Below are 144179 nucleotides of genomic sequence, written 5' to 3'. Positions count from 1 at the left end.
TGGACTAACAACCGAACTGAGTGGTATATTATCGTCTTTGTTAGTTGTAGTATATTTCGGTTTGATATTTAGACACTAGAGGGCTCTGTGCCGAATGAAACTATGAATGCGCACAAACTCTGAAATCAATTCAGTTATAATTTATGCTAATGATAATGGTCATACTTATTGTTATAATAATACTTGTGATAAAACTTAATGCGTCATTAATATGATAAAAAGGAAATTTAAAAAAAAACAAGCGAGTCGTGTACGGGAAATATCAGTTTTGGCGAGACAAAATTTTCAATTAAGTAAAACATTTTTACATCTGCTTTACTCTCAACAGAAAAATCGCTAACCATTTTAAGTTCCGCTATACCCTACATTATTATTCTATTTTTTTTGGTACATAACGAGTGTTTCAACTTGGAAACGTTTGAGAAACTGAATAAATAAAACAATAACCCCAAAAATTGCACGAATGACATTTCGAGAATGGCAAGAATTCCGCGAAGCTTGGGCAAGTCGGACGGCGTTTTTTTCGTCTTCACCATCAGAAGTTGAAAAGACGAGTTGAGCTCTATCGGTAAAATTATCCCAGTTCACAATCTCAAAGAGAAAACCATTGTATACACTGAAAATTACCAAAAAAAATGGACGGTTCTTTGCCGTGATATTTATCACCGGGGTATTTTTTAAAGGTCAACGGTAAGATGTCGCCACAATAGCTTTATCAACGGTTAAGTTCCCCCCGTTTTTTTTAAATCGCTAATTTTTTCTGGGGTGAGAGGAATGACCTTTAAATATAGTATATCTTTTCGGGGTTTAAAGACCCTTTTAACAATCGAGTATATATTAATAAGTGGACGGTTGTAAGTCAGTCAAACTTTCGAGTTCCAACGCGGCCGCCTCGAGGGCGGCCTTGCACTCGGCCCACGGTTGCTGATTGTCGACGTCACCCGCCGACGTCACCAGGGAGGGATCGGGAAACAGCAGCTGATTGGCGGTGACTCCGCTGAAGACGGTATCGGCCGCGGTCAGCGAGGTCAAAGAAGGGACGTTGGGCGGCGCGGGGGAGGAAGAGGCCGCGATGACCGACTCCTCCAAGGCCGCCGCCGGGCTGTAGCGAGTGACTGGACAAGGAGGGACAGTGGTCAATGGAGGCAAGTTGAGCAAAGATTGGGAAAGACATAGAAAGTCGTTAATACCAGGCTGGTTAAAGCAGGCCCACCAGTCCGCCTGGCTCGCGGACACGGCGCCGGGGTGGGGGTCAGCCGCCTCGTTGCCGGACACGACCAAGTCTCCCACCACGTCGATGGACACGTTACTGGCCAATCCAAAATCGCTGGTCAAGTCGGCGCAGTCGACCACCTCTTCCGTCGTCGGGAAGAAATCCACCATGGTGGCCAGGGAAACGACGCTCTCGTTCGAGTCCCTGGTCGTCGAACCAGGTGGCGCCACTTCCACCAGACCGCTTCCGAAGTTGTTGGAGTCGTCGACCGAACGGTACTTTTCGAAAGACTCCAAGTCCAAATCGGTGTCGGTCAGGATGGTGTTCCAACAGAGATCGCTACGGAAGGTCTCGCCGAGGTCGTCGTCGTGGGCCGTCTGACAGGACAAGGGCCCCAACGGATCCAGCTGCAAGATCCGCTCCACGATGACCCGGGGGACGCTCTCGTAGCAGGACACGAAGTCCTCTTGGCGCGCCGGTGGCTGCGACGGCTCCATGATGGACGCGATGGCCTCTTGCGTCTCCGCGTAGCTCGAAGCGGCCGAGCTGGGCGGCGTGTCCCGGACGACCTCCACCTTGACGCTGGTCGTGTCCAGGGTGTCGTTGCGACAGGCCTCGCTAATGGTCTTGGCGGAGTGGATGGCGGCGGCGATGGCTTTGGACCTGGCCGTGACGGCGGCTACGGCGGCGGCGAGTCCGGTTTGCATTTGACCTTTGCCCCGGTCCTTCTTGGACTTCTTGGAGGTGGGAGGGCCCGTGATGGTGCCGCCCTGGCCGGAGTGGTTGCAGGAGGAGCTGCCGCGTTGGGTGGTGCGCCGTTTCTTGAAGACGCCGTCGACCAGCGACTCGGCGTACTCCGGGTCCAGTCGCCAAAAGCCGCCTTTGCCCGGTTCGTCTTTGCTGCGAGGTACTTTGATGAAGCATTTATTCAAAGATAAGTTGTGGCGGATGGAATTCTGTCGAGACAGGTACGGGAAAAGATCGGATGGAAAAATAGAAGAATAGAAAAATAATCGATTGTTAGTACGAAAAATTATTCATTGCTATTTTTATCATATATGTAACATAATCATTGATAAGTATGCCTCTGTATAACATTCCTATGGAAAAATTTCAATGAGACCTTGTTTCACACGGATAATTTTATTGTGTTTTTCTTTCGTCGTGGGTCCCACAGTACCGAGCCGTTTTAAAGAAGGCTGTTATTGTAATTATACCGCGCTAATCTCCGGAAATTGGGCTTGAAATCTGCAGAATATTATTGGATGATTTTATATTGTATTTCTTACTTCGTGGGTCCCGCTGTATCGAGTCATTTTAAAGAAGGCTGTTATTGCTAAAGTGTAAATTTTCGATGTAATTATCACGCGCGAACCTACGGAAATAGGGCTTGAAATTTGCAGAATATTATTCAATGATTTTATTTTGTATTTCTTACTTCGTGGGTCCCGCTGTACCGAGTCATTTCATTCTTATTTATTATTATTATTATTATTATTATTTCATTCTTATATTTATTGCACTATTAAAAATGTTACCATGGAAACAAAATCTCGTGATCGCGAGGAAAAATCTAAACTCTAAGATTGTCAAAGCTAAAAACGCGCGAGGAATTCTGGGCATTCTCAAAATCCGCTTCACAACTTCCGTTTCCCATCTATAAAATTGATGGCGCGTTTTTCGTTGGAAGTGAAGTAATTTACGTCATATTTATGCGTTGTTATCATTGAGATGGGAATAAATAAACTAAATCTGGCTGGCGCGGGACCAATTTCGTTCAATAAGGAGACTTTATCAACTTTATCGTTCTACCATGGCGGCATCTGTCTCTAGTGGTGGAAACTATATTGCAATTGAATTTTTTCGCGAATCTGACGCGAAATTGAAATGTATGATTTATCGTAACAAACAAACCTTTGAAGTTGTTTAAAAATAATTTTATTCTGTCAACACGATCCTTTTTAACTCAAGTTACGGTGAGTTAGCTAATAATTATTTATTTTTAGCCGTATAACTTTACAAAATATAGATGGCGCTACCACCTAATTATAAAGATAAATTTCGTACAGTCTTCTCAGAACAGGTCCCGCGTAACCATGGCAACCGAAATCGTAATTGTAATTGTAGCAGTATTATTCCCAATTCAATGGTTGTTATGTAAATTTGAATTGCCAAGTACCCAAGCAGGCAATTTTCAAGGGGATATATTTTCCGGATAAAACTCGATTAAAATGACAATATTGTCACATTCAAGTCCCCAATTTTACAATTTTTACAGATTTTTGCCTGACTTTTTAAAGGTCAAAATTAGGAAGTTTTTAACTTTATATTTTACTTTTATCAGAACTGAATTAATTTATTTCAACTTATATTTGAATATGAAGTTGAGTATTTAGGTTATGTTATAGCTAGAAATCGTTTTATTGCAACGTTTGAAAACTACCAGAACGTTTAAGAAACAAAATAATAATCGAAGAATTTATCACATAATTTTTGTTAAATTAGATACACGTTTATAAATTTTAAAAAATCTTGGAATTTTCCGACTTTTTATAAATTCTTAAATTTGCTTGACTTTTCCCTGACTTTTTACAGATGCTTAAAATTCCTTGACTTTTCCCTGACTTTTATACATATTCTTAAAATTCCTGGACTTTTCCCTGTTTTTAACAAATTCTTAATAGTCCTTGACGTTTCCCTGTTTTTTAAAAATTCTAAAAATTCCTTGAATTTTCCGTTTTTTTTTTAATTCTTAAAATTCCTTGACTTTTCCCTGACTTTTTATATATTCTTAACATTCCTTGACTTTTCCCTGTTTTTACATATTCTTAAAATTCCTTGACTTTTCCCTGACTTTTTACATATTCTTAAAATTCCTTGACCATTTTAGGTCCATTTTTAATTTCCCTGACTTTCCCCCGATTTCTTTGAGCTGAGGCAACCCCGTATTTAGTTACAAATTCGACTCCATTGATCTACGCAATGAATTCGAAATACAGTTATCAATACAGAGAGTCCAGCTCGAAAGAATGGATCGAACGACGGCTGAATGATGACAGGAAGTCACAAAAAAACCTGCAATGACGTTTCTCAGGTGAAGAGGTTTAACTAGTTTTTGCTCCGCGTGTCTGATAAAAAACAAATACAGCCTGGATGGCCGTCACAACAGAAAAGAAAACCCATTTATTATTTCTAATCGTCAGATGGCGCCGTTGACGGCTTTTCCAATTTAAAAAATAAAAGAAAAAGGGTTTCGACAACATCATTTCAGGGGCGGGACAGAAATTCTTCTTTTTCCCTCCACTACGCTATAAAAAGAAAAAATAATCGAAAATTTGCATTTTAGCAATAACAACTTTCTTCAAAGTAGCTCGGTACAGCGGGACCCACGAAGAAAGAAAAACCAAATTATCCAATAATATTCAGATTTCAAACCCTATTTCAGGAGATTCGCGTTGGATAATTAGTTTACATCGAAAATTTGCATTTTAGAACCTTCTTTAAAATAGGTCAGTGAAGCAGCACTCACGAAGAAGAAAAAACAAAATTATCTATTAATATTCAGATTTCAAAACCTAGTTCAGGATATTCGCGTGGGATAATTAGTTAACATCGAAAACTTGAATTTTAGCAATAACAATCTTCTTTAAAATAGTTCGGTACAGCGGGACCCACGAAGAAAGAAAAACTAAATTATCCAATAATATTCAGATTTCAGGAGATTCGCGTGGGATAATTAGTCTTTTCAGTTTACATAGAGCCACGTAGTGGCAAATGCAAGAAGCTCATAAACTGCTGGATTTTCGTCTGCTAAGCAGACGCTTTATTGAAAAATCGTCTGCTTAGCAGACGAAAATCCAGCAGTTTATGAGCTTCTTGAATTTGCCACTACGTAGCTCTATGTAAACTGAAAAGGATAATTAGTTTACATCGAAAATTTGCATTTTAGAAATGAAAACCTTCTTTAAAATAGCACGGTACAGCGGGACCCACGAAGAAAGAAATAAAAAAAAAATAATTATACAATTATTTAAAAAAAAAAAAATAAGGCACTTATACGGGAAATACATTTTGAACAAACATGATGTCGCCACAGTCGATTTCTGACTACCTCGCTTATTGATAGTTGAACGGAATTCTTACGAAGAATTTAAGCGAAAATCGATTAACGAAAGAGAGAGCTTGTATTTTTTATTTTGTAAGACTCAGATGCCGCCATCTATTGAGCGAAATCCAAAGAATTAATAATGTCAACTTACATAAAATAAAATTTTTCTAAATTTCTAACTACTTCTAAATATACTTTTGGAAAGTATAACGATAATACTCAAACTAAAATGAGTACTTTTTATAACATTAATTATAAATGAGTAAAATATATGATTGAAATGTAATTAATATACGCTATAATACATTATACCAAAAGTGACATAATTACCAAAAGTGTGACAATCCCTGTACTTTCGTATGCTAAAGGTTTAATGAATGCTCGACTCGAAATCGACCACATAAAAGACTATTATTGTCGCCCTTTCTGGCTCTTTTTTTAGTCTCTGGTATTATATCGTAAGTAGATGGCGATAGCGTCTCCACAGAACGATGAAAAATCAAAAAATACAGTAGCTTTAATCAGTGCTACTTAATTCTGCCGTGCATCACTAGGAGGCGTTATTTGTGGATTTTAACTTCCTTCCCTCCCCAAGGCATACTTTCCTTTCTCCCCTCCCAACTTGTATTTCGCTCGTAACATTCACACACTTTTTGTAATAGTTCTTTTTATAAACTAACGTGGCCTTCTTGTTTAAATGTTGCTCTTACGTCACAGTCTCTTACTTTGACAAGCCTACGAGCGCGCGCTACAGTCGCGAGGGATATGGGTTTTTTAGCGCGCGTGCAAATCGCTCGTGCGCAAAATATACCAATAAAGCTGTGTCTTGTGACGTAAGAGCAACATTTTAATAAATTGGGCAAGACCACTTATTATTTTATAAAATCAACTATTATGTCACTTTTGGTTATACGCTATATACTAACATTATAAAATATACCGTATTTATAATAATTAATTAATAGAACAATACTTAATAACTATTATTATTTTTAAAATTAATATATAGTGTATTAATTATATTTCATTCATATTTTTTATCGTTTTATTATATATAAGTATAACAATACTTTTAAGTAATGTTTCTTTTTTGGTTCAATAGATGGCGCTCTAGATTTCGGCCACCAGGTTTAAAGCACCTGTCGGCTCTATCACTGCCACATATATTATGAAAAGGCCCTTGTTATTAGAGATGGCCATGAATCTATCGAATTCTTCGAAAAAAAGCGACTTTAGTGGAGAGCGTGGTGCCATCTATTAATATCAAAGGAAGCTAAAATTAAGAAAAGCGATGATTGGTCTTGACAATGGCATTAATACCGCCGAAACTAGTCGACCTCCATTAAATGTTTTTAAATATGTAATAAAGGAAAATATTTTAACTTACGCAATAATTCGTAAATGTTTTTATAACTCTTTTAACTATTAGCGTAAGGATAGAACGAATCAATATCAATTTTAACTAATACTTTAACCTAAATTATGTATCCCATATAATAATAGAAAAAAAAATCAGCTAGGCTAATACCCAAGGCACCACCTTAGGCCCAAGTCATCAACCAACTTTCAAATGCCATTTTTAAAAATGCCGGGTTTTAGATTCGAAAAAATTAGGCGAAAATGCCGATTTATTTAAATTTGCAAACAGTATATTAGACTAATCCTGGAATTCAAACTTTTCTTTATTTTCTTTATTCTTAAGTTTTTATGCGAAGGGGAAACCGCAGAACTCAGGGAAAAACCCCTTTAAAATATAATGCTGAAAATTACAAAAATTTAAGTTATTGTTAAAGTTATAAACGAACCAATCATAGTGATTAGTATTCTTTATGTCCCGCCTTTTGGGTCAAAATGTAGCTTAAGTATCTTGTTTTGATTTCGACGCTAGCGACATCTGTTGAAAAAAGAGTTACTTCACTTCGACGCGACACTTGCTTTAACAAAAGCTTGAGATAGATGACGCTAGTGAAGCTAAAAGCCATTCAGCAGATATTTAGATATACAATACACTCCTTTCGGGTCACGCCTACCGTATCAAAAGAGCGTTAGCAGCGAGTCCTTCTATAGTCTCGATTGGCTTGTCGCGTCAGAGGCGAGAAGGGGGGGGGGAGTTGGGAGAGTTCGTCCAGGAGACGCCGGATGGCAGCACCATCGCGTGCAGAGGGAAAGAGAGAGAAAGCTCCATAGTTTCGACAGGAGAGCCAGTCACGCAGGGGAGCGGGCCGCTAACAATACACATTCATTTCCATCTCAAAAAGCTTTGATAACGGTAAACAAGGCTACCGAAGTACTTTCCAGCTCGCTGTCAAGTTACCCGATAGAAAATGTGAGCTAAAAGCGGGAAAAGTGAGAGGTAATCTGACAGCGAAATGGAAAACGAAAGAGGGCTTTTCGGCGTTATCGCGAGTTCGGGAAAAGATAAACAAGAAATTGTTATTACCATGTCGTTCCGGTTCGAAAAAAAAATATGTATATATTCTAGAAGAAATCAATGGAAAATTCCCGAGCGAAAAAATAGCTGCTCCATCGTGACACCGTAAAAACTACCTTTTGGTTACGGACTTCTAAAAATAGACACCAAGGCTTCAAATATTATTTCAAATATTACTTTTTATTCTTTGTAACCTTCTATAGTTATGTATAAATGCTATTTACATCTCGTAGAGCTATATTTCTGATATTTATTAACGCCATAAGTAACGTAATAACAATTAAGTATGACCATACTCGTAGTCGATACTAGGCCGCAAAATAGTAATTTCTTTCTTCCACATTTTGGCGGGGAAACGAAAGTGAATTTCAAACCAAATAATCTGAATCTGACAACACTGCTATTTTTTTTACCGATAAAGTTTTTTTTTGCCTGGCAGCACTGTTTCACCACACCTAATATGGAGAACGTTTCTATATATATATATATATATATATATATATATATATATATATATATATATATATATGGTAAATCGTTGTTTAAAATCTCAAAATCTCGAAATCTAAAAATTAGTGCTAAAAATACCGAAAACCGGTCGTGAAATTGTTAACCCGTTTTAAATTCGTGCTCTAAAATCTCAAAATCCTGAAATCTCCAAATTAGTACTAAAGAAATCTTGTAATTAGTGTTAAATATATTTGAAACGGGTCGCACGATTTATTCCGATTAAAAATTTTGCGCTAAAATCTCAAAATATTCATATAAGTGCTAATAACTGGTCGTGAAATTGTTCATCCGTTTTAAATTCGTGCCATAAAATCTCAAAATCTCTAAATTTTAAAATAAGTGCTAAAATCATTTAGAAATTGGTGCTAAACATCTAAAAATCGATGCTAAAAACATCGCAAGCCAGTCGTAAAATTGTTAACCAGTCTTAAATTCGTGCTCTAAAAACTGAAAATCCCCAAATCAGTGCTAATAAAATCTCGAAATTAGTGCTACGAAATCTAGAACTTAATGCTAAAAATATCGAAAACCGATCGGGAAATTGTAAACCCGTTTTAAAATCTCGCTCTAAAATTTCAAAATCTCCATAACCGTGTTAAAAAATCTATAAATTAGTGCTAAAAATCTATCAATTAGTACTAAATCTATAAATTAGTGCTAAAAATCTATTAATTGTAACCCGTCCACATGAATTAATGGCTTAAAAGGTCGCTTGATGAATTAGGCTTAAGGTGGTGCATTGGGTATTAGCTGATTAGTATTATTATTATTATTAAAATCTATAAACTAGTAGTAAAATCTATAAATTAGTGGTAAAATCTATAAACTAGTGGTAAAATCTATAAATTAGCGGTAAAATCTATAAACTAGTGGTAAAATCTATAAATTGGAGGTAAAATCTATAAATTAGTGCTAAAAATATGGTAAACCAGTCGTAAAATTCTTAACCCGCTTTAAGACTCACGCTCTTAAACTCAAAATCAGTTTTAAAACCTCGAGTCTTTTTTAAAACCAAAAGTGTGTCGCTGATTATAAGAAAACCCTTTTTAAACCATCTACGTGTCGTATATAAACTCCTAATGATATATCAATATTTTCCATACCCTTACTAGACCATTTTAAAACCATTATTTTTCACATAGCGCTAGAGTAAAATCTTTTAGGGGATTAGAAATCTCGAAAGCCAAAAACACGCCGTTCGAAATGCGTAACGGAGCGATATGGCGTAGCTTGGAAACACTCTAGTGCACCCTTTAAAGACGGCGCGTACGTCATCAGCGTAATTAGACAGCACTCAAAGCATCGCGTTTTTAAAAGCCATTCAAAACGGACTGCGAGCCACGCGGGACCAAAAACGATCAACCCTCAGCGGGAAGGCTAGGGACGGGTACGGGTCAGGCGTCAGCGCCAATGCCAGGTAGCCCGTGTCTCCGGCAAGTAGCCACTTTCGGACTTAAACGATCTCCAGAGAGACGGGGGGGGGGGGGGTGATGGCGTGGGTTGATGTCCCCGATGTCCGAACGGGTAGCGAGATCCCGATCGCGAGGGGGGTTTCGCCGTCCGCATGTTAATGAGAAACGGCCAGTCAGACTTTTTCCAAGTTATAATATTAGTAAGGTCTATAGACTCTCCTCATTTATGGATAAAATATAATACAGCCGTACAATGACGGAGAAAGTATTATTGGCGGGCTTATGCCAATAGTATTACTGTACGGCAAAAACGATGCTATTTCGTACGTGGAAATGTTTAAGGGCTTCTTATCAAGTCCGACGTCTTTTGGGGGCCCGGAATAACTGTTTTAACAGGGCCCGGGACAGTAATTTTTATAGGCCCGGTATTACTGTTTTACCGGAGCCCAGGCACGACGCTATTTGGGCCGAAATTACTGTTTTGTCGGGGCCCAGGCTCGACGCTATTGGGGGGCCAAAATTACTCTTTTACCAGGGCCCAGGAATGTCACTTTTTATTGACCGAAATAGCTGTTTTAACGGGGTCCAGGACCTAGTTTCAGATATACGTCTGACTGAAATTCGATGGTCAAAAATGTCTTAGAGTATTAGGCGTCCTTTGGGGCCTGATCAACTACGAATGTTAAAATTTTGGTGCCCTATTCGTGAATAGGGAGCTAACAGATCTACGTCACACGACGTCATTCAAGCTTTTTCCTATTGAAAAAAATTCTACCCAACATGGCGGCTACAGCCAAGGCTACGGACTGTTAGTTCCCTATAGGTACCGGCTCTCAAAAACCAGGAAATCTTTATTCTACCAAGAACCCATAGAAGTAACTAAGAACGATGCTCAGTAACATTGTTCTCTACTACCATGATCTTATAATTTTAAGAACTAAAATGCCCTAAAAAATCTGCCTGTAGCGCCATCTGAGAAATGCAACAAAGGGATATTTTTATCTGATTGAAGATGCGAGTGGATTTTGCATAAGCTCCATGGGAAGAAAATTCTTGTAAACGTCACTTTCGTCAGTGGCAAAGCTAGCATAGGTGGCACCCGGTGCGGATATCATGGTGTGCTAATTACTAGTCCAAACTTGTAAAAAAGATATTTCGAATTTCTCTAGTTTGTGTAAGTTTTTATTTTTTTTCCCAAACGGAAGGCACCCGGTGCGGGCTGCCCCCCTAGCTACGCTACTGACTTTCGTAACCCCTGTAATGTTAATTTTTCCGACTGTAAATCCCCGTCTCAATTACGTAAAAGGCCGATACACCGAACGCGCCTTCTTGTTTTTCATACCTGGTAATCGTCTGACGGAGAGGAGGGGGGCGCGTAAGTGGAAAGGGGGAGGGGGAAAAACTGCCAGAAATAAAAATCCCATAAGAGGAAAGTGGGAGGCAGATCGAGCGAGGTATTTTTCCGGGAGCGCGCTCGACCCGCCGACTGGTGGCCAGAGCGGGAAAAGGGGGAGGCTGGGAATACGAAGAGAGAGAGGTAGTCGCGACGGCGGCGCTACCTGGCGGACGATATTCATCCGATGAAATATAAATGAACTCTTTTTATGGGAGCTAGCTTCCTCAGCTTCTAGTGTTCCAAATTAGCCTTGGAAAAGGCGCGTTATGGGCCAGAGGGGCCAAGGGGGCCAGGGGGGCCAGGGGGGGGGTCGAATAATTGCAGGCAAGTACTTAACGCCACGAGATCCCGCCACCAGGGTGCGTTTTCTCTTTATTCTACGTTTTAACGCGTTTCCTTTCCAGCTCACCAGGGGGAGGGGTGGGCTATGACGCGTTCGCATTACGCCGACTACATCACCTCATATTTAACATATAACAGGCGGTTTCGCAATCAAAGAATTTTATTTTTAATTCAGGTTTCAAACGCAATCTTTGTAACAGCTCGCGCGAGTTATTTTTAGGTTATACGACGTTAAATTATCGATGACTAATTTTCATATATTGAAATAAAGCTGAATAAAAACGCGACCGAGTTGGATCATTGCACTTTTTGGCGGTGAGAATTTGGCGAGGCCAAAAACCCCTGTAAATTAACTTATCCCTGAACACCGGTGTAGCGCGTGTGGAACACTTCTACAGGCGCGAGTTGACTACATTTAAATCATTAAGTTTTAATGTATTTTCTAGGGCGTATTTACGAATTTAAAAGCTGTTTTTATAATTATTCTACCAACTTTTTCCGTCCATTAAGATTGGAAGTTAATTTACAACGAATTTTAGGATTTTAAAGTTGATTTAAAGATTTTCAAATTCTTTTATCAAGAAAATAGGGTACTACTTGGGTTTTCACCTCTTAGTCTTAACTTTAAGACAAAGTAGATATAGTTGAAAACTAAATTATTTAGGTCATAGATAGATAACTACTTAAATAGTTAAATTAATGATAAATAAATAATATGGTATTATAATTATTGTATGTAAATATAAATAATATGTTAATATAATTATTGTATGTAAATATAAATAATATGTAAATACAAATAATATGTTAATATAATTATTGTATGTAAATATAAATAATATGTAAATATAAATAATATGTAAATATAAATAATATGTAAATATAAATAATATGTAAATACAAATAATATTAATAAAAATAATATGATAATATAAATAATATGTAAATGTAAATAATATGTAAATTTAAATAATATGTAAATGTAAATAATATGTAAATTTAAATAATATGTTAATTTAAATAATATGTTAATTTAAATAATATGTTAATACAAATAATATTTTAGTACAAATAATATGTTAATACAAATAATAGGTTAATATAAATAATATTTTAATATAAATAGTATGTTAATATAAATAGTATTTTAATATAAATAATATGTTAATATAAATAGTATGTTAATATAAATAGTATTTTAATATAAATAATATGTTAATATAAATATTTTAATATAAATAATATGTTTATATAAATATTTTAATTTAAATAATATGTAAATATAATTAATATGTTAAATAAATAATATGTAAATATAAATAATATTCCAGTATAAATAATATGTAATAATAAATAATATTTTAATACAAATAATATGCCAATATAAATAATATGTAAATATAAATTATATTCCAGTATAAATAATATGTAAATATAAATAATATTTTAATACAAATAATATGTAAATATAAATAAGTTTTATTAATCAATCTGCGAACATCATTACACGATTCCACTCATAGGATTTAGTACTAAAGTACTAAAACGTACCGCAGTTTCCATCTTGAACAAGAAACGTAGCAAAACCCACGCAGGTAAAAAAAAAAAAATCGATTTTGGAAACAAAAGTGGCGGGCAGTTGATGGTCAGTCGCGTCGGTGGACAAACTTGGAAGGTCCGGCTCCATCGAAATACATCGGACAACGGGGGGGGGGGGGGGAGAAAAGCTATATTTCGATCGGGTTCGCGACTACGTGGACCTACGTGGAGGATTCGACTGCGCTCCGGTCCCCGCCACCGGTGGCGCGCGCATCGCCGTAGACCACGCCCACCGTCGCGTGTGCTGGAGAATTTCGGGCCGTGATGGGCCCGCGCGAAAAAGCGCTGTTCTCTCTCTCGAAAGATGATTATAGCTTATATATCCTACATTTTAATACGTATAGTTCTCGATGATGAGAAAGCTATTGCCGCCTTCGTGGGCAGTATTTGACCCGTGGCCGCCATCTTGATCGAAACCCGGTAATATATATATATTACCCGTACACAAAGTCTGAATTTGTTATTAAGGCCATTACAGTTGGAACATTTCGAAATAGAGGTTCAAGGCTTATTCAGAAGGACTATTAAAGAGTACAATTTATCGATCGACGAAAGCGTGTCTCGTGCAGCTCGATTTAAATGATAATTCGCCGCTTCGACATCAGCGTCCTTACGTCATCATCCTACCGACTTCGAAGAATTTCTGTCCAATCACCCGTCGCCTTTATACCGAATGAAAGAGAGCTGAAATCTAATGATATCTAATCCTGGAGTGTCTGTAGAAATTACGTCATACTCATAGGGCTGTGACCGTTCAAATAGTTTCTTCATCTTAATAATCCGCTATAGGCTAATACCCAAGGCACCACCTTAGGCCCAAGTCATCAAGCGACTTATATTGCAATTAATTTAGGTGGTCGTATTACAATGCGTATTGGAGGGTGGTGGCAAATTTTTCGTGCCACGCCAGCCAACAGCTCCCTACACTAACTATTACCGTTAACCTCAAAAAGTTTTTATGGAAGGGGAAACCGAAGAGATCGGGGTAAAGCTTCTTAAACTAACAAACTCAACGCGAAAGATTAGTTTTAACCCAGTGCAAGGAAAAAGTGATAACCACTAAGTTACTCCACCATATACTATAGGCTGTTCAGCTATTTTTCCACATTATCCGTCATAATTCATAATCAGATCCATATCTACAAGCAACATGCCTACCAAAACTGGACCTAAAACCCATGGAGAATTGGCGAGGGAAACAATTTTAACGTGTAGAACCTTGACTGTCAAAAAAAAATTGGCACCTGATATGATTCCAATTATGTGAATAGTAACTTCAACCCCAGTTAGGAAAACTGTAATATATACGAGACCATTATCCTGCTGGTTTAACCCCGTAATGATGTGGCGTACAAATCTATTAACAGCACGACTCCTTACCTAAAATCAAGGCTATAATTGCTTTCCAGGCTAGCGACGTCCAGGAGTTACAACTGTTCACTCAATATATGGAAAATTAAGTGAACAGCTGCGTGTAAATATACGACTCTCGCCACAGTACAAGGAAGAGTACCATCCACTTAAACCGGTTAAAAGAGTTATTCGGTTTTCCAAAAAAACTGGTCGAGTTTAACAGTAATAGTAAGTGTAGGGAGCTGTTGGCTCGCGTGGCACGAAGGGCTTTGCCACCACCCTCCTACGCATTGTAACACGGTCACCTGAATTAATGGCATTAAACGTCGCTCGATCACTTAGGCCTAAGGTTGGGTATTAGCCTAGCTGATTATTAGCTTAGTTATTAGCTTTTATGACATCTTCGCGCATGCGCAGTCGTTGTTGCGCCTATTTCTGATAAAATAAAGAATTTAATAATCAGCTAGGCTAATACCCAAGGCACCACCTTAGGCCTAAGTCATCAAGCGACTTTTGAAGCCTTTAATTCAGGTGGCCGGGTTACAATGCGTAGGAGGGTGGTGGCAAGCCCTGCATGCAACACGATCGAGCCAACAGCCCCCTACACTCACTATTACCGTTCACTTCTACAAGTTTTTATGGAAGGGGAAACCGAAGAGATCGGGGTAAAGCCCCTTAAACCAGTGGGGAGAGAACTTCCAAACTCAACGCGGAAGGAGTTGTTCCGAGTTTTAACCCAGTGCCACCAGCTGGGATCGAACACGGCTCCTCTTGCTGCGAGGCGAAAGTGCTAACCACTCCGCCACCCCACCTTCAAGATTTGGATCGAACACGGCTCCTCTTGCTGCGAGGCGAAAGTGCTAACCACTCCGCCACCCCACCTTCAAGATTTGTCAAAAATGGTCGGTAAAAGTCGTTCTTAAGTATACTCGTCACTGGAGCTATCGCCGCTTAAACCCGACGAAAGTGAATATCGAGAGCATACAGACCTGCCAACTGGGATCGGCGTTGCGGTAGTAGACGAAGTTCTCTCGAATCCACTTGTAGATGGAGCTGAGCGTCATCTTGTTCTTGTTGGTGTACATGGCCATGCAGATCAGGGTGGCGTAGGAGTAGGGCGGCTTGGCGCTGCCGTCGTTCTTGTAGTCCGCCTCTTCCAGGGGCAAAATGCGACCTCCATTCATTGAGCCCTTCGGCAGACCACCCAAGGTCAACTGGTCACTCGCCATCTGCGGAGGAGACTGTCTGTGGTTCCACGAATCTGAGCCTATTTTTCCTGCATTTCAGAAATTAATACAATCACGGTCAAAACTCTATATTACGTAATCTCAATAATGTAACGATGGTGACCACAGAAAATTACAAAAGTCTTATAGGAAAAATTTGTAGTTGATTTATAGGGTTTTATAGGAAGGATTTTTTTTAGTAAAACTAAGGAAAACATACTATAAATACCAATAAATTTAGGGGAAATACAGGATTCAAGTGCTTAAGAAGTGAAAATCCATGGCTTTTAACTAGGAGCAACAAACACAACACTGCCCACACAAGGAGAACGCAACCCGTCAAGAGTCGTGCATTTTCTCGCGTACATTTTCCATTGGTTAGAGGCTTTAGCTCCTGCTGCCGTCAGAAGGGGAAAATTCGGAAATTGTCTTCCCCCTTTCCGTAAAACGTTCAGCGTAAAGGCTCGTGCAATGAAATTTGTACACAACACTGCGATAGCGTGTTTAAACGCTAGCTGCGTTCTCCTGTTTGTTGCTCCTAGGTTTTTGAAAGGAAATTCGTTTAATAATAAGCTTTTTAAAATTATTTTCTTATTTATTAAATTTTGATCAACCAGAAAAATTCCACAAATATAGAAAAAAATAGGAAAATAGTGTAATTATAAGAAGTTATAGGAACACATTGAAAAAATAGGAATAGCAATACCCAATATCACCCTGTCATACTTCGTAACGTAAGTTCCTCCACTTTCAACACAAAATACGTGGGGTTTCAAATCACTGCATTCCCAAGTTGAAATATCTCTTAGCAAACACAAATCCGAAATCACTGTGTTTGCCCACTTCCTGTCGGAACTCCGAAAAAAAACGCTCCATAGATACCATGGTAACGAAAATGTATGGCAGCTCCACGGTTTATATATATTTACACAGGTTAGACTACTTCGGCTCAGAGATGGACGCTTTTGAGCTACTCCCGCGTTTAGAGAATTTGAACAATTCTACTTAGCTCCTACAGCGCCGGCTTGTGTAAAGTGTCTGAACTATAATCAACTATTGTTAAAAAAAAATTATATTTAAAAATGGAGCGCCACCTATATTTTAAATTTAAATGTATCGTAGATAATTAATAAATTTTAAAATACATATTATCAAATTATAAATACGGTAGCTCATTAGTGTATTTATAATTTAAATTTATAATAAATTAATTAGTACTGTTTATATACATTAGAGGGCGTAAGAGTAGCATAGCAGAAAACAGGGTTACCTGTCAGAAGAACTTAAGAGGCTCAAAATGCTAGCACGTATGAAGGTACAAGTAGTCTAACCTCTGTAAATATATAAACCGTGGCAGCTCGGTTTTCCAGCAACTTATTAACAGGGTTGCGATACATTTTCGGTAAAAACGAATTAACGACCCCACCGTAATATAGCATATATACTACAGTACAACGGGAAATTAACCTTAGTTAATATAGTCCAATCAATATTTGTCCTTGATTACGTGCCATATTATTGTTTCTGCTACAGCTAAAACTTTCAACTTCAAATGGTGGAAGTTATACTAATATAGTGAAGCAAGGTACACGAAAGTTAATGATATAGTTTGGACAGTTGGACTTAACTAAATATGATATGTGAATAGGCTATTTTTACGGATTTTGTTTACTTAATTTGATATTTTACTAGGGGCACAATGATATTTTTGATGGGGCACTCATTAGGCGATACTATAAAGTAAATTTGGTCTTAACCAGCTTGTTAAAATGGGAAAACAAAATCACGTGACTACCATATCACAGCCAACTTCGATTCGGTAACTCGTGTAAATAGTTGGCCGTGCGACGGTTGTTTATTAATTATTTCTTCCAGATACTGCAGACAGCTAATTAACTTACACTTTTCTATTACAAAATGTTGTAAATAATAATAATAATAATAATAAATAGATAATTTAGACGAATCAATCAAAATTTAAACAACCATTAGCAAAATAAAATGAATAATAGTTCGTATTTCTTAGGATAGATGGCGCTGCAGTTCTCCACAAAGTCACGTGACTACCATCTTTTCAGCCACCCTGGGGTACGTCAAGTGGAGAAGATATTTTCCTTATTATAAGAAACGGTCTAGCAAGAAAAATTCTTATTATCAGATTTCGCGAGTTTTGCGTCAAGTTGAAAAGATCGCGAAGTTCCAAACAAAATGGCGGCTCAGTCAGAGCATGGATGGTGAAAGTAAATCATTAAGCCTTGTCATTAAATGCTATTTCATAAATAGTACGCCGAAATGTTGATTTCATATTATAAAAGCCTCGAAAAACATTTAAGATATATTTAAAATTCAAAATTCGCTGAAATTCTTCGGCAGGAACTTTAAATTTACAAATTATTCCCGTTCATCGTCTTTAAGGTCTGTTAAATAATTCACCGCCATTCGACGCCATCTTTAATTCTTATTTAAAACTACTTCGAAAGCGATCTTACTAATCTTGTAAGATCTCTGAGGTCAATCGCTCTTACTTCCGGTTTTAAAAACCGTCAAGTTCGCGAGATCACAAGCAGGACCGGACTTAGAGATCCTGGGCCTATAGGCAGATAAGGAGTCTGTGCCCCCTTTTCACGCGCTGCATTTACTCTTATCCCTGGAACTAGGCTGTGCCTGAATTTCCTTGATTCATCGTAGAAGTCTGAGCTCTAAGACTACGGTTATATTACTAAATAAAAGCTCTTAACAATCGTCGACTAAATATGCGATAATTTTGCAACATTGCGATTTAAGGCTGCGTCCGTAAACTGCCAGGCAGAATTTTTGGTAATTTTAAAACAAAATCTTCTACCTAGGAATTTCTCCAACATAAATTACGATTGATATTATAGATTTATGCCTTCGAATACAGTAATTATGGTCACTGGAGGGCCCATCCTTGGCGGAAATACGGCACTGATCACAAGAAATCTTAAATTTCTTGCAAGAAATCTTATCAACTTGACGTACTCCTGGACTTTATAGTTTAACCTATTCGAATCTAATGCACATATTTGACGCAATCGGAGGTCTTACCCGTGGAATCGGAGATGAACTTAGACGGCGAAGACTTGACCGCGACCGGAAGTGAGCCAGTGGATGAGCAAAGGGGGACTGGGCTGGCCGGCGGCGTGGGCGGGGTGGACGCGCCCATCCGCGTCATGATGTTCAAGTTCTGCAGCCAGTTGAGGCTGGTCAAGCCGTCGTCCACGTTGTGCGTGCCCGCCACCAGAGGGTCGCCGCCGTTGCCCCCCAGAATGCCGGAAGAATCCGCTCCTCTCGTCCTCTGCTGCCAATTCTGCTGCAGCTTCTGCGCCATTTGAGATTTGGATACCGTTTGCAGCGACATCTTCGGCAATTGTTTTTCTTTCAAAAACCAACGAAAGAATCGATTATTTTTCGGGGGGTCAAGAGGTCAGGGACCCCCCGAAATGTCGCATTGACGTGGGACGGATTTTTACGATCCAGCAGTGGTCAGTGATGTGGACGGAATCGAAATTGACCCCCTGAAACGAACAAACAAAAATAAAAATATTATTATTATTACAATAAATCTGATAAATAGCATATGTAACATGTAAGTATGCCAACTAAGGAAAACATACGATAAATTCCATTAAAATTAGGGGTAAATATAGTTTTCAAGTACTTAAGAAGTGAAAATACATGGTTTTTACCTAGGAGCAACAAACACAACACCCCACACAAGGAGAACGCAACCCGTCAAAAGTCGTGCATTTTCTCGCGTACAGTTTTCATTGGTTAGACGCATTAGCGCCTGCTGCCGTAGGAAGGGGAAAATTCGGAAATTGTCTTCCCGCCGCCCGCCCGTAAAACGTTAAGGCTCATCCAATGAAATTTGTACACAACACTGCGTTAGCGTGTTTAAAGGCTAGCTGCGTTCTCCTTGTGTTCGTTGCTTCTAGACGTCACAGTCAGTCTCTTACTTTTACAAGTCTACAGTCGCCAGAGGAATATCGCTTTTTCTCGTGCGAAGAATATACAAATAAATCTGTGTCTTGTGACGTAAGAACAACATTTTAACAAGATCTCATTGTCTTTTTTTCTATGGATATGTTACACAGAAGCTTTGTTACGAACGATTATGTTAAATGTGTAGATAGCCTACCAAAATCTAAAGCTTTCATTTACAATCAAAGATGGGCATTGAAAGCAGAGTTGGCTGATTTAAATCAAGTTACGTTTTTTGAATTATTGATTAAAATCACATAATGTATTTCAATGGAGTACATAAGGATATTTCTTTTAGTAGTCAGTTTATTGTCACTTGAGTTACATGACTTTGGCCGATCACAATTTTTTCACGACTTGCAGTCTTTGACTAGTTAAAAATATTTTCATTAATAATATCATCAAATGACGCGTTAATTCGAGATCGAGATTCTGAATCAGAACTTGTATAAGCTCTACATGATTGTTGCGAATTTTTTCAAAATAAAATGGGATTGATGAATGATTAATTTATGATACGCCATATTCGCCATTATTTATAAATATTTAGCCAAATTTTTAGTGTTGTTAATTTTCCGGAAAAATAAAATGCGGAAAATGTTCCAGAAAATTTTCCCCAAATCGGAAAAATAAAAAATTTAAATATAAATTACTTTTTAAAGCTTCTTAATTTTTTTTTAACTTTTTATCGATATAAAATATCTAATATCAGTAAATATACTACAAAACATTAATAGTATTACATTGTTAATCAGTTTAAACTAGTCTAGAGGTTTAGTTTTACTTTTAGATTCGAAAAAATGAGGCGAAAATTCCGCTTTATTTAAATTTGCAAACAATTTAACTAATCATGGAATGAAAGATTTTTTTATTTTCTTCGGAAAAATACGGAAAATTTTCCGGAAAAAAGACCTCGGTCATTTTCCGGAAAGGTTTCCGAGCGGAAAACTTACAACACTAAAATTATCCCTAGCAACATTGTCTCATTATCACAACCAAAATTTTGCAATGGACGCTTCAATAAAAGATACCCGGTTTTTACTCCCCTCTCCAAATTCATCTAGGAAGGAACTATTTCCGGTCGGTCGGTTAAACGGTTAGAATGGCTAGCCAAAAAAGTCATATTTAAGCCAATTGGAGACGCGTTTTTGCCGTCATGATAATTTTGCGTCAGATAAGAAACGCGTCGGCTCACGTGTATAAGGAACAAACTAATGTTAATCTTCGATCATATATTTTAAGGTAAAATATATAATGTTACTAAAACTAAGTATAAGAAGATAATATTATTATTATTATCATCCTCTTATGGTATAAATAATTAAAATTATATGTAATATTTTTATATTACCGGGCAATTTTAGGGCTTCTCATGGAGGCAGAGTTAATTAATTTCGTATAAAATTATCTTTTGGAAAAAGATGAATACTAATTCCTTTAGAACTAAACGTATTACTTTTGCAGTACGGTATGCAACAAGTGTTTCCTTTTAACCAGGTAACTTTTTTGGCATATTAAGGCTTCGCAAAAAACCGATGTTATGTTCGAGAAAAGTTTCCAGCTTTCTAATATTTCAACAAGCACTATATAAATAGTAACTTATGAGTCCTGGCTGTCGGAAATATTACTTCTTGGCAATTTCTGGGAAGATGTTTTAAGCGCCTATTATTTTATTATAATCTAGTACGTTAATAAATTAACGTAATTAACGTAATTAAATTCCCCGAGTCTTCCTCGTTATCCCTGGCAACCATGTGCCGATCACAACTTATTTAAATAAAATACGATTGATAAATGATGAATTTATGATTCGCCATTATTTATGAATATTTAGGTAAATTTTCAACTATAGTCAAATTGACTAGTGAGCCCCCAGATTTCGATGAATTTTAGTAGTCAGAGCATTTATTTTATAGTCACATGCCGTGACTAGTGCAAGCCTGGCTGGAACGATGGTCGTATAGCGAATATCTCGTTCATTTATTTCCGCTGATAGAGGAATTCCCGATTTATCTGATAGTGAACAATGAAGAGTCGATATTGACCGTTTCGCGAGACGAGTTTGCTCAAAGAAATAGCGAAGCACGTTGGACAAAAGAGAATACAGACGGCGCGCGGGGGCTCAGGGGGTTTCGTAAACCCGTACACCTTTTATATAATGCCCGTAACTCGATTCGCCGAGGATAGCACACGGAAGAAACGACATTCAATCCGCGGGAGTAACTCGAGTTTTTACGTCCAAATCGCGTGACACCGGATAAAGTCATTTTCTGTTCCGATTCAATACCGCGACACTATATAGCTTGGCAAATCTTCGTTCACGACCCAATCGAAATGGACTTACTGGATATATAGTCTGTTCCTATTTTAAGGAAAGTTTAAAATGTTGAAGTATTTCGAGGACCTTATCCGTTTTAAGATCAGATACGTTTTAAGATCATATCCGTTTTAAGATCAGATAGATCAGTTTTAAGATCAGATAGATCCGTTTTAAGATCAGATAGATCCGTTTTAAGATGAGATAGATCCGTTTTAAGATCAGATAGAACCGTTTTAAGATCAGATAGATCCGTTTTAAGATCAGATCCGTTTTAAGATCATATCCGTTTTAAGATCATATCCGTTTTAAGATCATATAGATCCGTTTTAAGATCATATCCGTTTTAAGATCATATAGATCCGTTTTAAGATCATATAGATCCGTTTTAAGATCATATCCGTTTTAAGATCAGATAGATCAGTTTTAAGATCAGATAGATCAGTTTTAAGATCAGATAGATCCTTTTTAAGATCAGATATGTTTTAAGATCAGATCCATCCCCTGGCGATAATAACAAAAATTAAAACCCAAAAACGGACGAGATTTATAATTTTTTTGAATTTGGAAATTTTCTCTAAATGAATTTAAATTGATAATTAACAGAAAAGTAGAAGAGATTTTAGTAAGTTTCAAGTTTATTTTGATACAATACCAATATTTCTGGATGATAAAATTAGCGAATAAGTAGATTAGTATGAAAAGGGATAAAAAAGCTAAACCCTAAACAAATTTGGAGAAATTTAAAAACTTACTAATAGCTCGTACCGATAGATCTTCGAGTGAAAAACTAAATTAATTTAGTTTTTCACTCGAAGATCTATTTGGTCCGAGTTTCGCGTCATTGTGTCCAAACATATAATTTTATCGTGGTTTTCATGTTTCCTCCTTCATCGAAATTTTTCGAATATATTTGGAAAATTATCGACAGAAATGTGCATTATTAAAATTTTAGGAGGGCAATTTTTGAGGGGTACACACGCGTATTGTTCGGAAATCTAGAGGGATACAATGCACGCCACCATGCTCGGAGCAAGTTATAAGGGCCCATCCACAACTAACGATGGCTTTAAATCATCTAAAAAGCTTTTGGAAGTCTAAAAACGGGCATATCCCCATACGTCAATCGAGCGGTGAACGCGCCGCCTCCAATCTAGCCACGCCTCCTCCTCTCTGAGAAGGCGTCACCCCGAGCCTGGGTGGATGGCGAAGACACAATACCCCCTGAGTCGCCAATTGTGTCGCGTTGGATCCCGTGCCAAGCGCTTTTTCACGCCGCGTCTCGATCGATCCTCGGACACAATGAGATTGGCCGCACGGGCCATTGCGACTGTGAAATCGTGTTCACCCAATTTCATCAAAAGCGGATATACAACTATAAGAATCCATCTCCGGGATCTCCCATTGAAACACATACCTTCAAAATACTTATTCAAACTATTAGATCAGGAAAAAAATTCTTTATAATATGACAGGTTAAGCAAAACCCTCGAAAACGTGAACTTGTAACAGAGTTACTCTGGACGTTTATCATATTTATGAAAATTTCGCGTGTTACACAGGGTGTTTCAAAAGGTGATGCAAAAATACATAGTTTACAAATTGTGTTCAATACGACTTGTATGATTTTTACTATATTTTAGAAATAACTTATTATACCGGGTGTTTCAAAAGGTGATGCAAAAATACATAGTTTACAAATTGTGTTCAATACGACTTGAATGATTTTTACTATGTTTTAGAAATAACGTATTATACCGGGTGTTTCAAAAGGTGATGCAAAAATTTGAAGGAGTTGTAGGGGGTGAGTTTAGAAGTATGCCTGTTTTCCCCCCCCCCATTTTCCTACGATGAGTTAAAAGAGCGCCAGAGAGCTTCAAAGTGTGGCCTACTAGCCCCTGGGCGTAGGCTGCAACGAGCGCAAAACCAAGCAGCAGGGACTTTATATACTATTTAAGTTTACTTTTTTACGCTGGTTACCTCGATTTGTTGACAAAGTCCTTTTTGACCTTTCACACGAATCCAAACCTTAATTGTCGCGTTTCCCCGCTGCTTGGTTTTGCGCTGGTTGCAGCCTACATCCAGGGTACGAAATAATTTTATTTTCGATGAGTCTAAAAAATAAATTTACTTCGATTCCTTATTGTTGCAACGATCAGTCATTTATTAAAAAAGGGAAAACGGCCATTGCAGTAGCTAAGGCATTCCAATTAAGTGATAGGCCTTTGAGCAAACCACTAGAATTGTTGATTAAAACTACAGAACTATTATAATTTTAACTCCTCCCCAAGCTAAACTGTTATCTTTACTGAACGTACCCCTTGTCCCGGGGTCACTAGGGGCAGTGGCGTAGCCAGGGGGGGGGCATAGGGGGCACTTGCCCCCCCGAAACGTATGGTCGTACGTACAAATATTTTTATTTTTTTACTTTTTTTTCAATGGCGTGCCCCACCCGAAACAAAATCCTGGCTACGCCACTGACTAGGGGCAAAATTATCCTTTGAGCCCTTATTTACCGTAAATGGGGTTGAAATGGGAATGATAAGCATGTAAGGTAGATAGATGACTTTTTCTCATAAGACATACATTATAAGCTTTTGATAACACACAACGTATTGGAAGTTACTTGTTTGTCGCGTGCTCGGTCCAAAATTCATCGAAAAAAGTGGAAAACTCGACTTAATGAAATATGCATATACAAGATAACCTAGTCTATATGTACTATTGTGAGTTACAATTAAATATGACCAAATCCGGCTTGTGTTTTGAGGGGAAGTAGAAAGCAGGGGTTGGAAAAGTCTATTAAAGTAAACACAGTCTAGGCGATTTAAAAACTATCGCGGATAAATAATAACGTTGTGTTTTTATCGATTTCTTTCTGATAAGTGCAACGGGAGTCGTGCCATGTCGAGACTATGATTGAGTTATTGTTTGTCCAAGAAACCAATCAATTATACAACGCTATATTCCCAGAAAAGTTGATCCTGTCGAATTCGCGATCGGAAATGTCGATTAAAAACAACTTTAATTTTTAATTGAGATCACCAATGGAAAGAAAAATCACAGTTATTGTGACAGCTTTTCTCAAGCGGGTTAAGTCAGCGCCCGAAAACGTCTAGAGTATACGTACCTTAGTGTGTACAGCCTGCACCTCCCACAAGTTTCCCCCTACACGTGGCTCCATCTACCCCAAATTTTCTCAAACATTTTAATAAACAGGTTAAACCAGCGCCCGAAAACGTCAAGAGGGAACTTGTAAAGTTGTACGGGTGTAGATGTACCTTAGTGTGTACAGCCTGCACCTCGTACAAGTCCCCCCTACACGTGGCTCCATCTACCCCAAATTTTATCAAACATTTTAATAAACAGGTTAAACCAGCGCCCGGAAACGTCTAGAGGGAACTTTTACGGGTGTATACGTACCTTAGTGTGTACAGCCTGCACCTCCCACAAGTTCCCCCTACACGTGGCTCCATCTACCCCAAATTTTCTCAAACATTTTAAAAAACACGTTAAACCAGCGCCCGAAAACGTCAAGAGGGAACTTGTAAAGTTGTACGGGTGTAGATGTACCTTAGTGTGTACAGCCTGCACCTCGTACAAGTCCCCCTTACAAGTTCTTAACCTGTTTACTATTTACGTTGTGTAGAAACGTTGAGAAAACCAAATTATATACTAAGCGTTTCTCTTTTCGGATTGTAGATGGCGCGTTAGTCATTGCTCTTGAATAGAAATGAACGTAATGTATAAAAAAACGATCCAGAGCTACTAATTGAAAAGCTATTTTTCCTAGGAATTTAACATTTTCAGATCGCATAGCACACGTTGAGGGTCATTAGATGAAACCAAACACAATGGCTTTGAACCATGTCCTGAAGGTCATTCAAAAACTATCTCGGGAACCGTTGGGCTTAGAGACTAAGTTCCAATTAGAAAGGTGCGCGCCATCGCATTTTATGCCCAAGTGACTCTGAACCGATGTAAAATGGCCTATAGGAAGCTAAGAAGATAAACACCAAAAACAAGAAGATCATAAATAAATTGATTAGGCTCATTGTTTCATAATCGACATCGGAGCTATTCTAATCAAAGTTCCTTTTAAAGTTCTTTGTCAAATTGTGAGTTATTTTTTCAAATTGTGAGTTATTTTTCAAATTGCGAGTTATTTTTCAAATTGCGAGTTATTTTTCAAATTGCGAGTTATTTTTCAAATTGCGAGTTATTTTTCAAATTGTAAATTATTTTTCAAATTGTAAATTATTTTTCAAATTGCGAGTTATTTTTCAAATTGCGAGTTATTTTTCAAATTGCGAGTTATTTTTCAAATTGCGAGTTATTTTTCAAATTGCGAGTTATTTTTCAAATTGCGAGTTATTTTTCAAATTGCGAGTTATTTTTCAAATTGCGAGTTATTTTTCAAATTGCGAGTTATTTTTCAAATTGTAAATTATTTTTCAAATTGTAAATTATTTTTCAAATTGCGAGTTATTTTTCAAATTGCGAGTTATTTTTCAAATTGCGAGTTATTTTTCAAATTGCGAGTTATTTTTCAAATTGCGAGTTATTTTTCAAATTGCGAGTTATTTTTCAAATTGCGAGTTATTTTTCAAATTGCGAGTTATTTTTCAAATTGCGAGTTATTTTTCAAATTGCGAGTTATTTTTCAAATATGAATATGTTCATCTTCGAACAAGCCTTTTCAAGATACATAGAGTCAACGTGAGAAGCTAGTAAAAAGCTAAGCAGTCGATAGATCACAAATAATCTGCTTAGCAGACGAAAATTCTGCAGTTGACCAGCTTCTCGGTTTGACCGCTACGTGGCTGTACGTAAACTGGAAAGGCTAATTGGAAGTTCTTCCTGGTCTTTCGCGTGTGGCATGTGTAGACTAAAAGTAATGAAAATTTATCTCTGGCGTCGATAAAAGGCGTGTATTGAACCATATTCTCTAGAGACGCATTACGAATTGGTTTTGATAAAGAATTTCTATCCAATCTCTGAATGTAAATAAGGGTTGAATATCTTCACGCGAACACCGCTTGTTTGTGTTGAAAGAGGTTTGATCACAAATGACAATAAAATACAGTATAAAGGTTATGTTTTAACTAAAAAAACTATATTGCCAGGTTTGAATTGTGTTTAAAAATTACCAGAACGTTGAAGGAACTAAATTACTCCCTTTAAAATTCCCCGACTTTTCTTTGAATTTTAGACCTATTTCCAAATTATCAAATTCCCCGACTTTTTGCAGAATTTTAGATACATTTTCAAATTTCCGGAATTTACAATGAATTTGAGACCCATTTTCAAATTCAATGACTTTTTCCAGATATTTAGACCCATTTTCAAATTCCCTGACTTTCCGTAAATTTTAGACCCATTTATCAATTCCCTGACTTTCCGTAAATATTAGATCAATTTTGCAACTCCCTGACTTTTTCCAGAATATTAGATACATTTTCAAACTTCCTGAATTTTCAATGAATTTGAAAAATTTAAACCCATTTTCAAATTCCCTGACTTTCCGTAAATTTTAGATCCATTTTCAAATTCCCTGACTTTCCGTAAATTTTAGACCCATTTTCAAATTCCCTGACTTTCCCTTAATTTTAGACTAATTTCCAAACTCCCCGACTTTTCCCTTATTTCCATTTTTTAGCTGAAGTAGGAGGGCCAGCACGATTCAAATTAAACCGACGATGAATATATCAAGTGGCCAAAATGCGATCAAATCGTTTCCACTAAAAACAAAAAAGGTAGCACCAATTTTTTTTTACTCCCGCAAAAACATCTGTTGAGATTCAACGCCACGGCGAGTTATCCGTACCTTCATAATGTCGTCTACGGTCGTAACAATGAAAATAAAATTCCCCGGATGATTATTATATCGACGCGGGGGTGGATGTAGAGTGGACACGGTCCAGCGCGGGCCAAACAGTCTGCCAGTGGCCCACTCTACGGTAGTTTAATGTATCGGTGAATAAAACACGCCACGCTAGTCCTCCCGCACCTTGGGAAGCTGGTGGGGCTGAAAATCATTTAAAGCCGCTTCCGATAGATGGCGTACCCGGCGCATTGTTCCGGCGAAATTGTCAGGGCGCGCGCGCCAGGTGTTGCCCTATTCCCCCCGAAATGAAGTACGACCAAGTATGGATACGGGCGAACAGAGAATACCATATTAGCCTCTTGATCTCAGGAAGAAAAACCACGCCCCTTCACGTTTCCTGGTGGAAATTTCCCCTTTTTCCTGGAAAGGGGGGGTACGATTTCCAGCTCTGTCCGTCGTAGGCGGAAAATATCGCACGGTTGTCATAAAAACGAAGGCTGCAGTCGACGTGGGTTATTCTCTGTCATCCGGTATACATTCTTGGCACAACACGGCCAAGTGCAAAATATGAAAACGCTCTACGTTTTTTGGGCTTGAACCGTGAGAATCGTTGATTAGCGTGCGAGTGGGCCGAGGCTTAAGGGAAAGGGAGTGAAACGAGATACGCGCGCCTTTATTAAGGGAGTTCGCGCGAGGGGGTACAAAACGCGGATGGGTTAAGCGGCTGGAAAATTGCACCGATGATTTCGCAATCACAATTTCACTCTCGACAAATAATATATTACGAGAAAATTGGAATTATTCGACATGCTTCAAATGCGAATTGACTCACGCGGAAGTTTCTCATATATCACTTACGGCAGTATCCATTTATGTCATTAAAGGGAGCAAGGCCAGATTAACAATATTGGGTGCCCCGTGCCAAGTAGAATTTGGGGCCCTTAAGAAAATTCAGTCCTTACTTTTTGGCTCTATTAAAGAAAATGTAGTTATTAAAATAAATTACCAATATAATTACTGTATTCAATGGAAAAAATAACATTTATTTCGAAGACGGGAGCCCCTAACTCTGAAAGGGAGTAGCAAACAATAATGTTTTTATTTATTTGATGAGATAATATACGGACATCATAATCAGGCCCGATAAGAGACGGGGGAAGCCGGTACAAATAACTGGGGCCCGTGGAGCTTTAGCGGCCCGGGTTTCAACAAAGGAGGTATACTTATTACGGGTTTCTCTTCGAAAAAATAAAGATATTTCCAGTAGTAACGGCTCTCTTGGGACCCATAATTTATATTTTACCGGGGCCCGGGCAGCTTTAGGGCCCCGGGTTTCAACAAAGGAGGTATACTTATTACGGGTTTCTCTACGAAAAAATAAAGATATTTCCAGTAGTAACGGCTCTCTTGGGGACCATAATTTATATTTTACCGGGGCCCGGGTTTCAACAAAGGAGGTATACTTATTACGGGTTTCTCTTCGAAAAAATAAAGATATTTCCAGTAGTAACGGCTCTCTTGGGGCCCATAATTTATATTTTACCGGGGCCCGGGCAGCTCTCAGCGGCACTGATCATGGTCGAATTTACACCTGGGCACGAGAAGGGGGGTGGGAACACGTCACTTCCAACGCGTCGGAAGACAATTAAATCTTTAACATTTCTATGGTGGATAGAAAAATTTAAAATTTATGTCACCAGGTTTGACAGAAGCTAGGATCAGTGACGGGCGCTAGTTACGTTAGCGAAAACATTTTCTATTTATTTTCTCCAAGAATGTAGTTATTAATATTTAGAGAGAATGATTATGGAAATTATGGGGTAGACTGGTACTAGGTAGGCTTGGCAACGTTAAACCATTGAACTTAATACAATATAGACATCTAGCGGAAATAGTATGCACTTAAGAAAATATTTTCGTCTACTAGTTGTTGGCACGCCACGTGTGTTTATAGTTTTTACAATGAAACAAGGAAAAGTGTTCAATTTAATTTTCCAAGAACTATACTGTTTTTTTCCAAAAGTATAAAAGAGACCAATAATGCTAAATATATATTGTTTAATTAGAAAAATTTACAATATTTTGCTACTATAAGTAAACATTCAGCTTCTTCCACTAATTAAAATAATAATAATAATTACTATAATTAGACAACTTATACTCTACTTAGTGCAGACTTTAACCTTTATTATATAACCCATATGAAATATATTGTTGAAAATTACTATAATTTAAGTTATTGTCAAATTTACAAACGAGCTAATCAACGCGAGGGGTACTTTTATGTCCCACTTTTTGGCTCAAAATGTCTTGTTTTGATTTCGACGCTAGAGACATCGGTTCAAAAAAGAGCTGCTTCACGTCGAGCCGACACTTGCTTAAAAGTTTTAAAATCAAATCATGTAAAATATTAAAAATTAACTGCGTGCGATATATACTTAATAATAAATTAAGTTGTCTCTATGAAAAGTACCACCCTAATGGTTATTTTTAAAGCCGATAGATGGCGGTGCCATCATTGAAATTCATTATACAATCGCGGAGGGAAAACTAAAAAAAATAAAAATACATAAATAGGTAGAAGCTCAAAGTTTCGGATATTTCAACGTTTCAAGCTCCTATGGACACCTATAGTTTTAAAACATTGAATTAGATCAACTTTACCAAATATTCGAAGTGTTTAAATACATCGCTTCGTCTTTTGAGTTCTAAATTGATATTTATTTTTCAACATTTTCTGAGTATTACCAGAATTACGGATTTGATAATAGCAAGAATGTATTGAAGTTACTAAGAATATTTCAGCATAGCATTAACCCCTGGTACCATCCTCACAGCTTTTGTGGAGAAAGTTCGTCTGCATTTAAGGGGCATTCAAAGTCATTATAGTCATACCATATAGCAAACTTGAATGGGAAAGCAGACGAATTTAAGCTACAAAGGCTGCGAGGATGGGAATCAGAATCCTGTAGTCCAATATTCTTGATAATAGTTATATTAGTTTGTCAGTGGCGAAGAAAGGTACTAGGAAGAGAACATTAGTATACAAAGCTACTCTGGTGCTCGATCCCCCACATGGAAAAACAGACGGGGGCAGAGCCCCCACCGAAATTAAATTGAGGATAACTAGCAATCAGTCTGAATTCCGTCTTTTTACAGAAGCTATTTTGATATTGAAGACGCAAGTAACATTAAGATTAAATAAGCATTAAATTGATTTCTATATAGATTCGTCCAAACAGAAAAGCGCCTCGTCGTGTACCCGGTCTTACAGCTTTATCTTAAGTTATGCTAGATAGTCTGAAATACCTTCGTAATGTCATGGGAATGTATGTGGCCAGGGCCGGATTAACCAATAGGCCGAATAGGCCTGGGCCTAGGGCACCAAGCCTACAAGGGGCACCAAGAGGGATAAAAAAAAATAAAAGTACAAAACTTTAATCATTTGCTTTTCGCAAAATATTTTCCGGAGTAATTTTAGTAAATGCATCCACCCCTATGAACCAAAAACGTTTGATTGTCACATTCTCTGACGGACTGCCGTCTAGCCCCTGACGACATACTAAATCTGGCAGCAAAATTAATTTTCCTTCCATTTCTCAATTATAAATTGAGGAAGCGCCTAGCTCGCTTCGCTCGCTATTGAAAGGGGCCACCAAAATTAACTTGGGCCTAGGGCCCCATAAAGTCTTAATCCGGCCCTGTATGTGGCCAAGAAAGGCTGAATGATCTAGCCATTTTGTTATCAGTGAATTAATTGAAAGAACACTTTAAAAAAAAGTTTAAAAAATTAAATCTTGTACTTTTTCTTGCTTAAGTTTTAGGACAGAACTTGCAAACTTAACGCGGAAGGAATTGTTACGAGCTTTCACCCAGTGCCACCTAGCAGCAACAAACGCAAGGAGAACGCAGCTAGCCTTTAAACACGCAAACGCAGGGTTGTGTACAAATTTCATTGGACGAGCCTTTACGCTGGACATTTTACGGGCGGGGGGAAGGCAATTTCCGAATTTTCCCCTTCCGACGGCAGCAGGCGCTAAAGCGTCTAACCAATGAAAACTGTACACAATAAAATGCACGACTTTTGATGGGTTGCGTTCTCCTTGTGTGGGGTGCTGTGTTTGTTGCTTCTCGGTGCCACAATCCTGTTGTAGCTAACCATTCCGACACCTCGCCTTGCAGTGTTGCCAATGTTCAAAAGTCGAAATTCCCATTGCTGGATAGTAAATTTCCCACACCCTTATTTAGCCCCGCCCCATCGAAAATTCAACGGAAAACATGCCGAAATTTGCAAAAAAAATTTAAATAACATTTTATTGAAATTGCAATTTTTAAACATTTTGGTTATTAGACCTATGCATCGATTGATTGTAGTATTAGGAGGCGTCTCCTTTATATTATTTATAAAATACCAATATTCACGAAAATACACAGCTCTAGATAATTTTGGGCTTCCTATTGAAAGTCAAATTAAAAAAAAACATAGGATAAATACCCGCAGACATGAAAATTACCACAAAATCAACGTTTTTGAAAAAAAATTACCTTTTTCCCACAGAGCCAAATTGGACCCCAAAAATTCCCACAATATAGGAAACTTCCCACAATCTGGCAACACTGCCGCCTTGATAATTCTCCTTTAGAGAGGTTATGAACGTCAAAAGATACTGGCAATATATTATTATATTGTATGGGGCGCCAAACCGGAAAAAACTAAATAACATTTCTAGAAATATTTTAACATTTCTAGGAATGTTTAAACAATTCTAGGAATGTTTAAACAATTCTAGGAATATTTTCAAACTACCTATAATTTTAAGAATCCTATATATTTTAATAGACTTTCTATAGATATTTAAAAGCGTTTCCTAGTTATTTTAAGAGAGACGTTTCCTATATATTTTACGGACATAGAATTTTTTTCGGCAAAACGCGGGAGAGAAAGCAGCGCTAGTAGGTTCCAATCGGAGAGTTGAGTGTGAACACTGTAAAGGCGAACTCTTATGGTACTTGTACCGTTGATGGAGTGGTACTTGTACCGTTAATGGGGTGGTAGTTGTACCAGTGATGGGCTGGTACTTGTACCGTTAATGGGTTGGTATTTGTACCGTTAATGGGTTGGTACTTGTACCGTTAATGGGTTGGTACTTGTACCGTTAATGGGTTGGTACTTGTACCGTTAATGGGGTGGTACTTGTACCGTTAATGGGGTGGTACTTGTACCGTTAATGGGATGGTACTTGTACCGTTGATGGGATGGTTCTTGTACCATTGATGGGATGGTACTTGTACCGTTGATGATAAGCCTTTTCTGAAAGATCTGGTGTCCGAGTCTGCAGTCTTTACTAAGCGATCTGATTTACGGGTATCCACTGGAAAACCTGGTCTCCTATTACCTAATTGAACTCGAACGCTTAAGCTCTACGTTTTCTCGCCTCAAGTACCACCCCATCAACGGTATAAGTACCATCAGAGTTCGCCTTTACAGTGTACACACTCAACTCTCCGATTGGAAACTACAAGCGCTGCTTTCTCTCCCGCGTTTGCCGAAAAATATTCTATGTCCGTAAAATATATAGGAAACGTCTCTCTCAAAATAACTAGGAAACGCTTTAAAATATCTATAGAAACTCTATTAAAATATATAGGATTATTAAAATTGATAGGTAATTTGAAAATATTCCTAGAGTTTGAAAATATTCCTAGAATTGTTAAAATATTCCTAGAAATGTTAAAATATTCCTAGAAATGTTAAAATATTCCTAGAAATGTTAAAATATTCCTAGAAATGTTAAAATATTCCTAGAAATGTTATTTAGTTTTTTCCGGATTGGCGCCCCATAATATTGTCAGTATCTCTGGTCAAAGTTTAAACAGGGCTTTGCCGAAGCATTTTGAAGTTTAAGTTCCAAATTCCAATCGCTCTATTTTATTTTTGACATCCCCCCAGCGCAGCATTATCAGTTCCGCGAAAACCGCTTTATCTAGAATATTATATTTGATAAGACGCCTTTCCAAAACTTTCTCTTTGTCACTGAATTTGGTAATCTGCGTAAGAAAGGTTTATACTCTAAATGAATGGTTTTATTTTGGGATACATATTTTGCTTGCAGGTTCAATTAAAGCTCATCTGAACAAGATATTTTAAGTCGAAAACTAATACAGGTAAGTATATATATTTTATAAAAAGGATATTATCTCTGAAAAAGCATAGGAGGCATACAAAGGCTTATACTACCTGACAGTTACAATATAGCAGAGGCTTAGCGTGTTTTATATGGTATTTCGATATATAATAATGAAACATGATATTTATTTTATCAGAAGTATGTAATATATATCTTACAAAAGAAATTTCCAACTGAAACATGTACCCTAGCCTAGCTGATTATGATTATTATTACCCTCCAAGGCTCGAAATACTTTTCAATAGGAACTTTTCCCGCCAACACGCGGAAGGACACACCTCATCGCGGATAAATGTATTACTACGCCTACCGACGTGAAATGCAAAAAATACACTCTGTTAGGTTGATTAAATATTTATAAACTTTATTTTAGCCGGTGTAATTGTCTTAGAAAGTAACCAAAATACTTAGATCAGTTGTGTAAATAGGACCACGGTTCGAAAGCTCCAAAATAACTAAGTTTGTAATTAAACTTAATTATTTTTAATCCATAAAGTAGCAGACCTTTTATTATTATTTTAAATTTCTACATAATTTAACTATGGAACAAAATTTCAATACGTATGAATTAGATCATGTTCTTGCGCAAATAATATTATTTAAAAAGCATAACATATCTAGATGTTCTTGCGCACAAGCATTAAAAGTTTATTAATAAAACTCGACCAAGGTTTGGGTAAATTTCATGGTGCCATTATCAAAAGTGGGTGTTATAAATAAACTTTTAATGCTTGTGCATAAGAACATCTCGATTTATGTGACTATAACAACGAATTTTTCGAAGATACATGTTTGAAACGTTTAACATGAGCAGCATAATTGAATGGATAATTCTGATTTGATTGAAAAACACGTTTAGAACCTTAGGTATTTCGTGTAACTGGAACCCCAACACTATCAGTATTGGCCGCTGCATTATATGGCTTCAGATATTTCTTGCGCTTGTTAGTGAATTCCTGTTCAAATTGTTAGGGCTCTTCCATAAAAAATGCGTTGAGGTTATAATCCCTTAAAAGCTCGCTAAATTTGGGACATTCCAAAAGACAGGGCTGGGTACAGTGGCGGATACAGAAAAAACTTAAGGGAGGGGGGGGGGCGATAAAAGACATCTTGAGCTATGGGTGTAATAACAAATCATCAAGTCACATGCAAAGCTTAAGCGTCAAGGGAGGGGGGCGCCCCCTTTATGTATCCGCCACTGGCTGGGTATGAGGCTACTATCACGAACCGCGCTGTCTCGCTGTTTCTGCTTTTTTATTTTAGAGACTGCAAATCGGATCAGACATCAATTGTTTAAGTAGCAATAATGGCCACCAAGATATCGCAGCTGTGCACGGCAGTGGTCAAAGGTCAATTCGATCGAGTTCATTCATTGATCAACCATGGAGTCGACGTAAACGGAACTGGAAACGTACCTTACATCCGGTCAAGCATACGAGCATCCACTCTATTGACGGGGAGAACACCCTTGTACGTGGCATCTTACATTGGCAACTTAGAAATCTCTAAACTCTTAATTAGAAAAGGCGCTGACGTTAATAAGTCCACGAAGGAAGGCACCACGCCGTTATTCGTCGCCTCTCGATACGGTCACGTGGAGGTGGTTAAGCTATTGCTTGAAAAAGGGGCAAAGGTCGACATGCCGGCTAATGACGGTAGTACTCCTTTGTGGATAGTGTCCCAGCAGGGACGTTTAGCCGTGGCAAAGACTTTAATTCAAAACGGGGCCCAAGTGAACGTCCACGCTGCTCTCAAGTCGAATAACTCGCCTCTTCACGTGGCATCCAGGTTTGGACGCAAGGACATTGCCGAGCTCTTATTAGACAACGGAGCCAATATTAACGCTGTAAACGACGACCATGAAACGCCTCTTCACGCGGCATCCAGGTTTGGACGCAGAGACATTGTCGAGCTCTTATTAGACAACGGAGCCAATATTAACGCTGTAAACGACGACGATGAAACGCCTCTACACGCGGCTGTAAATCAGCGAAGTGGACAATGGCGCTTGATCGAGTTACTACTTCGTCGTGGAGTTGATATTGACGCCAAAGACAAGTATGGTGTAACTTCCTGGGAAAAAGCCGGGGCCATAGGTCTTATCAACATGAAAGAACTCATTTTATCTTATAGCAAAAGAAATAGTTCCGAAGAACCTCCAAACGACGTTAATGCCCAAAGTCGAAACGCAATAACCTTGAAAAACGAATCAGCAGAAACTACAAATGATTTTAATTCTGACAATAAATACAACGACCTACTTCAGCATTTGATTGAAGCCCGTAGACAGAAAAGCATTAAACTTAGTAGAAAATTTGGAAAAACTTTCAACTATATTTCGGAAATAGAAAATAAAATTATTACATGCAAGGATGAGAAGATGCTGGGTGTGGAAGAGATGAAGATAAAATATGAAGAGAAACTTCGAGAAAAAAAAGAAGAGATACGAGAACTTCAAAGAACAATCGACGAGAACGGCGAAATGTCGAAATTCACTGATGGAAAGCCGAGCAAAGAGCTGGAGGCGTTGGCTTTGAAGGTGGCCCACCTGGAAGGAGTCGAATTGCAGCTGAATGCTCAAATTGAAGAGATGGAAAAGGAGCACCAGCGATAATTAGAAGAGATGTGTCGGAAGAGTCAACGCGATTTGGAAGCTCTGCGCTCTGAGCTGCTCCAGGAAGGTGAGCGTCGCATTGCGAAACTTCAAGAACGCGTCGATGAACTGGACACGGAGAATCGAGCTCTGGAGGATAAACATTTGATCCTTCAGACTGATTTAAAACAATTGTCCATCGAGTACGAAGAGGAACTGAAAACTACTCAATCGTCAGATGGCGCCGAAACTAAGGTGTCCGTCACTAAAAACATCAAAATGAAAGGTACCCCTGGACTATGGCTGGAAAAATTGCGGAATAAAATTTTTAGCGTAGCCGAATCTAGCAAGATTATAATTAACAATGTTGTTTCTTCGGGTACCGTGTCTGGTACTATAACGGGGGATGTTGGTGAGGTCACTGCAAACATAATTGAAAATCCACAACATTGAGACAAAGTTATTAGAACGATGTGGCTGGCTAATTTAGCATCTAAAAACCAAATTTGCTTCAAAAATTCCTAGCATAAAATCAATATTGTTATTTATCAAGAAAATCGCGAGATTTAAACCAAAATAGTGTTGAATAATTTATTATTACGATATATTTAATGACTGTAATTTTTAAGTAACAACGTGTTGATCGATTTAAATATTTAAATTAGCAAAATAAATATTTTAATTTAAATAAATATATTGTTAAAAATAAGTTTATTTTCCACCGATATTTATCAATATGTTTAATAACTGTAATTTTTAAGTAATAAAGTGAAAAGCGATGTTCAAAATTATTAATTAGTTTCTTAAAGGCCTAGGTTTTCTTCTGCCTGTTTTCCTTTAAGTTTACTTCCCGCCGCGCAAATATCCTGGTGGTAGGCCAACGTGTTCCGCGGTTGGCCTACCACCAGGATATTTGCGCGGCGGGAAGTAAACTTAAAGGAAAACCGGCAGAAGAAAACCTAGGCCTTTAATTAATGCATCGAGAATTTTACACTTGACTGCATTTGGTTGTTTAAGTATCTAACTATTAAGAATGTATAGCATATGAAAGTACCATCATGAATGCGTTAATTTCTAGCGTGAATATAGTGCTATATCATAAAACTTTCTTCCTTGCATAAATTGGTTCTTGGTAGAATAATGCACGAACAATTAATCTAAGCTTGGAACAACGACATAATTAAACAATGCAAAGACAAAGAAACAAGATTATTATTACGAAACGAATGATGTTCCAGTCTTTTTGGGGAAGAAGCTAACTTATCATGTTTTAATTTGGCCCCTGTAGACTCAGTTCTGGTACACGTTTTGCTTTGATATTAGTTGGCTAATTTCAAATTTCTCATTATTTTCTAACGCACGTATTTCTTTTTTCTTGTACAGTATGCGATAAGTATAACTATACATTTTAATTTTCGTTCTGTCGATGTTACAAAAGAGTGTATAGGGTTATTTTACTACGGCAATGAAATTATGAAAACCTTGAAGCATTTCAAAACGCTAAAAACATACGCATTTTTAAATAAACTTTACTTTTCTTCAAACTAAGTCTACATGCAAATTCATATCAAAGTATGAAAACTGAATTTCGCTTCTAAATGTGGTTCTGCGAGAATTTATTGTAAAGTTTGAATGTTAACAGGAAATGTTTAAAGTTGAACCGTTTAAACATTAATTTGAAATGTATCGTTTGTGTTAAGTTTAAAGGGGGTGCAAAATCGGACTGCGCCTATAAAGCGGTTTAAATTAAAATATCGCAAACCGCGCCATCTACCGAACCTCACATGAACCAGCCAATGCACTATGAGTGTTTACATTATGGAACCAAAAAACTAATGGATCGGATTCTTCAAATTGCATCGATCGTCAGCGCCCCTACCGAGGGAATCGCGAAACTTTTACACCCAAATACCAAACCATGGTATAAAAATGTAGGGTGGAAATATTGCCAATATCGGACAGCGTTGGCAATGGCGGCGCCACGGGTAGGTTTATCCTAATTCTCATTTCACTTGGAGGCCAACAAATTGGTTTTTAAGGGCCCAGAAATATCTCAAGTTAGTTTGTGGGCGCCCAAACCAGACTATACTTACCTTCTACAAAATTTGTAAAAGTATAAAATAAGGCCCACCTTTAAGAAAAAAAGTGTATGGTAAGTCAGAAAATTTTCCGGAAAATGACCGATGCCTTTTTACGGAAAATTTTCCGTATATTTCCGAAAAAAAATAAAAAAAAGTTTTCATTCCATGATTAGTTAAATTGTTTGCAAATTTAAATAAAGCGGCATTTTCGCCTCATTTTTTCGAATCTAAAAGTAAAACTAAACCTCTAGACTAGTTTAAACTGATTAACAATGTAACGCTATTATTGTTTAGTCGTATTTTTACTGGTATTAGACATTATATATCGATAAAAAGGTAAAATCATTAAAAACCTTTAAAAAGTAATTTCTGTTTCAATTTTTTATTTTTCAGATTTCCGGAAATGTTTCCGCATTTTATTTTCCCGGGAAATTAACAACACTAGAAAAAAATTTAGCCTATACGCCTTTTAAAATCATGACACCGCCACTGATTCGGCTCCAACAGTTAATTTGTCCAAGGTCTATTCGTGCTACCTACTACCTAGGAGCAACAAACACAAGGAGAACGCAGCTAGCCTTTAAACACGCTAACGCAGTGTTGTGTACAAATTTCATTGGGCGAACCTTTAAGCTGAACATTTTACGGGCGGGTAGAAGACAATTTCCGAATTTTCCCCTTCCGACGGCAGCAGGCGCTAAAGCGTCTAACTAATGAAAGTTGCACGCGAGAAAATACACGACTTTTGACGGGTTGCGTTCTCCTTGTGTGGGCAGTGCTGTTGCTCCTAGTTAAAAACCATGGATTGTACTTCTCAAGTACTTGAAACCTATATTTCCCCCTAATTTTAATGGATTTTATCGTATATTTTCCTTAGTTTTACTAAAAAAATCTTTCCTATAAGACTTTTGTAATTTTCTGTGGTCACCATCGTTACATTATTGAGATTACGTTATATAGAGTTTTGACCGTGAATGTGTTCACTTCTGAAATGCAGGAAAAATACGCTCATATGTTTGGCGGTGCTACTTATAGTTATTTACGAACTTTAGAGTTGGAAAGGGTCGAGTGTACATTAACTCAAAGCTATTTTTGAGCAACTTACGATAGAAACAACGATACATCGTTAGAAAACTAAGTTTTGATGGAATAGTTAAAAGAACATAAAACACTAAAGTAGCGACAAACCTCCAGGTTAACTTAACGCGCACATAGACCGCTCGACCAGCCAAACCTGACAGCTCTACCAAACAACGACCCCAACTTGAATCAACCCGGCGAAAGTGTCACCCTTAAGTGACACGAATTAATGGAGAAAAAACGACTGGGGGGGGGGGGGGGGTTCGTGTCCATCTAGCCGGGCAGTTGACCTCCTTCTTGGAATGCGACTATCGATTGGTCACTGCTACGCTTTTGTAGGGGGTTCTACGAAGTATCGGGGAGCGGTCGCCATCTTGGATTCCGGAAAGTGGACGTGATCGAAATACGCTAATGATGCCGTGGACATTATCTACCTTCGCATCGTGCAACGCTATTTGTCGTACGTGTTAATTGAAGGGGTGTTTATTCTACTTTTTTTAAACTTAATTAAAATTTAAATAATAGGTTCTAATTTCGAGCTAAACTCATCATTTGTTATACCTAAAACCATAAGTACCATAATAACAATAAGTATGTCAATTAAGTAAAATTATCACCGAACTTATTTTCAGAGCTATTGCGCCATCTAGGTTTAGTTCTCGAAACCGAGCCCCCCGGTGACTAAATATGCCTAAGGCGAAATACATGTTTATTCATAAAATTTTTTATATAAATTATATCTTGGTAAATCTCTCTTTCACGGATTTGAATAAATGTCAAACATGTACTCAATTTTATTTATTGAAGGAAAGGTTCTAGGGCTGTGCGAGTACTCGAACATCATCGAGTATTCTCTAATTACTTTTTTGAGGTCGAGTACTCGAACATCATCGAGTATTCCCTAATTACTTTTTTGAGGTCGAGTACTCGAACATCATCGAGTATTCCCTAATTACTTTTTTGAGGTCGAGTACTCGAACATCATCGAGTATTCCCTAATTACTTTTTTGAGGTCGAGTACTCGAACATCATCGAGTATTCCCTAATTACTTTTTTGAGGTCGAATACTCGAACATCATCGAGTATTCTCTAATTACTTTTTTGAGGTCGAGTACTCGAACATCATCGAGTATTCTCTAATTACGTTTTTGAGGTCGAGTACTCGAACATCATCGATTATTATCTAATTACTTTTTTGAGGTCGAGTACTCGAACATCATCGAGTATTCTCTAATTACGTTTTTGAGGTCGAGTACTCGAACATCATCGATTATTATCTAATTACTTTTTTGAGGTCGAGTACTCGAACATCATCGATTACTCGGCATTTTTTGAGGTCGAGTACTCGACCTCGACCCCGAATTGGAGAATACTCGTCAATTACCGAGTACCAAAAAATTGCATATTCGGGTACCCGATTACTCGAATAAGCTGCTCTCTATACTCGTCGAGTATTTGTTTTTTTTTAATCATCGTTGCTTCAAAGTTCAAAGAGGGGGTTTCTACAACTTTTTGGGGGGTAATAAACGGTACCTACAAAGTTGTAGAAACTGTGGTTCATTTAAATTAAAGGAATATTTTTCAGCATTGAAAGTTACTTTATACTTCTTTTAAATTTAATTTCATAATTACTTGAATAAAACCAGCTCCTAATCAAGTACTCGATAACTCGACTCTTTAAAAATATTACTCGAGGTTTTTTTTAGTTACTCGACTCGAATAAGAGAAAGTTTCCCCTTAATCAAGTACTCTATTACTCGACTCGACTTCAATACTCGATAACCGACTAGATTGCCTAAAACCACTACTCGCACAGCCCTTAAAAGGTTCGTTATCAGCGCCTCGATTGGTGAAATTTTTGGCATCATCTATGACTTAAATTCACCGATTTGAATCGAATTTAATACATAACTACATTACCCAGATACTGTGTGGTATCTTAAAGTTTATAACATTTAATATAAAAAGATATATTTATTATTCTAATCATTCGATTTACTATTTTAATACACAAAGTGTCTGCGTTGGCTGCTAAGTAACTTGGTGGTGCTTTGTCACCTGAATAAGCTAATTGCTGTAGACCTGGAAAAAGGCAGTTAGTTTCATATCTGACGTAACTTACGTATTTCCATAAGTAACATACCAATAATAATAAATAAGGTTGGGCACAGTGTTTCAAAGAACCCAAATTGTGGCAAAAATTAAAAAATGGTCCGTTACAAATAATATTTACATTTTTGTCATTAGGAAATTATGGATAGTTATAAGGAAATTATGGATAGTTATAAGGAAATTATGGATAGTTATAAGGAAATTATGGATAGTTATAAGGAAATTATGGATAGTTATAAGGAAATTATGGATAGTTATAAGGAAATTATGGATAGTTATAAGGAAATTATGGATAGTTATAAGGAAATTATGGATAGTTATAAGGAAATTATGGATAGTTATAAGGAAATTATGGATAGTTGTAAGGAAATTATGGATAGTTATAAGGAAATTATGGATAGTTATAAGGAAATTATGGATAGTTATAAGGAAATTATGGATAGATATAATGAAATTATGGATAGTTATAAGGAAATTATGGATAGTTATAAGGAAATTATGGATAGTTGTAAGGAAATTATGGATAGTTATAAGGAAATTATGGATAGTTATAAGGAAATTATGGATAGTTATAAGGAAATTATGGATAGTTGTAAGGAAATTATGGATAGTTGTAAGGAAATTATGGATAGTTATAAGGAAATTATGGATAGATATAATGAAATTATGGATAGTTATAAGGAAATTATGGATAGTTATAAGGAAATTATGGATAGTTATAAGGAAATTATAGATAGTTATAAGGAAATTATGGATAGTTATAAGGAAATTATGGATAGATATAATGAAATTATGGATAGTTATAAGGAAATTATGGATAGTTATAAGGAAATTATGGATAGTTATAAGGAAATTATGGATAGTTATAAGGAAATTATGGATAGTTATAAGGAAATTATGGATAGTTATAAGGAAATTATGGATAGTTGTAAGGAAATTATGGATAGTTATAAGGAAATTATGGATAGTTATAAGGAAATTATGGATAGTTATAAGGAAATTATGGATAGTTATAAGGAAATTATAGATAGTTATAAGGAAATTATGGATAGTTATAAGGAAATTATGGATAGATATAATGAAATTATGGATAGTTATAAGGAAATTATGGATAGTTATAAGGAAATTATGGATAGTTGTAAGGAAATTATGGATAGTTATAAGGAAATTATGGATAGATATAATGAAATTATGGATAGTTATAAGGAAATTATGGATAGTTGTAAGGAAATTATGGATAGTTATAAGGAAATTATGGATAGTTATAAGGAAATTATGGATAGTTATAAGGAAATTATGGATAGTTGTAAGGAAATTATAGATAGTTATAAGGAAATTATAGATAGTTATAAGGAAATTATGGATAGTTATAAGGAAATTATAGATAGTTATAAGGAAATTATGGATAGTTATAAGGAAATTATGGATAGTTATAAGGAAATTATAGATAGTTATAAGGAAATTATAGATAGTTATAAGGAAATTATGGATAGTGACACAGAACCAAAAGATTTTAGCTGCGACCATAGTCAGAAGTTATTTCAAACAATAGTTACAACTATTGGAAAAGGCCATTTTGGACAGGGTTGGAAAAAAACGTCTTTTTTAAAAATTAAAAAAATCCAGTATGGTTAAAACCGAGTGTAAGCGGTGGTTTAATGTGGTTAAAACAACTAATTAAAAAATGCTCAAATTGCTTATATCTACCCCTCATTACTTCGAAAATTCTGAAATTGCCTGATTTCAAAATGACGTTTATGCGCGTGACAGTACCTTTACATTGCGAGGTATAGCAGGCCTATTTACCCGCTTTTATACACTAACATGGCGGCGTATTTTCACGCGCTAAATGAAGTTTAAGATCCCCCAATTGCTTATATCTAGCTCTCATTACTTACGACAAAAAGTGACGGTTAAATTTTAGTTTCGTTTTGGAATAAAAAATGCAGAATATTATATTCTGCATTTTTTATTTGAAATAAATAGTATTTAAAATTTTCAAAAGTTCTAATTCATTTCTCAATATTTTATTTAACCAGTCTGACTGGTTCTTGCCAACCCTGATTTTGGAGCATGTTAACACGCGATTTATTCCGAGAGACGCATGTGGATAACTATAATTTTCCCAAAATTTTTTAGTAAACGTTATGTACAATTAGTTTATTTATTAATTTTCCTTCGCAACCTTTGGAAAAAGTTGTGTCAAATAGGCGAAACTATAAAGTCCAGGGGGGGGGGGGGGGCTGAAAAGATGGTAGTCACGTGACTTTGTGGATAACTGCAGCGCCATCTATCCTAAGAAATACGAACTATTATTCATTTTATTTTGCTAATAGCGGTTTAAATTTTGATCGATTCGTCTAAAGTTTCTGATTATTATTATTATTATTATTATTTAAAACATCTTGTAATAGAAAAGTGTAAGTTAATTAGCTGTCTGCAGTATCTGGAAGGAATAATTTTTTTCTTTACCGTCGCACGGCCAACTATAAACACGAGTGACCGAATCGAAGTTGGCTGTGATATGGTAGTCACGTGATTTTGTTTTTCCCATTTTAACAAGTGTGTTAAGACCAAATTTACTTTATAGTTTCGCCTATTAAATTGCTCTAAGTTTCTTACATGTCAGTTCCTTTGAAATTTAAATTCCATTATTACGAAATTTTGCTGTTCTTTTCAAATTGATTGTTTCCCTTAAATGTTTGATGCAGTTCTTTTGAAAACATTTCCACGCAATAGGCGCTTCAATAAATGCCGCTCTCTTTCTTAGGAATCCCTAACGCGCATGAGCGAGTCACTGAATAAAATAGTCACGTGTTTGCGTTAGTTTTATTTGAAAGGCTGAAGTTGACAGCACGCGCGAATTTTTTTATTTCAGGAGGCACGTGCGAAATTGAACGAGCCCTTCTGTATGTGGTTTCTTTTCGCCTGTTCTCGAACTAAAAGTGTACTTTTTTTTGCCCTAAAACGTTTTATTAGACTGTTCTCGGACTAAAAGTGTACTCTTTTTTGCCCTAAAACGTTCTATTAGACTGTTCTCGGACTAAAAGTGTACTCTTTTTACCCTAAAACGTTTTATTCGCCTGTTCCAGGGATGAGAATTACTCCGGCCCATAAACTATTCGCTTGTTCCGGAGTATTAGGGCTACTCTTTTTACTCCTTCTGGAAAGTAGGTGTAAAGGAGTAAATCGGATTTCGTCGTCTGCTAGCCAGAATTTAACTACTAAAAAAGCCACAGGCAGCCATTTTTTACTCCGACTCAAACTATTACTCTTCTTACTCTACTCCGAAATATTAAAATATTAAGCATCACGCACTTTAAAATATAACGCTTTTACAAGTATAATTTAAGTGTCTATTATCGTTTAATTTTATTGTTTTTGCTTTAATTTTATTGTTGCGCAAGACACAGGGCCCAATAAGCGTATATTTCATGTACTATAAACTCCTATTATGATAGGTTCCAAGGCTGACCATCAAGTGCACATCTGCGAACTGCACGCTCCACTAAGGACTGTTTACCCGGGAAATCCCTTAGTGTTAATCTTCTCTAATCTCTAGTGCTCGTACAAAAAGATAAAAGTGATCAACTCGGAGATTCGTTTACTTTCCAGATTGAATGTAATGCACTTGACTTCAATATTTAGTTCAACTGTGAGTTTTAGTAGAAAAGCCCTTTTTAGAAAAAAATAATATACATTTTCTTACAGATATTTTTGTAAAAAATTAAATTCGGAAATGGGGCCCCGGTTGGAAGACTTTGCCTAGGGCCCAGATTCCAAAGGTTGGTTTTCTTGCAGTTATTTGAGGAAAAAGTGAAATTCCGAGATGGGGCCCGGGATGACTGTCAGTGAACTGTTGCGCAAAAGCGCGTGGTATTTAACCTTTGACCGAAAGGGGGTCACCAATAACTGGTGCCCCTGTCCAACCCCACGTGGCCGATTGGCTTAAGTCAAAGGGACGCCAAGGCGTGATTGGGTCCCCTTGAGATCACCAGCGACCCGGATGAAGAACAATCATCTGACTCTTTGGTTAAAAACCAAGAGTTCGTCAAAATTAGTGAGATCCTAAATGCCCTCCTTGGGTTCGCAACTCACAAAACATTGCTCTGAATTAAAACTTTATCAAAGATGTAAATCAAAAGAGATCTGGATGATCCGCTCGTTCTCGCGCTTCTTGCAACAATTAGTTGGCGCATTTCAACTTCGTTTTCAACATCCATCCATTTGAACTACTTCCTCAAATTCTGTACACCGATTCCAGCGAGTACAGCCTTTGGTAGTGCTTAATCTGTAATCGATTACGTAATCACTTTAGTACAGTCAAAGCTACGGGCCTGGTGTCTGGTACATTATTTTCATCAGGAACTTACTGTTTTTGTTGTTTTCCTATTCAAAGTTATTTACACCTATAATGTGAAGGGGAACACTTTTCTAATTGAAACAAATTTTGTATCTCTAATGGTTCTCGAGATAAAATTTAAATGACCTTGAAGACACGGTTCAAGGTCATGGACATTTCAGTTGTCAAGTGACCCCCTGCACTTTCTATGTGTCCTTAAAATTTCAAATTCCTAGAACACATTTTGAGTTATTGGCCCTGTATTGTTCTTTAGTTAACACCCTGTATAGTGAGTGTAGGGAGCTGTTGGCTCTTGTGGCATGAAGGGCTTTCCACCACCCTCCTACGCATTGTAACCCGGCCACCTGATTTAAAAGGCATTAAAAGTCGATAGCTTACTTGGGCCTTAGGTGGTGCCAAGGGTATTACATTCCGAGAATAAGCTGAATAACCCAATGTTTTAAAAGAGCGTTCCTCTCCCCCGTGCTGCGGGGATCAAGTGGTCCTCATCCATTTTGGGCCATTTAAAGCAGAGCCTCATTTTAATCCCGTCCTTTAGCCGTGGTGGTTCGCAGTGGTGGGCGTTTACGGCTCTATGAGGCGCGAAATGATAAGGACCCGGCTCCCCACGCGCTTAGGTTTCCCTCTGGCGGCCGATTACGTCGAGAGGCGACTCGCGGGAGACCCCACTCGGCCAGACATCGTTCATCCACTCCCATCCGGCTTCGACCCCAAAATTCGACGCGTGCCTCAGTCAGGAGCGTGCGCACTCTAGGTAGCTCTCACGGGACCTTATCATCCGCTTATAATCAACGAAATTAAAGATAGGAATTGAAATACCATCTCGGGGTATGTTAGGGGCTACTCATTTCCTCTAATCGGTTTTCCGCGTTTCCGGTTTCGACGTCACGTTGCTCAATGGTTGCTCAACGAACTCATGGGCTGCAAGAGCAGGTTTTTTCGTTAACATTTAATTCTAGTGTTGTTAAATAAAATTTCCGCAAATCGGAAAAATCAAAAATTGTAACACAAATTACTTTAAAGGGTTTTTATTTTATTTTTTTATCTTTTTATCGATATAAAATGTCTAACAACAGTAAACATACTGCAAAACATTAATAGTGTTACATTGTTAATCGGTTTGAAGCTAGTCTAGAGGTTTAGTTTTACTTTTAGATTCGGAAAAATGAGGCGAAAATGCCGCTTAATTTAAAGTTGCAAACAATATATTAGACTAATCATGGAATGTAATATTTTTAATTTTTTTTCGGAAAATATTCCTCGGTCATTTTCCGACTTACAACACTATTAAATTCAGTCTTTAACAAGTTGGCAAGCTTGCCAAAATATACCTCTCCTCGGAAGAGTTTTTAACTTTCAATGTGCGTAACTGTATCCGTGGTTCTGCGGTAGAATGCTCACCTGACGTGCAGGAGGGCTCGGGTTCGAATCCCGCCCGGTACTAACGCAAATAAAAATATTTATACTACACTCAATGACAACAAAAAACGGCATCTTTTGGAAAAACCTTTTCCCTAATTCTAAGAAACTGCGTAAAATATAAAAAATGAAAAGTAATTACGAAAAAAAAAATGAAGATAATTTCTAATATCGGACCTCCCAAAACCTTTTTACGTCATGGAGTACTTGGAACAGGCTGAGGTTTCATTTCCACTTAGTTTTAACAATTTTTAATTTAATAAGATGCCGCCATCTATTGACAGAAATCGATAGTATATATAATGGCAACTCTCAGAAACCACAAATTTAAACAATTTCTAACTACTTTTAAGTTCTAAATATACTTTTGGAAAATACTGTAACGATAATTTTTAATCGAAAATGAGCACTTTTTATAATATTAATTACAAATTAGTAAAATTACATTAATACGCTATATTTTAACATTATAAAATATACCGTATTTTTAATAATTAATATAACAATACTTATTCAAGAGAAGGCGCTCTAGACTTAAAATCAAGATGGTGCCTGAAAAGGCGCGGAGCTATATCCTACAGGACTACAGGTTCTTCTTTACGTAATTTTCATTTTGACTGGTTCAGCTACTTAGGGACAGATGGCGCTGTGACGTTCGTTTCCAAAAACACCCGGGACTCTAGTATATTGTTAACACCTATAAGACTTACGGGTACAAAGTGACTATTTCTATCGTAAAAATGTCGTGCTTTGAGACCATTAATAAACGTTCTCTAACACTCCGATCGGCGAAACTGGATTGTGAACTTTTAAAATTGATAAACGGGCGGTTCTCTTATTTAATATAAAAAGAATCGCGAACATGTTCCCTTTAAATCATTCTGATTTTAACTTTTCTCACTTTCAAAAGTAATCAAAAGTTTCCACTCTGATTACTTTCGCTATAGTGAGAAAACATTGCAGATTTAATTTAGTTTCCGTAAAACTATGAAACTTAAATGTTTTCCCTCGCTCTAATTGAGGAAACGTTTAGAGGCTGCAGTGATTAACCAGTCGATTTCAACGCCGTATAACATATAGAATATTTCAGGTCAGGTTCTGTACATTAAGCGCACGTCAAAAGTGACACTGATTTGATAAAATGCGGTCATATTAGGTGGATATTTTCAGTGCCGCATTTACTGAAGGTGGGGCCCTAGGCACTAAGTTGGTGGGTGCCTACAGACGCATTCACATATTGCCTACAGGGGAATATTCAAAAAGGGGCGAAATCTACCCGAGGTACCTTCCTATTTAATAATGTTTGAGGTAGATGGCGACACTATAAAGTTTATGAAAAATAAACTTTTTTAAAAAGTTATTAATTTACTACTAAATTATAGTACTTTAAATTCTTATTAAAAATATATAATTTTTGTAATTTAAATTAACAATTAATTTTAAAAGTAGTTAACACTCTCCGCCATAGATGACACTATAATACGATTTTAAACAATCCAATCAGGGAAGATAATTTTGTATTTTAAATCTCGACAACACCGTTCTCCACTAAAAACTGAAAACTTTCAACCAATCGTTGAAAATCAAAATTATGACGTCATGCTGCTATCAGAGCGCCATCTAGTAACAAATAACGCCCTCACCACGTTACGTCGGATGAATATTACACCTTTATAGTCGTCTTAGCCCCTTAAAAATTGTAAATCGATCTATGTAAGGAAAGCGGAAAAACGCCAAACTAGCGTGTCCCGAAGCTGAGCTGATGTCACGAGAATAATGAATTTTCAAATAATAAAGCAGCAAGCCTGATATGTTTTTTTCTTAAACCGAATCACTGAAAAATCCATTTATTTCATCAGTGAGTGAAATTTTCACTGCAAAACCAGTGAAACAGTAAAAGTCCACTGATTTTTCAGTACACACATTTTTTTGCCGTTGGTGGGGGCCCATAGGCCTGTGCCTAGTATAGGCCTAGTCCTTAATCCGGCACTGGATAGTTGTCATCTAACACCTTTGTTAGTTGTGTTAGGTGACGGTAGTTGGTTGAGTAAAGTCAACAAAGAAGATTTTCAAAGATGTCGGGCTACCATCTAATTTGAAGCAGTGCCGTATTGACCCATATCCGGGGTCCTAGGCTTAAAGCTTCTTGGGGCCCCTCAGCATTTCCTTTCCCTCTTGTGATGCATGGGCCCCGGCTCTTGATGAACTAGTCAGCCTTATGGATAATGCGGCACTGGATACTTCTCGATTGTTCTGGGACTTGGGAGTAGGTTAAGAAGACTAACCACATGACGTCATTTTACTCCGATTCTGTGGTGGAAAATAGTTCGAGCCGGAGTAAAAATGTTTTCTCAAAATGGCTACCTGTGGCAGGAATCAATACCTCTACTTGGAATGCTTATCCTGGCGTATGGTAAGATCACTCTGACGGCTTTGGCCCCGCCTACTAGATAAAAAATCCCCTTTGCGCGCGCTCCCCTCTCACGTTGTTGTTTGTTAAGTTCACATAGTGACGTCAAAGAAACCGTCAGCCACATCGATAAGCATTCCAAGTAGAGGTATGGATTCCTGCCTGTGCCTATTTTGACAGATAAATAGACGTTTTTATAAAGTAATATTGGACTTATTGCTGCATTAAGGGTGACGTATCGATGACGTTTTTCTACGAAAAGTCCAGTAGTAACGCAAATTTGGGAAAAATCGATTTTCACAAGTTTGATATTTGCTTGATGGGCGCTTGTCGTCGTAGTGACGTAGGACGTTACTGAACGGTGTTATTTCTAGTCAGCGCTGTTTTTAAAGATGGCGGCGATAAATGTTACGGGGCCCGAAAATCCGAGAAAGCGAAAAATATTATTTTCAATAATTAATGAGTTGGTAAATGATAAGATTGTGGACGACAATATTCTTTATTGTTGCAACGATCAGTCTTATACTATAAAAGCGAAAACGGCCATTGCAGTAGCTGAGGCACTCCAATTAAATGATAGGCTTTTGACCAAAACACTAGAATTGTTGATTAAAACTACAGAACTTGTATAATTTTAACTCCTCCACCAGCTAAACTGTAAATACCGACGCGTTTGACGTCAAGACATCAAAAAACCTTCTCTCCGAGATGGGTTTTATTATTAGCATCAGAAACGTGAAAATTCGTACAGCAGGGTTGCTACATTTTTTTTACTATCAAATCCAATGTAATTTTCCAGGTTTTCCCTGACCATCTTCGGAGATTTTCCCTGACTTATTTTGTGCCAAGATTTTTTAATTTTTAACCTATATTTAATAAAAGATTCCTATTTGCAACCGAAATTAAATTCCCTGACATTTCCCTGATTTTTAGACTAATTTTTAAAATTCCCTGACTTTTCCCTGATTTTTAGACTAATTTTTAAAATTCCCTGACATTTCCCTGATTTTTAGACTAATTTTTAAAATTCCCTGACTTTTCCCTGATTTTTAGACTAATTTTTAAAATTCCCTGACATTTCCCTGATTTTTAGACTAATTTTTAAAATTCCCTGACATTTCCCTGATTTTTAGACTAATTTTTAAAATTCCCTGACTTTTCCCTGATTTTTAGACTAATTTTTAAAATTCCCTGACTTTTCCCTGATTTTTAGACTAATTTTTAAAATTCCCTGACATTTCCCTGATTTTTAGACTAATTTTTAAAATTCCCTGACTTTTCCCTGATTTTTAGACTAATTTTTAAAATTCCCTGACATTTCCCTGATTTTTAGACTAATTTTTAAAATTCCCTGACTTTTCCCTGATTTTTATATACCCATATTCAAATTCCCTGACTTTTCCAGGAATTCCAGGTTTTCCAGGTACCGTGGCAACCCTGTACAGTAACAAAATGTTGGCATCGATTACTCATCGATGTTTTTTGATGATCGTTACTGAACGTAGAGTAAATTCGACGAGGTACCCTGTTTTTAAGCATAAGCTGAACTGAATTTCTACGTATTTCGTGACGAATGAGCTACATAAAAATAAGACCAGCAAACGTAGCTTATTTTATGGAAAAGCATATTCTGGATAAGCAGATATATTTTATCAGTGTATGCCCTCTACACCTCCGTTTCAGGAGGTTTAAAAAGTGTAGGTCCAAGTTAGATCTGGGCGAGCGTTTTGGTCAGAAAATCAGCATTAATAATCAGCTAGGCTAATACCCAAGGCAGCACCTTAGGCTTAGTTTCTCTATTCGGTGTTATAGTCGCCAGCCAGATTTCCCGCACGGTAGTGACGAGTCCCAAATAGGACGAAACCGGTCTACCGTTGGATTTTCTGGCTATTTTATTTAATTTAATTTAATTTAATTATTCACTCGAAGATCTATTTGGTCCGAGTTTCGCGTTTTTGTTTGCTCGAAGGTGGTTCCTTTTAACTTAACCTTAGGCCTAAGTCATCCAGCGACCTACAAAGCCATTAATTCAGGTGACCGGGTTACAACGCGTAGGAGGGTGGTGGCAACTGCAAGCCCTTCACGCCAATCGAGCCAAAAGCTCCCTAAACTGACTATTACCGTTAACCTCAACAAGTTTTTAAGTAAAGGGGAAACCGAAGAGCTCGGGGGAACACCCCTTAAACCAGTGGGGAGAGAACTTGCAAACTCAACGCAGGAGGAGATGTTCCGAGTTTTCACCCATAAAACAATAGAACGTGCCATACTTAATGTTATTATGTTACTTTTGTTTTTGAACATAATGATCTTACATTGAAAAGTGTCTCGAACCCGCGAAGTGACTTGTTTCCTTTTAATGGCTTAGAGGTATACTTCTCACGTAAGAAATATTTTATGTACTTATGTTTCCACGAATTATAGGAAATGATCAAAACAACGTAATGAAATTAAAACTTTAAAAGAAATTCACTTTGATGAAAATGGCACGAAATGTTACCGCACAAACATCATGAAACATGTCGAGTTTGAGCGAAATATAAAAACTAAATGTGACCCGTAACAAACTGTAAATAAAGCAACGTAATAAACCCTAGAAAAAGGTAAACAAAAAGGGTAATTAAGGGCGCCGTGGATGGAATCAACAATGGACCCTACATTAGATACGTATATCCTTACCCAGAATACATTATTTTTCGGAGAAAAGGGGGTTAGCAGTAAGAAGGGGGAAAGCAGAGTGTGACGTCAGAATGTCGATGGAAAATGGTACAGGGATAATAACGGACACGTCACCCAAACGTGATTGCTAGAAGAGCTCGGCATTCTAGGCTTTCCGTTAAGCAATTACATAAATACCTAAAAATTGAGTTTTCCTATTTTTGATAGTCGAGACTGTTAATTTGACGATTGCTAATCCAGGGGTACGTCACTATGTTTTAGGTTGTCCTAATAATCATGATTAAATGATTAAAAATTTATAATGTTAAAACATTTTAATCACTACTAAGTCATTTCAATCACGAATTAATCGTTTTAATCACTATTTATCATTTTAATCACGATTTAATACATGTAATCACTATTTATCATTTTAATCACGATTTAATAAATGTAATCATTATTTCATAAATGTAATCATTATTTCATAAATGTAATCATTATTTAATAAATTTAATCACTATTTATCATTTTAATCACGATTTAATAAATGTAATCATTATTTCATAAATGTAATCATTATTTAATAAATTTAATCACGATTTAATAAATTTGATCGCGGTTCCAATATTTTAATTACGATTTAAAAATTTAATCACGATTTAATAAATTTAATCACGATTTAATAAATTTAATCACGATTTCGTCATTTTAATCACGATTTAATAAATTTAATCACGATTTCGTCATTTTAATCACGATTTTGTGCTTTTGATCACGATTTACTCATTTTAATCACGATTTAAATTTAATCACGATTTAAAAATTTAATCACGATTTAAAATTTAATCACGATTTAAGAAATTTAATCACGATTTCGTCATTTTAATCACTATTTTGTCCTTTTGATCACTATTTTGTCCTTTTGATCACTATTTTGTCCTTTTGATCACGATTTACTCATTTTAATCACGATTTAAAAATTTAATCACGATTTAAAAATTTAATCACGATTTAAAATTTAATCACGATTTAATAAATTTAATCACGATTTCGTCATTTTAATCACGATTTTGTCCTTCTGATCACGATTTTGTCCTTTTGATCACGATTTACTCATTTTAATCACGATTTAAATTTAATCACGATTTAAAAATTTAATCACGATTTAATAAATTTAATCACGATTTCGTCATTTTAATCACGATTTCGTCATTTTAATCACGATTTCGTCCTTTTAATCACGATTTAAAAATTTAATCGCGATTTAATAAATTTAATCACGATTTAATAAATTTAATCACGTTTTCGTCATTTTAATCACGATTTACTCCTTTTAATCACGTTTTCGTCATATTAATCACGATTTCGTCATATTAATCACGATTTCGTCATATTAATCACGATTTAATCCTTTTAATCACAATTTAATATTATCAATTACAATGGTCCAACTTGGGAAGTCAAAGTGTGCGGGCAGAGCTGGTGGAGCTTTTCGCGTTTATATCACGATTTTATCATTTCAATCACGATATCATCATTTCAATCATGATTTGATTTTTTAATCTGGATTTCATCGATTCATTAGAATAGATTCTAATAGTTTCCGGTACACGTTTTCTAGGATCGGTTTAATCCGTCTATTATTTAATATTTTAGATCCGATTGGCTTTGTATTGGAGTTGTTTAAAGAGAAATTTTATTCCATTTTTATTCCGCCGTTGAAATATATTATATGATTTAAATCAATCACTTTCGAAAACAAATCACTTAATCAAATTTATTTAAATCAGCCAATTATGTCAGACAGACTAAACCAACTCAAACCGATTGAACAAATGAAATTAAAATGAAATGAATATTTCATCTAACTACATCGAACCACGACATAAAACAATCAAGGAACCCAACAGATAATCGCGACAAGGTTTCCAGAGAAAGCAAAGAAAAACTGGGAAATTTAAAGAACTGGTAACAGGAAATTTATTTTTAACCGAACCAAAATTTTAAGTGATCAACTTACTAAATGATAATTCAGAAACAAATTAACCAATTTAGGCTGCAATATACGCGTAATTTATAGCTAATCGCGACAAGGTTGCCAGGAATAACGAGGACGAAAGGGGGAATTTAATTTTATCGGAATAAAAATTTGAATTGCCAGGAATAATAAGGAAGAATCGTATAATTTGAAAACCTGGTATCAGGAAATGTAATAAAAATTTCAGGCGCTCATGTTACTAAACTATAATTAAAAAATTAATAATTTTGGCTGAAATATATGCGTAACCCTATAGTTAATAGCGACAAGGTTGCTAGAGAAAACGATGAAAAATCGGGAAATTTAATGAAAAATGTAGACGCTTATTTTACTTAACGTTTTGTCTCTTATAAAAAAATTGCCCAATTTTGACTAAAATAGAGGCCAACGAAAATCTGTGGAAAAATCAGGAAATCTGAAGAAAAATTTGGCAACCCTGCAAGCGGACCACGGATAGTAGAGAGGTTAAGCCCACGCCAGAACACGTCTAGCGGGGATTGGAGAGCGTGTTAACAGTCTGCGCACAATAAAGCTATGTCTAGATTCCCACACGTCCCCCCTACGCGTTTTCACTTTTCTATCGTGGACTTAACCTGACCATTTTCAATTCGGTCATGAACTTGTAAATTCACTCTTGGCAAACATTTCAACGCTGTCAACAAAAATAAATAAACCCTCACTACTGAGTGAACAACAATAGACAGTAATTTTGACAAATAAACCACCTGCCCCTCGTAAGGTGAACAACCTATACCCTTCAAATTTAATACGCACAAATTTCTATAAAGGACTGAATAGAAAATTTTCCTTCTTAAAATGTCAAATGAATTTTTAGGCGATAGCGTAAATTGCAAGGTTTATTTAGTAAAATATCTTTCGGGGAAACATTTGAGCGCCATCAAACGTTAGAAACCTTTAAAAATAGTCACGTGGTTATAAAATTGCTTTAAAGTTTACCGTTAAACGGCGACTTCATTAAATAAATCTTTAAAATTTCTGCTTTAAAGAAAGTCATACTTAAAATTTTGGGGTAAGTTATGTTTTTAAATATTTTTACTTTTAAGGTTAATTTGTTAAACTTAATTTAAAGGCCGACTACATAAATCTTCAGACGAATTTCCGGGAACATTTTAACAAATTAGCTAAGACCAAAACAATGTATGCTATCGCCTAATAGAAAATATAAAGGAGGAATAGCAACTTTTTTTTGACAACGCTTAAAATGTATGTCGATGTTTTAATGGTGGTGATTATCGCGGAATACTTCCGGTGTATTTTTCCCCTATCTAGCGAAGAATCACTTCCCCTACGTCATAACGTCGTCTGTTCAGTCATCTTCCGTTAAAGGCCGACTACATAAATCTTTGGTTTACTCTGTCTTTCACTGGAAGTAGGCTGACTGCAATACACGTGTGCCATGCAGTCAGCCTACTTCCAGTGAAAGACAGAGTAATCCAAAGATTTATGTAGTCGGCCTTTAAAGGTAATATGAACTAAATCGAAAAATCGTCTGCTATGACTTGGTTTTCAACGTAATTAGCTTACATTAAACCTGGTGGCAGACGACGTAATGAAGTAGGAAAAGTGAGTCTTCTCTTCACAAGACAGGGAGAACGAAATTTTCACCCACTGACTTTCGTGATCAATCTACTAACAATATAACTGGAAGTGTTGCTATTCCTCTTCTATATTTTCTACAGTTAAACAGGGTTGCCACAATATTTTGATACAAATTCCCTGACCTTTCCCAGGCCAATTTTACATATAACCCAAAATTAGACATTTTTAACTTTAAACTTTTGTCGAAAGTTAGTAAATTTCTCACAATTTATATTTTTGTATAAATGTTATGTTTTAAGAACATTTAAACATTCAAAGAACTAAAATATAATCAGAGCATTTATCACAGAGATATAGTAACATAAAATTTTCATGATGAAATAAAATTCTTAAAATTCCCCAATTTTTCACAAATTCTTAAAATTCCCTAATTTTTATAAATTTTTTAAGTTCCCTGACTTTTTATAAATTCTTAAAATTCCCTAATTTTTTATAATTTGTTAGAATTCCCTGACTTTTTACAAATTGTTAAAATTTCCTGACTTTTTTTACCAATTGTTAAAATCCCCTAATTTTTTTAAATTCTTAAAATCCCCAAACTGTTTATAAATTCTAATTTTTTTTAAAAATTCTATGAGTTTTTAAAAATTATAAAAATTCCCTGGACTTTATATAGCTATTTTCCAATACCCTGACATGTGGTAACCCTGTTAAATAAATAAATAGCCTTAATATATAAATATATCAAAAATTAAGAGCCATTCGAGGAGGCATATGACACCAGCATGCGGATAACAAAAAAAGGCGGGAAAGACGTAACTTTTTGTAAGCGCAGCTGTCGGCTCTCGAAGGGCGAGTTCCAAACGTTTCACGCACCTTGAATTTTGGTTTCGCTCGCAAATTTTTACAGTTTCCGCTTCTGTACGCGTAGCAGCCCGCAGATTAAAATTATACCAGGACAGATGCGCGCAAACCCGCATACATTCGCCATCAAGAATCAGGTTTTTATTAATAAGCCCGATTGTTAATCCTAATTGTGGTAACGTTTATAACGAATAAAATATGAGAATGCTTTAAAAGTCGTACGGCGAAAAACGCGGCTACGGAGCACTGAAGATACGGGAACTGACCGGAGACTGACCGGCGATTGACCGGCGACTGACCACCGATCGACCGGCCAGAGCTATGCGGGGAAGCCGAACGTACGCTACGCAGAATTCAAAACTCAAATAGAAACGAATTTGCAACACTTCGTTTATTCTACTACCAATACTCGAAGTTTTTACACGTTCTATTGACGTCATAAGCGGAAACAACGATCAAACTGAATTATTCCACGTCTTACGATTATCAATAAGTATAGATTTAGCAAATAATGAAGTTTGCAGAAAGTCTAATTCAAAGGGTTTATGTTATGAGTAAAGTCGGTTAAATAATCTAATACCAATTAAAAGATCTATCTACTGACGTCATAAGCGGAAACAACGAACAAACTGAATGATTCCAAGTCTTACGATTATCAATGAATAAGTATAGATTTAGCAAATAATGAAGTTTGCAGAAAGTCTAATTAAATGGGTTTTTGTTTAATTGGTATTAGACTAGTTAATTTAATACCAAATAAAAAATCTATCTACTGACGTCATATGCGGAAACAAGAAGCAAACTTAATTATATAACGCGTCTAACGCTTATCTTATCTGAAATAAGTATAATTTCTGCAGATAAAATTAAATTTTCAGGAAGTCAAACGATTTATGACATGAGTAAAATCCTTTAACTAATCAAAGATCAATTAATAAAATCAATCTAAGTACGTCATAAGTGGAATAAAAATGAGTTATTACGCGTCTAACGGTTATCTCTGCATTAGGCAATATTTTTGCAAATATTTAAACTATCAAAAAGTCTAATTAAAGTCAGTTAACTAATCAATTAAAAATGAATATAATTAATATCAAAACGAAGGAACGTTACTAATATCCTTCTTGGCCTTAGCGCGCATTTCATATCGCAAAAATAAGTCAGTATAAGTTAACAACAGTTAACTTTTTATACTGAAATATAAGCTTTAATTTACTCAACCCGGTGTTAAGCGATACATTGGAATGTTTTACGAAAAAAAAATCATAAAATAAAATTCATCTTTTATAAAATTTTACTATAACAGCAAAAATATCACACTGGATAAATTCGAATCAAATAAAAACTTACGTTTCGCAAAATCCGGCGATGCAAATATCCAAAATAAATACTTCGATATATTAAAAAAAATACTACCTATCAAATATTTATAAAAAAAATGTAAACTTTCAACCGCTCCACAATATAGAAATAGCAAAATATCAGGACAAATTAAAATGAATACAGCTAGGCCTCGCCAAAATCCCAAATATTAAAAGATCTTTCGACGAAATTTTTCCAGAGAAATATTTTAGCGACGATTTTTCGTCACCCCGCTCTCGCAACTGATAGAATTTAAAACGATTCCCCATTGTATTAGCTGGTAGCAGGTTACGGGCAGGAATAAACCACGCCTACGCCAGGGTGGCACGCGCACCCCGGGCGGAGGGCAGGTGCGCCGGAGAGGGGGGTCCTTTCCTCCCAGACCCCGCTAAAAGTACAGCCACTAGATTGCCCCCGTGAGGAAAATTTAAATAAAACGGCGACTCGAGAGGGTGAAGATTGCGGCTCTCCCGATTGGTCCGTTCTCGAAGATATGGGAGGGGCTTAGTCGGGGCACGGGCTCCTGACGTCACGACCGCGTGGCTTTCCGATTGGCGTATCGACCCATATGGCACCGATTTTCGTCGGAATATAGACGGCATTGAACATAAAGGATTCTAATTCTAGGAACACAATCTCGGTTGATGGGGACGCGATTGTTTCCTCGAAAATTGTCGCGATTATTTAGGCGGGTTTTTAAATTCAGGCGTATTGATAAGCGCCCATTTTCGGAATAAAAGTATAACGTTACTTAGAAATATATTTTTGAGAAGATCAATTATATTCTAAAAATTATAGGTTCGTGAAAATAATGGGATCTTGTTTCGCCAACTGAACTTCTTTTAGTGAACCAGCCTTCCTTTGGTCAACCAGACTTCCTTTGGTCAACCAGACTTCTTTCGGTCAACCAGACTTCTTTCAGTCAACCAGACTTCCTTTGGTCAACCAGACTTCTTTCGGTCAACCAGACTTCTTTTGGTCAACCAGACTTCTTTTGGTCAACCAGACTTCTTTTGGTCAACCAGACTTCCTTTGGTCAACCAGACTTCCTTTGGTCAACCAGACTTCCTTTGGTCAACCAGACTTCCTTTGGTCAACCAGACTTCCTTTGGTCAACCAGACTTCCTTCGGTCAACCAGACTTCCTTCGGTCAACCAGACTTCCTTCGGTCAACCAGACTTCCTTTGCTCAACCAGACTTCCTTTGCTCAACCAGACTAACTTTAGTCAACCAGACTAACTTTAGTCAACCAGACTTCCTTCGGTCAACCAGACTTCCTTCGGTCAACCAGACTTCCTTCGGTCAACCAGACTTCCTTCGGTCAACCAGACTTCCTTCGGTCAACCAGACTTCCTTCGGTCAACCAGACTTCCTTCGGTCAACCAGACTTCCTTCGGTCAACCAGACTTCCTTCGGTCAACCAGACTTCCTTCGGTCAACCAGACGGTTCGGCGCCAGAGAAAATATCGGCGGCGGCGGCGGCGGCGGCGGGATTAAAATGTATCGGCAGCGGCGTCGCGTCGGTTCGGCGCCAGACAAAATATCGGCGGCGGCGGCGGCGGGATTAAAATGTATCGGCAGCGGCGTCGCGTCGGTTCGGCGCCAGACAAAATATCGGCGGCGGCGGCGGCGGCGGCGGGATTAAAATGTATCGGCAGCAGCGTCGCGTCGGTTCGGCGCCAGACAAAATATCGGCGGCGGCGGCGGCGGGATTAAAATGAATCGGCAGCGGCGTCGCGTCGGTTCGGCGCCAGACAAAATATCGGCGGCGGCGGCGGCGGCGGCGGGATTAAAATGTATCGGCAGCGGCGTCGCGTCGGTTCGGCGCCAGACAAAATATCGGCGGCGGCGGCGGGATTAAAATGTATCGGCAGCGGCGTCACGTCGGTTCGGCGCCAGACAAAATATCGGCGGCGGCGGCGGCGGCGGCGGGATTAAAATGTATCGGCAGCGGCGTCGCGTCGGTTCGGCGCCAGACAAAATATCGGCGGCGGCGGCGGCGGCGGGATTAAAATGTATCGGCAGCGGCGTCACGTCGGTTCGGCGCCAGACAAAATATCGGCGCCAGACAAAATATCGGCGGCGGCGGCGGGATTAAAATGTATCGGCAGCGGCGTCGCGTCGGTTCGGCGCCAGACAAAATATCGGCGGCGGCGGCGGGATTAAAATGTATCGGCAGCGGCGTCACGTCGGTTCGGCGCCAGACAAAATATCGGCGGCGGCGGCGGCGGCGGCGGGATTAAAATGTATCGGCAGCGGCACAACTTTCTAGGTACCTTTTATTACCCCCCAAAAAGTTGTACTCAAAAAAGGCCGAATACTCGCACCAGCCCTAGAAGCTACCCTACCTGAAACAGCAGGAAAATAATGGATTTGAACTAACCTATGAAGCGCCGCCTACGTTAATTTAACACATGCGCAGTTAGATGAAAAAGCAGACGATGATGGTACTTCGACGTCATACCTCAGCGTGACCTCGGTGACCTATGACGTCAGTTCACGCTTCTCTTTTTTATGAAAGAGTACCATTCTAATAGTTATTTTTTAAGCCAATAGATGGCGGTAAGGTTATTGAAACTCGCTATTAATTTTGAAACGTTGACCAGTCTAAAAGATCGATAAAAGCCCTTTACGCCTGTAAGAACTTTACCCTTAATACGATCTACCTCATTTCAGGCGATCAGCTCCATATAATAAACTGTAACTTTTAATTGATTCTCGACCGAAACGACTCTATTTGGCACTGTGCAAATGTTAACTTTTTTTAAGTTATTTTTTTATCTATCATAACCGGCTCTATTACGCGTAATTGCGTACCATACAAAGTCCTTACGCTACTGGCTGTCAAACACTAATAGCGTCTGCTAACGAATACGCTACTAATCTAGACAAGGAGGATTGGAAGAGAGGCGAAGTAAGAGGGATGAACGCGCCAGCATCCTTGTAAGAAGCTTAGCGCGCGCTCGGCGGGAAAATTTCGGAAAAATGGCAGCAAGAATGCGGCCGCTACGCTATTTGTTGCCGCCATTTTTCCGAAATTTTCCCGCCGAGTTCGCGCTAAACTTCTTACAAGGATGCTGGCGCGTTCATCCCTCCTAGATCTAGAAAACGAGATCTGAGGAGAAATAGCAGACGACTTACAGATTTTCATGTTTCAAGCTACAACTTTTTGCCAGCTAGGAACAACAAACACAAGGAGAACGCAGCTATAGCCTTTAAACACGCTAACGCAGTGTTGTGTACAAATTTCATTGGACGAGCCTTTACGCCGAACGTTTTACGGGCGGGGGGAAGACAATTTCCGAATTTTCCCCTTCCGACGGCAGCAGGAGCTACAGCGTCTAGCCAATGAAAAACGTACACAAGAAAAGGGTTGCGTTCTCCTTGTGTGGGCAGTGTTGTGTTTGTTACTCCTAGCTACCACTGCGCCTGTACACGATAATTTTGATTGAGCAGACAACGTCCTTATATACCATTTAAAACTCGACCAGTAGGCGGCGACACTTATGGCTCTGTAGCTTTAGCTGTAATGCTGGGATTAGTACGCAAAAATCCTAGGAATATAATACTGCGTACCTGGAACAGAAATTTGTATTCCCCCATCATGTACTCACTGTTTTAGCTTCGCCATCGTAAAAATAGGCGGAATTTTTTGTCTCTATGAATTTTGTCTACTTTTCATTCTATTCACAAGGATTTTTTGTACAAGTTGAAACACGAATATTCTACCTGGATTCTACGAAACTATTTTCGGAGATGTTTATTTAATTTGAAGACAAAATAAATACATCTTTAACACGATTTTAAAACCGGCACGCATTTCTAACCAAGTCCCAACGAACACGCGGACGAAATTTTGACTACGGTGTCCGCTAGGTGTCTCTAGTATCTTATGCCCGTATTCCCCACATTGCCAGGCCTATGAATCCCATATTTCCCCTCCAGTATTTCCATCCTCCTAGCAAAAATCTACTCTTTTGCGTTTTTTTTAAATCGAAATAGTAAAATTGACCCATTTCAAAATTACGTTATGGCACGACACTACTTCTACATTATGAGGTAATTAAATCAGGCTTATTTTAACGCTTTTATAGTATAAAATTTATACCCAAACATGGCGGCGTATTTCCACGCGCAAAATGAATTTTGAGATCCATCGATATCGTGAAAAGCTGTAAGATGGCGTAGCTTACGTTAATTTTAGACACGGCGATACCTCCATGCCTTCACTCAGACTTGGAATTAGCGGGAGTCTTGGGGCCAATGGCTCTTAATAAAAATCAGTGGGCTCTTAAAATAAATCATTCGAACGGGGATTGCTCTCAATTTAATTAAAAAATATTTATTACACATATTACGGAAATTTCTGGAACATGATGTATACGCCGTTACAAATGATTATGTGTGATATTATGATATACTTGCTTGTTTTAAAGTTAATAAATGTTATGTAAGTAACGTAACCATTTGAAATTTTTCCCCCAATCCCCCCCCCGTTTGGGCCAGTGGCTCTCAATAAAAATAAACTTAAGGGGGGTCCAAGTCTGCCTTCACTGACGCTGTTATGCCTAATTTTCTTGATAGGACCATAGAAACTATAAGAGGAATAGAAAGAGTCGATGAAAAGTGTTACGGGCAAAAGGTTCTCCGTTCATTTCCGCTTGAATCTAATTGGCCGTCATTTCCAAAGCTTTTTTTTTATTGGACCAGAGATAACCGGAAATGAAGGGTGAACCTTTTGCCCTTGTCATCTTAGTAAAGCACGTACAAAGGCAGGGCCTTCTATTCCTGTGGTAGTTTCTATGATAGGACTGGTCTTGCAGGACTAGAGGATATTTTCACAACACTCCCCCTCCCCTCCGCGCTGCAATAGTATAGAGTAATTTCGGCATGACGTATGTCGACGTCACCTATGCTTTTTCCTATAGGTAAATAAACTGCCCTCAAAATGGCGACCATAGTCCAAATCTAGACAGCGGTACTACTCTATAATCTTCGAGTTTCGAAAAAAAATCGCGCTACCTGATTTAATACTGGTCGATATTAAATTTGTGAGGAAATAACACTGCAGACGACTTTTGGATTTAAATGTTTTTTGGGCTGTATCGAGATAATTTCCATTTAAAACTTTGTGGCTAATCGACGATACATCTGACCGAAATTTAAGACTACGCACGAAACTCATAATTTTCATCAATAAAACTGGGTTAAACATTTACAGAATGCTTAATCAAAGTTGGCCACCACTCAACAATACAAAAAAGGGGGCTTATTTTTGGCTAAGAATCATTATTATCGTAAGAAAAGAGAAGGGATTTAGAACCGCACCTTGCGCCATCTATACGACAAAAGAGCGGTAAAAAGATAATGTTTATTTTTAGTACGGCACGCACACGCACTATTTCAATTACTTTTTCTTAAAGAAATAGGGAGTTAGCCTAAGACGTTGGCTTTACCGCTCGACTAAAAACCCCTGAACTACCAAGCACTTATTTACACTCTAAATTATACATTAATTAATCATAAAATAAGTCTAATTCACCAACTAATCAACCAAGGTAAGCGTCCATTAATTAAAAATGTAATAAAAAAATTGTTGTCTTACTTTAGAGCGACGACTCAGTGCGTTTTTGCGGGAAAGTATTATATTTTTAGGCTTATCTGCCGTACCTTTGACTGAAATCGTTTTCAGGATGCACTATCGCCATCTATCGCTATCTACCGGAACTGTTGAAACGATTTTTACGACCATCGTCCACGTAAGGACCTTTGTTTTTCTCGTATTAAAAACCTCAAACTGGGCGTTATGTCGGCTTTAAAAGAACTGAAATATCTCAAAGAGGAAGAAAAGGCTTTAGTTCAGTTTATAGAAAAGTGCCAAGATCAACTAAATCGCTTAAAAGTGGAAGAGTTAACTCTTAAAGCGTCGCTTAGGAACGAAGACGCTGGCGGAATCGTTAGGCCTAATTTGCCTATAAAGAAATCAGACGACTGACATCAGAATGACAATTATATTTCGATTCAATTAATATCAAAATATACAGATAAGTTAATTTATTCCTAAAAATAAGGTGAAAAGTCTTAAGCCGATTCATTTTATGGCCTGAAAGAGCGTTAACTCTTTTTCACAAACAATCACTCACGGAGGCTCTGGCGCCATCTATAATCTTTACGCTAAACTAAAACGACATTTTGGTTAAATTCCAACATTTTTATGTAATTTTCTTTCTTAAATAAACCGAAATCTTATCGACTCGAACCTGTTGAAGAACATTTTAGTAAATAAATCGCTCTTGATCAAACGCTTTTTTAGTACAAGAGGCCTAATCTTTATAAGGCTTATCAAAATATACAAGACACTTAAAAGTGGGTAAGCACTTAGAAAAGTCTTTAAACACCTAATCGAAACCGGAATCTAGGGCTTCTACGCGATGTTACTTACAGTAACGCAACTGAAAGTGCATGAGAACGGAGATTAGAGCCGCGAAACAGGGTTGGTTTCCTTGCAAAGTGAAACATGTTTTTGAAAATTCTAATCCAAGTTACCAAATTCAAGAGCTTATTTTTGTAATAAATTGCGAATAAAAACGTAAATTTATCTCTAAAAACACTTAAAATTGTTTTTACAGAAAACTGTAATTAAATTTAAAATTTGATGTATGAGAACTTCTTCGATAGATGGCGAAATACGAGTAACCAATTTCACCGAATTGCCTGGCAATAGGTGGAAAGCGCGCGAGATTTAAATATTCAAACACTATTTTTTTTGCGAAATAAAATGATTTGAGTTATCACATCATTTATCTCTATGATAATAATGTTTATTTCACGATATCAAACTTTGCAGACAACCCCTAAGGGTGAATGCCTGAACCAAATAACTTACGGTCCCCGAATAAGCGAGTTTCAATAAACGCAACGCCATCTATCAGCTTTAAAAATAACTTTTAGGATGGTACTTTTAAGGAACAAAGGTAAGCCAAAACTGACGTAATTAGGTCACCGAGGTCACGGTGTTGTATGACGTCAAAGTACCATCCTCGTCTGCTTTTAGGTCTACCTGCACATGTGTCAGATATATTGCGTTGCCATGGTAACAAAAATTGTAATTTTTACATTAAGCCATTTACAATTAAAACTATACGGCATTTTTTAATGAAAGCCTTTACCATAACAAAGGAACTCATCTGCTATGATAAGGTTATCGTTACCATGGAAACAAGATCCACCATCTTTACCGTGCGCAAGTTGCTCGTAAGCCTGATTTATTTTCGTTACCATGGTAACGACTTTATGTCGGCCATGACATAAAGACGCCCATGGTAGTCACGTTATAATTTGCTTAATATGATCGTGCGGTGTTTTTGCCTCGTGACCGGTGACGTAAAATAATGTCATGGCGGCTGTTTTAACTGGGGGCTTACGCAGACATGGGCAAAATTTCTAGTGATTTTTAGAGATTCACTCTCACTCAAGAGTGAGAGTCAAACTAAATTAAAATCTTCTCTCTTTCCCACTCGCCGAGTGAACTCTTGCCCAAAGAGTGAGATTAGTCAAGGTCGTTAATTGCACTCTTATTCTTGGCGTGAAAATTGCATTATGTCCAAAAAGTATATTTTAGCCTCCTTTGTCGTTAATAGATGGCACCACGCACTCCAGTAAAGTCATTAAATTGAATTTAAATTCGAATTTCCCACCTTCTTTTAATAGTCTTGAAAATCGATAAGAGTGAAAGAGCTGACCTTGACTACCATCACTCTTTTCCCGCGAGCTCACTCGGCGAGTGATGAAAAAGTGACAACTCCACCCGTAAGAGTTGAGTTTTTTATTAGGGAGTTGAGTGAGCAAAGTGTGAGGGGAAAATAACTCACACAAATTCACTCGGAGCTTTGCCCAACTCTGGGCTTATGACGCTACGAGCCAGCAACGAATTTACAATTTGATCATAGACAATTTAATAGCTCTTAAAAGAAAAATCAGGTGTAAACAAAGTAAATTAAAATAAATTTCCCAATAACTCATCTGACGCAACATCGCTCACCAATGCCAAAAATTAGCCCACAAAATTCCCCATCCCAATTAAAACTATACAGTAAATATTCCCCCAAAAAAACTGGTTGTATAATTAAGGGTAATTCCAGATACGGCTGATATTCTTTCAACGAAACCGCTTTTTTGCGTCTTATTTTCTTCAGTGTATAACAAGCGCGTTGACGCTTCCCTCTCCGCGTTCAATAACGCCTTCCGATTGGTCGGAGAATCACGTGGCACCCGCACACTCGCATTACGTCGTTCCTTGGAATAATGACGTCAGAATAATCCCGGCAAGAACGTTTTTGTTTAGAGATAACCAACCCTATTCCCTAAGCTACGTGCTTCAAACCGAATAACGCGGTAAAAAAAGATGATTACAGAAAGTTGCATCACAGACTACCCCCTCTCTCGTTTCCTAGCCACAGTTCCCCCTCTTGGCGTTCTTGGGGGATGACTTTTGCAAATCTAAACCATTCGATATTTAGCGACGCGTAACTCAACAACGAGGACATTTACATTCCTGTAAGACTGAGAAAAGTATTTCGAATAGCTGACTAAGGCTTAGCGAGCGCCAACTTTTCGATTTGCCGCTGGTTTACCTATAAAATATTTACGTCTCGAACATTATGCTATTTCATCGCATCGGCTGAAGGAGAAGTTTCATAAACAAAGCCATGTTTCTCAAAAGAAAACTACTAGGTGCTGTGGAAGGCAAGTTATTTTTATTTGATTCTTTTCTTACATAAAATTATAACGAAATGAATTTTTAAAAGGTTTTAAAAAAGTTAAATGTTATTATAACTGTAAGGTTTTAAAAATTAAAGTTTTTCCGTGACATTTAAATTCCTAAACAGTAAAGTGATTTAAAAACCGGTAGTTTGCGTATGATTGGATCTTAATTTTAAACTTAATAATCTTATAAAATTAATCTGGAATGTGGATAGTGTTAGATAAACCACAATTAATTAAAATCTATTAGCTACTTGTGCAAAAATACCGAATAAAAATAAAGGGAGACAACGATGGTTAAAAGTGCACAAAAATATGTTTTTATTTAAAAAATATTAAGCGAGACTAGTTTCGGCCGAGTTATACCACGGCGCAATAACTCGGGCTTAATAATTTTAAAATATAAACATATTTTCGTGCACTTTTAACTATCGTTGTCTCCCTTTATTTTTATTCAGTACCATTGTATTGACAACATAAATTTTATTTCAAAACATTTCAATACGTTTAAAAAAGCCTTGGTTACGGTTTTGCATATGATTCAAACTAAATAAATTTTTCAAAATACAATTTCCTGTGGTTACCAATATGACACATGAGGCAGTGAGTACCTCACCCCCCCCCCCCCGGAAAAATTTCGGAGGACAATAAAAGGGTTTACTGACCCCGGATTAAAAAAAATGGGAACAGACTCATCCTTGACAGGTGTTTTTCTACAAATCACATCCGGTCTATGTAGAAAATGCTTTTTCGGGGAATTTAATTTGGGGATAAAATTATATATACTTTATCATCAGTTTAATCAAAGATAGATCAGTATATTCAGATTGTGATATAGTAATCTATGTAGTATCTAGATTAAACAGGTTAGAAACAATGTTTCAGGCATAAAAAGTACAATGCGAAAACCTTAAAAAAAATTTATGGTGTAAAATAATATCTATTTTTCTTTCCTTATATTAATTTTTCTGTTGCATGTTGTCATCGAAATTTACTTCGTACGGCTATGGTAGTTGCGCTAATTTATAATTATTTTTCGCCTAAGATTATAATTATTTACACGTAAGTGTATCAACAATGACCACACATTTTTGATTGAACTTCACGTCTAGTCATAAGGCCTAATACGTAATCATAGCGAGCACGTGATAATTTGTATTCAAATTGCGTATTTTTCCGGTTAGAGACGCTTTTTAGTAAGTCGTCAACTATTTTTAATTCGTTGCCTACGTGATTATAAAGGCTTGTTCAAGGGGTACATTTTAAAGACACGACGACTTATTTCTTTGCTTTTGATTCCCGAAAGATGGCTCTTACCTGGAGTTTTCAAACCGTTAGGCTCAACCTTTAACAATAAGATCAAACAACAATTTATATTAAAGCAACTGTCGGCTCTATCATTGCCACATGCATTATGAAAAGGCCCCCGTTATTAGAGAAGGCCATGAATCTATCCGATTTTTCGAAAAACGCGACTTTACTGGAGCGCGTGGTGCCATCTATTAATGGCACGGGAAGATAAAATTCAAAATAGCCAAATGATAACGTCGTCAGAGAGGCATTGTTGAGTATTATATTTAGATAACTTACACTCTATTTAGTGGACTTTAACCTAAATTATATATCCCTTGTAAAAATATTGTTTATAATGACTGTAAATTTTGTTATTGACCAATTTACAAACGATCCAATCAACGCGCGTGGTACCTATAAGTACCGCCTTTTTTATTTCGACGCTAGCGACATCTATTGGAAAAAAGCTACTTCACGTCGAGCGGCCACTTGTTTTAAAATCATTTAAATTAATGAAATGTGTCCTAACTTTTCCATTTCTTGAATTTTGGTAATTAAACTTCTTTAGAAAAGCTAAAAATAACAGTTTTTAACTTAATTATTATTATTATTATTTTCGCGACTCTTGAAAGTTATAACCTTGCCGTTGCCTAGACAACGGGGTCGAAATAAGATGCCAGATATTAATTGAAGAAAATTCTCGCGAACTGGCCTTTGTAATAACGGTGGCAACGATTAATTATTTTGACACACTGACGCCCTTATATGAGATATATATTATAGACATATGGCAATAGGTTTTGGGAATATGAATACTTTAACCACGTAACATAAAAACTACGAGTACCAAACAAACATAACGATAAGAATGTACTTAAGAACTTTATCAGCATACATAAGTTTGGTTAATTTCGCGGCTCGAAGTAAAAGTCAGTCTGAAAAACATTATCTCGAGTACACGTGTACCCGAGGCTAAATTTAACATAATTAAAAAATATTTGGAATAAAACATCGTCTTATGAGTGTTAATTATCACAATTGGGGTGTTAATTATCACAGTTGGAGGACGTAGTTAAAAATACCACTTTCCTCAATTAGTGACAGGCCATTTTGTTCTATATATTTTTACGTCAATTCGTTTTTACAAAAAAATAACATGGCAGTAAACGAATGAGATGCTAACGTCAAAGTAACTTGACAATTAATAAACGTCTAGCGCGCGCTATTAACGACAGGTAACTTTATAATGAATAAACGTCTAGCGCGCGCTATTAACGACAGGTAACTTTAAAATGAATAAACGTCTAGAGCGCGCTGTTAACGTCAAAGTAACTTCATAATGAATAAACGTCTAGCGCGCGCTATTAACAACAGGTAACTTTATAATGAATAAACGTCTAGAGCGCGCTATTAACGACAGGTAACTTTATAATGAATAAACGTCTAGCGCGCGCTATTAACGACAGGTAACTTCATAATGAATAAACTTCTAGCGCGCGCTATTAACGACAGGTAACTTTATAATGAATAAACGTCTAGAGCGCGCTGTTAACGTCAAAGTAACTTCATAATGAATAAACGTCTAGAGCGCGCTGTTAACGTCAAAGTAACTTCATAATGAATAAACGTCTAGAGCGCGCTGTTAACGACAGGTAACTTTATAATGAATAAACGTCTAGCGCGCGCTATTAACGTCAAAGTAACTTTATAATGAATAAACGTCTAGCGCGCGCTATTAACGACAGGTAACTTTAAAATGAATAAACGTCTAGAGCGCGCTGTTAACGTCAAAGTAACTTCATAATGAATAAACGTCTAGAGCGCGCTGTTAACGACAAAGTAACTTCATAATGAATAAACGTCTAGAGCGCGCTATTAACGACAGGTAACTTTATAATGAATAAACGTCTAGCGCGCGCTATTAACGTCAAAGTAACTTTATAATGAATAAACGTCTAGCGCGCGCTATTAACGACAGGTAACTTTAAAATGAATAAACGTCTAGAGCGCGCTGTTAACGTCAAAGTAACTTCATAATGAATAAACGTCTAGCGCGCGCTATTAACAACAGGTAACTTTATAATGAATAAACGTCTAGAGCGCGCTATTAACGACAGGTAACTTTATAATGAATAAACGTCTAGAGCGCGCTATTAACGACAGGTAACTTTATAATGAATAAACGTCTAGCGCGCGCTATTAACGTCAAAGTAACTTCATAATGAATAAACGTCTAGAGCGCGCTGTTAACGACAAAGTAACTTCATAATGTATAAACGTCTAGAGCGCGCTGTTAACGTCAAAGTAACTTCATAATGAATAAACGTCTAGAGCGCGCTGTTAACGACAAAGTAATTTCATAATGAATAAACGTCTAGAGCGCGCTATTAACGACAGGTAACTTTATAATGAATAAACGTCTAGCGCGCGCTATTAACGTCAAAGTAACTTTATAATGAATAAACGTCTAGAGCGCGCTGTTAACGTCAAAGTAACTTCATAATGAATAAACGTCTAGAGCGCGCTGTTAACGACAAAGTAACTTCATAATGAATAAACGTCTAAAGCGCGCTGTTAACGTCAAAGTAACTTCATAATGAATAAACGTCTAGCGCGCGCTATTAACAACAGGTAACTTTATAATGAATAAACGTCTAGAGCGCGCTATTAACGACAGGTAACTTTATAATGAATAAACGTCTAGCGCGCGCTATTAACGACAGGTAACTTTATAATGAATAAACGTCTAGCGCGCGCTATTAACGACAGGTAACTTTATAATGAATAAACGTCTAGAGCGCGCTGTTAACGTCAAAGTAACTTCATAATGAATAAACGTCTAGAGCGCGCTGTTAACGACAAAGTAACTTCATAATGAATAAACGTCTAGAGTGCGCTGTTAACGACAAAGTAACTTCATAATGAATAAACGTCTAGCGCGCTATTAACGACAGGTAACTTTATAATGAATAAACGTCTAGCGCGCGCTATTAACGACAGGTAACTTTATAATGAATAAACGTCTAGAGCGCGCTGTTAACGTCAAAGTAACTTCATAATGAATAAACGTCTAGAGCGCGCTGTTAACGACAAAGTAACTTCATAATGAATAAACGTCTAGAGCGCGCTGTTAACGACAAAGTAACTTCATAATGAATAAACGTCTAGCGCGCGCTATTAACGACAGGTAACTTTATAATGAATAAACGTCTAGAGCGCGCTGTTAACGACAAAGTAACTTCATAATGAATAAACGTCTAGCGCGCGCTATTAACGACAGGTAACTTTATAATGAATAAACGTCTAGAGCGCGCTGTTAACGACAAAGTAACTTCATAATGAATAAACGTCTAGAGCGCGCTGTTAACGACAAAGTAACTTCATAATGAATAAACGTCTAGCGCGCGCTATTAACGACAGGTAACTTTATAATGAATAAACGTCTAGAGCGCGCTGTTAACGACAAAGTAACTTCATAATGAATGGTTTCCACCAGCGCGCGTCCAAGAGCGACACTCAGCTTTGAAACGTGCAAATGTTCTTACGCACGACAAAAAATTAACATTATGACGCGCTCTTACGCGCGTTGGTGGAAACCAAGCTTTATGATCAGTGGCGTAGACAAGGGGGGGAGGGGCTTCCGGGTCCAGCAACCCCCCCCATTGGGCCTACCTTTGACTGTACTAAATTTCCAACCCCTTCTCAACATTCACATACTTCGACCCCCCTTGACGAATTTCTGGCTACGCCACTGGTAATGATTACGTAATATTCTGTAATCTTTTGTACCCATTCGTAATCCCGTAATCATTTGTAATCTTCGTACTCATCTGTAATCAACCTGTAATCATTATGAAATCAGTAATCACGTGTATTCATTGGAATTATCCCGTACTCAATTACTCATCTGTAACAATTTTAAAGTTTTGGGTTGCCTGTGCTCATCGTAATCATTCTGTACTCATAGTAATCATTCTGTACAGACTGTACTCATTGCGTAATCATGTGTACTCTTCTGTATTCATTAATGATTACGTAATCGGTGTACAGGCAAATTCTTACTGGTTAGCCCCTCGGCACGCGCTTTGAACGATAAAATAACTGGACAAACAATAAACTACTAGCACGCGCTGTTAACGACAAAACAACCTGAATGCTAACGTCGAAGTAACTTGATAATAATTAGATTATTATCAAATACTAATTTTCATCGAAAAAAGGCACCCCCCTTGATGGTAAAGGTAGTACCGGTATTTCCCATTTGGATATTATAGAGAAAATAGTGAAAATACGCAGTCAAGGCTTAAAGGATATAAAACATAATAACAGTTTCGATAAAAGGAAGTATTACAATACGATAGCATTAACATTTCTGGTTTTGGTGACGTTATTTTTATTTCAAGGATTTCGAAAATAAATTTCAATTATTGCATTTTCATAGTGACGTTTCGTTATTAATATTTCTTCATTTGTTTCTTTAGATCATGAACTGCGAAGTTCTGGAGTGATTACCAGTCAGCTCAGTGTGGAACTACGGAACGGCACGTTGTACACCGCATCCTATCCGGTCACGTTCGACACCGACGCCACCAAGCGGTTGATGCCGAATTTAACACCGTCGCTGACCATGTTAATTATTTTCGTCATTCCAACCATCCTAATATTATTATGTCTACTAATTGGGTAAGCTTCTAATTTTTATTCCAATAGTAGGTGCTTTCTTTTCGCCTGTTCTCGGACTAAAAGTGTACTCTTTTTACCCTAAAACGTTTTATTCGCCTGTTCTCGGACTAAAAGTGTACTCTTTTTACCCTAAAACGTTTTATTCGCCAGTTCTCGGACTAAAAGTGTACCCTTTTTACCCTAAAACGTTTTATTCGCCTGTTCTCGGTCTAAACGTGTACTCTTTTTACCCTAAAACGTTTTATTCGCCTGTTCTCGGTCTAAAAGTGTACTCTTTTTACCCTAAAACGTTTTATTCGCCACCACCCTCCTACGCATTGTAACCCGGTCACCTGAATTAATGGCTTTAAAAGTCGCTTGATGACATAGGCCTAAGGTTGTACCTTGCTGATTATTAAAAAAAAATTATCTGCTAAAAAGGCCACAGGCAGCCATTTTGGAAAAACGTTTTTACTCAGAATCTGAGTAAAATGACGTCATAGCCTTACTCTTCTTACCCTACTCCGAAATCCCAGAACAAGCGAAAAGAAACCAGCTATATTCGTCGTTTATGGTAAATTTACTAAGAAGAAAGTGTAGTACCAGGAACGTATTTATGTTGAGGCAATTTTTCACGTTGAACAAATTCCACCCCACGCCCTTACAGTAAGTTCCTTCTCCTAAAACATAACGCCTTTCGGCTCGATTGAAGTACACGTGGGTCACGTTTTTCCTTCCCCCTTTCGTGTAGGGAGGGGGGCGTGATTAGACCATAATGACTTGCATAGTATCCCTAAAATTTAAAATAAATATATTCTTGGTAAGATTAACTCCTGTACATAGAACGATTTTCAAACTGCTTACAGAGAAACGGACATTTATAGATTAGTGAAGCCCTTAGAGGTTCGATTTTAATGTTTTTATTGATACTAGATGGCGCCCATTTGAAGGTTTATGGTGGGTAGGTAATAAATAGTAGGAAGTTAAATGTACAGTTTTTAAACAAAAGTTCAATTTAGGAAACAAAAACAACATAGAAAGGAATACGGAAAAAACTAATAGTGTTTCAGTTTTTTAGATAATTAAAAAGTCCACGTTTCATACTGGTGGCGCCATCTGATAAGACTTCGGGTATTTACAAATTGAACTCGTATGGTGTTATTTAAAAAAACTACCTTTAAAATGCAACTGATCAAATCGTGCGGCATAACGTGACAGGAAAGGGTTGCGTAGCTTAGGTGCGTCCGGAAGAGCATCAGTTGCGCCATCTATCTACGGAAGAGGAACAAAAGTTTTATTTTTCCGGGGAACACGTCAGAAACTCATGAGAAACGTTAGCTTCTATAATTAATCCAAGTTTAAACCAATGATTTTTTATAATTTTTTAAATAACTAAAATTATTCCAAAATGTTTGTACATTTTCTTGCCGAAATGATTACATTTTGAAACCATTTACCCGGTGACGACATTTCCTATATTTCCAATACCTTCCTGTATATTCCTCAGGTTTTCTCATGTAGTATAACCCGAAAACATTCAGTCGTCGTGTACCCTTCTTCGTCCTATATTTCACTTTATTTTACGATAAGAATCCTTATTTTTGTTTATGGTTTTCCTATATTTTCCTTCAATTCGCTTGAAAATTTCCCATTTTTTCTATAAAATTTTCGAGGCATTTTCCTGGTCACCCTGCATTTATACAACATTAAATTGCGCATGGTTTAATCTAGGCATATTTTTTATTACTCATATTAATTTTTAGTTGATTTGTAATATGTATGCACGGTTTAGCAAAAGCGAAAAATAGATTAAAAGTAAAATAAAGCGGTGTTTAAAAAACCTGATTTAATAAAAAAAAACTTTTTTTGGTGGGTTTTAGGTTTCAGTTTCCCTAAGTAGAAATAAATAACTATAATCAGGAATCCATACCTCTACTTGGAATGCTTTGCGCGGCAGATTTTCGTGTCGATGTGGCTGACGGTTTATTTGACGTCACTATGTGAACTTAACAAACAACAACGTCTCTCGTAGGCGGGGCCAAAGCCGTCAGAGTGATCTTACCATACGCGATACAAGATAAGCATTCCAAGTAGCGAAATGGATTCCTGCTATAATATATAATTAATTATTACTCTAATAAAGCTTATATTCCCTCAAATTTGTATTATTGAATTCGTAAACTATATCAATACTCTACATAACCTCCTAAAACAAATATATAATATAAAGATATATATCTTCGCATTGTATAATATTTATCATATCCAAGAATTTTTTTTTACGTTGGGAACGTCGGGAACCCAGCATTTAACAAGACGTACGACGGTCGGAATACACACAATCCTTCTAATGTGTTAAGTTTGTTTGAGCTATTCACAGCAACCTGCAACGCCGGTATCGCAACCAAAATATATCCACGGTCACATATATAAACATATCTACACTTATTTGTTACTTCTAGTCATACTTTGAAAGCATCGAAGATTCCTTCGATCAGTGTCACTCTTATTTTTTACTTCTGATAACACTTATTTGTTACTACTAGTCAGCCGTTGAGTGTCACACTTATATCTTCTGGTTATACGACAAAGACTAGTTCAATCAGTTGCATACTTATTTGTTACTTCGTATCACACTTATTTGTTACTTCTGATCACACTTATTTGTTACGTTGAGTGTCACACTTATTACTTCTGGTCATACGCCGAAGACTAGGTAGATCAGTGTCATACTTAATTGTTACTTCTGGTCATACGTTGAAAGCGCGGCCCACTCTGAACGGCCTTGAAAAACGCGAGAGGGAAACGGGAGAGTAGATTTCTATAAACACGCGGATTTACAATGTTGGAAATTGCGGGGGTCCGTATACGCTGCCCAAAAAAGCTTACTTAGAATTAAATTTAAGGAACGTATTTGCAATTCTAAGTTAAGTGTAAACCACAGCTATTCAAAAATATAACTCTCATGAAAATTGGACTTAAATATGTAGATTTTTAGGCGAAAATATTAAACCACCAAAATTGGGGTCCCGTAAATTACCCTGAAAACTATACTTAAATTTAATATTTACTGATATAACCGAAGTTGTAGGTCCGCTGAATCCTAACCTATCCAATAATATTTTTTTTAACGTTATCGGACTTAAATTTAAACAAAATATCTACCACATAAAGGAAATCACCGAAAATAGTAAATTGGGCAAATTCCCAACTTCTTGGGCTCCGATTTGAAAACTTTATGAAAGGCTATCAATGGCAATGTATGTACATTCGAACGAGATATAATTGACACGTCTAGCCCTAACCGTTGAAGAGGTATGCGTGACACGGCGCCATCGGCGGCAACGGCTACACTGTACGTGAGACTAATACACACAAATCCTTAGGATTGTGTGTAAAAAAGCGAACGACGAGTGAAACTAACAACAAAGGCCAAATTTTTACTACGCCATTGCACGAGATCTGAATATTTATTTTTGAGCTCTACAACACGCAAAAAAATATTAAAACCATTATAAAACTTTAATGCTACAAGATTGTTAAGCTATCGCAGTAAAGCTAATGGAAAAAATATATCCCAAATTTAACTACACTTTCATCTTACGAGATTTGGACACTGTTTTAGTCTTACGCAGCAACATTATTAAATAAAACTAAATTTTCTTTTGTTTCCGCAGTTATTTTTGTCGTAAATGGGCGCAAGAAGGCGACGCATTCCAAAGATATATTTCGAGGACGGACGAAGTTGACGCGGCGGTGACGTCATCCGCGCCCATCACGCCCCCTCCTGCTTACCCGGACGACAAACCGCCATCTTACGACGAAGCGCTCAAGTTCGAAAACGAACTAACCAGGCCGACTACAACGGTAAGTCGACTACTTTCTTCGAAATTCGCGCAAGCAAAATCAATTTTGACTTAGCCAACTTGTTCGACAAAAACCGCAACAAGTCGGGCAAGCCAAAATACGACGTTTTGTGCTTAAATATTTTCCCTTAAAATCTGTTAATACTTCGTATCTCTTTTCAGATAAGCCAATCGCAGCAGAGGCTATGCTAGCACCACGTGATATATATTCTTAACAGCGACACAATCTGCCCGTTGAACGGGCGGAATATATGTAAATATGTACAAAGAGATGTAAACAAAAGTGCCATTTTTCGTAAACTTTTTAAATAAAAAATATTTATTAGTTTTTTATTCTTTTTTTATATATCAGTATATATAGAAATGATTAAAAATTTAAGTTGGCCTATATATATCACCATAGGAACTACAAATTTAATTCTTTCAAGCGCCAACTTTTATCCTTCTGTTAAATGAAAATATATTTTTATCGAAAACTTTCCAAAACTTAAACATTGTTTTTGTCCGATTATACATACTTATTTTTAGACACTAAATTTTTTTTAAAACATTTTTATACATCTTAATTTCAAACTTTTAATATATATTTTTTTAGTAGAAGTAGTTGAACTATGGTTAATTTAAATAAATAAAACGTTTTCTAACCATAGTGTAACATACTCTTGTCGACGAAAGGCACTAGCTATAGATATTTATATATTTTTATCCACGCGTTTCAGTCGTTTTCATAGAAATAAGAATCACTGAAAGACAACAAGATATATACGTGCGAAGGCAATATTGTTTCATTTAAAATTTAATTAAAACTCGTTATTTTAATGTGTTTTAATTAAATTTTAAATACGTTAAACACGAAGCTCCACGTTATACGTTTTTTTCAATCAATATTTTTTTAACGACCACTCATGTGCGATTTTACATTTTTTTCAACATTTAACAACCCAAGGCTTAAACAGAGTGAAGTTATACCACACCAAAATGTGGAGACGTAACTAACAATTACGCAGTATTTAATAAAAACTAACTTAAGTATTTAAATTAAATAAAGAAAAAAATCAATTCACTTAAGTATCCGTATTTTAAATATCACTTATGGGCAACAAATGAACGATATTCGTTATTCACTAAAAAAAATGGAAGAAAAACCTAGCGGGGCACACTAAGTGGCGCCATCTTCAGGGATTTTATGGAAAATGGAATTTTAACAAGGAATATTAAAAATAATAAATTTCTTACAACTCTTAAGGAATACTATAATTATTTTCCTACGAAAATAATGTATTTTATTTTTACATTAGTAGAGACGATAAGGACATCTATCGGGAGAAAATGGCAACTCCAAATAAAAATGACTACAACCGGCACAACCGTACGATGCCAAAACGGGGTAACAAGGCCGCAAAAGTCGAAAGTACATTAACAACGCGAACGCAATTGGTTTAGAGAGTCATAACAATTGGCATCGAAACTTTAACAGAAAGACTAGCGGATTAACTTTATCATAGACACTATCCTTTGCATAAAACTTACACGGAATTTGCTTCCGGTTCGTCCGCTCGTCAACAAACAAAACGTAATAACTAACCAGTCCTCTAGGAGTATTTTTAAGAATCATAAACCTGGAGTTGAAAACACCGTTTCCAAAAAAGCAATTTGGGTATATTTTGTATACTATTTGCCTGGTCGTAAATTAGAGAACAAAAATTACTAACGGGGAATGTTTTTCCTAGTTCCTAATATTTACACTGGGTGGCGCTATTCGCGATTAAAGGTATTTTATTTGAAACACCAGTCGTATTAACTCGATTAATTTGTTAATAAAAACCTCCGGGTTACGCGACTTAAAATACTCCCACGGTTATAATTTTGAAAGCCTAAAAACACGTGTGCATAAATGTTTCCATTTGGTTGAGGGTTTTAAATCTGTACTATGAATAATTTTATTTTTTTTACACTTGAACTAAGGGGAGATTGCGTCCCCCTAGATGTCACCTCAGTTTCGAGAGATAATTGTAGAGCAGACGATGGAAGGCTTCGGGTTGCTCGAGGTGGGGCTGCACGTCGGCGTCTGGAATGGCCCGGACGAAGATTTGGGGCCCGTAGGCCAGAATGCGACTGGTACGTTCGCCGAAAGAGTCTTTTTTGCCGTAAATGGCCAACCCGGGTACGCTGAAATTGGCCATAGTACGAGAATTGACGCCGGATGGCACCGAGATCGAGAGTCCCACCAAGGCTTCGCACAAGGATGCTTCTTGCTGACAAAATGGAATGGCGAAAAAACCGCTGACAGATGGCGCCACGATCACCGCTTTCGGCAGTTGGAGTTTCCCCATTAACAATTTCAGGAACTCGTTGCGCTTCGTCTGGTGGAGGATCGCCGAGGAGCTGCGTCCGAAGCCTATTCGATTTCAGCCGGAAAGGCACCCAACAGGAAGAGAAATCAGAGAAAGGTTTTTATTGGTGCGTGATTTTAAAAATAAAATAAAAAAGTAGGCCAAGGCTTAGGTCTCTAAATTTCTAAGAAATTGATTTTTCAATATTCAATACAGGAATATGCACCTCTACTTGGAATTCTTATCGCGGCAGATTTTAGTCTCGATGTGGCGGACGGTTTTTTTGACGTCACTATGTTAACTTAACCACGGCCAACTTCGATCTCTCGCGCTACAGCGGCCATCTCATTCGTTGACGTTTCTGTGTTAACCTATAGCAAAAGATGTGTATGACGTCATTGCCCCTAGCGGATTATTATTTTTAGTATAGTTTTTACATTGAAGTCAATATAACAACAGAGCGTGGCGCTGAACTCCTACACGTTATAGTACAGTTTATAGGGGGAAAAACCTTGCTCGCGGAATTTCGACGAATGTGTTGGCCGCTGTAGCGCGAACAGCGCGTGATCAAAGTTGGCCGTGACTTAACAAACAACAACGTCAGAGGGGAGCGCGTGCAAAAGGTGATTTTTTCTCTCGTAGGCGGGGCCAAAGCCGTCAGAGTGATCTTACCATACGCGATACGCCAGGATAAGCATTCCAAGTAGAGGCATGGATTCATGGCCTTTATTAAAAGGTGGGTAAAAATGTCGACCCATTCTACGAAATTTGAATTTATATGGAGACGAATTTCCTGTCTTGCGTAGTTTCGTGTTTTCGGTTTACAATCGTCTGCGATTCAAACCACGTGTAACGAAATAGCAGTTGCTTATTGTTCTTACACATAAATTCAAATTTTGCTGGGTAGGTCAGCATTTTTAACCACCTTTTAGTATAGGTGTATAATAAGTACATCAGATAGACTTATACAGGGTGTCCATTAAAAAACGAACCACAGTTAATTGAAAAGTTATTTTTCATAGGTATTTGATATTTTCAGATCGTATAGCACGCGTAGGCGGATTTAACAAAACTTAATGACTTTAAATCATGTCCCCAAGGTCATTCAAAATTTATCTCGAGAACCGTTGGATTTAGACTTTAAAGACTTCGTTCCAATTAGAAAGGTGTGCGCCATTGCATTTTATGCCCAAGTGGCTCTGAACCGATGTAAATTGCCCAATAGGAAGCCAAGAAAATAAACACCATAAACCAGGAGGTCATAAATAAAAATGTTCAAAAATGCTTAGGTGTTAATAATTTAGAAAGTACTTGGGCTACGGCATCGGCATTTGCAGGACCAATTCACTTTGGTAAGATCTTATGCTATTAAAATTCGGTTGACCTTGAACCACGTCTTCAAGGTCATTCAAAATGTATCTCGAAAACCGTTAGGTTTGGAAGGTCGGTTCCAATTCGAAAAGTGCTCGCCATAACTTTTTAGATCCAAATTTAATTCAACCAACCAAATCTAAATAAATTTTCCTATTGACCAATTTATATCGGTTCAGAGCCACTGGCGCATAAAATGCGATGGCACACACCTTTCTAATTGGAATCGAGTATCTAAAAATAATATAGGAATTATAGGAAATTTTATATTAAATATAGGAATTTATAGGAACAATTTTAGCCAAAAAATAGGAATTTATAGGAGCATTTTAGCTACAAATAAGAATTTATACGAACAATTTTGAAAAATTGGAAATTATAGGAGTATATTGAAATTATAGGAATTTATAGGAACTCTGGGAGTACAACCTTTGATGTTTTCGGGAACCACGGAAAAAAGCCAAAGCTAAGCTCTATTTAGAAGGCAAATTTTCCCCAAACGTTAAGGCTGTTTTCTAATACATTATTTTTAAAATTATAGGAATTTCTGGATATAGCTATAGAAAAACTAGAAAATTTCGAAAAAAATAGGAATTTATAGGAACAATTTTGAGAAAATAGGAAATTATATAGGAGCATATTGAAATTATAGGAATTTATAGGAACTCTGGGAGCGCTGCCTTGAGGACATGGTTCAAGGCCATTGAGTATGGTTTCATCTAATGACCCCCTGAAAATATCAAATTCCTAGGATAAATAGTTTTTCAATTATTAGCTCTGGATTATTTTTTAGTGGACCACCTGTATATAGGCCAAAAGGGATTTAAGTACCTAATAATATGGAGCAATAGCATATAGTCCAGTCAATTCAATTCCTCGGAAAAAATAGGGAAGATTGGAATATTGCGCTATATGTAGATTTGACCTTCCTGGTGTGCCCATTGAGTTGGGAATATTAATCTAGAGGTCCAATCAAAAATAAGAATACTGCCGTCTGCTCCCAAATGACGCGTTTTCCGGCAAAAAGATTTTTTTTTCAAAAATAATGGATGGCGCCACGGGTCATATGATAACGTTTTCTCGTCATTTTAGAGGAGACGACACATTTGTAATTTTCAATAACTTGTTTCGCGGGGAGCAGATTTGATTGGACCTCTAGATTAATATTCCCAACTCAATGGGTGTGCCCGAGTGTCCGAAGTGAGCGTTCGCCGCCATCTTGGAAAATGGCCGCCAAAATGACTTTTTCCCTGCATTTATCGTTATATCTCCTAAACCGTACCCTCCACAAGAGTGTACTATTTAATTTCAGATAAAGGATTGAATTACGCATAAAATGATGTATCCATATGTGTAAGTACGACTAACCGCTTGGCTGCTACGATTTTTTAAAGATTTACCACTAATTAGAAAAAAAAATGGATTTTTGTGGTTTTCGGAACTTCCGTGCCTTTTAATTTATATATAAGCATCTACAGAGTTTTACTTGAGTACCATTATAAAATTTCCGTTTAACTATAGTTATTAGCGTGAGTGCAAAAGCAATAAGTATGCCACGTTATAGATTTCATACTTTTATTAATTAAATTTGTTGACGCTCTTGAAAATCAGCATTTTGAGCACTTTGTATAGGAATCCTTGTTTTGAATATTGAGATAGAAATTCTAAATGAGAAATGAACTGGCTAGCTTGTGCATAGTACTAATTAAAAATAATTACACCACTGTGACACAATAAAACAGCTGTTTCGGGACGATTCGCACCATCCGTCGTCAGGCGTGTATTAAAAACAACAAGCTATCGAAAATATGATTGGAAAAAGTTACGGAGATGTTCATTTTAGCCGTAAGGATAAGGTACTGAATATTGGCTTCTATATCAAACACTGTCAAAGTTCGCGACGAAGTAATATCCGTAAATACTATGCAATTATTTCACCGTATTGTATGTGTCATTATAAGACGGACGAACTTATAATGAACTCGTTCCACGTCCCGAGTTCGACGAGCATTCAATGCGAACAACCAACCAATCTGTTTTATACGGACTTATAGAGTCCCACGTCGCTTGTACCAAAGATAATCTAGACTACGTACCGCTTGTACGAACAGTTATCCGTCGGATAGGTCTTTAAAGTTATAGACGGAGGCTATCTTTTGCACCGTGTTGTGTGGCCACAAAACGTCACTTATAACGATCTCTATTACCTATATGGCAACGTAAAGAAGCACTACGGTTCCGAGTGCTGTGCTGTATTCGATGGCTACCATGAAAATCCTAGTACTAAACACGTGGAACAGATAAGAAGAGCTATGAAAGTTAAAAAGTACTGAGATAATGTTTACTGATGAAATGAGCAGGGTTGCCACAAAATTTTGAGATTAAAATTCCCTGTTTTCCCTGACCATTTTAAGAGATTTTCCCTGACTTTTTAAGGCCAAATTTTTATTTTATATTTAACTTTTATCAGAAGTTAATAAATTTTAATTAACTTATATTTCAGTAAAAAGGTTATTGCAATGTTGAAAAAAATAGCCAAACTTTCAAAGAAATAAATGATAATCATAGAATTTGTCATAGATCTGGTCTAAAAAATTATCTTAAAAAGGTGCCAAGATAAAATTTAATTCCCTGACTTTTTACAAATTCGAAAAATTCCTTGACATTTCCCTGACTTTTTAGGTCCATTCTTAAATTCCCCGACTTTTTAGGTCCATTCTTAAATTCCCTGACTTTTTAGGTCCATTCTTAAATTCCTTGACATTTCCCTGACTTTTTAGGTCCATTCTTAAATTCCTTGACATTTCCCTGACTTTTTAGGTCCATTCTTAAATTCCCTGACATTTCCCTGACTTTTTAGGTCCATTCTTAAATTCCCTGACATTTCCCTGACTTTTTAGGTCCATTCTTAAATTCCCTGACATTTCCCTGACTTTTTAGGTCCATTCTTAAACTCCCTGACATTTCCCTGACTTTTTAGGTCCATTCTTAAACTCCCTGACATTTCCCTGACTTTTTAGGTCCATTCTTAAATTCCCTGACATTTCCCTGACTTTTTAGGTCCATTCTTAAACTCCCTGACATTTCCCTGACTTTTTAGGTCCATTCTTAAACTCCCTGACATTTCCCTGACTTTTTAGGTCCATTCTTAAATTCCCTGACATTTCCCTGACTTTTTAGGACCATTCTTAAACTTCCTGACATTTCCCTGACTTTTTAGGTCCATTCTTAAGTTCCCTGACATTTCCCTGACGTGTGGGAACCCTGAATGAGAATTACAGTTGGCCAAGAAAGGTTTTTCGCTAAATCTAAAACAAGAAACGAACGTATACGGGTTGAACAAGCTGTTTCAGACACGGACACGTTAGTCGTCAAAACCGCACTAGAAGTTTCATTGAATTTCGAAAATGTAGTTGTTATCGCAACCGATGTAGCTCTGTTAATTTTACTTATTCAACTTGATTTGCCGTAAAAATCTTTTTTATTTCAAACCAGGTTCTGGAAAAGTCAAGAGCAAATGTTACGATATAAGCGCAATCCAAAAGAAATTTCTATCTCAATAATCAAAAACAAGGCTTCCTATACAAATCTGTAACGTGGCATACTTATTGCTTATGCACTCATGCTAATAACTATAGTTAAACGGAAAAGGAAAACTCAGTAGATGCTATTTTTAATGACTTTTATAAAAATAAAAAAGCATGTAAGTTCCGAAAACCACAAAAATCCATTTTTTCAAATGAGTGGTCAATCTTTAAAAAAATTATAGCGGTCAAGCGGTTAGTCGTACCTTAGACCAAGAACATATGGATAAATCATTTTATGCCTAATCAACCCCTTTATCTGAAAAATAGTACACTCAGCCACTCTTGTGGGGTGTACGGTTTAGGAAATATAACGATAAATGCAGGGAAGAGTAATTTTGGCGGCCATTTTCCAATATGGCGGCGAACGCTCCCTTCGGACGCTCGGGCACACCACCGTAGGTTCACCAGGAAGGTCAAATCTACATACCCCTCAATTTTCAAATCTTCCCTTTTTTTTCCCGAACTTTGTTAAAATATTTGCTATATTGACTGGACTAATAAGCCTCTGGATACCATCGCCATCTAGGTTTACTTTTTGGGATTAAAATGCAGACCAGCTTAGTTTTAAAGTTGCACTAATTTTACTTGTAAGTTAAAAAATTACTGACTTAAAGGACTGCGTAGCTTACAGATCGGATCACACAATTCCGCTAATATGTTAGATACTTGCATATTAAAGCAACTGTCGGCTCTAGCAACTGTACCGAAGAGCGTGGTGCCATCTATTTATGGCAAAGGAAGCTAAAATTCCAAATAGCCAAATGATAACTTCGTCAGAGTCATTGAAGATAATTATATTTAGACAATTTACACTCTATTTAGTGGGCTTTAACCTAAATTATATATCCCATGTAAATATAGTTTAAAATTACTAATTTATGTTATTGACCAATTTACAAACAATCCAATCAACGCGAGAGGTACCTATAAGTACCGCCTTTTGGGTCAAAATGTAGCTTAACAATCTTGTTTCGATTTCGACGCTAGCGACATCTGTTGAAAAAAAGCTACTTGCTATTATAATTATTAATTATAATCAAAAGAGCCGACACTTGCTTTAAAGAAAATGCAGAATACAATATTCTGCATGTGTATTCTGCATGTTTTATTCCAAAACGAAACTAAAACTTAACCGCAACTTTTTGTCGTCTGCTACGTCGTCTCACGAAGTAATGGGGGCTAGATATAAGCGATTGGGGATCTTAAAATTCATTTTGAACCTGAAGATACGCCGCCGTGTTAGGGTATAAAAGCAGGTAAATAAGCCTGCTATACCTCACAATGTAAAGGTACTGTCACGCGCAAAAACGTCATTTTTAAATCGGTAATTTTGAGCATTTTCGAAGTAATTAACATTTTTTATTAGTGGTTTAAGCCGGCTTAAACTAGCGGTTTTAACCGTACTAAATTTTTTAATTAAAAAAAAACGGTTTTTTGCCAACCCTGCCTATAACAACCTAAGAAATGTTTTACATAATCACCCTTTACAAGAATGTATTTATTTATACCATGGAGAAAGAAGGGAAGGAGGTGTTTTGTACGGTCCTTTTAGCTCCCTACCCGTAATAAATAACTCCCACAGGCGGGAGAGCAGGGGGATAAAAAAAAGAGGGAAGCCTGGTAAAAATAAATCACGTGAGCATATTGAAAACATTTGTTCGCGCCCTCTCTTCACCTACCGAAGAATTATTTAACGAATTTTTTTTTGAATTTCGTGTTAACGCTTTTTCCACGCGGTCCTCGGACTCCTCGGTTTCTAAACAAAGCGCGTTTTAAAATAATAACAACGATGGAGCCAAATGATCAAAATTATTTCAAAATTGGTATTCGTAAGAAAAATACTAAAGCAATGCAACGAAAGATAGAACATCGTAATGAGTGTTTATATCCACTCTGTTAATCGCTTTAACCCATAACATACATTTTTCAAAGTTTTTCTTTGGTTTAGGTACAGGATAATATTTTATTTCCTGACTTTGAGATTGATGAGCGGTTTTGTAATTCCTACATCTTCTATACACACAATATTTTCCCATTATAAAGATATTTTAATTAAATTATACCTAATAAAATCCTACTACGCGATCCTCCATGTTTGTTTACACTCGATTTTTTGTTTTACAATTCCAGCTAGATGCACTAGATGGCGCGAGCTGACGAAATCGGCCGCCTGTTGAGATTTTACCAGGATGCGCTCCCCACGTTTTCAACCCTCCCCATTCTCCCGTTTGTGGGAGGCTCACATCACGAGCCTGGGAGAGTTTCCCTTTTCAAAACACCTCCTTCCCTTCTTTCTCCATGTTTATACTCAGGGAGAATGAATATGTCGAGACTATCGACGGACACGTTGAGCCCCTAACCCCATCACGCTAAGGGGGGGGGGGAGGGAAAAAGGAGGGGGTCTTATTTTTTAAGAACCACTGAGATTGCAGTGTTATTTGATTTTATTAAAGCGGAGGAGCATACCGGGGGCCCCAACGGGTGGAATTGGAGGAACGCTAAAAATAATCTCGACATATTCATTCTCCCTGAGTATAAATAAATACATTCTTGCCCTTTACATTAACATAAAAAGCACACTACAACAACCTAAAAATAACTTTACCACAAAGAAATTAGGCCTACAACGTTTCCTCAATTCCTCGGTTCATTAAGTATAATTGCTTAATCACCCTGTCCTTTAAAGCACTAACAATAGCATCCTCAGAGTAACTTAACCACACAAAAACCATAACATTCCGATGAGACTAATAGACAGTGATAGATGTTTCGCAGCAAAAATTTAAAGTAAAATGTAGTACTACTAGTACTGTAGTATTGTCTCGCACGTAGTCAATAGCGTTTACCCACTTCCTGACGGAACTCAGAAAAAATTGATTAAACCAATTGAATTGTAATTTTTCGTTTTAATTACCATTTGAAATGTAATTTTTCGATTTAATTACCATTTTAAATGTAATTTTTCGTTTTAATAACCATTTGAAATGTAATTTTTCGTTTTAATTACCATTTGAAATGTAATTTTTCGTTTTAATTACCATTTTAAATGTAATTTTTCGATTTAATTACCATTTTAAATGTAATTTTTCGTTTTAATAACCATTTGAAATGTAATTTTTCGTTTTAATTACCATTTTAAATGTAATTTTTCGTTTTAATTACCATTTTAAATGTAATTTTTCGTTTTAATTACCATTTTAAATGTAATTTTTCGTTTTAATTAATTAAGCGGCCCCCGATATAACTCTGCAATTTAAATATTCATTACAGCATTCTTATCATGAATAGGAGTTTTTAACCTAGTTTTTATATAATAGAGGTTAAGCTACCCTCTTGAAAACGTGTTCGGTTAATTTGTAGAAGTGTAGATGTAGCTTAATTGTGGACTATCTACATGCCCACGATAATATAAATAAATTAATTGATTTTAAGATAATTTTCCTATTAAATGAAGGTCTATTCTACCGCCAAATAATAACTTATCTGCAAAGGTTATACTCTCTTTAAATTGATAACATTTAAATTTCTAAATGCGCAATCCAGAAACCACAATAAGCCAGCCAGCCGAGCGACATCAATCCATCACTTTTCCTCCCGTACAAAAAAAAGTAAAAATTAAAATTTATAGTCGTGTAGAAGAAAACAGGTCAATAATAGTAGGGAACATCAGCCGTGAAGTGAAATATCCGAGAGTAGACGAATAACAAAAGAATGGAGGCGGGACGGCGAAAAAAGCCTTGAAAAACCTTTCTAAAGGAAATCGTAAACAAAGAATTCGCACCGAAAAAAATAGGAGTTGGAAAGCTTCCAAAATAGAGCCGAAAAAATTTAAAACCTTTAGAATTTCGAATCAGGATAGGGATGGTAAGCAACAAATTCCCAAAGGCCAAAGAATATTTCGGTAATCGACGCCAATCGAAACAAAGGCCCTTTAAACCACCCGAAACCATTAAATGCCAACTACATCTACATAATAAGAAAATTGGTAATTATGCGAAATCCGGGTTGCCACATTATTATCAGATTCAAATTCCCTGACTATTCAGTTTTCCCTGACATATAAGTTATTTTCACTGTTAAAAAATTTATCAGAAGTTAATAAATTAAATCAATTTATATTTCAGTACGAAAGTTATTTCAACGTTAAAAAACATTTCAAGGATCTAAATAATAATAACAGAATTTGCCATAGATATAGAGTAAAATTACTTTAAAAAAGTTTCAAGATAAAACTGAATTCTCTGACATTTCTCTGACGTGTGGCAACCCTGGAAATGCAGCCCGTATTCAGTGATTTCAGTCACAACGTCATCCATGCTTTTTCGCATAGAGAAAGAACTCGCCTAAAATGGCAGCCATAGACAAAGCTCTATAGTAAGGAACATTTTTTTGACATTTCGTTTATAATGTTAAATTTAATTAATAATATTATTTCCAGTTAAATAAAAAAATTATTTATACTTAGGGAGAATGATTATATTGAGCATCATGGTCTAAGAGGGGGGCAACACGTCACCGGCATGCACTTCAAAACGTCAGATTTAGGAAACCCATGAGATACCGAGCTGATTTGACTCGTTTAGAGCTAAGGAGCTTAGTCAGGGTTTCCACCGTTTTTACAGACTCAAATTCTCTGACTTTTCCAGATTTCCCCTGACTTATTTTGTGCCTATTATTTTTTAACCTATTTGCAACCGAAATTAAATTCCCTGATTTTTAGACCCATGTTCCAATTCCCTGACATTGCCCTGATTTTTAAACCCATATTCCAATTCCCTGACAATACACTAATATGAAGATTCACCTTCAAATTCCGACATTTCCCTGATTTATAATCCCATATTCCAATTCCTTGACATTTCCCTGATTTTTAGACCCATATTCCAATTCAATGACATTTCCCTGATTTTTAGACCCATATTCCAATTCAATGACATTTCCCTGATTTTTAGACCCATATTCCAATTCAATGACATTTCCCTGATTTCTAGACCCTTATTCCAATTCAATGACATTTCCCTGATTTTTAGACCCATATTCCAATTAAATGACATTTCACTAATATGAAGATTCACCTTCAAATTCCGACATTTCCCTGATTTTTAAACCCATATTCCAATTCCCTGACATTTCCCTGATATTTAGACCCATATTCCAATTCCCTGACATTTCCCTGATATTTAGACCCATATTCCAATTCCCTGACATTTCCCTGATATTTAGACCCATATTCCAATTCCCTGATATTTAGACCCATATTCCAATTCCCTGACATTTCCCTGATTTTTAGACCCATATTCCAATTCCCTGATTTTTAGACCCATATTCCAATTCCCTGATTTTTAGACCCATATTCCAATTCCCTGCTTTTTAGACCCATATTCCAATTCCCTGCTTTTTAGACCCATATTCCAATTCCCTGCTTTTTAGACCCATATTCCAATTCCCTGATTTTTAGACCCATATTCCAATTCCCTGATTTTTAGACCCATATTCCAATTCCCTGATTTTTAGACCCATATTCCAATTCCCTGACAATACACTAATATGAAGATTCACCTTCAAATTCCGACATTTCCCTGATTTATAATCCCATATTCCAATTCCTTGACATTTCCCTGATTTTTAGACCCATATTCCAATTCAATGACATTTCCCTGATTTTTAGACCCATATTCCAATTCAATGACATTTCCCTGATTTTTAGACCCATATTCCAATTCAATGACATTTCCCGGATTTTTAGACCCATATTCCAATTCCCTGATTTTTAGACCCATATTCCAATTCAATGACATTTCCCTGATTTTTAGACCCATATTCCAATTCAATGACATTTCCCTGATTTTTAGACCCATATTCCAATTCCTTGACATTTCCCTGATTACTAGACCCTTATTCCAATTCAATGACATTTCCCTGATTTTTAGACCCATATTCCAATTCAATGACATTTCCCTGATTTTTAGACCCATATTCCAATTCAATGACATTTCCCTGATTTTTAGACCCATATTCCAATTCCTTGACATTTCCCTGATTACTAGACCCTTATTCCAATTCAATGACATTTCCCTGATTTTTAGACCCATATTCCAATTCAATGACATTTCCCCGATTTTTAGACCCATATTCCAATTCCTTGACATTTCCCTGATTTCTAGACCCTTATTCCAATTCAATGACATTTCCCTGATTTTTAGACCCTTATTCCAATTCAATGACATTTCCCTGATTTTTAGACCCATATTCCAATTCAATGACATTTCCCTGATTTTTAGACCCATATTCCAATTCCCTGATTTTTAGACCCATATTCCAATTCAATGACATTTCCCTGATTTTTAGACCCATATTCCAATTCAATGACATTTCCCTGATTTTTAGACCCATATTCCAATTCCTTGACATTTCCCTGATTACTAGACCCTTATTCCAATTCAATGACATTTCCCTGATTTTTAGACCCATATTCCAATTCAATGACATTTCCCTGATTTTTAGACCCATATTCCAATTCCTTGACATTTCCCTGATTTCTAGACCCTTATTCCAATTCAATGACATTTCCCTGATTTTTAGACCCATATTCCAATTCAATGACATTTCCCTGATTTTTAGACCCATATTCCAATTCAATGACATTTCCCTGATTTTTAGACCCATATTCCAATTCCCTGACATTTCCCTGATTTTTAGACCCATATTCCAATTCCTTGACATTTCCCTGATTACTAGACCCTTATTCCAATTCAATGACATTTCCCTGATTTTTAGACCCATATTCCAATTCCCTGACATTTCCCTGATTTTTAGACCCATATTCCAATTCCCTGACAATTAGACCCATATTCCAATTCCCTGACATTTCCCTGATATTTAGACCCATATTCCAATTCCCTGACATTTCCCCGATTTTAGACCCATATCCTAATTCCTTTACTTTTCCAGGTACCGTCGCAGCCTTGATACTGTTAGAGCGTTAGTAACACTAAAAATGGTCTCATAATAGCATAAGTCAATAATATTTTTCCTTAAGTTTGTGACTTTGGGGAATATTTTACTGAGAGCTAGTAACGAAGTGACGTCATCACCAGAAGAAAATCTCCCCCTAGCTAGGCGCTGTCAAAGGCTACGTGTGACGCGTTAGCATAACTTAGGAAGCGGACGCAAAACGGCGACGAAGCCCGTAATGTAGTCTGTCTCGTGAATAGCTCTCAGTAAAACCTTTGCATTTGAAGAATTGTAACTGTCACACTTATGTAATAATATTTGCATGTGAAGAATTGTAACTGTCACACTTATGTAATAATATTTGAATGTGAAGAATTGTAACTGTCACACTTATGTAATAATATTTGCATGTGAAGAATTGTAACTGTCACACTTATGTAATAATTTTTGCATGTGAAGAATTGTAACTGTCACACTTATGTTATAATGAGATACTTATACACTTATGATAATAGTAATTATCCCGACATTCTTCGTAAAAATTCGACCATAATGCCCTCCGATCATCTAAGTTGGCTAAACTCAATTTCGCCTATAAATCGACCGATTTCCAATTGCCTTTCAGTGGAAGAAGGAAACTACTTTCGCTCCAATTACAGACCTTCAAAAAAAATCGCAATGGCCGCTCGCAAGCACCGCAAAAAATCAGAGAACGAATGATAAAAAAAAACTAAATTGATATATGGCCAATTTTTTTGTTCAACTGTGATATTTTACACCCTTTCCACCTAGCGGGGATAAAAATCGGGTAATCGAGAAAATGGACTGTAAATCTTTTTTTCCCAATCGAAAAAAATAAAACTCAACTTTTACGAATACTATTGCAATTTATAGAAACTACCTTCCAAATTTACGATCGAATTGTCAATTATTTTATTTGAAGATGTGTAATGATAATTTACTTTGAAAATAGAATGGAAATATTTCGCTAATAAATAAATATGCAGGAAGAAATTAAAATCGAAATAGATAATAATTTTAGCGTTGAATCGGATAGTCGTTACCAAGAACGTATTTAGCGCTACTGAGAACGTAGGAGTCTACCGTCTAGTGCGATCCCCTAACAAAGCATCTACTACTCATTCCACGTAAAGGGCCACCGAATAATTTGATTTTTGGAAATACAGCTTGAAAATTTTCAAATTTACCATTCGTTGGATCTGCTATGAAGAGGGAGTAGCTAGCAGAAAATAGGGTTGAATTTTTCAAATGATTCTGTGGTCCTTAAAGTTTAAGTCTTATTTGGAGAATAAATTTAAATCGTTCGTAGGTTTTTCAATTTTTTTAAAATTATCATATATTTTCGTACGTTGAGGCAGAATTATCGAAATAATGGTACGGTATCGTACGCCATGAAAATTATAGTACGCCCTAAAACACTGTGCGATAATTATCGTACGCCTGGAGCCAGGCGGGCTTTCTACCACTCTGTCGCTAGCTTGTGACGGCTACCACAAAAGTTAACACCTTAGACCTAAGTCATCAAGCGTCTTTTAAAGCCATTAATTCAGGTGGCCGTGTTACAATGCGTAGGAGTTTGGTGGCAAGGCCTTCATGCCACGCGAGCCAACAGCTCCCTACACACGCTATTACCGTTATTCTCAACACGTTTTAATGGGAAGGGGAAACCGAAGAGATCGAGGGAAAACCCCTTAAACAAGTAGGGAGAGAACTTGCAAACTCAACGCGGAAGGAGTTGTTCCGAGTTTTCACCCAGTGCCACAAGCTGGGATCGAACCCGGCTCCTCTCGCTGCGAGGCGAAAGTGCTAACCACTCCGCCTTCTAAAAAACCGAAGCTGCCAACCTATAAAAGTTGTAAGTATTTTGACCACCTTTGAGGTGAAATGCAAACAATAAGTAGGAAATGAAAAATACAAGATACGACCGTTACGAAAATTAGTCGAGCAATGCTATGATTATAAGTAAATGACTAGTTAAGTATGGCCAAAACAATGTAAAAAAAATGTGGATGTTTCAACAGTCGTACCTGGAAGGTCAATGGCGACGGAGCGATGTCCCCACGTCGACAACAGCTGCATAGTTCCGATCTTCTCCCAGTCAGTCGCCGTGGACGACGAGCCGTGCAACAGCAGCACTTCGTGGGTCTTTTCTGACCGGTACACGGACGGCGTCTCCGAGCAGGACACTCTCAGCAACTGAAACGATATTCGCGACAGTTGTTAGTCTCGGCCGACAAATATTTCAGGTGTATTCACACGAGCCAACACTTTTTGGAAAATTAATGTTGCAAGGCGCCCAATCAAATTATATTTATTTCTAAAATTATAGGATTTTATAGGACTTTTTGCCACAAAATTATAGGATTTTATAGGACTTTTTGTCTCAAAATTATAAGATTTTATAGGAATTTTTGTCTCAAAATTATTATAAGATTTTATAGGACTATTTTCTCAAAATTATAAGATTTTATAGGACTTTTTTCTAAAAATTATAAGATTTTATAGGACTTTTTTCTCGAAATTATAAGATTTTATAGGACTTTTTGTCTCAATTATAAGATTTTATAGGACTTTTTGTCTCAAAATTATAAGATTTTATAGGACTATTTTCTCAAAATTATAGGATTTTATAGGACTATTTTTTCAAAATTAAACGATTTTATATTTCTAAAAATACAGGACTTTATAGGACTACTTTTTTTTAAATAAGATTTTATAGGGTTCGTACAAAATTTCCGGTATTAAATTCCCTGGCATTTCTAGGTTTTCAAACCTGACTAAATCTTCAAATTTTCCCTGACTATTTTTTGTAGAATAAACGAATGGTTTGATGTCAAAATCTTGAAAAATATTTTATTTCAAAAATTTATTTGCCTGATTTTTTGTCAGTTTAAAATTCCCTTATTTTTTGGACCATTCTTAAATTCCTCGACTTTTATTTGAGAATTTGGAAACATTATAAAAATTCCCTGAAATTTTAGCTATGGCTAATTAATGATTCATTAGAAAGAGCAAACATTTTATAGCAAGTACAGAAAATTTCATCAAAATCGGTTAAGCGGTCTTTGAATTATTATAAAAAGAAGTCGAAATGGTGGAAATCGAGTTTTTCGGCGAATTTCCAGACTTCTAAAATTCTTCTCGGCACCCGTGACGTCAGAAAATGTGAAACGTATCATTGGCTAATTGTCTGTAATACATTTCTTTTCATCTGGGATTGATTTAACACGTAGGAAAATGTCTACGCAGTAGTAATTGAAATAGGCATACACAAGGCTACAAATTATTGGATTATAGGACTTTTGGGGTTCTTGCTAAAAATATAGGATGCTATAGGACATTTTTGAAAATATAGGATTTAATTAGAATTATAGGACCTCTGGGGGTCCTGAATTGTTTTGCAACACGGATTGCAAACTCCAATTGCTCTGTGAGAATGGATAAAAACACACTACCTGAGAGCCAACGTCAAGAGTCGGAAAAGCGCTATTTGGGAAAAACAAGATTTGGTTTTAAATCTTCGTTTATGACAATAGTAAACCAAAAATGCCCCGGAAAAATACTTCAATCAAGTAACAAGTGCTACAACTAGAGGATAGCGCCGCCGATCGAACGCCGCCGCCGATTATTTAGATCACGCCGAAACGCCGCCGCCGAAACATTTTCATTTCGCCGCCGAATTAATTTCCACTATTAAAGTATAATAATTGCGTTTTGAGATCTAAATTCAAACTACATAGATTTTTCTTTTGGTAGTGCTACGATTTCTAGGCTGTTGGGTGCACCGTACTAGCCTTATAAAATTGGAAATAATTAATAATTTCCAAAAGATCTGGCACCACTGCACCGCGCGCACCAAGATTTTCTGCAGCAGATAGCTGGGATTGGAGAGAGATAAACGAAAACGGCTTTGGAGTTGCCTCGCCTCGTAGTAGTCTATTATATTTTAAAAATTCCTTTGATACAAAGATAAAATAATTTGTGATAATATACTTAAATGCGTGGTGAAAAAACCGGTTTTGGGGGGGATGAAATTTCTGCGGTAGAGGGCTGGCTCGTTGGTTGTCTGTACGATAATGGCGGCGCCCAGTAAAAGTTTCTAAAAAGAGTGTATAGGTAATAATACTAGTGAAAAGGTAGTAAATAAGTACAGTATTGTTATTACTAGCGTAAATGTTTTAGTTTAATAGTATCATATGTAACATAGTTACTCATAAGTGTGTCTCTGTTTAACATCTCTGTATTAAAAATTTAAATGAGACCTTGTTTCACAGCCACCAAAGACTATATAAAGCTACGCGTAGCTTTATATAGTCTTTGAAAGCCCCCAAAGAAAATACAGCACTAACGTCGCACAAAACTGGTTTTAACTTCCTTCCCCCCCTCCGCCAGAACTAGTTTTGATGACGATAAAACCGTCATCGACTGGGAAGTGACGTCAATGACGTCATATCCTTGCAACAAGGACTCATTATGAAAAAGTTATTTCTGGCACACTTATGATTAAATAAGTTACATATGATAGTATGTAACCAAAGTTACCTCTTCTTCGTTTTGGAAATAAGTGGTTCCTATTTTAATAAAATACATTCTATTAAACATGAATTTTTTAAAATGTGTTTAACAGTTTAAGTTCTAGCGGTCTATTTAAAGGCTGGCGCTATTTCGGGGGGGGGGGGGCAGTTTTCCCCCTTAGGCACCGCCGATTTCTTTCAACGCCGCCGATTATTTTCTGCAAATCGGTGCGCCACGCCGCCGCCGAATTAATTATCGTTCCCGCCGCCGCCGTCGAAAATCGGTTCGGCGCTATGCTCTAGCTACAACTCAGTTTCCTAATATCTAATTTCTATCAAAATTCACGTATCTCGATTTGCTTTTTTTATGACACATAGGCTTAGCTTCAAATACTTAAACCTAAGAATTATCGTTTACATCCTTTTGATTCCACAAAACTTAAAATGAAAATATTAATTTTGTCCACCTTTCATAATGTAAATAGACATTATGTACAAGTAGAAATATTTGTTGAAGAATTAATAATAATTTTCTTCATCGGTTATTCGGTTAACGCGCTTTTCACGAGGTCGTGCAGGGAAGCCCAGTCATAAATTTAAATTTAAATTTTTATCATCCTTCTCACAGTCCATAGGTGGTCTCTTCTAACTTAACCTATCGTATAAATTTAAATGCCTTATAGGAAAAATAGGATTATTTTCGTCAATTTATAGGATTATACAGGACACAAAAAATATTATTATATTGGATTTCGGACTAAAATTTCTCAAATATAGAATAATATATTTATATTTCAGGTTAAAAACAAAATTATGATTTAAAAAAAATCACGAAATTAATTTTTTTTTACAGTTACGATTTTTATGGCCGAAACCAGTATAGGTGGCGCCACCTTTAAACGGTCAAAGGTTGGAAAAGAGAGAGGGCATAGCGGTAGTTTTCCCACCACGAATTATCATGAAGCTAAATAAATATTTTAAAATACAGGATGTTTCAAAAGGTTATGCAAAAATGTTAAGGAGTTGTAGGGGGTGAGTTGAGAAGTATGCCTTTTGTTTTACCTACGATGAGTGAAAAGAGCGCCAGAGAGCTTCAAAGTGTGGCCTAATAGCCCCTGGAAGTAGGCTGCAACCAGCGCAAAACCAAGCAGCAGGGAAACGCGAACATTAACGTTTGGGTTCGTGTGATAGGTAAAAAAGGACTTTGTAAACAAATCGAGGTAACCAGCGTAAAAAAGTAAACTTAAACAGTATTGAAAGTCCCTGCTGCTTGGTTTTGTAGAGGTTAACGGTAATAGTTAGTGTAGGAGGCTGTTGGCTCACGTGGCATGAATGGCTTGCCACCACCCTCCTACGCATTGTAACCCGACCACCTGTTTAAAGGAATTATAAGTCGCTAGATGACTTGGGCCTAAGGTGGTGCCTTGGGTATTAGCCTAGCTGATTATTATTAAAAAAAAAATTATTTTGCGCTCGTTGCAGCCTACTTCCAGGAGATAGTAGGCCACACTTTGAAGCTCTCTGGAGCTCTTTTAACTCATCGTAGGGAAATGGGGGAAAAACAGGCATACTTCTCAACTCACCCCCTACAACTCCTTTAAATTTTGGCGTAACCTTTTGAAACACCCGGTATAATAAGTTATTTCTAAAATATAGTAAAAATCATACAAGTCGTATCGAATACAATTTGTAAACTATGTATTTTACTTTTTACTCAAATTCAAACATTTTCAATATCTGTGCCTATAACTTCTTAACGTTTTTGTATAATCTTTTGAAACACCCTGTATATACTCTCTCAAATTAATAGGACATTTCAAGAAATTAAAATTTTAATTAAAATTAAATTAAACTCTATTTGGTCCGAGTTTCGCGTCATTTTGTTCGCTCGAAGACCTATCGGTACGAGCTATTTGTAAGTTTTTAAATTTCTTCAAATTTGTTTAGGGTTTAGCTTTTTTCTCCCTTTTCATGATGGACTAATCTACTTATTCGCGAATTTAAACATAGGATAGGCGCATTGGGCTGCCTGAAAAATGCTACGTACGTATTTTGAATAGTGAATCAATAAACAATTAGTTATGCCCTGGCGAACTTGTTTTGTTTTATCGGTAAAGAATTTTCGTGCCTTACTAATTTATTTACGAAGGTAATGGAAAGTTATCGGCGAAAATCGTTTTAACGATAATAAGAAAGTGAGAAATTTTGATTAGCGGCTGGAATCGATTGGAAAATATTTTTTCGCGGTACGCTAATTGCCAAGCTCCGAAATTAGTTTTCATTTTGGTAAACTCTATTGGCTCCACGTTGCTGGCCCGAAATCAAACGTTTGGAGCCAAGTGAAACGAAAAAAAATATTGGTTAGTGTAACGCTAGTGCTGTTCTGCTCGAAATACGGTGACGAATCTACAGGAGAAAAAGCTGACTTTCCAGGGTTCAGGGTTGCCACAAAATTTTCAGATTCAAATTCCCTGACTATTCCCTGACCATTTTAAGAGATTTTCCCTGACTTATTAAGGCCAAAATCTTTCTTTTATATTTTACTTTTATCAGAAGTTAATAAATTTAGATGAACTTATATTTCAGTAAAAAGGTTATTGCAATGTTGAAAAAAATTAGCCAAACATTCAAGGAAATAAATTATAATCGTGGAATTTGTCATAGATCTAGAGTTGAATTACCTTCAAAAAGTGTCAAGATAAAATTTAATTCCCTGATTTTTCCCTAAATTTTTACCAATTCTTAAAATTCCCTGACATTTCTCTGACTTTTTAGGCCCATTTTTAAATTCCCTGACATTTCTCTGACTTTTAGGCCCATTTTTAAATTCCCTGACTTTTCCCTGATTTCCCTGACGTGTGGCAACCCTGCATTAATTGAGACAAAAAATAAAATTATGGCATATTTTCGTTGTGGACGCGGCTAAATATGGGCGTGGGAATTCGTGGGAAATTTACTATTCAGCAATGGGAATTTCGACTTCCGAACATTGGCAGTAAGTATATTTATTTAACACACCAAAGAAATTACTTTCGCGTAAATATTTAAGAGTTAGCAATAATCCTATAAATGACACAAACCAATTGATCACAAAAAGCTCCCAAATGGGGACTTTATCTTCAGGCTGCTTATCAAAAGCTTTCGCAAGAAGACCGTGCAATTGAGTTCTAAACAATGTTCTATTCGCGTCAAAAAAAGGTCAACCACAGAATAGAAAACCTATCAACAACTATTGATTTCTGATATCGATTCAATGGAATTCCGGTTGATCAGGAAATGTATTCTCAAAAGCTTACGGAGCTGCCAGCCAATAGTACTCAAAAATATATAGCGATTGTAGGATACAAATTTCAAAAGTATAGGATAATTATAGGACTAAACATAGAAATCTCATAGGTAACTAGAATGCTGCCGCCTACGGCCGAGCTTGACGCCAGTTCGCCTTGATCCTTCAGCCAATGAGAGGCCGTAGAGTGGTTCCGCCAAGGAGGATAATAATCCTTCTTGATTCTGCTACTATAGTGGGAGATAGGTGACGTCATTCTCTCTGGTGACATTAAATTCGTGGCAGAACCACTCTTTGAGCTCTGATTGGCTGAGATCTGGCTATCGTCTGCCACGGCGTTTGGTCCATTTGCCAGTTACACGGCAGCATTCTAGTTACCTATGAGATTTCTATGGGACTAAATTACCAATTTAAAGGGGCATTTATAGGATAGAAATTTAGAAATTATAGGACTAAATTACGAATTTAAAGGAGCATTTATAGGATACAAATTTAGAAATTATAGAACTAAATTACCAATTTAAAGGAGCATTTATAGGATGCAAATTTAGAAATTATAGGACTAAATTACCAATTTAAAGGAGCATTTATAGGATACAAATTTAGAAATTATAGGACTAAATTACCAATTTAAAGGATGCAAATTTAGAAATTATAGAACTAAATTACCAATTTAAAGGAGCAGTTATAGGATGCAAATTTAGAAATTATAGGACTAAATTACCAATTTAAAGGAGCATTTATAGGATGCAAATTTAGAAATTATAGGACTAAATTACCAATTTAAAGGAGCATTTATAGGATACAAATTTAGAAATTATAGGACTAAATTACCAATTTAAAGGATGCAAATTTAGAAATTATAGAACTAAATTACCAATTTAAAGGAGCATTTATAGGATGCAAATTTAGAAATTATAGGACTAAATTACCAATTTAAAGGAGCATTTATAGGATACAAATTTAGAAATTATAAGACTAAATTACCAATTTAAAGGATGCAAATTTAGAAATTATAGAACTAAATTACCAATTTAAAGGAGCATTTATAGGATGCAAATTTAGAAATTATAGGACTAAATTACCAATTTAAAGGAGCATTTATAGGATACAAATTTAGAAATTATAACACTAAATTACCAATTTAAAGGATGCAAATTTAGAAATTATAGAACTAAATTACCAATTTAAATGAGCATTTATAGGATGCAAATTTAGAAATTATAGGACTAAATTACCAATTTAAAGGAGCATTTATAGGATACAAATTTAGAAATTATAGGACTAAATTACCAATTTAAAGGATGCAAATTTAGAAATTATAGAACTAAATTACCAATTTAAAGGAGCATTTATAGGATGCAAATTTAGAAATTATAGAACTAAATTACCAATTTAAAGGAGCATTTATAGGATACAAATTTAGAAATTATAAGACTAAATTACCAATTTAAAGGATGCAAATTTAGAAATTATAGAACTAAATTACCAATTTAAAGGGGCATTTATAGGATGCAAATTTAGAAATTATAGGACTAAATTACCAATTTAAAGGAGCATTTATAGGATACAAATTTAGAAATTATAAGACTAAATTACCAATTTAAAGGATGCAAATTTAGAAATTATAGAACTAAATTACCAATTTAAAGGGGCATTTATAGGATACAAATTTAGAAATTATAGAACTAAATTACCAATTTAAAGGGGCATTTATAGGATGCAAATTTAGAAATTATAGGACTAAATTACCAATTTAAAGGAGCATTTATAGGATACAAATTTAGAAATTATAGGACTAAATTACCAATTAAAGGATGCAAATTTAGAAATTATATGACTAAATTACCAATTTAAAGGAGCATTTATAGGATGCAAATTTAGAAATTATAAAACTAAATTACCAATTTAAAGGAGCATTTATAGGATACAAATTTAGAAATTATAGGACTAAATTACCAACTTAAAGGAGTTTTTATAGGACACAAATGTAGAAATTATAAGACTAAATTACCAATTTAAAGGAGTTTTTATAGGATACAAATGTAGAAATTATAGAACTAAATTAACAATTTTAAAAGATTCATAGGCTAAAAATGTAAAAAATATAGGATAATTATAGGATTAAATTACCAATTTAAAGGAGTTTCATAGGATAAATGTTTCAAAATTATAGGATAATTATTGTACTAAATTACAATTTAAAAGATATTCATATGATAAAAGTTTCAAAATTATAGGATAATTATTGAACTAAATACCCAATTTAAAAGATCATAGGCTAAAAATTTCAAAACTATAGGATAATTATTGAACTAAATACCCAATTTAAAAGATCATATAGGATACAAATTTCGAAATTATATGATAATTACGGTACTAAATTACCAAATTAAAGGTGTTTTCATAGGATAAAAATTTGGAATACGCGAGTTTTACTTTGTGTATTTAAAAGTAGTCGCAACTATGTACGAGAGTTGAGGAAAAAAAATTCTAAATCTTTTCGAATCTGCTAATTCATGTTTTCAATTTTCGCGAAGGTCATAGCTTTACGGGGAAAAAATGTCAAATGAAATCTATTTCTCATTTCTGCGTAAATCTTTTCATATTTTATCAGTTGGATTTTAACTGAATATGCCAAAAATGAAGTAGTTATAGGATCGCACCAAGTATATTTTTGATCAGACTTGATTTCAAATTTCTAGGAACTGTTCCTGCAAAAATGATAAAATATTTCCAATAATGTTTAAATTAAATTACAGGATGTATTTATTTATGGTTAAGGATAATGAATGACGTCTTCTGTTAACAGTATAAATATAATATACATTGTAAAACTACTAATAATATTTATACTTTTTGCCCGACCTTTTACAGGTGAAGTCAGGTTTCTATTCCCTAGAAAAAGTCGTTCATTATCCTTTATGGAGTCAGAACGGGTTTTATAATCATTTTTTTCGGATTTCGGTCGGGATTCGTGTGCTATCATTATTTTCGGATTTCGGTCGGGATTCGTGTGCATTCATTATTTTCGGATTTCGGTCGGGATTCGTGTGCATTCATTATTTTCGGATTTCGGTCGGAATTCGTGTGCATTCATTATTTTCGGATTTCGGTCGGGATTCGTGTTCATTCATTATTTTCGGATTTCGGTCGGAATTCGTGTGCATTCATTTTTATTCGGATTTCGGTCGGAATTCGTGTGCATTCATTATTTTCGGATTTCGGTCGGAATTCGTGTGCATTCATTATTTTCGGATTTCGGTCGGGATTCGTGTTCATTCATTATTTTCGGATTTCGGTCGGGATTCGTGTGCATTCATTTTTTTCGGATTTCGGTCAGGATTCGTGTTCATTCATTATTTTCGGATTTCGGTCGGGATTCGTGTTCATTCATTATTTTCGGATTTCGGTCAGGATTCGTGTTCATTCATTATTTTCGGATTTCGGTCGGGATTCGTGTTCATTCATTATTTTCGGATTTCGGTCGGGATTCGTGTGCATTCATTTTTTTCGGATTTCGGTCAGGATTCGTGTTCATTCATTATTTTCGGATTTCGGTCGGGATTCGTGTTCATTCATTATTTTCGGATTTCGGTCGGAATTCGTGTGCATTCATTATTTTCGGATTTCGGTCGGGATTCGTGTTCATTCATTATTTTCGGATTTCGGTCGGAATTCGTGTGCATTCATTTTTATTCGGATTTCGGTCGGAATTCGTGTGCATTCATTATTTTCGGATTTCGGTCGGAATTCGTGTGCATTCATTATTTTCGGATTTCGGTCAGGATTCGTGTTCATTCATTATTTTCGGATTTTGGTCGGGATTCGTGTGCATTAATTTTTTTCGGATTTCGGTCAGGATTCGTGTGCATTCATTTTTTTCGGATTTCGGTCAGGATTCGTGTTCATTCATTATTTTCGGATTTCGGTCGGGATTCGTGTTCATTCATTATTTTCGGATTTCGGTCGGGATTCGTGTGCATTCATTTTTTTCGGATTTCGGTCAGGATTCGTGTTCATTCATTATTTTCGGATTTCGGTCGGGATTCGTGTTCATTCATTATTTTCGGATTTCGGTCGCAATTCGTGTGCATTCATTATTTTCGGATTTCGGTCAGGATTCGTGTTCATTCATTATTTTCGGATTTCGGTCGGGATTCGTGTGCATTCATTTTTTTCGGATTTCGGTCGGGTGGGGTTTCATGTGCATCATTATTTTCGGATTTTGGTCGGGTTCCGTGTGCATTAATGTTTTTTGTTTAATTTTCGGACCTCGTCCTAAAAAAATAGTCGATGTCCGACACGTCGGTACTTCATATTGAAATAAATTTGAAAAAAGATATTGCAACAAGACCATTTACATAAATAAATAAGGCTTTCTAGAACAAAAAAAACATCTGGGCTAACATACAAATAATGACGGTCGAAAACGAACTTTCCTCAAAACAAATAGCAAAGCGTAAAACAATTCGGAAAGATCGTCAACTACGAAAGCGACCACCGCGAAACAGTCAACATAGTGGTAATTAAGAACTCCAGCCACGCGAAGCGAAACATGATTAATTCTTCCCTTCCACACACAACGCGACTCTCCTCCCGCTGCTTTCAATATTAAAGTGGCCCAGAAGCTTTCATTTCCGGCAGCCTAGAAAACATTGCGGAAACTCTTCCTCTCTAATAATGCTAACGTTATACTACTTAAAATTTCACACAACACGTTTCAAGTTTTCAACACCTTCATTTCCCAATCACTTCCGAACAGAGATGTACGATTTGTTAATTCAGGGAGACCATGGACTAATTATAATTAACACAGGGACACCCCGTTCCCATAGGGAGCTCCAAAAGACCCTTATTAAATGCTCTTCCTCTTCTTATCCCACCTGACAGAATTTTACTCGGGTCAAAACGTCATAAAAAGGAAACGGCTACCGCCATCTAGTATATAGTTTTCTATATCATTCTGAAAAAAATAGCAGACGGTTCTATCTCTGTTTTTACAACGGTCTTTTTTGCCGCGACAATACGTTTTATGATGGTTTTTTAGCATTAGATTATATGGAATATGAAAAAACTCACAAGGAGACATCCCGAAGTGTAACCCACCGATTTTGTTCAAACTCGGGGGATTGGTAGACCTTCATGTAACTTGAAAAATCCTAAAGGGAATTTATTCAATGGGCAACCGTTTTGCCATGGCAACGATAAATGTTTTTGACAACAAAAGATTTATATTTTCCCATTGAAAATAACATGGGATTCTGACCGATTCCTTGCCCCCCCCCCCCCCTGTGAAATATTTTAAAAAATTTCAAAATTCTAAAATGCCAAAAATAGGAAAAATAAATAAAAATTGGCAAAAAAAAATCAAAACTGATCAACTTTTGATCAATTTGAGGTCAAAATCCCATGTTATTTTCAATGGGAATGTTTAATATTTTGTGTTGTCAAAAACATTTTTGGTTGCCATGGTAAAACGGTTGCCCATTGAATAAATTCCCTTTAGGATTTTTCATGATAAATGAAGGTCTACCAATCCCCCGAGTTTGCACAAAATCGGTGGGTTACACTTCGGGATGTCTCCTTGTCAGTGTATGCAAATCGTGTAAAAGTGATTCAAGATACAGCATATGAGTGGAGTATGTTTTATACCATTCCCTAAACCCTAAATCATCATCATCATCTACAAAATAAAATCAATATTACAATAAAGAAATTCGGAAATTGATAGCGGTTAAGCCTTGGTAAAGACTTAACAGAAATAAAATTGACATCCAATTATTTTTTCCCTTTTTTTAGGTGGATAAAAAAACATCGATTCATAAGTTAATGAAGAAAAATTATTTTTCTCCTTCGCGTTTGACCCTAGTTTTCCGTTAGTTCTTAACTATACCACCAGAGCGCGCATTTAACAATCACCCGAAGCAAATATTCGGGAATGGGGTGTCCCTGTGTTAATTATAATTAGTCCATGGGGAGACCACAGAAAATTCCAAAAATCTTATACATGGTTGCCACCAAATTTTGACATTCAAATTCCCTGACCATTTTATAAGATTTCCCCCGACTTTTAAAGGACAAATTATTTTTATTTATATTTCACTTTTATCAGAAGTTAATAAAATAGACTTATATTTCAGTTAAAAGGTTATTGCAATGTTGAAAAAATTAGCCAAACTTTCAAGGAAATAAATGATAGTCATAGAATTTGTTATAGATAAATCGGCCTATTTTTCGAATATCGGTATCGGTCAATATCGGCCAATCTTGTAAAATGTTTCACAGGGGGGGGGGGGGGGACCCTTGGAATCGTTCAAAATCCCATGTTATTTTCAATGGGAAAATTTCCCTTTTAAGTTGTCAAAAACATTTTTCGTTGCCATGGCAAAACCGTTGCCCATTGAATAAAATCCCTTAAGGATTTTTCCAAGTTACATGAAGGTCTACCAATGCCCCAAGTTTGAACAAAATCGGTGGGTAACACCTCGGGTAGTCTCCTTGTTAGTTTAAATAGATTAAAAATACAAAACGCAGTTTAAAACGACGTTTCGAATAGGACATCCAGAAATGTGAATCCAGAGCAGTCACCATTTTGCCCCGTAGTAGCACTAGTGTTACACTGCCCAATAGTTTCGAGTGCAGAAACTTGGAACGCTGGCTGAAAGGGTAGCGCACCAGAGTGGAAACAAATAATTTAAATTTAGTTTTTGAATTAGTAATTAAATTAAGATTAATTTAAATTTTAGTGTACCTTACCACCGTACTCAAATTCTTCATAAATTTGCCAAGAAAAAAGCGGCACATAAATCCCTAAAAGTTATCGAGATTTCGCACAGTAATCGACGAATGAAATTGTCGTAATTTTAAAAAAAATATCACCTTCTACTAAAAATTATGTCAATTTATATTAATAAAAGTATTAATTATTATTATCTTTCAGCTAAGCCTCGGTCGTATATAAAAACTGGCTTCAAAACAAAAGCTTTCGTGTGGCAAAAACGAAGTAGCTTGACCCGTGTGAATATGCCATAAGCAAAACTAAATAATTTGTTAAAAGTGTTGTTGTATTTCGGAATTTAACAGGGTTATTGATTTATTAAAAAAAAATTCAATTTATTTGATTTAATTCGTATTTTTAATTGATTTTTCTTTTAACGTTTCATGCCTTACTTTTCTTGACAAAATGATTAGTAATCCGAGTTCATCAGTAACATGAAGTAAATTTTAAATTAACCTTTATTGAATTCATTTAATATTTAAAAACTGAATTGAAATTGCTAGAGCCTACTTTTTGGAACCGTTTTCAAATTCCCTGACGTTTTGGAACAGTTTTTCACATTCCCTGACGTTCGGAACAGTTTTTTAAAATTCCCTGACTTTTTGGAACAGTTTTTCCAACTCCCTAACGTTTTGGAACAGTTTATACAAATTCCCTGACTTTTTAGAACAGTTTTTCAAAATTCCCTGACTTTTTAGAACAGTTTTTCAAAATTCCCCGACTTTTTGGAACAGTTTATCCAAATTCCTGACGTTTTGGAACGTTTATCACATTCCCTGACCGTTTCGAAACAGTTTTTCAAATTCCCTGACTTTTTAGAACAGTTTTTCAAAATTCCCCGACTTTTTGGAACAGTTTATCCAAATTCCTGACGTTTTGGAACGTTTATCACATTCCCTGACCGTTTCGAAACAGTTTTTCAAATTCCCTGACTTTTTGGAACAGTTTAATCCAAATTTCCAGACGTTTTGGAACCGTTTATCCAAATTACTGACGTTTTGGAACGTTTTTCACATACCCTGACGTTTTGGAACAGTTTATCCAAATTCCCTGACTTTTTGGAACAGTTTATCCAAATTCCCTGACGTTTTGGAACCGTTTATCTAAATTCCTGACGTTTTCGAACGTTTTTCACATTTCCTGACATTTTGGAACAGTTTTTCACATTCCCTGACCGTTTCGAAACAGTTTTTCAAGTTCCCTGACTTTTTGAAAAGTTTTTACAGTCCCTGACGTTTTGGAACAGTTTTTCACATTCCCTGACGTTCGGAACAGTTTTTTTAAAATTCCCTGACGTTTTGGAACAGTTTATCCAAATTTCCTGACGTTTTGGAACGGTTTATCCAAATTAATTCCCTGACGTTTTAGAACGTTTTTCACATTTCCTGACGTTTTGGAACAGTTTATCCAAATTAATTCCCTGACGTTTTAGAACGTTTTTCACATTTCCTGACGTTTTGGAACAGTTTTTCACATTCCCTGATCGTTTCGAAACAGTTTTTCAAATTCCCTGACTTTTTGAAAAGTTTTTACAGTCCCTGACGTTTTGGAACAGTTTTTCACATTCCCTGACGTTCGGAACAGTTTTTTTTAAATTCCCTGACTTTTTGGAACAGTTTTTCAAACTCCCTGACGTTTTGGAACAGTTTATACAAATTCCTTGACTTTTTAGAACAGTTTTTAAAAATTCCCCGACTTTTTGGAACAGTTTATCCAAATTCCTGACGTTTTGGAACGTATCACATTCCCTGACCGTTTCGAAACAGTTTTTCAAATTCCCTGACTTTTTGGAACAATTTATCCAAATTTCCTGACGTTTTGGAACCGTTTATCCAAATTCCCCGACTTTTTGGAACCGTTTATCTAAATTCCTGACGTTTTGGAACGTTTTTCACATTTCCTGACGTTTTGGAACAGTTTTTCACATTCCCTGACCGTTTCGAAACAGTTTTTCAAATTCCCTGAATTTTGAAAAGTTTTTACAGTCCCTGACGTTTTGGAACAGTTTTTCAAAATTCCCTGACGTTATGGAACAGTTTATCAAAATTCCCTGACGTTATGGAACAGTTTATCAAAATTCCCTGACGTTATGGAACAGTTTTTCAAAATTCCCTGACGTTATGGAACAGTTTTTCAAAATTCCCTGACTTTTTGAACAGTTTTCAAATTTCCACAATTTGCAAATAATTGGGCACCAATCTCGTGATTGTCCTCCTTGCGCTCATTTGGAACTGTCATTTTGAGGAAGGCCCTATTTTTTCAAAAACGATTCTGTTGTCATCAATTCAATAATATGGACACGCCTAACATGAAATAAAGAGTTTTTGTTTGTTACTCCTCCCACAAATAAAGCCAGAATTTTGTTTTTAAAGAATGGGTCACGTCAAATAAAACTGTTATCAGGAATAACAATGTACGCATTAAATCAATTTTAAACAAATCCATGATAAGGTATTTTCGTGTTATTCCGGTTTCCACGATTAAAGTTTTTATCAGTTTTTTCGTATTCCAGTAAAACCAGAAAATTAAAATTGATTTTTTGCTAATTTAATAAATTTCAAATTATGACTTTACGTAATTAAACTGAAAATTATGTAATATAAAATAATTACGGGCATAGCAAGGCCCCTACTCAAATATTAATTTTTTATAGGAAAAATAGGATTATATTTAAAAAAATTTATACGACAATTTTTTTCAAAATTATAGGATTTTATAGGATTATAATTTATATGCTATGTCATTTACTAACTTTACGCATTAAAAAACAAAATCTATATTTAGTGAAATAAATTTAAAAAAAAGAAACTATTTAACCATTTTATCACCAAAATACACTAGAATGTTAACAATAACAAAAGTATAAACTAGAATGACTTTGTATAGGAATTTATCCTATAGCTAAATCTAGCAATTTAACTGAGTGCCAGGATTTAAAATGGGCAAAATATCAAAATTATATTATTTGATAGGACTTTTGGGGGTTTTGTTAAAATTATAGGATGCTATAGGACATTTGAGAAAATATAGGATGCTACATGACATTTTGGAAAATATAGGATGCTATAGGACATTTTGGAAAATATAGGATGCTATAGGACATTTGAGAAAATATAGGATGCTATAGGACATTTTAGAAAATATAGGATGCTATAGGAATTATAGGACCTCTGGGGACCCCGGTACTGAATTAACCTTAACACAAGGTTGTCCAATGTAAATAATGTGATTTTTTAATAAAATCATTGATTTAAAACACGTATTCTACTTCAATGCATTTATGAAAATGTACGAAAGTAGGTTTTTATAAATAGAAGTTCAGAGAATATGCAATTAAATTTATTATTAATTAATAATTAAATTTAATAAAGATTGATTTAAATATAGTTTACATTATCGCTGAACTCAAATTATTTATCAATTTGTCAAGAAAAACAAGCATAAAACCTTAAAAAGTCCATAGAAATCCAATTTAAAACAAATAAATCGATTTAAAAAAAATCAACAGCCCTGCCTTCACAAACATAATCTACAAGGATTTCATAACAGTACTAAAGAGATGCATTCCTAACAGTACCCAAAATGTAAATATCATATCGAAAATTAGGTTACTAGGTCCATTACTAGCAGCTTTTTTTTTCAACCCCTAACACTAAATGAGAAAGAATATGAAATATTCACCCAAATTTACAAAAAAAAACCTTGCAAGGTGAAAACTCTGAATAACTCCTTCTGCGTTAAGTTCTCTCCCCACTGGTTTAAGGGGTTTTCCCCCGAGATCTTCGGTTTCCCCTTCCATAAAAACTTGTTAAGGTTAAAGCAAGGAAGATGAATTTGGTTAAGGTTAACGCAAGGAAGATGAATTTGGTTAACGGTAATAGTTATTGTAGGGAGCTGTTGGCTTGCCACCACCCTCCTTCACATTGTAACCCAGCCACCTGAATTACAGGCTTTAAAAGTCGCTCGATGACTTAGCCTAGTTGATTATTATTATTATTATTATTATTATTAGAATTTGTAATAACGATATTAAAATAAATTTATAGCTCAATTTCATACAATACCTAGTTATTAATAAATAACTAGCTTTAACTCTCATTAAACGTGACATAAAATAATGTGCAGTCAATTTGTGAAATGAAAATTCCAGATAAGTATTTGTTCCACTATCAAATCAGCTACCAAAGACATACAGGAAAGTAGTTCTGTATATTTCCCATTTGTAAATTGCTTAGAAAAATATAATAACCTATCTCTAGGGAAGAGTAGGCCCTCTGTTTGAAGTAACGCAGCTTGTACCCACAACCTTGACTAAAATAGTAGTTTTACCTCAACCATGAGAGGGTTATCTCTGAAGCATGACAAACCTCTCACAGACTATGACAGGGGTTTCTTCCTCTCTCTCTCTCTCTCTCTCTCTATTTATATCAGATCAAATAACACTACCCTTCCTACAGATTCTACTCTGATTCAAAGGGAAGACTTGTCTTTTACATAAATGAATGACTATTTCAAGACTCATCCCCTATTCATTCGAATAAAAAATGAAGAAAAAGTGGTTGTGGATCATTTCTTTTCAAATTTGGAAATTTTTACAAAAGAACCTGATTGTAAGCAAGGTCTTTGAATCTTCTTAACATCAAATTGAAAGTATGACATAATTCAATACTACATAAACCTATTCCCATTTAAGAGACTTTAAAAACATGCGCAATTTAATGGTATTGAAGAAATTTAAGGCCCTCAGACAGTTAACATCATTCTCAATTAAAATCTGTTGTGCATAATTATGCAAATTTAAACTACCAATAATATTACGTATTGGTTTCAATATCGTATCTAAAATAACAATATGCCATTTAAACCGGCCAAATATTTCTAAATGAATTTTGGCCAAAATAAAATAAAAAAAAATGATTACCTCTTTGTCAATGAAAAGCTCGACTTCATAGTGTATGACTTTGACATCCTTGGCTTTTAATTTGATATGAATAGTATCCGGAGGTACATCTTCCCAGAGAGGATCTAGTGGTCCAAGACCCAGAGCTTGCATAAATTGGCCTCCGAATTTTGGAGTTAATCCCATTAATGTTAAAGTTAAATACAGGCACACAACCAACATGAGAGCAAATAACGTTGACCTCCGAGAAAGCTGATTCCGAAAACCTTTGTAACAGCATTTCATTTTGAACTAACGGTGAATATTCTTAACTGCCAGTCTTTCCCCTAATTTGTTAAGTATAGTGACGTGACTAGGTTTTTAAGAGTTTTTGCATATGTTGCGCGGATAGCATAGTGATTAATTTGAATTTTCTCTCATCTTCCCCTAATAACGCGATGCACGTGCTGATTCCCAGAGAACCTGGCGAGACAGAACCCAAATCCCGTCTGCTATGTATTTTTGCGTCCTATATTTTTCGACGACCGCCAATGAATATCGTCGATAGGGCCTTGGCTTCATCAGTTTTTGTTCGAAATTTGATTCGCGTTTATTACTACGAAAATAAACAATTACTTTTCCATCTTAGAGTTAAATTGACTCTTCCTTTTCAAGTTTGGGCGTTTATGGGCAATAAAACTCGTAAAATAAAGCGAAAAATCTGGAAGAAAAAAGTAACGCAAAATTCAACATCAACAGCCTACCCCATTACTTCACTTTCACCACAAGCCGGCACTGGCCGCACTGAAGCAAACAATCGTCGTAAGTCGATAGGGAGCGCTACGATCGAGACGCGAAACAATCATACACTTGATTCGCCAGAAATGGTATTACGTCAACCTACCGCTCATTTTAAACTTAGAAAAGCAAAAAAATCGTTCTACGAGTTTAAAAACATAGTAACTCAATTCGGCACATTTTCTAACGTGACGTAAATGGGGTGAACTTTGTTTTACATACAAACAATACATTTTGCGATAATAAAAGAATAAGAATATAGTATGAATGTATTTATTTATACTTTTGGAGAATAACGATTTCTAGTGTTACTCACTCAATTTGACAGCTTTTAAAATTCATTTTGCGCGTGAAAATACCTCTACATGTTATGGTCAAAAAAGCACGCAAAGAAGGCTGTGTGCCCAAGACCTGTAGTGTCGCGCGCTAAAAACGTCGTTTCAAAATCCGTCAATAGGGACAAGGCACTTGACGCCATTTTGAGGGAGGGAAACGTCACGACATCGTACCGTTATAGCTAATTTCGCGCGCTTTTCCCCCAGTGGGTGGATTTTCAGGAGTGTGAGATAGAGCGTAGTGACGTTCTACCTCCCCCAACTGCCTTGTCCCTATACTCCTTATGCTCTAACAGTAAGCTCCTTCCCCCTTCAAAAATCTCATAGTTCCCTGGTAAAAGGAGTCGATTCAAGGTTCCTAGAGAATTTTTACTAATATATATTTATGGAGTCGATTAACATAAATTCATACATTCTTGACAGCGTTGCCAGTTCCTGAAACTCAAATTATCAATTTCAGAAACACATTATCCTACGCCTGAAAACTGGTGGTAAATTAATTAAATATGAATTTTGTGTTCAATATTTACGTTAAACTTGTGAAATCCAAATTTTTAATAGCACTTAAAGTTCGACCGATTGAAAACTTATGTTCAAAAGTCAGTTTTAAATGGTTTTCAAATTATCGTAAAATGCATACTATTTGCAAACTGAACGAGTCTAGGTGGTGTAACGGTACTAGCTTCTCTGAGGTTGAGACTATGATCTAGTCATAAGAATTAAATAACGTTTTTCTTAAATGAAATTAACTAATCATAAGCTAGAAATGTAAAAAGTATATTAAAATGCAAGTATCATAACTTATAAGGTCCAATTTACGAATAACGATGAACAAAAACTAATAGCATCTGCTTTAGCCGCTACTTATCTAGGTTTCAATGGCGAACCAAAGGGGGTTTAGCGATAGTTTTCGGTGGCGAATATAGTCAATGAGTTTACGCCATCAAAAATATCATACATCCTACAAATTAGCTGGAAATTATCAACGTGTACAAAAAATATAGTACGTCTGGCAATGTTGGTTCTTAAAGGGAATATAACCTCAGGTATTTGGTGTGGAACACCAACGTTTGCAGCTCTGGCTGCTCTTTCCTTTAGCTTTAGAAGTGTTTGGCGCCACTGCACAGGGAAAATTGAAGGAGTCTTCCATAAAGATTGATTTGCAGGTTATATTCCCTTTAAGCACACTAATTTGTTTTAAAAATTATGGTAACTATATTTTTTAAAATTACTATATTTATTTTAGAGTAACTTCACACTTGACCTTTTCTATTATAATTTGATATTTTTTGGTCATTGAAAATAATATAATACCTCATTTAAATATTTAAAATGTTTGTTATAAATTTGTGTTGGGTAGATTAAGGTAGATGATCAAAACTTGAGTTAAACTCAGGTGGCAAACTTATTAATTTCCCATGAAATCACAAATGAATGACCAACCAAAAAAAACATTGAAACAACTTATTCACCAGGAAACATTATTATTATTGTATAAAATATACACTATACAGGTCGGGTATTAATTTTAAATAAAAAAAAACACGAACAATAAGTGTTTAAAAATTTCACTACATTTATGTTAGGATTTTACCTAAACTATATACAAAGTCTGGAGGGGGATAAATTATTGCTAAATTCGAGTATGATATATTGTAACTTAAAAAGTACTTTTCTTCAATTTTGGGTTTAAAAAAGAATTATTATATACTAATAGGATTTAGAAGTAAAACAAAAAACCAAACAATTCTTTTAAATTTGTAGAATATCGTAGTAAATTAAACAAAAAATATATTTCTATCATAAAATAAACAATTCAAATTTTAAAATGGTCATAATAGGTGTTTCTATAAAATACGGAAGGTCACGTGTAAATGTTTTATCTACATCACTAGCAATATTTATTGAGGCCATAAAGATTTTGGAATTTCTAGTCGACTTGCGAAACTCATGCCTATGAAGTACTAAAAAGCTTAAGATCTTGACGTGGAGAAAAACATTTTATACTTTAATTTTTTTATATTTTTATTTTATGGAAACACCTATTAGCATTATTGTTACACATTTTAGCCAAATTTTAGGTTAAAATCGAATCCTTTCAAAATATAAACAAATTTATGTTAAATAATTATATTCATTAATTCGGTAGATAACATTTTTAATAAATTATAATTAAATCAATTTTTTTTACTGGATTATTTAAGGTTTAAAGATGAATCTAAGAAATAAAATAATTTAAAAACCTACATTGCACGAAAACAAAATGTAAATAATATAAAAATAATATCAGAAGATAGACAATTGTGATCTTTTCACAGAAAATTCTTTTTTTGTGAAGTGAGAAGGGGAAAACCATAACAAAAACTGTTTTAAATTTACATTATAACTATCTTGAAATATTTAAACAGTAAAATAGAGAAAATTCACAATATTCTTTTTAAAATCTACATAACCGTATTCCATTCTAATTATTCTTATTTTTTACAAATTATTCATTTAGATCACTTTTTATAAAATTTATACGGATCTATGTAAGTTCCGTTCATTAAATACTATTGGAAGTTATTTTTAGAACAATCATCAATGAATTATTATACCGTTAAATCTCTGTTAGGCAACTCTTAAAACTTTGCGGCTTAAAACCTCCCCATAAGGAGAGAGAGGTAGAGGAGGTAATGAATGGGTGGAATTAGTTTCAGAACCGCATTTTATGATTTTGTTAAAATTAATTTTCAAGTTGTATGAAATTAATTTTAAAAAGTCAAAGACAATTAACTTTAGAAATACAGCAAATTGTCAAAACAATCACTGACAATATTAGATTAGCTCAGTCTAGGACAAAAGGGCGTGCTCATTACCCCTTTCAATCAATCTAAAATTCAAGATTGAGAACAATTGTCAATAATTATAGCAAAACTCCAAAAGAAATCAAGAGTGAAGTAGTTATAATCCCGCAGAAAAAGGTACTGATAGAAGTTGAAATTTAAAAAAAAGGAATGTATAGAAAGGAAAGATATTTTTCGTTCGAGCAAACTAGACCTATTTTCTCATTTGTTTACACAACATTAAATAGAATACGGAATATTTTCAATGCACATTGTTTAAAATGGTAAATAAGAATTTAAAAAAAATAAAGTATAAGGAATGATCACATATTGCTAGAAAAAAGTTAATAAGAGGCTGCTTACCAAAATGTAACAAAAGCTTGAGAAAGTAAAAAATAATTTAAACTGTCAGAAGCAGGAAAAAATGGAAGTAAAGCTTCTTTTAAAATGTTTTTTCCTCTCATTCTAAAACTTGTATATTTCTGCGTCTAACGTGTGTTTAACAATGGGATGTACAAATAAAAAATGTAACATGTTGGGTAATATTTACTGACTGTTGAGTGTGTGTAAGGCACCTGGAGCATTTAGGAGTCCTAAACGTTGTTTCCGTTTGCGTTGCTCCGTCATCTAATTGATTTGACAAAATTAAGATCATCGTACTACTATATCTTAGAAAACAAAATCTAATACAAAATTAAGCCCAAGAAATTGAGAGATACCACGACTTATCCCGCAAAAAATACAAAGAAAGAAAGACTTTGCAACAAATTCCATGCAAACAATAAGCCTTAAAAATTTTGCTTTGTAAAAAAAATAAACTTTAATAAAACATGCTCATGCGGTATATTTCAACAATACTAAAAAAAAAACATCAAATATTGGACTCTAATGCGGAATGAGACACATTCCCCCAAAGCATTTGCGTATCATACAAGAATGCCATGTGTAGCTGAAATGGTATTCTAACCTGATCTCGTAGCTCCGTGAGTTGCTGAGACAAAGTTTTAATAAGGCCTTGCGTATTTTCTAACTGTATTTGCAACGTTCTTATCTCATTCTGCTCAGCTTCTGTCTCTCCAATTGCTAAAGACATGGCTCTCATACGCGGGAACCAGTCTAAATTATGATCCTAAGAATCAAAGAATCATTTTTCAACTGCTAAAAACTCGAGTGAAGAAAACACTAACTTTAATCATGGAAGCAACGTAACTTTCAGGACCGGTGAATTCAGTGGGATCTTTCACCCTGACTAGGACAATAAAGTAGAGATAATGCCACATATTATGTTCACATCGAAAATGCTCCTCAAATGATACACTTTTATTATCAAATTCAGCACGTTTCAATCCTGGACACAATAATTATATTAGAACAGGCAATATTTAAAAACTAAGAGAAAAGAATTTACCACAAATAAAACAGGAATTTTTTAGAATTTCTTCCTTTTTCTGTTTTTCACTTCTTAGATCAGCAAAAGTGTCAATAATGACACCAAAAATCAAATTTAGAATGATAACAATGACGATGAAGTAAAATAATAGATCATAGACAACTCTGGCTGGAAATAAAGCTTCCTAAAAAAGAAAAAATATCGCTATTAAGAAAAAAAATCAATTGTTAAAGGTAAATATTTGAACCTTTGCACTTGGTGATCTTAAGACATCCCCAATACCTCCTCCATTTCTTAAACCTTGGTTAAGTGTGGTAACTATGCACATTAAAAGTGTATCGCAGGCTCTCTCTTGATCAGTATCATCCGCTTCTTGAAGTGCGGTGGAAGAATCTGAACTACTTCCAGAGACTGGATCAATGTTATGAGGATCCAAAATGAATGGTTTCTTTTTTTCCTCCTGAATTGTTTTGGCACCTGAGGTTTGAGTATCTGAAACATTTCCCACAAGTCAAAATCAATGGTAATTTATAAACACGAAATGAAGGGTAGAAACAAAAAAATGAAAATGGGTTTCCAGTACAGTGCATGTTTTGGCAGTGATTAAAATAAAATAGTTCAAACTATAAAATTTGGTTTTGCAATTTGGTCAAAAGAGTAAAAAACCAAAACGCACTTTCATTTTTAGAATCCCAAGAACCTTCTTTGGATTGATTTTTTCCATCATTTAACATAAAATTAGACTTTGTACCATTTCCACAATCTGTGCTGTTGGCTTCGCAAACACCACTGTCAAAAACCACTTCTACCTCATCTGTAAGCAGGCAAAAGTTTAAAAAAAATTCGAATCAAACTAATATTTTTCTTACTAGAATCTTGGGCTGTTTTGCCCATATCGACTTCCATAACAAAATCATCTTGAAAGTAGAGGAAGCCGACGATAGAGAACAAATAGACCAGAATGAGTGCTAAAACAGCTGTTAAAATGATGGAACGACCATTTCGTGTCACTGATTTAATGACATTTTTTAAGGTTTCTTCTTGATAAACAACGTCTAAGAGCTAAAATTTAAATATAAGTAACAAACATGTGAAGGTAAACTGGACAAAAGAAGTACATACCAAAACGCTATAGAAAAATGGATGGGTGAACAGGCCCAAGACACAGAAAATGAGGTACCCAAAATGATAAAGTAGTTCCAAGTCCATCAGAATTTGTCTGAAATTCTTTGTAAAGGTTCCGTGGTTGCCCATTATGCTTACTAAATGAACTGCAGTTGCTAAGACCTAATAAAACCACAAATTAGTTAACTACAGTAGAAAAAAGATACGTAAAATGATTAACATACATTAACACTTCCTAACAAGAAAAGTGAAACTTGCATCCCTATGGAATAGATCATACGTAAAACTAGCGATAGACCAAATACTTTGATTCCCATTGCTTTGGGAACCACCACGACAGTGGCTAAAGATATTAATAAGACTGCCCAAATCAAACCCGATATTCTGGAGTCCAGCTCTAAAATAATTTAAAACATTAAGGTACAGAAAAAAACAATTCTTCAATTTATACACAAACCTGTATTTTCAGGAAAGGGATAGAAAAACGCAACTAACACATTGATAAAAACAGCAAGGTTGAAGCCTATCGTGCTCCATATTGACATATGACGGCTAACCCAGCAGAGTGACTGTTGAGCTGTAATTAAATAATCTTAGCTCTTGGTTTCTACTTTAAAAATCTTAACTAAATACTTCTTAATTTCTTCTGCCACTTCATTTCATTAAAGAGATCGTCTGTTTTATCAAAAAAGTCTGAAACCTACAGCTTTTATTAGTTTATTTATATAAGAAGTTTAGAACATTAAAGTTCCAAATTTGGACTCACTTTACTGCCTTGCTCATCTTGTTCAGCCGTTACATACACATGCATTTTGGACATCTTTGTTAAAAATTCGCATATCTGTGGTACGGGAAAGACAATTTGTTCCATTGTCCGATCATGCCTTACAATCTGAAATAATAATTACTCATGAGAATTGATATATTGTAAATTCTAATTAACAAGGTAAAATTTGCTCAGATTTAAAATTATCTGCAAAGCCACATTAAGCCCCGAAAGATGGTTGTAAAAAAATATCATCACCGCAAATTAAATCTAACTTGTATATAAAATTAATACAAACCTCAATTTGGGCGGTATGAGATGCGTAATAATGCAAAGCTTGATTCATTTTTGAGTCTGAAGCTGAAGGTTTAAGCAGCATTGCCAACTCCTTGTTATGTTGGGCCAATTGGTGACATAGAATATAAATATTGTGTCCCACTTCTTTAGGTGAAACCCCATCATCTCCCTCTAAACTATCATCAACTCCACTGTACATGGACGAACCAATGCCTCCTAATCCACCTTCAATATCTTCCTCCTCCTCTTCACCTTCTTGATGATAGGCATTGCAAGCAACCTCAATCTAGAAACAAAAATATAATAAGGAAGGAGTTCCGACAAAATGGCTGGATAAAATTTAAAATTTACCAATTGTTTAGGACTCATGTTACGAAGAATTTGTTCAGCATTTTCACTATCTCCTCTGCTTTCCATAATGGCTAATAGTAACTTTGAAGCGTTATTCTAAATAAATAACCAAGGTGTAATAAAACAATTTGCCAAGCTTATGAAAATAAAAACAAAAGCTTGAAGAGAAATCTTAAGGTTTTTGGCAAAACCCTGGACCATGAATATAAGGGGACTGAGTCCCCTTATATTTCTGGTTCATAAGAAGACAAACACAAGGCTTAATGAATGGGCAACACAAGGCTTAAAAAAAACCAAACCATTGTTCTTACTTTTAATTCCAAAACTAAGTCCATTCTCTTTTTTCCCAATGGATTAATATCATTTAATATTAACGCTATGATGATGTCAATTCCGTTACTTTCATGCATTGCTATACAATTCTGAAAGAAAATAGATTTTACATGATTAGAAACTTCTCCCAGGAGTATGAAAATTGAATGTTAATACCTGATTATCGTGACATGGGCCTTGGCAATATTCGGTCAAGGTTTCTAGGGTTTGATTTACCAGCTTAACATTATGCTCATTGATATAAAGACCAAGGAGTCCTAGACCCCCTGTTGTACTTCCACAGATACAATCGAGAAAGACCAGAGTTTCCGACACAAGATTGTAGTTTGTTTTGTTAGACTGCACCCTTAAATACCTCTGGAAATAGACATATTGAATGAGTTTGGACTTAGTGCAGTTCTTTGTCAATTACTAAGATCAATTTTGTCATTATACCTGTAAATCTATATTATGATTTTCACATAGTAATTGCAGAAAACGCAAAATAGGCTCCATAACTAGCACCTCCTGAGGGAGCTTATGTTCTTCAGCGTCTTTCGCTTTTTCAGCTTTCTCTGCCAGAATATCTTCTAAGGCTGCATAGGCATGACACACTGATACAAAACATTCAATGAATTGAACACAAAACTAAGCTATAATACTATACTAACCACCGCCGGTTGGAATTTCACTGTGTTCTGCTGCGGGTATTGCATTAGTGCCAGCTGCGCTTGATCCCATACTTTTAATTTGGGCATACGCTTTACTCGTAGCCAGGGCTGCATCTTCCAACTGTTCTTTTAATTCTTCGGTCATTACTACACCATTTTGTTTCAAAGCCCTAACTCTTCTACTATCTTTCCCGATATCTTTTGTTGAGATTCCTTCTTTATCTTCTCCAGCTCTAGCAGCTAGCTCGGCAGTGTTAACTGTTACAGTTGACTTTATTTCATTTTGGGCTTCCTTCGTTTTATCATAGAAAACTTTGAAAAATCTTTCGGAACAGTTTCCAGTCATCAATTTATTGTACATTGATTTCTGAATGGCTGGATTCCCACCTAAAAAACCATACGAAAGCCTTGGTCAAAATTGCTTTAAGCTCTGATTAAAAACTATCCCAATTTTTGGTAGTTATACCCTCAAGAAGCGCAATCCCCAATTCTACACTCTCTAAGAAAATCATATGAGTCGGATTCATCATAATGAGCTCAACAACCAAAGTTGAGGCTCCTTCTCGATCTAAATGGCATTGAACTTCAGCCAGTGTCATCTCAGCTCGGCTGAGTATAACAGCTCCTGGGCCATGGGTTATCATTCCTGCTGTTGTTGCTGGTGCCCCTTGAAAACTCCCAACTGGACCATAGGAATTGTGGGAATGGGCTTTTCCAGGTGTATGAATACTGTCTCTTTTCCCTCGAGTTTTGCCAAAGTAACGTGTTAGCAAAGTACGGCGTAATGCTTCACCCTGTAATTGTTATTGTTTTTTATTATCTAACTTTAAGTATTTTATTCACAAACACCTGAAGCAGTAAGCACATAAAGGAAATTTCTTTTATAAGAGGATTTTTTCAGGGATAATATTTCCACATTATACCTATTATAGTCAAATAAATTGTGCCAAAAATGTACAAATAACGAGTGCCGATGGGATTCTCATTCAAATTTCACGAAAATAAGGAATATGAAGTGATTTAATTAGGTCAAATTTAAATAATCTGTACCAATTCTTATAAGTAATAACCATGCTTTTTGTTGACAGACAATTTCAATAAAAGGGGACCCATGCTATCGAGCATATTACACTCATCTTACCCTCTTTTGATCATCAATTTCTTTCTTGCTAAGTACCCTCAGATCATTCTGATACAACCACACGATTAATTTAAAGAGAGAGAGAGAGAGAGAGAGAGAGAAGGGTTCTGCGTTAAAATACTAAAAAGCGACAGAGGAAGAACGTAAACTCAAACTCAACAATATTTCCAAAAAGGTTTTTGAATTTTTATTACAATTTTGACCATGGCTTAGTAGCATTTTAAAACCATGGCTGACTAAGCACTAGCTTAAAAGACAAAATTCTAAATAAAATAACTATTTAACTATTTATTTGGAAATTTTGTAGAGTGAGCAAAGCTAAGAATATTAAAAATTATTGGGAGGAAAACTTTTAAGTTAGGATTAAATAAAATCAGCTAAACTGAAATATTACTTTTTCCCCGTAATCTGGATCTGGTGACATCATCTCTTTGAGGGTCTGTAAAACTTTGATACAAAGTTTTTCCTCTTTCTCTTCCAGTAAAAGCTCTGTGTGACGAATTAATCTACGAAAATCGAATAGAATTATTAGGCAAATAGCAAAATACATACTACTTTTAAGTATTACTTAGAGATAAATCCTCCATTTTCACATCTTCGTCTAGCATCAGTGCCTACTGGAAATAATAGTTCTGGCCTATGAAGCACATCAACCAATACAGAGAGCTCAGACTGAACCAAAGGATGTAACTGATCTTCAAGTAAGGACACTATATCTTGAAGACCTTCAATAATGCTTCTATCATTGCTGTACACATTTTGCAAGGACGGTTCTCTGCGTGGAGTTCTAGCCCTCCACGTATGAATATTCTTGCTAATCATGGCATTTTTATTGAAGAGAGAGCTGACTTGCGTATCCAAGTCAACAGGAATTGCAATGCCCCGGTTTTTAGCTAAAAACAATAACTTGGTTATAAAATATTGCTCTTTAACACTACAAATGCTCAGATTGTCTTTGATACCTACCTATATCAGATAAAGTTTTGATACAGTTTTCAACGCTAACTTTTTGATTAAGGCTAAGCCAGGAACAATTAGAGAGACGGAAGGCGCCTTGAAGCAATCTTACAAATACTGGTTGATGAGTCTGGTTTTAAAACAATGTTGGCATTAAAATTGTTACCATAATCAGTCTTAACCAAAGGTGTTTGAACTAAAACTACTATTACAGGCCAAAAACTTTGAAATTTAATTATTTATAACTAATATGTTAAAAAGAATGCGCATAGTAAACGAAATTATCAAGTAGTAAAGTTCATAGGTTAAATAAAATTTATGTTTTAATAGAGCTTTAATAACTACCAATTAGTTGAGCTAGTCTAGAAGACTAAAACGATTGTTGACTTCTAAATACCATTTGCATGCAGACAGTTTTAAGAATATTGAATATTTTAGGTACATGCAACTTCCTGAGCAGATAAAACTCTTACATCAGTGAGTTTCAACCGTCGAGGATCAAAGTGATTCCATGCTACGAGACCATCAAGAATTCCTTTCTTTATATTTCAATACCCCAATAACAAGACAAATGTGTTTGACAGCAAAATAGCGTGCATAAGGTGCAAATTGATTTAGCATTAAATTGTACAAAGAAGAACAAACCACCAAAACCAACACTCTAAATATAATTTTTAAATAATATTATTTTCTGTACAGAAAACTTATTCTTACTTGAACAGTTGTACTCTGATCTGAAAATGGTGAATTGAAGAAAGTGGTGATTATGTTCATTACAGACGAAGTTACATAATTTTCCAGTTGCAAATCTGCATGTTGGCGATCATGAGTTGCATTGCAGACCTTGGTAAAATTAAGATGCATTCTAATTAGAGCTTTGACAATAAGATATCTACACCAAATTACTAACCATGGCCATGTCAACAAGAAAATTTTCAAATAAGGTCCAAATATGATTACTAGTGTATATTTCTTTCATTTCTACTTCCGTATCAATGAAGCAATGACTCAAAAAATTTATGTAGGCTTCTTTGACTTCTGGTAAACAATCTGGATGGGTCACAACTCTCACAATGTCATCCAATGAGAGTAATGAATGACATTTTATTTCAGTTACAACGTTCTTTCCCTCAGTGCAACAAGCCAATAATTTCACCAAATGAATGTGATACTGCAAAGGGCTAGATTCATCAATTCTTTGCCTCTCAGATCGCATCATTTCAACAAGGTGATTGAACGAGGCTTTGTCGTTGTAGAAAACTAATACGTCTTCGCCAGAACTGACCATCTAAACACATTTTTCAATATTATATGACGAAAAAAATAGCAAGACATAACAATTAGCCTTTTTTTTTAGAACTTACTTCTTGCATAACCATATCTTGACATTTACGAATAAACTGATTTTCAGCTTTCACAACGGTTTGAAGAAATCTCAAGTACTGTACGTGACGTCCGTGGCTTTCAATACAGTGAACAAAGTGTTGAACAACACGCTCGTTGATCTCGTTACAGAGAGGAACATTGTCTTGAAAAATACTCCTCATAGTTTGAGCTTCCAAGATCTAGATGGTATAAACATTTCATAATTAGATTATTGTCACTACACAACATTGAAAAATAACTAAAATCTAATTTTAAAACTTTGAGGTCTAACATCTTTAATCCTCTGAAAATTGGTATAAGACCTGAACATTACTAAAGTAGTATTCCAAATTTGGAAGGAGAAAAATGAAATTACAAGTGGTTAGTGGGAAAAACAAATATTTAAAAGCAACATTAGTGAACAAGCAAAATTGACCATGCAAATCAATATTCATGGTGTGAGTACTCAATTTTGAATTGATAACAAGCCTTAGTAGAAAAACTAAAATATTTCAAGCCTTAACTCAGAGCCAAAGCTTCTGTTAGTTAAATGGCTCTACTCTACAGTTTTCCAAAGAAAACCATTATAATTATATAAAAAAAATCACTACCATGTAAACTGTAAATGCATTGTTTATGCATTAACATTTAATGAATAAACCCTCAAAAACTCAATAAAATGTTTATACCCAACTCGAAAATATTTTTGGTTTTTAGTTTAAGAACTCAAAGATTCAACTCGAAATCTAAAATTCACACACCAAAGTCAGCACACTCTTTATTTAAACTAGGCGAAAGATAGAAAGCTTACCCTGAAGTGTGACTGATCGTACAACCAGAATTAAGCGGGAAAATGGGATAGTATTGAAAAAGAGAATTATATAAATACAAACATGCTAAGCCAGATAATACTTGTTTAACTTCTAACAACAGATATTTAGGGGATAGAAATACCGTGTTACATCCAAATTTACATAGTATAAGTAGAATATTTACAATAAATGATTACAGTTGACAGATATACATGTATTAAGGTTTTCAGGTAAGTTAAAGCACTCAAAAAGGTGAACTTACCCCAGGATTGAGAAACAAATCCAGATTCTTATGAAGCAAGGTTTGATTAGAGTGATTACCCAAACAAAAATGTTGAAGAAATTCATGAGCTAGTCTCATAAGTTCGTTCATTCTGATATCTTCTTTCTAAATATCAATAAACCCTTTAATTTACCAATCTTAGGATAATATATATAAAATAATTAATTACGTACTTTATCAAATGGAATTTGTAGTAGTTCTAACACAACTGAATGCGCTCCCATATTCCTTAACAACCTCTGTTCATGTTTTTTGGGTTTTCTAGTCGTGCTCCCACCAGGGACGGATACATCCTGAACACAAAGTCTTATGAGACGGTTCAGAATTTGTTGTATAGTTTTATAGTTTTTATGTTGAGTGGGGTCCAAAGGAGGTCCTATATCTAGATCAATAGCCGAGCCTTCGCTGGCTGTAGGGCCAAGCCTTAGCTCGTTCTTTTTGCGGTCATTTTTCTCTTTCTTTTTGTCTTTTTCTTTGCTTTCTTTCCCATCTTTTCCACCCTCACCATCTTCAGACTTTTTCTTTTTCTTAGCACCTCCTCCTCCATCCTCTGTTTTGGCTTTGAACACCCACAACTCTGATTTTTCAACCAGAAGACGCAATTCATCCAGATCTGCTTTTATTTGCTGGTAGTTTTCAACGTCACTGGCTGACACCAACAGTTGTACCTTTAAAATTTAAAAAAAATTAGTTAGGCAAATTGTTTTTTTGACTTGGATCATCTCAAAATAAAATGTTATATACTTGTTTAAAGGCTTGCAAAACTTCTTGTCGTTGACTAAAATGTCTGAATAGCAGCAATAAAGCCCCTGAAACTAGCGGTGGATAATCGTGCATTGTCAAATGAAGTAGAACTCGAAGAAATGTTCGACCACCTTGTCCATCTAAGTCAATTTCAGTTGAATCTTCACTATAAAAATCAAACCTTAACTTCATATTAAAAAGTATTAAAAAATACTTTTCACACCCAACTAAAAACTTACGTTCCACCAAAAATATCTTCAGCTTGTTGGCTAATCCTTTCCAAATCAATACCTGCAAATATTCTTAACTTGAGTAACAATGTTCATAGAAAAACGGGTAAAAAGAAAAAATATAAAACGAAACAAACCACCTTTCTCTCCAATAGTAAGTGTCTCATCTGTAGTATTTTTTTCATGACTTTCATCAAATTCTCTCTTGAAAATGGAAAGGAGGCCAGTGATACGATAATCCAACCTTACGTTCAATATAAACTGGGGGAAAAATAAATTTTACATTATACTAAAAATTAATAATCTATAATAACAAATATATAATAATTAGTTTATGAGAGAGCATCCATAAATTCTAATAAAATTAAACTTGTATTTTTTCAGGCTCAGGGCAGTTTCCCATTGAGCAAAAGTGGAAGTATTTCATAGACTAACAATTTATAGAGATATTTAATTATCTACAATCAATATTTTCCTGATAAATAGTTTTACAAAAGTCAGTATATTATGTATTTTATAAACTAATTTTGCAAGTTCCAAGCAAATAACATTAGCAGCATAGGACGATGAATAAGTCTCTAGAAGATTTAAATTATTAGGAATAACAGGAAACTAACTTGAAGAATTTCAATAATCTTTAACTTAGTATCCATGACCAGAGTATCTTCCGTTCCAGTCACAGTTGCTTTATTTTGAATATTTGCTGCAACTTGTTTTGTCATTCCAGCCGTGCCAAGCACCATATTTGTCATAACAGCGCCCATATCACCCAGTGATTTCAAAACACCACCTCCAGTGCCGACTCTACCTAAAAGTGGTATTAAGAAAACTTAACTTATTCTACAAATAAAGAACTGTAGCCGAGAATATTTTACAAAAGTTACAACGAGATGCTACAAATTACAATTAAAAACAGCCAGAGGCTTTTCAAAATTAGCATTTTGTATGAATTTGCAAATGAGTTATTAATAAAATATTGTAAATATTACAAATACAAGTAATTTGAAAAAGCGCCGTTTGAATTTCAAGCTCAAGTCCGGATTAAGAATATGCCTTAAACTCAATTTAGTCATGGAGATAGGCAACCCTATATATAAATTGTCAGTAAAATTTTCAGCCAGGATGCTAGTCACACCAGAATGAGTGCAAGTACCGTAAATTAAATATGAACATCAGTTATGGATTCTCCTTATTAACGTAGATAGAATTGCAAATTAAAGCGCAATACATTCAGATACATTTAATAAAAAAAGAGGTCAAAAGCGTTATAATGTTATTATATCAAAGACATCAGTTTTAGCGGTAAGGCACAAACTTGCAACACAAGACACCCTCAAAACTTGATTTGTATAGAAAAGAGGGTGCTTGCATTGCAGCTGGAAATTTCAGTCTGCTAATTTGTATATAAAGTTGCGTATCCTACTGACAAGATATCAGGCATATCCTTCGTCCATGCTCAAGTTTTTTTAAGCTAAAACGTTTTGAAAATTGGCTGAACATTTTAAAAAGGTTGAATTTTTAAGACAAAAATATATAAGAAAAAAAGGTTAGAGCATGCAAAGAAAGTGGCATGGCTTTCCTGATTCAGTAAAATAGTCATATACTGCATTTTGAAGTTATTTGTGACATAACATTGAAGCTTTGGAAACAAAAGTAGAATGGGCATTGAAAGGCATGCAAAATTAAGTTAAAATGCTTTCATATAGCTCATTCCTGGACAATATAGAGATAATAAACATTCTTAAAATGAATTTATAAGCCTACTGCCATCATTTGGTTGCTCATCAGGCGATTCTCCATCCTCGGATATTGTATCTTTTTTCTTAGGCGTATCAGGAGGCGGAGGTTCAATAACAATGGTCGGAGTACCAGGTTTTCCTAAGTTATATTGACCTACGAATGAGCTAAATACTCTTCTAAAAGTTTCCTGCACTCTCAAATGTCAAAAAAATATGTGGAGAATAAAGTTTTACATTTAAGCCTTGGTTCAACCAAAAATTCTTAAGCCTTGGTTCAACAAATAATTCTTAAGCCTTGGTTCAACAAATAATTCTTAAGCCTTGGTTCAACAAATAATTCTTAAGCCTTGGTTCAACAAATAATTCTTAAGCCTTGGTTCAACAAATAATTCTTAAGCCTTGGTTCAACAAATAATTCTTAAGCCTTGGTTCAACAAATAATTCTTAAGCCTTGGTTCAACAAATAATTCTTAAGCCTTGGTTCAACAAATAATTCTTAAGCCTTGGTTCAACAAATAATTCTTAAGCCTTGGTTCAACAAATAATTCTTAAGCCTTGGTTCAACAAATAATTCTTAAGCCTTGGTTCAACAAATAATTCTTAAGCCTTGGTTCAACAAATAATTCTTAAGTCTTGGTTCAACAAATAATTCTTAAGCCTTGGTTCAACAAATAATTCTTAAGCCTTGGTTCAACAAATAATTCATAAGCCTTGGTTCAACAAATAATTCTTAAGCCTTGGTTCAACAAATAATTCTTAAGCCTTGGTTCAACAAATAATTCTTATGCCTTGGTTTAAAAAAATTTTGAGCCTTGGTTAACAGAAAATTGAAAATTTTTAGTTGTTAGTTATTAAATTTTGTTGCCCACCAGAAAAGGAAAAACCTCAAGAATATTTAGGGTTAATAATAAAACACTATTCTAAAGAAACTCTAGTCTAAAGAATTGCAAAATTATATTACCATCAATATCAGTGGGAGGTGCTTTTCCATTGATAAATGCGGATACTGGCACACAATCCAGAATAGACAAAAGCGTTTTGGTCAACCTGAGAAGATCGCTGAAGCTGTAGAATCCAAAATAGATAAGCTCACGGGCTAGTTTAACAACTTCAAAAGTTAATTTGTTTTGTTCGCGATCCGCAAAAGACCACATGTGACCAACAACATTGCATAGATAGTCTTCTACAAAGGTTATCGTGGGAGAAAACCGCCTTCTGACTGCTTCTTTATTTGGGTCTGGGTGTTTATTAGAATCATAATCGTTTATGGATAGTTGTCTTGGAATTTCTGACCATAAACGAGCGTATTTGACTGGAGTAATTTGTTCTTGAGGGTCTCGATCAACATGCATATGGAGCATTAAACGACAGAACGCAGCCCTTAGATCAAAAGGTAGTAACTGATCTGACATGCACCTGTTAAATTTTATAAAATAATTAATTGATAAACTAAATATTTAGCTAAGATAAATTAAATCAAAAAATACTTTTGAATCAAATCAATGTCTAAATGAGGTGATAAATTGTTTATGGCCAGATATTGCCTGTCCAAACACATTCCAGAGAAGAGATCTAACTGATGGCGATAGTAAGACAAAATTGTTGTGTCTTCTTTAATTATTTCAGCAGCCCCAGCTGCAAGGTCACGAATAGATTTGCTTTTATTGCCACTATCCCAGAAAAGGTAAATTTCTTCTTCCTCCTCAATGGTTATTAATGGTTCTACATTTCCACCAGAGCCTTCAACTTCTACTTCAACCTCAACTTGAGTTCTAACCATCCTGTACGAAAAAATGAAACCAAGGTTTAAGATGGGGACAAAATGAAACCACTAGGTTTAAGATGGGGACAAAATGAAACCACTAGGTTTAAGATGGGGACAAAATGAAACCACTAGGTTTAAGATGGGGACAAAATGAAACCACTAGGTTTAAGATGGGGACAAAACGAAACCACTAGGTTTAAGATGGGGACAAAACGAAACCACTAGGTTTAAGATGGGGACAAAACGAAACCACTAGGTTTAAGATGGGGCCAAAATGAAACCACTAGGTTTAAGATGGGGACAAAATGAAACCACTAGGTTTAAGATGGGGACAAAATGAAACCACTAGGTTTAAGATGGGGACAAAATGAAACCACTAGGTTTAAGATGGGGACAAAATGAAACCACTAGGTTTAAGATGGGGACAAAATGAAACCACTAGGTTTAAGATGGAGAAAAATTAAAACCACTAGGTTTAAGACTGGGAAAAATTAAAACCATTAAGTTTAAAGGAGGGAATGAAACCATTAAGTTTAAAGGGGAGGAAATGAAACCATTAAGTTTAAAGGGGAGGAAATGAAACCATTAAGTTTAAAGGGGAGGAAATGAAACCATTAAGTTTAAAGGGGGGAAATGAAACCATTAAGTTTAAAGGGGGGGAAATGAAACCATTAAGTTTAAAGGGGGGGAAATGAAACCATTAGGTTTAAAGGGGGGAATGAAACCATTAGGTTTAAAGGGGGGGAAAGGAAACCATTAGGTTTAAAGGGGGGGAAAGAAAACCATTAGGTTTAAAGGGGGGGAAAGGAAACCATTAGGTTTAAAGGGGGGGAAAGGAAACCATTAGGTTTAAAGGGGGGGAAAGGAAACCATTAGGTTTAAAGGGGGGGAAAGGAAACCATTAGGTTTAAAGGGGGGGAAAGGAAACCATTAGGTTTAAAGGGGGGGAAAGGAAACCATTGGGTTTAAAGGGGGGAAATGAAACCATTAGGTTTAAAAGTGGCGAAATGAAACCAATAGGCTTAAAGGGGGGGGGGGAATGAAACCAATAGGTTTAAAGAGGAAACAACACCAAAACTGAAAAACTGATAAGCACCTAGTATCGATGAGAATATCTGTATTTTTTGGGCTCAAAACAGCCTTGCAAATAAGCTCTTGGGTTACTGGAATTGCAACTTTGTTGGAGATACATAAATCAGATAAGTAATCTAAAAAGCTGGGAAATAATGAAAATATTAGATTTCCCGGATAAATTAACAAACATCAAAACACAAACTGACCGGCTTTCCCTATTTTTTCTAACAAGAGAAACGAAAGTTTCGATTTCATCGGCTGTGATATGTTTCTCAAGCAATTTACGGTTGCTATGCAACAAAGCAGTGATTGTGTCCTCTGCAAGAACATCATAGCCTATTTGTTTTTGCATAAAACCAAACCATTTAGCAATATATTCCTGGTTTTTTCTGCAAGAAAGTTCAGAATAAAAAATGGCTTAAAACTTTAAATGATTTTTAAGTTTACCTATAATCCTGTTGCGAAACCTTGAGAACCCGGTAACAGAGTCTGCACATGTGTTTAAAAGGAGCGTGTCTAGGATCAGAGAGCTCTTCCATCTTTAACATGGGCCCGTCTCCGCTATCAGTGAAAGGCGCTTGAAGAATCTTGAACAGTTGTTTCAAAATATTCTGTTCTCGAATCAACTTTTGACGTTCGCGGTTGGGCATTGATATGACCAATTCCAGAGGATCTTGCTTCTTGGGATCGTTCTCCTTATTTGCGATGAAGTAAATTAATTCTTGCAATAGCTGCGTAACGACTCTTCGTTCATTTTGAGCTATGTTGCCTTTTTCCAGAAGGTTCCCTATATTTATAAGAACCTTGCAGGCGTCATTGGCAAAATCTAGATCTCTAACTTCTATCGCAGATACCGGAACGATTGCAAAAGCTTCCTTGTCCTCCTTAATAGTAGCACACCCAACTTTGGACATAACGGGCCTTTCCTCTTCTTTATCAATAGGAATAGTAGTACTGTGAACCCAGGTTCCCGTACAGAGGTGCCGTAAACGAACGTACGAAGATTGTGGCACCAAATCATCGGAACGTGTTAAAGTGGTAGGATCGAGTTCAAAGAGGGAAGCAATGTCATTTGAATGAAGCACAGAGACTAAACTGAAGACTGGATTTGTTGGGGAACCCCTCAGCTTGTTTCTCATTGGGTCTGTGGTGGGGTCATCATCCACTTCAGCTGCTAAATACTGACCAGTAGCTAAATGTTTAAAACGAAAAAAACTGTTCCAGGAACCAGCCCCTCCTCTGCAAGGATCGTGTTGTACTACTTCCACTTCCCAGAGTGCTTTAGAACTAGTGGCAGCCTGGGCCGTTGTTCGACCTGTTGAACGTAGGAAAACATACTGCTTCTTTTTGTACTCATCCATTGTAAGAAACTTTTCTTGTTCAGCGTGGAATAACCTGACCACGTCCCCCTGAAAACAGTTTTTTAAAAGTATAAAATTTGCATCTATAGCTTCGGTATTGAATGTCATTGTACTCCTTTCAAAACGTCATCAATATTTTCTTTAGCTTCCAGAAAAAGGGATATTTTCCAACTGGTATTGCAGTTGACAGCGTTAACTTCTCTACAGCCAAGGTTGTCTGGAAGCTCATAGTTACTGGCATGCAAGGGTTGACCAGCATTGACGGGTGATAAAACAACTTTATCCCCAACAACTACCTGAAAAAACACAATTAAATACGAAATCAAATCACAGGAACAGTTATAAGAAAAATATCTTACATTATCTCCGTTGGAACGTAGCTTATAAAATGGTATGATATAAAACCATGAGCCTTCATTTCCATTGGCATCTAAGTAAACTCTCATAGCATTTTTCTCCAAGAGAGCTGGTAACCTTTTATTAACAGTTAGAAATTTGTTGCTTTTCAGATGCAAAAGCTGTATGACTTGTCCATATTTAATGAAACTTCCGTTGAGTTTCTTGTTTTCCGATTCATTTTGTTTCTTTTCAAGTTCAGCAGCATGCTATAAATATTGGTCATTTATATAAGGGGTATCTTTGCTAGAACTTTTAACAAGTGACTATGACCCCAAATTTAATTAAAAAAAATTACCCAAATTTATATAAATAAAACCTCACGTGTAGTTTCTTGAGCAAAACAGCATCTGTAGCACTGGTAGTGCTTTGCTTGGCAGCTTTCCAGAACTGTTTTTGAGCCGAATAACGGCTATTAGGGCACATCTTGAAAAGGCAGTCTGAAATTAGAAGATTTTTAGAAATATATAATAGTGGGAAACTACAAATAGAATTCTCAACATAAACACCCATAAATAAAAATATGAAACATACAAAGCTTGCGTATTTGGTTGAGAAAACAGATGGAACACCACTTTTCGACAAGACAATTAAAAGAAATATCACGTTTAAAAGAAAATGGTGATGAAATGTTCACCTTAATTTATTTTAACAAGAAACTGTAAACTGATAAAAAAAACTATAACACAAAGCTCAGAAGAAAACAGCAGCCTTTTATTTGTAGCTTGTCTAAGAGGGCCTAGTTTCACCACATTTTGAAAATATTTGTGGAAAAGTGACCAAGATTTATGTTAATAACACAGGTAGATCCCCTATTTACAAAATTCCCTCGAAAAATAGTCTATAAGTTAATCTCAAAATGGCTTCCCAACGTAAGCCTGCAATGTCTAAAAATGCACACTAAGTCTACAGCTACATATAAAACACTCGGAAGCCTTACAAAACTTTGGTTCCATAATTATTTCATGGATTACTCTTATAAAGGTTCAAAATACCTACAAATGGCTTAGTTAGGCCTATAAATGAATGGTTATAAAAATTGTATAACCTCTAAACTTTTTTGGCGGTGAAGAGAGATCTCCTGCTTCTGGTTGTACAACACAACGGTCATCCACCAGCCTTAAAACAGGATAAGATGTAATTAGGATCAAACCTTATTTTATGTAGATTTTTGCTAGTTAATAACTAATAACTGAAGAGCCCAAAAATCAATTTTCATGTCAGTATTTCAATAAGAAAGATTTATGCCTATTGTAATACCATTCTAAGCAGTTTTAAATTTCAAAACTAGTATTTATTGTTCACAATAAATAAAATTGTTTTAAATATTTTCTACACAATTTAGTTTTGTTTACCTTTCTAATCAGTAATAAAAATTTAAATTTTAGACGTTAATACTGAAAAATAACCTAGAGAATATGTTTTGTATGAAGATTATCATTAAAATACCATAATACCCATAAAGATATTTCTTTATTGTATTTCTTATTTTTCACTTATATAATAAATCATTTGGACTACTGATTATGAAACTATATAATTATACACTATTAACAAAATTAATATTAACAATTACCCAAGAGTGCAAAGGAAACCATTGACATTTCCTTCAGCATTTAACGACACAATGTCACCGAGGTGCAAGAAACTGGCTGCTAACTCATTGATAGCCATGATCTTTTAGCCTGGAGAATATCTTCCAGTCAAATCATAATTCACCGACAGCCATTAGATAAATCTTGTTATATTTCGCCTACAGCAAATAGAAATAGGTAAAAACATTTAACTAAATTAATATAGAATAGCCTATTGTTGTAAAGTTTCGTAGATAACTAATAAAAAGCCGAAATACTATAAATACAGAGTACTACAGACTAGAGTACTGAGAGTAGTAGTTCTAGTCCAAGGCTTAAATCTAAAAAAATTAAAGAAGGCAATAAGGCATCAACCGCATCATTGTTGTATACCTTAGGAAAATGCTGGTTAGTAGGTGTTAAAAGAGCACCCCGACATATAAAATACAACATTTAACATTTAAATTTCAAAACATCGAAAAATTTCGTATAAGTTAAATTTTTACAACATCAAAAACTCGTTCTTTATATCCACGGCCTCCGAACCATGTCCGGTCGACCACCAGCGGCGCAGACGTCCGAGTCTCTGAACATTTTTGGAGAGGATTGGATAAAAAAATAGTAATGCCCGCCCCTAGTGGAAGAGATTCAAAAAAAAAACCGCGTAACCTAAGGGAGAAATGTGTAAAGACTAATTTTAGTTCAATCACTTTATACAAATCCGTGTCAAATTCCAAAAGACTTGCTTTTATCGAAAATTAATTATATATACTATCATATGTAACATAATCACTCAATTATTAGTAATAATTATTAATTATGTTACATAGGATACTATAAAATATTTTTTAGTTTTGATCGAGGAGCAGTCGCGTTAAATTCGGGTGGAATTTTTTTATTTTTCAATTAATACTTTGACCCTTTAAGAGTACCAATATTTGCCTTCGACCATATAGACAGTATACAGGGTGTCCACTAAAAAATGAACCAGAGCGAGTATCTCAAAATCAGTTTTAGGTACGATTTTGAAATTTTCAAGTCGTAAACAAGATGTAGGGGGAAACCTACTGCGAAAATATCGATGACCTTGAACCATGTCTTCAAGGTCACCTAAACACTAACTCGAGAACCGTAAGTGTTACAAAGTTGGTTCCAATTAGAAAAGTGTTCCACGTGACTTTCTAAGTACCAATAGCTTTGACCTGATCGGATTTGACCAATAGGAAGCCGAGAAATTCTAGATGAAAAACAAGAAGTCCGTTAAGTTGATAACGTGTCGAAAGCGAGGTTCGGGAGCTGATAACTCTAAAGATACTCGTGTTAGAGTACTGAAATTTGCTACACATCCTCATCAGGATTGAGGGTCTTTAGTTTATAAATTTCAATGACCTTGAATCATGTGTTCAAGGTCATCCAAAAACTAACTCGAGAACCGTAAGTGTTAGAAAGTTGGTTCCAATTAGAAAAGTGTTTCACGTCACATTGTAGGTATGATTAGCTTTGATTCGATCGAATTTGACCAATAGGAAGTCGAGGAACTGTTTTTCAAAATCACAAAGGTTTTTAAAATGAAAATTGAAAGAAAACGCACATAACTCTAAACCAACTACTTTGACGAGAAAGTGTTGATTAGCAAATTTCCTTTTGAAACCTAGTTTCTAAACCCAATGGATCGCGATATAATGTTTTCACACCTTAAACCACGTCTTTATGGTCATCCAATTTTACAAACTTGAAAAACTCCCACCATAATGAGTTTGTCTAGCAAATTTCGATGTAACACGAATTGGTTTCGAGTTATGTGCGTTTTCTTTCAATTTTAATTTTAACAACCTTTGTGATTTTGAAAAACAGTTCCTCGACTTCCTATTGGTCAAATTCAATCGAATCAAAGCTAATTAGACCTACAATGTGACGTGGAACACTTTTCTAATTGGAACCATCTTTCTAACACTTACGGTTCTCACGTTAGTTTTTGGATGACCTTGAAGACATGGTTCAAGGCAAGGATCGAACAAGGGTCGAAAAACTGCCTCGGGCCGAGGCCGAGGCCGAGGGTTCAAAAATGCTCGGCCTCGGCAACGGTTAAATGGTCAAATCAGTGGCGTAGCGTGGGAGGGGCAAAGGGGGCCATGGTCCCGGGCGGCTTAGATGTAGGGGGCGGCCAGTGGCCTGGAAATGAGGTATGGATTCCTGATAATAGTCGTGGGTAACTTGAGGAGGAGGTTAGCGAGATTTCACTAAAAATTTTACCACACACAATCCGCCCATGTGCTAAGAATAGAAATACACCTTCTTTAATCGGGCAAACTACCGAAATGGGGGGGGGGGGGGTACAGCCAATACCCAACTTCTAGACCCTATTGCCCAAAAGTGAGACAACGACTATGAGGGCAAAATATCACATGAAAGAGAGCACGACATCACCTATCGATTGATGTATCCCATTCCATTTTATCGCCATAATGGCGTGTGAGACAGCTTATGCCCAATAAATAGATCCCCGAGGGTCCAAATCAGTGGCGTAAATACGCCTATGCAGCCAATGCGGTGCATTGGGGCCCACCCCAGAAATAGGGTACATAAACGTTTACTTAGTCGACTGTTCGATCGGCTGTCTCACGAAAGAACGCCATATACATGATGTATATTTTTAATAGAGAGTATTACCGTGTTGTCTTTATCACGATATTGGAAGCCAGTGACGTAAATAGGCCAACGCACCCAATCGCGTACATTGGAACGCGCAAAAATTGACATTTCACAGGGGCTCATTTTCTTATCTTGCATTGGGGCCCAATTTTCCTAGCTACGCCACTGGTGCAAATTGATTCAGCAATAGCGAAGAATCACTTTTTGACGATAGCAAGGTCGTATATAATAGTATACATTTGGAGATACATGGTTGTGGGGTCCCGCGAATTGGCATCAAATCTCACTTAAAATTAAAACTTCTTAACGCAACCATAAACATAGAGTGGAATTGACGATTGCCTATTAAATTTACAATTTTTAACAAAATATTACTAAAATTAACGCAAGTATTCGCGACCAAAACGAGTCTAGGTGGCGTAACGGTACTAGCTTCTCCGAGGTAGCGTATATGATCGAGCGTCTGCTACACACAACTTAAAACGTTATAAGACGTTTTTTTCTTAAATAAACTTATCAAAATATAAGCAAAGCTTGGATTAATAATATGTAAGATGGCGCTGAGTGTTAACGGCGAATTTTGAGAGACGCCTAAAAATTGTAGTGCAATATCCAGTAACATATTATTAATCCAAGTTGACATTGCCTGCTATTTTAAAAGTTGGGCCTATGTCAGGCCTAGGCTTAAATATTTTCAAAGCGAACCTAAACGAAATAGGTCGGTTTACAGTTCGTTCGACGCCGAGTTTGCTTTACAGGGGTAAGCAAAAACTCGGATTTTCTTAGCTTCTGTCAATCGAGAGATGGCGCCAATAGTTGCTAAATTGTAGCGAAAAGGTACTAGTGGCGCCATCTCAAGTACTTCTGAAATTAAAAACAAAATCCTAACATCGCCCTGCCCCTGTGACTTACTACCCAGTTATACACAAGTTAACCCACCTATCTTATTTATCTTCCTCACAAAGGCATTTAAATATTCCTTATAATATGGCTGAAGCTTAAGCAAAGACTATATAATCATTAGTCGTTGCTACAAAATGTCTTGGCGTCAGGTTCTCCCGTAGACTGGAGCATTCTAGGTAGGAGTATAAGATTTCTATGTACGTCACACTCCTGAAATTAGTAAATATATCGAAATTGACTTTATTTTGTTATTTTTAAAATATGAATTTCGACTTAGTTGAAACACTTTTGATTGGCTAGTTCGGAAATATTTACACTTTTGGCGCAGTGAAACGCGCGAAAAGAATATTTTTCAAAACTATAGTAAAAAGTTAAAAACGTGTTAAATATTTATTGAAATTAAATTGTGATGTAGCTCTCCTTTTTGATTAATATACAAATATTTTAGATCATATCTTTTGGTAGTTGAGCAATCGATTTTTTTTGCGTCGGTCCGGTTGGAATGCTCTAGTCGCGAAAAAAAAAACAGCAAAAAACGCTTAGATGGGAAAAAGCTCAGCTGGCGGGCCAACAATAATCGAAATTGGTTTCGGGATATCGCTGGTCTTTAATGCCCTGTATTTTGATGTATTATTTTCCATTTTAACCGAAACCAGAGACTGAAAACTCGGCGACGCGAGAGTTTATTAGCGTAGAGTTCCTAGCAACTTCAAAAGGTGTCTCTGGTTCGGTTTCCACTATATCGTGGTATACGGAATCTCGTACTCCGGAATATTAAAGGGGAACGGTTAGATAGCCCTATAGCCCATTAAAAACTAAAATTTATGGTGAAAACCGCATCAAAAAATATTGATCAAATATTAATAATATAAAGAAATTTCGGGAAATCGAAAAGCGCGCGTCCGCCGCGACACGTGGTGAGAAGTCGGTGAGACAGAAAAACAACGTAAAAGCGCGCGCTGCTGAAGACGCAAAAAATATGTTTTGAACGTGCGGCGCGTTCCAGTTATAAGAGACCCAAGCCTAAATTTAAAAGTTAGGATAATTCGCAAATCGCTAATACGGGGTTAGGGGCGCTGGCGGCAGCCCCTAAGATGGCGGCGAAAATTCAAACCCAAGCACCTGGCGTTATTTTTCGTTTCAACTTTTTGGGCCAAAAGCTATTTTTTCAAGACAAAAAAGGTAGGTGTAAGCATATTGAACGTCTTGTTGATCTTTTGATACGGAAATAAGGCCATATTTGGAAAAGCTTGGCCGTTCCCCTTTAATAAAAGACTTCGTAGTATATCGTGTTGTTCTTCTTGAGCGCGCCGAGGACCCAATTAACACGGTGATGTATCCGTAGATTGTGTTTTTTGCATCTAGTCATATGAAAAACAATCTATAGTAGTTGGCAGGGTTAATTGATTTGCTTTATGGGGTTTGGTAGGGTAGTGTCGGGGAATTTTTAGTATTATTGTTGTTTTTAATATACTGCGTAATTGCGTAATTAATTTGTAGTTTTTATTTATAATAGGGGTATAGTTGATTGTTTGGTTTTTATTTTCATTGATTTTAATTTAATAGCCCAAAATTATCGTTATAACAAATATTAACCGTGGCCTGGTTTTGGGGTGCGAATAGGCGCTTAAATAAAACATCTTCCCAGAAATTGCCAAGAAGTAATATTTTCGACAGCCAGGACTCATAAGTTAATATTTATATAGGGCTTGTTGAAATATTAGAAAGCTGGAAACTTTCTCGAACGTAACATCGGTTTTTTGCTAAGCCTTAACAAGCCAAAAAGGTTACCTGGTTAAAAGGAACCTGTTGTTGCATGCCGTACTGCAAAGGTAATATGTTTAGTTCCAAATGAATGAGTTTTCATCTTTTTCCAAAAGATAATTTTATACGAAATGAATTAACTCTGCCTCCATGGGAAGCTTTAAAATTGCCCGGTATTATAAACATTTTACATATAATTTTAATTATTTATACCATAAGAGGATGATAATAATAATATTATCTTCTTGTACTTTGTTTTAGTAACATTATATATTTTACCTTAAAATATCTTATCGAAAATTAACATTAGTATGTTCATTATACACGTGAGCCGACGCGTTTCTTACCTGACGCAAAATTCTCGTGAAGGCAAAAACGCGTCTCCAATTGGCTTAAATATGACTTTTTTGGCTAGCCATTCTAACCGTTTAACCGACCAACCGGAAATAGCTCCTTCCCAGATTAATTTGGAGAGGGGAGTAAAAACCGAGTATCTTTTATTGAAGCGTCCATTGGGCTGAAACGAAAGCGCGAAAACTTAATTGGGAATTGTAGCGTTCTTAAATAAAGAAACTTTATTCTAGGAACATAATATTTAAAGTAAATATAAATAAGGAACTTAATTACTAAGCTGATGCTCCTCTCATTGTGAGATCTTTTGTTATTATGAGCGAAATTGAGCGGCAAAATGTTTTTTTAAAGAGCGTGAGATGAAAATGAGAGGAGCGCCTATTTCAGCGCTCAATAAAGAGCAAAAAGGGAGGAGCGCTTATTTTACCGCTCAAAAAAGAACGGAAAGAGAGGAGCGCTTATTTTACCGCTCAAAAAAGAGCAAAAAGGGAGGAGCGCTTATTTTACCGCTCAAAAAAGAACGGAAAGAGAGGAGCGCTAATTTTACCGCTCAGAAATTCGTGAGCGTGAGCGGAAATTATGCTAGCGAGTGCGAGCGGTGAGTTATCTGACGAAAATGCCCAACACTGACCGCGGAGCTACGATACCCCAGAGAAGTGACGCCATCTATTGAAGGAACACACCGGCGTTTGAATTTAACCAGTTTCCCGCTCCTGTTTCCAGAATATTATTGGTCTTCTCTGCTACCACGTGGTAAACCCGGGACGAATTTTTTTTCAAACGCTGGTGTGGCCCTTTAAGCTGCTAGATGGAGCCGTCTAATATTTTATGGCTTAATTTGTGTTGGTAAAGTAAGAATAATTTCCGAAATCATTATGTGATCATGTTAATACTTTCTTTATACCGTGTGCAATAAAAAGTAAAAGGTTGAACACTATATTTTTGCTTAACGATTATTATTCTAACAATTTTGAAGAGTAACCTGACTACAAAACAAAAGTATTAAGTCTATTTTGGTTTTTTAGGGGCGCATATTATTTTGAACCCTGGGTGAAAAATCGCTTAATACATTAATAATAATACAAGGTGAGAGCCTATTATTAGTGCGATTGTACTTTGCACTTCAATATGCTCCGTGCGTGTTAATTTTTGCCTACCGACCGAGTTTAATATGTGTGGAAGTTTCTGTTTTTTCAAAACTATCTCTGCACAACAGCTTATAAGCTTGAAATCCAAAAGTCCGTGGGGGGGGGGGGTAACAAAAGATAGCATAGCTGTATATGTATATGGCTATAAATTTGTCCGCAGTTTCCTAACACATTTAATTGACAGGTATTAAGGCAGATGGCGCTAAATTACCTAGCAATCGGGAATTCATTTTATAATACGGAAATCCCATTTCACTACTAATATACATTGTAGTATTTTGATATATTGAAAATATCTTCCTAAGTAATTAATAATTAAATAGCTACGGTTGATTTAACAGCGCTTGCCATGGTTTTTTGTCGTATCGCTTCCGTATGATGGATAACAATGGCACAATGGGCATTCATATATTTCTATTATTATGTAATTTTGGCAACGTCACCTTTAGATTTTTTTAATTATATTTCCCTAAACAACTGCTGATGAAGCGAATGAACTTCATATAACCATAGGTAACATAACAAGTAAGAGAATAATTTGAAGCTAAGAAGATAACACCGAAATGGCGGGCAAGAAGGATTTCTTGTGGCGGGCTAGCTGTTTCTTGTTGTCAAGCTCTGGGATTTTATTCCCCATTCTACTCTTTTCATGCTTTTTCAGACCGGTTTTCGGGAAGATTTCAATACCTTACCGTTTAGTAGTAATTTTGTGGTTCTGACCAGCGGCGGCGATCGGAAAGCATTTTTGTGGGGACACGGGCCATTATTTTTTCATCCAAAAATGCATATACTTAAAACTTAAGGAAGAAAATGTACAGCTCTAAATTTTTATTATTATATATATTGTATTTTGGTAAAAACTATGGCTTTGGACTCCAAATTGTGGAGAATGATGTTGAAGATTCTGACCAAGGCCCTCTCCACGTGGCTATTGTCAACAAAGCCTGTAAGCAGACTTGGAAATAGTGATATAATATATAATAGTGATATATTCCCGATCCCCCCTTTAAGTTTATTTTTATTGAGGGCCAAAGGCCCAGGGGAGGTGAAATGGGGGAAAATATTTTAAAATAGGGAGATAAAATACAAGAATAAGAATGGGTTACGTTACTTACGTAAACATTTATTGACTCTAAAACGTTAACTTTAACGCTAGATTTCGCATTTGACTAGGGTAGGAAAACAGCGTTTCAGCAACGGCGTAAAAAAATATATTTCAGAAATTTCCGTTAAATTTTTAATAAATATTTTTATTTAATTTGGGATCCCAGTTGGCCCGCAACCCCAGTTCGAATGATTTATTATAAGGGCCCCTGATTTTTTTAAGAGCCATTGGCCCCAGGACTCCCGCTATTTCCAAGTCTGCCTGTAAGCTTACTTTTGACTGTTGTCCCGTCTGCAATAACTGGATTCCTCGGCTTTTCTCAGCTGGCACTGGTGGACCCTGCTATGGCACGCCAAACCGGACAAAATTCTCACCGTGGAGTTACCATACTCAAAACTCACTCTCTAGTCAAATCTCTCACTCTCCCTAGTCACGTCTCTCGCTCTCCCTAGTCGTTTTCTTCGCTCTCTCCCTAGTCGTTTTCCTCGCTCTCTCCCTAGTTGTTTTCTTCGCTCTCTCCCTAGTCGTTTTCCTCGCTCTCTCCCTAGTCGTTTTCCTCGCTCTCTCCCTAGTTGTTTTCCTCGCTCTCTCCCTAGTCGTTTCCTCGCTCTCTCCCTAGTCGTTTTCCTCGCTCTCTCCCTAGTCGTTTCCTCGCTCTCTCCCTAGTCGTTTTTCTCGCTCTCTCCCTAGTCGTTTCCTCGCTCTCTCCCTAGTCGTTTCCTCGCTCTCTCCCTTGTCGTTTTCCTCGCTCTCTCCCTAGTCGTTTCCTCGCTCTCTCCCTAGTCGTTTTCCTCGCTCTCTCCCTAGTCGTTTTCCTCGCTCTCTCCCTAGTCGTTTCCTCGCTCTCTCCCTAGTCGTTTTCCTCGCTCTCTCCCTAGTCGTTTCCTCGCTCTCTCCCTAGTCATTTTCCTCGCTTTCGCCCTAGTCGTTTCCTCGCTCTCTCCCTAGTCGTTTCCTCGCTCTCTCCCTAGTTGTTTTCTTCGCTCTCTCCCTAGTCGTTTTCCTCGCTCTCTCCCTAGTCGTTTTCCTCGCTCTCTCCCTAGTCGTTTTCCTCGCTCTCTCCCTAGTCATTTTCCTCGCTTTCGCCCTAGTCGTTTCCTCGCTCTCTCCCTAGTCGTTTCCTCGCTCTCTCCCTAGTCGTTTTCCTCGCTCTCTCCCTAGTCGTTTCCTCGCTCTCTCCCTAGTCGTTTCCTCGCTCTCTCCCTAGTCGTTTTCCTCGCTCTCTCCCTAGTCGTTTTCCTCGCTCTCTCCCTAGTCGTTTTCCTCGCTCTCTCCCTAGTCGTTTCCTCGCTCTCTCCCTAGTCATTTTCCTCGCTCTCTCCCTAGTCGTTTCCTCGCTCTCTCCCTAGTCGTTTCCTCGCTCTATCCCTAGTCGTTTCCTCGCTCTCTCCCTAGTCGTTTCCTCGCTCTATCCCTAGTCGTTTCCCTCGCTCTCTCCCTAGTCGTTTCCTCGCTCTCTCCCTAGTCGTTTTTCTCGCTCTCTCCCTAGTCGTTTCCTCGCTCTCTCCCTTGTCGTTTTCCTCGCTCTCTCCCTAGTCGTTTCCTCGCTCTCTCCCTAGTCGTTTTCCTCCCTCTCTCCCTAGTCGTTTTCCTCGCTCTCTCCCTAGTCGTTTTCCTCGCTCTCTCCCTAGTCGTTTTCCTCGCTCTCTCCCTAGTCGTTTCCTCGCTCTCTCCCTAGTCGTTTCCTCGCTCTCTCCCTAGTCGTTTTCCTCGCTCTCTCCCTAGTCGTTTTCCTCGCTCTCTCCCTAGTCGTTTCCTCGCTCTCTCCCTAGTCGTTTTCATCGCTCTCTCCCTAGTCGTTTTCCTCGCTCTCTCCCTAGTCATTTCCTCGCTCTCTCCCTAGTCATTTTCCTCGCTCTCTCCCTAGTCGTTTCCTCGCTCTCTCCCTAGTCGTTTCCTCGCTCTCTCCCTAGTCGTTTTCCTCGTTCTCTCCCTAGTCGTTTTCCTCGTTCTCTCCCTAGTCATTTTCCTCGCTCTCTCCCTAGTCGTTTCCTCGCTCTCTCCCTAGTCGTTTTCATCGCTCTCTCCCTAGTCGTTTCCTCGCTCTCTCCCTAGTCGTTTTCATCGCTCTCTCCCTAGTCGTTTCCTCGCTCTCTCCCTAGTCGTTTTCATCGCTCTCTCCCTAGTCGTTTCCTCGCTCTCTCCCTAGTCGTTTTCATCGCTCTCTCCCTAGTCGTTTTCCTCGCTCTCTCCCTAGTCGTTTTCCTCGCTCTCTCCCTAGTCGTTTCCTCGCTCTCTCCCTAGTCGTTTCCTCGCTCTCTCCCTAGTCGTTTTCCTCGCTCTCTCCCTAGTCGTTTTCCTCGCTCTCTCCCTAGTCGTTTTCCTCGCTCTCTCCCTAGTCGTTTTCCTCGCTCTCTCCCTAGTCGTTTCCTCGCTCTCTCCCTAGTCGTTTTCATCGCTCTCTCCCTAGTCGTTTTCCTCGCTCTCTCCCTAGTCATTTCCTCGCTCTCTCCCTAGTCATTTTCCTCGCTCTCTCCCTAGTCGTTTCCTCGCTCTCTCCCTAGTCGTTTCCTCGCTCTCTCCCTAGTCGTTTTCCTCGTTCTCTCCCTAGTCGTTTTCCTCGTTCTCTCCCTAGTCATTTTCCTCGCTCTCTCCCTAGTCATTTTCCTCGCTCTCTCCCTAGTCGTTTCCTCGCTCTCTCCCTAGTCGTTTTCATCGCTCTCTCCCTAGTCGTTTCCTCGCTCTCTCCCTAGTCGTTTTCATCGCTCTCTCCCTAGTCGTTTCCTCGCTCTCTCCCTAGTCGTTTTCATCGCTCTCTCCCTAGTCGTTTCCTCGCTCTCTCCCTAGTCGTTTTCATCGCTCTCTCCCTAGTCGTTTTCCTCGCTCTCTCCCTAGTCGTTTTCATCGCTCTCTCCCTAGTCGTTTTCCTCGCTCTCTCCCTAGTCGTTTTCCTCGCTCTCTCCCTAGTCGTTTCCTCGCTCTCTCCCTAGTCGTTTTCCTCGCTCTCTCCCTAGTCGTTTTCCTCGCTCTCTCCCTAGTCGTTTTCATCGCTCTCTCCCTAGTCGTTTCCTCGCTCTCTCCCTAGTCGTTTTCATCGCTCTCTCCCTAGTCGTTTCCTCGCTCTCTCCCTAGTCGTTTTCCTCGCTCTCTCCCTAGTCGTTTCCTCGCTCTCTCCCTAGTCGTTTTCATCGCTCTCTCCCTAGTCGTTTTCCTCGCTCTCTCCCTAGTCGT

General features: G+C 36.4%; 5 protein-coding genes and 1 non-coding gene across 10 annotated transcripts; 2 read left to right on the top strand and 4 right to left on the bottom strand.

Moving 5' to 3' along the window:
- Positions 1–442: 442 nt before the first annotated feature.
- LOC149966361 (uncharacterized) lies at positions 443–18819 on the bottom strand. Its single transcript, XM_090167526.1, has 3 exons — positions 18657–18819; positions 15354–15640; positions 443–2169 (listed from the first exon to the last, which is right to left on the bottom strand). The coding sequence occupies exons 1-3, from the start codon at positions 18781–18783 to the stop codon at positions 838–840; spliced, it is 1746 nt and encodes a 581-aa protein (XP_090023652.1). The 5' UTR covers positions 18784–18819; the 3' UTR covers positions 443–837.
- Positions 18820–33839: 15020 nt separating this feature from the next.
- Positions 33840–36538, top strand: LOC149966360 (uncharacterized). The gene is made up of 2 exons (XM_090153377.1): positions 33840–33901; positions 35188–36538. The coding sequence occupies exon 2, from the start codon at positions 35231–35233 to the stop codon at positions 36536–36538; it is 1308 nt and encodes a 435-aa protein (XP_090009503.1). The 5' UTR covers positions 33840–33901; positions 35188–35230.
- A 30316-nt stretch (positions 36539–66854) lies between these two features.
- On the top strand, positions 66855–77381 carry LOC149966359 (uncharacterized). The gene is made up of 4 exons (XM_090153391.1): positions 66855–67209; positions 73002–73203; positions 76860–77049; positions 77211–77381. The coding sequence occupies exons 1-4, from the start codon at positions 67173–67175 to the stop codon at positions 77238–77240; spliced, it is 459 nt and encodes a 152-aa protein (XP_090009517.1). The 5' UTR covers positions 66855–67172; the 3' UTR covers positions 77241–77381.
- Positions 77344–111568, bottom strand: LOC149966358 (putative protein-lysine deacylase ABHD14B). Its single transcript, XM_090153384.1, has 3 exons — positions 110817–111568; positions 93342–93510; positions 77344–79446 (listed from the first exon to the last, which is right to left on the bottom strand). Exons 1-3 carry the CDS (start codon positions 111078–111080, stop codon positions 79037–79039), a joined length of 843 nt encoding a protein of 280 aa, XP_090009510.1. The 5' UTR covers positions 111081–111568; the 3' UTR covers positions 77344–79036.
- Positions 111569–113281: 1713 nt separating this feature from the next.
- Itpr (Inositol 1,4,5,-trisphosphate receptor) lies at positions 113282–133649 on the bottom strand. Of its 5 annotated transcripts, none has more exons than XM_090153351.1 (43): positions 133479–133649; positions 133088–133264; positions 132560–132630; positions 131836–131951; positions 131229–131720; positions 130202–131163; positions 129961–130143; positions 129777–129896; positions 128403–128696; positions 127877–128331; positions 126941–127054; positions 125794–125984; positions 125314–125437; positions 125186–125237; positions 124947–125112; positions 124376–124870; positions 124182–124307; positions 123107–123307; positions 122653–123030; positions 122457–122585; positions 121752–121872; positions 121354–121678; positions 121180–121291; positions 120786–120833; positions 120111–120438; positions 119645–120031; positions 119430–119587; positions 119151–119351; positions 118973–119083; positions 118662–118757; positions 118312–118596; positions 118014–118139; positions 117881–117947; positions 117705–117824; positions 117472–117644; positions 117245–117409; positions 116992–117184; positions 116799–116936; positions 116370–116614; positions 116141–116306; positions 115920–116080; positions 115700–115861; positions 113282–115359 (listed from the first exon to the last, which is right to left on the bottom strand). In XM_090153351.1, exons 2-43 carry the CDS (start codon positions 133183–133185, stop codon positions 115279–115281), a joined length of 8736 nt encoding a protein of 2911 aa, XP_090009477.1. In that variant the 5' UTR covers positions 133186–133264; positions 133479–133649; the 3' UTR covers positions 113282–115278. The 5 variants fall into 5 exon arrangements, with proteins under 5 accessions (XP_090009477.1, XP_090009485.1, XP_090009482.1 ...); XM_090153359.1 differs by lacking the exon at positions 120786–120833 and having other exon boundaries at positions 113284–115359; positions 125317–125437; positions 131229–131411; positions 131475–131720; XM_090153356.1 differs by lacking the exon at positions 120786–120833 and having other exon boundaries at positions 113284–115359; positions 119430–119569.
- LOC149966357 (small nucleolar RNA SNORD96 family) lies at positions 118200–118277 on the bottom strand. The gene has a single exon (XR_016473607.1). It is a non-coding gene; the product is annotated as a small nucleolar RNA SNORD96 family (small nucleolar RNA).
- Positions 133650–144179: the final 10530 nt, after the last annotated feature.

This window comes from Leiobunum rupestre, chromosome 1, assembly GCF_980474605.1.
Source record: "Leiobunum rupestre chromosome 1, qqLeiRupe1.1.hap1, whole genome shotgun sequence".
Taxonomy (NCBI): Eukaryota; Metazoa; Arthropoda; class Arachnida; order Opiliones; family Sclerosomatidae; genus Leiobunum; species Leiobunum rupestre.
The sequence above is the reverse complement of the archived record's forward strand: the minus strand, read 5'-3'. Positions and strand labels throughout refer to the sequence as shown.

Excerpts from the sequence above, each read along its gene's own strand:
- LOC149966361 (XM_090167526.1), bottom strand. The coding sequence starts at position 18,783 with ATGACGCGGATGGGCGCGTCCACCCCGCCCACGCCGCCGGCCAGCCCA. Across the intron at positions 15,641-18,656 it reads GTTCATCTCCGATTCCACGG|GAAAAATAGGCTCAGATTCG; the intron begins GTAAGACCTCCG and ends TCTGAAATGCAG. Across the intron at positions 2,170-15,353 it reads ACGCCGATCCCAGTTGGCAG|AATTCCATCCGCCACAACTT; the intron begins GTCTGTATGCTC and ends CTGTCTCGACAG.
- LOC149966360 (XM_090153377.1), top strand. The coding sequence starts at position 35,231 with ATGGCCACCAAGATATCGCAGCTGTGCACGGCAGTGGTCAAAGGTCAA.
- LOC149966359 (XM_090153391.1), top strand. The coding sequence starts at position 67,173 with ATGTTTCTCAAAAGAAAACTACTAGGTGCTGTGGAAG. Across the intron at positions 67,210-73,001 it reads ACTACTAGGTGCTGTGGAAG|ATCATGAACTGCGAAGTTCT; the intron begins GCAAGTTATTTT and ends TTGTTTCTTTAG. Across the intron at positions 77,050-77,210 it reads TAACCAGGCCGACTACAACG|ATAAGCCAATCGCAGCAGAG; the intron begins GTAAGTCGACTA and ends ATCTCTTTTCAG.
- LOC149966358 (XM_090153384.1), bottom strand. The coding sequence starts at position 111,080 with ATGAAATGCTGTTACAAAGGTTTTCGGAATCAGCTTTCTCGGAGGTCA. Across the intron at positions 93,511-110,816 it reads AGCTTTTCATTGACAAAGAG|TTGCTGAGAGTGTCCTGCTC; the intron begins GTAATCATTTTT and ends ATATCGTTTCAG. Across the intron at positions 79,447-93,341 it reads CGTCGCCATTGACCTTCCAG|GCTTCGGACGCAGCTCCTCG; the intron begins GTACGACTGTTG and ends GAAATCGAATAG.
- Itpr (XM_090153351.1), bottom strand. The coding sequence starts at position 133,185 with ATGGCTATCAATGAGTTAGCAGCCAGTTTCTTGCACCTCGGTGACATT. Across the intron at positions 121,292-121,353 it reads AATGGAGGATTTATCTCTAA|ATTAATTCGTCACACAGAGC; the intron begins GTAATACTTAAA and ends CGATTTTCGTAG. Across the intron at positions 116,937-116,991 it reads CAAAACAGCCCAAGATTCTA|ATGAGGTAGAAGTGGTTTTT; the intron begins GTAAGAAAAATA and ends GCCTGCTTACAG.